Here is a 113,463-nt window from a genome sequence, read left to right on the forward strand (position 1 = left end):
TTTAAAAACAAACCCCTACAAACTATAAAACCTGTATCCACAACTTGGGGGAAAAACATTCAGTGATATGTTTTGTTTTGTTTATATATATATATATATATATATATATATATATATATATATATATATATATATATATATATATATATATATATATATATATATATAATCAAATATACATTAAGCAGCTCCATGCAAATGTAGAAGAGGTTAATGGTGACAGGGTAGGGATTAATTCATATTTACAGATGTGTTTACTGAATGAAACCTAGGTGTATACATCTAAGCCCCTTTTAAAACATTACGTTTTTTTCTTGGAAATAACATAAAAATTGTTGAATAAAATTTGGTGTGTTGGGATTTGATCTATGACCGGAGGGTGAATTTTAAAGAAAAATTGTAGTGGTTCTGTGAGTGTTGTTCAGTTGGGGGCAGGAGTGAGCAGTACTTCGGGGCGAGTCTCTCACGACTCGGACTGGCGTCATTATTTTATTCTCCACAGGTTTTCAGACAAACCCCGCCTTCTGCGCACAAACTGACCAATTACATCAAAGACTGTCTTCCGAGGGTGAAGTCATAGCAAATCATATCGTAGTGTTCATAATTTACGGAGCCAATCTAAACAGAGCAGGGCGGGGCTTTTCGGAATACGGGTGGGAAAACCACGCCGATTCAGTGTAAAGTCTCTCTCTCTCTCTCTCTCTCTCTCTCTCTCTCTTTCTGAAGAAGGGATGGGGCTCTTGCTGGCTACTCCCCGTGTCCTGTTGCGCTGAATGTGGAGTATTGGTCTTTGTCCTCCTGTTCGCGTGGTTTATAAAGTTGAAGTGCTCTGTACACACCGCTGGGGTGGTCATGTGTCTGGGGATGTGTGAGTGATGCGGGCGCGCGCAGGAACAGATGGACTGACCGTTACTCTCCTCTCCTCCTTCAACATGGGACTATTACAACTTTCTGTTCTCCTCTCGGTCAGCTCTCTGGCGGGTAAGACTCTCATTAAACTGTGTATATGGATGTGTGTGAACACATCACATAGCACTAGTCCGTGTTGAGGTGAGGTAACACTTGCGGTGTTTTCCATTAACACTGAGGAAAACTGAGAGTGGCGTCTCCTCATTCTCCCACATCTTAAAAATACCGTCCAGTGTCTTTAGTAGACCTCCCAATTTAACTGAAATCCGTTCCCAGCATAAACATACACAGCTATTTAATAAGGCCTTAAAATGAGAAAGTTTCCAGTAATTGTAATGTAACGGCTCTGTTTACTGACGGGAAGTGTTCATTCACTTCACACAGGGTTTCATTAGTGTTTTTTTCCACTTCATTAATTAGTCCTTCAGTCGGCTGTGTTTTCCCTTCAATTTCATGTTCACCCTGCACTGTGGTGTATAGTTTTTTCGAGTTTTTTAAGTTATTGTCTTTCTGTTTCTGTATTTTACCTGAAGCTGCTTTAGTTTGTTTGTGCCAAGTGTCTGTGTTTTTGGGTTTCAGTCATTTTGACTCTCTTTTTCCCAGTCTGAGGATCTGGGATGTACCCTGTTATTTTTTTTTTTCTTTAGTTTAAAGTTTCCCATTTTTCATTTTCAGCTTTTACATTGAATCCTGCTATTTATTATTCTTTGGTTGTTTAGGATTGGGTTGTTTACTTTTTTCAGGGTTTGGAATGAAATGTATATTTAGTTTTTAGGTTTTACATTTTTTTTCCCATTCAAATCCCAAATACAGTTCCAAATCAAGGATTCTTCAGCACTTCACATATGGCTCTGTACTTAATCCCATTAAACATGTCTAAGTCTGCTGTTTGTGCTCTGTTTGTACTGATATATGCAGTTTGCTCCAAAAAGCATGTAGAAAAAAAATTCTGGTGTTTATTCCAATGAATAAAACAAAACACAATAGCACAATTACACTAAAATGTCATCATAATGCTCATCTCTAGTTTCAGACTGTTTTGCTCTTTAATAAAACCGACTCTCATTTCAATTTGAGGTTTTGTGGCTGACTCTGCTTTATATATTTTCAGTTTCAGGTTTTGGGATTGACCCTTCTCTACGCATTGATATCTTTGATGAGCTGAATATTGGAGAGTCTTACACAGGAGTTTCCCATGTCCAGGGTTTCCACAATGACAGCAAGGCTTTTCTATTTAAAGGTAGGATCTGGAATTTTAATCCTTCCCCATACTGTGCTCATTAGCAGACTGCACAATCCAGTGCTGCTGTGTGAAGAAATGTCCTGAGAGAGGTCACCATTTCATTTTAAATATGAAATTTTAAAATGAGATTGAAGTGGTCAATCCACAGCGAACATCTGGTTGAAAAGCTGCCAGGCAGGCAGTGGTGTGCAGCTGCTTGGAACGGCATAGTTTCGCCCTCCACTTAATCTTAATCTCTCATGAAAAATGGATCACAACAACAGCAGAACAGCAGGCAGCATGGTAAACAGGTTAGCAGCCACCCGTGCTGCTCCAGATGCCCATCCATTAATGCACTCAGTAACCACTACCATATGCAGCACATGTGGCACTGTAGGTCTAACTCATTAACTCCAGCTTGAGCCATCGTGGGTATTTATTTATTTTAAATTCCTGAACATACATCTGAGATGGTGAAAGTGAAGTAGATTTTTTGCTGTATAAAAAAAACCAGTGTTTCTGTCTATAGTAATTCCACTGTGCACAGCGTGTTCTAAGGGCTGATTTATTAATTCTGTGTGCACAGTTTGGGTACTCATTTTACTTTACATTTGGTATGATATGAATGCTTTATTGCATAGGGAGCAGTCAGCAGATATAGGACACACACACACATACATAAGAAAGAATGGCATGCACACAGACAGAAGCAAATTAAAAGACAAGAGCAAATATACAAGACCTGCTCACATTTATATGTAAATAGGATATTTTTGAAAATGTTATTACTTTCTTAACTTTTTTAGTTTTCAGATTTATATCTATTTTGTGGATTTTTTACCCATGTTTCTGTAAGAAAGTTGTTGAAAAAAATAAGCATATGTTTTGCGCTAATGCAGCAGGCTAAACATTCCCATCAAGTGGGCACTCAACACTAAAATGCTGTTTTTAGGTCCTTACATTCACATGCAAAGTTTTCCAGTAACATAAAATCTTAGGCAGTATTCACAATACCCACAAAGAGAATACAGCTGTAGCTTTAGTAATGATATCATATTGTCTTATTGTCCACCATTTCTGGCCAGACATTGCTGTTCTGGCCATTGCTATTGCTTTCATTTTACAGTGATGTAGATGAGAAGAGGGAGAATACAGGTCACTGGTTGAAATATAAATGGAATATTCTGTAACATTTATATAGCAAATGTTTATGGGAAAAATCTCACACTTCAGTAATAAGAGACATTTGATTTGTTGGTAAGGTAACAAGGGAGAAAAAGCCACCGTCATTATGAGGATTTGGTCATGTGTGTAGCCAGAACAGCATGGAAAACTGAATACTATTTGTAATTTTTGTCATTAATCCGGCTATTAGACTCCTGGTCTTGTATGACTGGACATAACTACCCAGAGACATTACTAAGCTGGCTGTTGACAGATTCTCCTATGAAGACTTTATTTAGCCTCAGTCTGATTGTAGTCCGTGTTCCCCTGGACTCTGTACGTCACTGTGGCAGTGCCAGGAACAGGGCCTTTGGAGGATTATTCGCTGCATTGATCTGTGTGGAGAGACGGATGGCCTGGTGGCAGAATTACACACTGGCTTTTAGATGAAGTCAGCTGTCTGCAGAATGGAAATGAGAGGCAATCAGAGGTTGCTCCCTCCCTGATGAGGTGCCCTAGTGTCCTGCTTATGCACTGGGAGAGTGTGGGGGAAAGGGAAAGAGAATGAAGAAGATAGAGGATGTGATGTAGAACGCCTTCTGACTACAGAGAGGCATTCAGAGGGCATGGGTCACAACATGTTGTTGCTTCCATGAGAAATCCTAGTAAGCACTTTTTTAAGATCATTTGAAAATGTGGGATGCCCTTTCATGGAAGATTGAGCAGAGGAAATGCAAAGTGAACCGTTCACACAACTTAACAGATGTTATGTTTCCCATTTCATATAAGAATGTGAGATATTATGATATAGAGCTGCAACCAGTCCACAAACTGTGAAACATGATATGCAAGCAGGGTTTTTTTTTTGAAGATTTATAAAAGTACTAATTAAATGTGGTGAAAACAAGAATGGGGAAGAGAACAAGTTAAATGACTCTAAGTGTTCCAGTCTGTGGCATCATTTTTGGCTCAAATTTATGCTGATGCATTCACTCATTTATCTACCTTAAGGTTGTCTACCATAGCATCTGTAAAATTAAACATCATCAAAAATTGTGAATAAAGAATTGACATCAACAAGTGTAAATGTGCGTCTGTTTAAAGTACATGCCTAATTCATTCATTCATTCATTCATTTAAACATCAGGAATGTATTTGTTGTTTTTATTGTTCAGTTTATGTCTTTTGGAACTTTCATAAACATGGCCTTATTCAGTACATAGCAATATTTATATTATATATATATTAAATAGCATTGAACTATGCTGTGTTGTTGTTTCTATGTTTTCAATAACTTTATGCCATATTAAGGACATGCCATTTTCAGGGCACGTTTGGAAATCCAAAATTGTATACAGAAATTTCAAAGAGGCAGAGAAATGTGTTTGAGCGTGTCTGAGATGCTCTATTTAGGTCAAAATTCTGTATAAAACATCCCTGCCTCATCTTGCCTTCTTGTTATAGCATATGTCATGTCTGACAGTCGTTTGATTACCCCTCAGCAGCATCGGTAATGTACATGTGAAGTTTACTTGTGACAGAGTTGCCTAAGGCGACGTCTGTGTCATTAGCTCAAGACTTACATAACTTCTATTTTGAAAATTAACAAGGACACACAGTGTCATTGAAGAAGAGCACAATAGGCACTGGGATGGCTGCCCACCGCGATTGAGTGTATGTGTGCGCATGTTCCTTTCCACCACCCAAAACATACCTGCTCTGTGCTGGTCCTGTGTGGGTCCTGACCATTGAAGAACAGGGTAAAATGGGGATAAGAAAGTATGCAGAGAGACAGGTGGAGTACAGTCTGTAATTGTAGAGCTACAGAGTGCTCCTCTATGGTCAGTGGAGCTAATAAAATGGACAGTGAGTATAGATACAAGGTAGATGTTCCTAATCCAGTGATAGTTCAGTGCATATGTGAGTGAGTGAGGTACCAGGCAGTCCTATGACATGCTTTCAACTTAGACATTGAGGCAGATGGAGTGAACTGAAAGGGACATCATACATCTCTACCTCCCTCATAACACAACACAGCCGCCTGACTGGCTATAAGTGCCGGGATCGAATTGCTGCTAATTCATCAGCTATTTGAGCACACTGACTCAGAGGAAGGACGTTAGCGGAGTGTGTTTCCCTAGTGTTGAGTCTGTCTGAGACCTTTCCTGTCTTGACCTTCTAGCTGCTCTCCTGCAGTCAGGTTTCCCTTACTGGTGTGTTCTCTAGGGACATAACAGTGGAACATCAGTTAACACACACATAGAGCTCTGAGGCAGTTGCTGAGAAATTGGAGCGTTGATATCTCGTGATTAATGCAATGTTAATTGGAGCTGAGACACTTGTTCTCTGTGTCATTGTAATTATGCATGAATTATTCATCCAATGTAAATGAGTGTAGTTTTATGGCTCGAATGTGAAAGCGTTTGTAGAGGGTTCCACTGTTTCACATGTCAGTCGCACATGACAGGTCGGTCAAGCACAGTGACACAGCTTTTGTCAGTCCACACTGTGTTAACTGGTTGTTGCTTTTTTCTGTGACATATTGGTGGATGCTGTGATTTTAACAGGTTTAATAGCTGTTAATGATGTAACTGTATTAAGCAACACCTTGGGTATGTTGTTCAATGTTCTTAATTTGGTATTGATTTAAAAAGTAAGTAGGTAATAAATAAATAAATGTTAAGATTAAAAATCTACCTGGATGTGAAAAATGCCATTTGTTATTGTATCAGTCACTATGGGTTCTAGTAGTGCGAGCAACAATCAATTCCAGTCAGAATCTATAAATATACGAAATTAACCAGTGAATAAATGACAGAGGCACTATGAATCTTCCCTGCTTTCTGTCAGATGTTGAATAGTGCTGTACACATGTATGGGGGTGCTTAGTTAATACTGTATTTCTTCAGACATTTTGGATGTCAATATATTTGTGTGCCTTTGACAGTTATAAGAAGCCTACATTAGATGCTTAGACTTGATTGCATTCTTCCATGACTGCATTAGTGAGGTCAGGTTCCAGTGTTGGAGGATTAGTTGTGGATCACAAACATCACTGCAGCTCATCCCTAATGTATTGACTTGGAGCACCATCTCTCCAGAGAACACGGTTCCACTGTTCCACAGCTATATCCTGGGGGGCTCCCTACCTCTGTATGACATGGAAAGGAATATGTATGAAATCAGGCATCAAGAATTTAATTTGCTGCTGCACCAGAAAATGTCTCTCATTAGATTGACAGTGGAATTCTATGGAGATTATACAAAACGTACTGTTGAATTGCTGGGTCAGCAATGGGTGCACTGTAAAGTAGCTGTCATCATTAGGAGAGGTGTCTTATAACATTTTTTCTAACTTTTTTTATGTACAGTACCAGTCAAAAGTTTGGACACATCTTCTCATTAGTCATTGGTGGAATAGGGCTATTCACTGTATAGAGCTGTCTACCAGCCCCTACCTCTGCACAACCCAAGTTATGGTCTCAAACACATTAAGAAGGTGAGCAGTTCTACAGATGAACTCTTGACCAGGCCACAGCTGTTCACTGAAAACCGTTCCAGGTGACGACCTCATGAAGCTGATTGAGAGTGTGCAAGGGTGTACAAAGATGTCATCAAAGCAAAAGGTGGCTACTTTGAAGAATCTAAAGCATAAAACATATTCTGGTTTGTTTAACACTTTTTTGTTTACTACACAATTCCATGTGTTCCTTCATAGTTTTAATGTCTTCCATATTCATTTACAATGTAGAAAATAATAAAAAACAAAAAAAACACTGAATGTCCAAACATTTGACTGGTATTGTATCTCATTATACTGTAGGACTGATAAGATCGCCCTCAAGTTATTACACCAAAGAAATGTGGGCCTCAAGAACAGCTTTCTTTTGAGTCTGTTCGATTCTTTCATTATCGTCAACCTGCTCTTATCGGGATCCCGGTCGCCAGCCTCCTTTTATCTGGCCCCACTCTGTTTGGATGGGCTTTTGTGTGTAGTGACATGAAGTGATTGATTACAAACTCCAATAGCCAATAAAAACTGTTGAGTCAACAGCTAGTGTGGCTTCACTGCTTGCTGCTGTGTTCAAGTTGAAAAATGAGACTGATATGAGAAGATGAAAAAGTTAAGATAATGGGTCAGATACATTGTGGTCGCAGAGCTGGTTCCAATGCCATTTTTCAGGCTTTGAATTCTTATTGCTGTATGTATTTCCTTATAAGGAATTATATTTAAAGGCATGTAGATGGACTTTTGTCCCCTAAAACTTGCATGTGTGATTTTATTTCAGTACAGATCTGCTGTTTGTGCTATCAAGTTTCACACCTTGTGTTAAACAATTTAGTTATGTGACTGACCAGTGTAAATTGGATGGTAATCAGAGAAGTACTTCTTGTACTTACATATCTGAGATGGGGCTGGGCAAAAATTCAATATATATCACAATATAAAAGGTTTCAATAACAATTATATGATTTTTATACACATTTTCAATTTTTCAATATAATTTACAGCCTCTGTCACTGACTGCTGGTCATTACAGGGTGCTGCTATCAGTTCACTGCACTCAATTTTAGAGTTAGTTTAAAAATATTAACATTGACAAAGCCAATAGGTTTTAGTTCATATCGATATCTGTGTTATATCATATTGACAGAAATTAAGACATATATTGTGATATATATGTGCCATGTCATCCAGTTTTAATCTGAGATGATTTGTTACACTCCCCAAGCCTCCATAATGCACATTGTGCACAAAGCAATTTTCCTTCTGTCTGATAGTTTAAAGTGCACACTCTCTCTGAGTGGGTTGGCTTGCCCTCTCTTCCTCCCTCTCCACTTAATCATAAGCATAATACTCGCCTGTGTGGACATCTATTAGCTGGTAAAGTTGAGTTGAGTACAGCAGTTTTAAAAGAAGTGATAGTTGACTTCACAAGAGAAATTAAATATAGTGTAACAAGTAAATACTTCAGAATTCAAATTTAAAGTGTCTTCCTATATAAGTTACTAACCTATTTTGCCATTTAGTCTTTAAAGGAGCAATCTGTAACATTGACACCAGTTTAAAATTGAAATTATAATGCGGTTTCAAAACAGTGGAGAAAACTGTCTATGGAGAGAGATTAGTCTCAGAATACTTTACAAATGCATAAATGTTAATCCACAAATTAAACACAGGTCACAAATATGTTTCACTATTCACAGATGAATACATCCCAATCTGTGTCTCACAGTCTGCACTTTGTACAAATACAGTCACATTCACAAATACGGTAGGTTGTTCGCCTGCTGGCCACATTTATGGATCAGGCTGCATTAGTATTTGGATCGGGTGAAATGCGAGTCTCAAAATCCAAAAACCCGCGAGAGGAAATGAACAAATGCACGTCACGGAAAACACGTGAGTGACTAGATCCAGAAACGCAGATTCAACAATTTACAAATATATTTTAAACTCGAGACTTCGACTTTACAGATATATTCAATGTAAATTTAAACAAATGTATTTATTTTCGCATAAAATTCTGATATACCTATGAAAACCAAAAACATGTATTTATGATTGTGACAGTATTTGTACAAATTGCAGACCGTGAGACACAGATTGGGATGTGTTCATTTCTGAACATTGAAACATATTTGTGACTTAATATTTGTGTTTAATTTGTGGATTAACATGTGCGCATTTGTGAAGTATTTTGAGACTAATCTCTCTCCATAACTGTTTCCCTCCTCCCCAGAAGTGAAGCTCGAGCAGGTCGCCAATTTGAGGAAAACTGAACGAACCAGCAAGAGTGAAGTTTAAGAACTTGGACCGGAATAACTAAGAAGAATGTGCCATAATCAACATATTTACACAGAAGAGTGTTAATTATTTCACTAAAACATCTATCTATACAAAAAAAATGAACATGCAGCCGCCATTTCCCTGCATTTACAAGCCTTTACTCTCCAAATCCACATGAACTATTTAGACTAAACAAGGCTGGTGTTATCGATTTTCCTTTCCACCATAAATGTCGTAGTCAAACACTCCATTCCACCTTACATGTGTCTGTTTATGAGTCTTGTTGGTGTTATACGCCAGGTTGTTCAATTCTCTTCCACCTTAAGAGCTGACCTTGGTGCTATAGATAGCTTTTGAAACTTTTTGAAGCAACTCTTATTCCACTTTATCCATTTAAAATACACAAACCAATTGTATTATTCAACCAATAATTCACAATTTTCCTATTCAAGCATTTAGTTCCACCTTAAATGGGTCTGTTTAATAGTTTTATTTGCTTTGTTCTCTAGTTTTTTATTGAATACTCATTTCCACATTAAACAGCGATGCTAAGCTACAGCTAGCACTAAGATGTATAAACAAAACTCGTTTTGAAACACTTATTTCCCATTTTATCCATTTAAAACACACCACCAAATGTACATCATGTCACTTAAACATTTACCTACTAGAGAAACGCATATATTTGCTGTGTACTACCAATCTTGATTTCGCCATTCCACCTTAAATAGGTGAATAAGGCTTTTCAAACACAATTCTTACTCCTTAATTTGTTTAAACACACCACGGAGGATCATATACGAATATGCATCAGTTTTTTTAAAACAAACAATAGTATTTACACTTTTCAATCTTATTGTTATTCACCTTCTCCGTATAAGACACAAAACACAACACAGTCCTGACTCCTCTCAAACTTCGCTATGCCTCACTTTCTGTAAATAAAACACAAATCCTATGGCCTTTGCTCTTTTTAATCTATTTATAGACGTCTGTACTTCTATATTTTTTTCAGAAATGTTTTGCTGTTACATGTTCAGGAGAATATTAGCCAGCTCTGGCTCTGTTCTGTAGTGTTATTCCTTGTAAACTGCCTCCACAATTAAAAGATAGGGCCAATATTTCCTCTTATTTTACTCTGTCTCTGGTCATGGAGATTTTTAGAAGGGCAGTGGGGCTTTTGTGTGCAGTAAAATAAACCATTAACTATATTCAGTTGGTCATTTCATAGCTATGAGACACTGTTTGTAGACCTGGTCACACTGTAGACTGCTTTAGCAATGCTGTGAGAGGCAGCAGTGTTTTAGCTTTGACTGTTTCCTTAATCTATGATCACACACCCTGGTAATTTTATGACTAAGTACAGTAAATATCCTGCAGATGACTGCTTTAAGCTGTAGAGAAGAGATGGCACAGTAACAATTTTTCTTTTCTGTGGAAAGACCCATAAATCCTTTAAAAACTTCTAGGCTTTAAATTAAATTATTTTGAGTGAAGCACATTATCACCCCATAGGAATGAATGTGGGTAAAGAAATTGACAAATTTGTTATTCCTATTAAATAATAAGAAAAACCCACCGTTTTATCAGAACTGGATAAAGTAATTGCCGTCCATCATTGTTCCATATTAAACAGAATTCAGACTTTGCTTTTGATTTTTGATTCAACAGAATATTTATTCTGTAATATATTAATACTACTATGAAACGAATGGAAATTGCATGGCCAAAAATGATGGGGCCTTACCCCACATAATATTTTGTTGCAAAACCTCTAGTGGCAATCAGAGAAAATTATAGATTTCTGTAACTCTGATTAAGAGTTATGCTCCTGTCATATTTGACCCACTCTTCCTGAGCAAACTGCTTGAGCTGTCTCAAATTTGAAGGTCATCTAATCCATATGCATATTTGAGCTCCTTCCATAGGTGCTAAATAGGATTCAGATTAAGGCTCAGAGAAGGCCATTACTGAATAGTTAAGTGTACAGTTCTTGGCTATTCTTGAGTGCTTTTGGATGTGTTGTTTGGTTCATTATGCTGTTGGAAGACTCACAACCGGTGACTTGAGTCAGAGCTTTCTGACATTTGGCATTAAGGTTGTGCAGATTTACTTTGCCAGTTGCAGCAACAAAACAGTACCATCCATGTTTCAAGTTAGATATGGTATACTTTACTTTTAAAACATAATTTTGTGTGTGAACATAGAGCTGATGTGCCTTGGTTGAAGGTTCCAGTTTTATCTCATCTGTTCAAAAAATATTCTCACAGAAGCTTTGATTAGGAGAGAGATTAATCCTAAAATACGTTACAAATGTGTAAATGGTAATCCACAAATTAAACACAAGTCCCAAGTATGTTTCACTCTTTACAAATTAATACATCCCAATATGTGTCTCACAGTCTGCAATTTGCCCACACAGTTAAATTCATAAAAACATGTTTTTGGTTTTCATAGATATATCATACAAAAAGCATAAAAAGCATGCAGCTTTACATGAGGATATTACTTTTAATTTTAAAGAAGCATTGATTTAATAAGTAACGTAAAAGTACAGACAAATTTGACCATATCTGTAGCTAATAACATCCCATTGCACAAAGAGTATATGATGTTATAGCTTGTATTTTTTACATGATTGGATCAGTTTGGATTTGATGTTCTTTTCCTCTCCTCACTTGTCTGCTGATATTAACATAATGCTGAAAACTGAAAGCACACACTTCCTCAGAGCTCCTGCGTGTTTTAGCTACTTTCTTAATATTGCACATGTTTACTTCTGAGGTGAAAAAGACAGACATAAATTGATTTAATTGATTTCGAAATGTTGAGCACATTCAAGGGCAAAGTCTTACTTTAAAGTTTTTAGGGGAAAATGGCTAGCATTATTCTGAGTTACTAATAGAAGCTGTCAATAAAAGTACAAACCAACAGATTCAGTCAAGTTTAGAGCCAGTCTGGGATATGTTTAATTCAGTTCAGCGTAGAAGAGCACTGACTAATGAGAGGATTCTTCATCCCTTTCCTACAACAGGCTTAGCACTAAAGCCTACAGCAGCAATGCAGTTCACAGCACAAAAGCTAGAATATACATCAGGATGCACTGGCAGACCTCTGTGTATGTGCCTGTTTATGTGTGTGTGCACACCAGCATAGAGTGCACTTTGTGCTTTGTGTGTGGTTACAGGATAGTAGGCATCTCTAGTGTGTGTATGGCCGTGTCTCTATGAGGGAGAAATTGTGTGTGGACACGCAGAAGCCAGACGAATCCAATGTTTTCACAGGCCTGATTTAAACACTCCTCCCTGAGGAGCCCGTCAGCATCCTGCAGGCTAACTCATCTCTCTTTCTCTCTCTCTCTCTCTCTCTCTCTCTCTCTCTCTCTCTCTCTCTCTTTGTCTCTTTCTGTTTCTGTGTAATTGTGTTACTCTGTTATGATCTGACAGATGTGTACATCATGGAGTATATGTACATCACTGCAGCTACCACTATTGTTTTACTAGAGACAATTTTTAGGATGCAAGACATTTGTTTAACACTTTAGGCTTATGGAAATTATGACGGCTTGTCATTTATTTTGCCTTGCTCCATTAATAACCTGCTTTCTCTGGTCTGCTGTAAAAAAATGAATGAAAGAAATGTAATAGGAATATTAATCACACATCAGTCATGATTGTTCTTTGATTTGAATAAAATGTACATTAGCTCTTTGCTCTATGTTGTGCTTTGAATGAGCTTTTACTTGTTAGTTGAAAAGATACATTACATACAACAATAAAGAAGGATTTGTGGATTTTTTTTATGTACGGAAAGGAACATGGTAGCTCCCAAAAAGCTCCTAGTTGACATATTGGCAGTTATAAATTTGGCCATCCTTTAAAGCTAGTGTAGGTGATTTTGTAGAAACCAGTCATTGGGTGGGGTTGGAGTAAAGTCCTACTAGAAAGTCCCACTCAATTCATTCAGTCCTTCTTCCAAAGCCACTCCCCCAGTTTACATGTGAATGCATGCACAGAGATTAGTAAACACAGAGAGAGCGCTGCAGAGAGATTAATCTGTCGTATCTATAAATAAACACAAATAAGCTAGCGATCTACACCACCTCAACTCATACTCATGACCTGTTTAAAGCCTATATATATATATATATATATATATATATATATATATATATATATATATAAGATAAGATAAATGCAACCAACCCACACTCTCTCAAACTACAAACTACGTCTGCGAAGAGACGAGATAAACACAGCCAGAGAGTTAGCTGATGGCATTACAAAGAATCAGCGCTTCTGGCTACATACCTACGACAATTATCTTTTCCATACACACACACAAATCCCACATACACAAAATGTTAAATTGATGATAAATGATATAATTACCTGTCTAATAGAAAAACAGCTACCTCTCCATCACTTGCCATGCCTTTCTGTGCTCTTCCTCCGTCTGTTTCTCTGCCATTTTTCAGTTCTCAGTGCTGGTATATATGTATGTATGTATGTATGTATGTTGCTGCGCATGTGCAAATGAATGCACGTGCAGGTCCAGTGTGAAGGAGAGGATTTTGGGCTGGTAAGTAGATAGTCAGTTAACCCATTCAATCATTTTCTTCTGTCCGAATGAAGTGATTGGATGAAATATTTACAGTTTTTAATATTTTTTGGCTCATATATACAACAGATCTCTTTCTTTATGTCATCAGATCTTATAACTTACTGGCTGCTATCAGGATGTTAGGAGTATTTAGAGAAATATGAAAACAAATGATTTTAAGACAAATCACCTACTCTAGCTTTAATTACTTTGTTGGCATGACTTGTCGCAGTCACACAGTTCCGGGAACCTGGAGGTGGTGGGTTCAAGTCCCGCTCCGGGTGACTGTCTGTGAGTTTGTTGTGTTCTCCCTGTGCCCACGTGGGTTTCCTCCGCGTGCTCCGGTTTCCTCCCACAGTCCAAAAACACACGTTGGTAGGTGGATTGGCGATTCAAAAGTGTCCGTAGGTGTGAGTGAATGTGTTAGTGTGTGTCGCCCTGTAAAGGACTGGCTTTTGGATACTCCTAGCTAAGAATGTGGTATTCAAGGAGAAGTGTTTCCTGTTCAGCTGGTTTCCCTAGACTAGATAAGAATGTATGTGTCACATTTGTTTGGTGCTGATTTTAGAGTGCTAACATTTGGACAGTGAGTCATAGATTCAAACACTCAGTTGTCAGAGCTTCTCAGATTCTGAAGCATCTATTGATAGCTGTCCATCTGCTGTACTTTATACAGATCAACTTTTCCTTGCATTTAAGCATTATGTTATTGACAATAGTTGTGTCTTAGCTGTCAGTTAAAACCACTTTCGTGTCATTAAGACCTTCATCCATTGGACCTTGTAGTGCTGAACAATTTGTGAAAAATATGTAATTGCAATTTGTCAGATCAATTTTGCAATTCAAATTTAAATTATTTTCTTTAAATTAATGTCCAGATTTTTTTTATTATATCAAAGAATACCCAAAATTCATAAAACGTTTTAATGTTTAGTGCTGAATATAGAGTGCCCTACTGTCATTTAACTTTCATGTACACAGCAGTGTTTTGTTGCTGATTAGTTTAACACTGTGATACTGAAACTATATGTCCCCATTTATATATTTTAAGTTATGGTTCTTGACATTGTAGGCTATAATTTAAATGTTTGGCTTGAATATCTTAAAAATTGCACTTCCAATTTAAAAATTATTAGTCTTTCAGCCCTACTTGAGCATATGTAACTTGATCTAGCACAGAGAAGTTTATAGAATGAGATCTATTGTGAAACCCATTCAGTTTTTTCAAGACAGTGATGGCTGTTTCTGGGATGTGTAATGGGCATTAGCGCATGACAGAGAAAAGAGGCATTGTTTTTAGACTCCTGCTCTACACATTGATTTTCTCTCTTTGTGCTGAGAAGGAAACCTGCTTTTGTTTGGGTGTCTATCGGAAGAAAATATAAACCAGATAATCAGGGTGTTTTTCCCCGGAAATCCACTTACTTTCATTGACCTGGAGTCTAGCTACCACCCAGCTAAGAATACACACTCATTCTGTCTTTGTCTTTCTCTTGCAGATCTGTGGAGGAGTGTACGAGCCTCAACAAGTGTTTCAGAGCGGGTGATGCACAAGCTCAGAGGCAGGGTGGAGTTCACCCTTCTGATGACCCTTAAACAGGACAAATTTAACTCTGGGGTGATGCTGTCTATCCATCAAGGAGAGCAGAGGTAAATTGACATGAATGATATATGATAATTTAGCACATTGGCAGAATGGTGAATACATACAGACTGAGCGTTGTCATTTTATAATTGCTGGTTTTTCACATATAGTATATCACAGAATTCATTATTTGTGAAACATCACCCACCCATGGATGGTTGGGAGGAAGTAATTAGGTAAAATGCATTGTAGTAATTAAGTAAAAACTAGGGGAAAATGATATAAATGTACTGGCTAATATGGCATATGTTTTCTATTTTTTTAAATAGTTTTTTTTTCTTTCACTAACATCATTTGAAATATATACACACGTGAAGGACATTCTGTGCAATCATCTAGCTTTTCATCAGCATAATGTCAACAGCTGGCATCCTCAGAATAGATCACAGTGATCAGGCATAAGCCACAGCATATTAATAATGCGCTAAAGATCAGGCCACACTTATAACACAAGTGTCATTGTTTATATGTACTCGCACGTTATATCAGATTTTAAACTCTCCTTTGGACATTCAACAACAGAATCTGTACGCTCTGAAGCATAGTCCTGATAGCTGATCATTTCTGAGCACTCTTATAATCACATATTGGTATTTTCATCCACATAACATCACACAAGAAAATGCCACAGATGACAGTTGTTCATTTTCTTTTGGTTCTTAGCCATCTTAATCTTAAAGAGAATAAATGTTTAATCTATAAGGATGTGCTTTGAAAATCCCTCAGGGTACTGAAAGAATGTTGATGGTATTTTTTTTTATTATTTTGGCTGCCCGTTCTGTCACTCCATCATCTTTAGAGTATGTGCTGAAGCATGGAGCATCCTGCAGATACCATGTGTTTAATGTCACTGAGTGTCCTGTGACATTTTCTTAAACACTTTCTGTATTGATTATGCCTCCCCTTTAAGGTCAGCATACTCTCAATTTGGGGGGCTCACGGATCAGTGCTTTTCTCACCATCTCTCTCTCACACACACACACACGTGCATGCACACACATTGGAGCTTAAATATTTGTTCATACCTGATAGAACTTAAAGGCTTCAGATGTCACTTTCTGGATTTGTGTCTGGCTTATGTTGGGTTCAAATGTCACGTCATGTCAGTCCTCATGCCACTTTTTGCCAACTAATGCAGAAATGTTTTTTATTTTTGACATATTTTAATTTAAATCAATCAAGTCTGGAAATATCATTTTGAGCTGGCTATTTTTGGATGCAAAGTTGAAGTCATAGTTTGAAATTTTTGTCTTCATTAAAGACACTAGTTAAATCACTAGTGTAAATGAACTGTAAAATAGAATGAACATGACTAATGAACATGTTAAAGTAATTAAAGTAACATGTTAGAGAATGAACATGTTAAAGTAATTATTTCTAACAATGGCAACAGCACGAATGCACTCTGTCTCTGAGAAAACCTGTTTGGTATAACTATCCTCCACATCAGTGCCTGTCTACACCAACTTATGAATTAGCAATAGGCTAGTGACATGATTGGGTTTAAAAAAGAGCATCTAAGGGAGGCTGGATCTTTCAGAATTAAAGATGGGGAAGGGTTCATCACTCTTTGGAAGAATGTGGGCAAACAGTGAAACAATTCAGTGATAAGATTTCTCTTAATATCATTAAAGGTTTCAGAGAACCTGGAGAACTCTCTGTGTGTGGTGTTAGCTGGCTGTAGTCTTCAGGCCTTCTGACCGCTCTGAATTAAAAACATACATGTTTCTGAAGTGGAAATCACTGCACTGGCTCAGAAACACTTCCCAAAACCACTGTCTGTGAACACAGTTTATTGCTGCAATTACAAATGTATGAATGTTGTTAAAATAACAGATAATGTAACACAATGGTAAACGTGCCCCTGTCCCAAAAAAACAACAGACTTTTTCCATTTCAGAATTTGAAATGTTGTCTTTTTACTATTTGAAATTAAATATAGAACATAAATTATTTGCACATCATTGCATGTTGTTTTTAATTTACATTCCCAATTATTTGCAAACTTTTATTGTGAAAATGCGCCACAGAGATTAATGTGTTTTGGCAGCGAATCTGAGAAGGGTCTTCTTTAAGCCTTCATAAGGCACCTGTTCAAATATAAAGCTGCTCTAATAATCAGCTTCAGTGGCCTCCGATTCACCATCAGAGTCTGGTTTATAAAGTTAGTTATTTCCAGCCCTGGGCTTGAGGTCAGTAACGAGAGCACAACAGACAACAATTACGGATAATTACAGTTATGAAAACGACTTGTATATAACTGTTAGGGAAACAGAGGAGGATCCGAGAATTAGTTAACGTTAATATTAGCTGTGTTCAGGTTGTGAGAAAGCACTCTAAACATGCAGCAAATGAATGTTAGTCTCTGTACTTCTGTAGTGTAGTATGTAATGTTCCTTAGTGTGTTGTTTGAGACACAGCGTCTCTAACGTTGTTGTTAATCAAATGTTGTTCCACATCATTGCAAATGCAGTATTTTACTGCCTTATCTACAAAGGAATCAGCTTATAGCTAATATTTTGGGTATGGGGTGGGGTTGAATCACATATTTGAGTACATATCTCCTTCACCAATATCAAACTCACTCCTATGCGATGCAACTGCCTTTACTCATTTTTACACATATTGAAAAATGAAAAACTGAAGCACAATTTAAATATTAAACTTTCTGTATTTTGACCAATTTTCTGAATTTTTGAATTATTTAACGCTGATATTAATGTTGTATCTGTTGTTATAATGTTAAGCTACTGATTTAGAGATAGAAGTTGATGTTACTTGAATAAATTAGAGAAATGTAAATTGCACATGTATTTTATTACCATTTTTGGGGGGCAATATGGGAGAGGTGGGGCGCAGAAATTCCCCTTCGTCTGAGATGGGGAATGATAGAAAAAGTTTGAGAACCACCGGTTTAGGCACAGTGAAGTACAGAGGAAAGGGGCTCTGAGGCAGAGGAATTTGCCCGAAAAGGGGAGTGTCACTTCTGAATGTTTGAAACTATTACATTAGTACTAAAATAAAACTTAAATAACAATATAAATGTATTTTGTTGCAATAGTGTGTTCTTTAATACATTAATACATTATTTTTCAGTTTTTTGTTCATATCGCCAAGAATGCTTATTGCCAAAATACCATGAAATATTGTGACATCATTTTAGAGCCATAGCACCCACCAATATTATACACCTTTTTCAGAATTGAAACATTTTCAGCCCTGTTTAGAACAACTGATTTGAGTGCATGTTATTTTAAATCATAATTAGCCACTGTTCACCTCATCCTGAGTGCGCAACAGTGAGAATTCAGGATCAGAAACTGTAGTTTTTAGCTGTTTGTTAGATGAGACAATGGTGCAGACGTCTGCAGTATAACAACTTTAATAAAAAGGTAAATCAAAGAATCATACACAATAATACATCTGAAGGTCAAAATCAAGTCAAGGACTAAAAGCAAGAACAAGTAAAATGTTGTTAAACAAAGGATAAACTAGTCAACAAATCTGCTTAATATGCAGGACAAACCGAAGCAATTATTCGCAGTGTAAAAATATAAACACATGGCATATATGAGATTGACTTGTTTACATAATGACGTCTTGCTGTTACCTTCATATGGCACATGTTCTTTACATGAGTCATTTAGGCAAAGTCAAGTATGGAGGAATTTGCTGCAAAAATAGGGAGTGTCTTTAGAATTGTGGAGGTGGTGGGGTTACAAAATGTCAGATGTACAATAAATCTTGGTATTGTGTTAGAAATGAAAGAAGCTTATAACAACAGAGAGGGACCACTGTTTCACCACCTCAAGCAGAAGCACCTGGTTTAGAACAAAGAAAATTACAAATGCTCTAGCCCAAGCAACTAGTACTGCAACTATTCTGTACATGTTTTTGTTATTTACTGTGAAGTTTTAAAGTTACTTTTTGTATAATTGTTTATGTTTGCTGCTTCTATGGACACACTAAATTTTCTTCACTTGGTGTGGTAGATTTATATGCTACATTAATATTTGTTTTTTTAAATATGTATCATGGTAAATTACTGTTGTTTTCAAAAATAAGCAAATATACATATATAAGTATATTTTTTTGTGGTTTTGAGATTAGTAATTTCAAGTATTTTTCTGTGCTTTGCTATATCGTTATTGCCAAAATACCTTGAAATCAGTGGCGGATGCTGGTCTTTCAAGGAGGGGAAGCTCAATTTCGGCCTAATCAATCAAATCAAATTTATTTATATAGCGCTTTTCACAACTGATGTTGTCACAAAGCAGCTTCAAAGAATTCCTAGTTCATAGTTATTCCTACATCATAAAATGTGTCGGTTTATTTATACGTAAATTCTACCCTCTGTTCCTTCTTAAGAAAATGATCTGTGACCCTGTCGTACCAACAAGGCGTCTTTTCCAGGGACTTGACTAGTGTCCTCTCAATGGCCAGCAGAGCTAAGCTGCTTAAACGGCCTTGGCCCATGTGAAGTGAGTCCGCCTGTGAGTGCTTTGTGACGGTGGAGGGGCTCAGCAGCACCCGCTGGACAGAAACTGCGATAGAAGTCAGAAAGAGTGATAGAAGTCAGTCTCCAAACACAAGCAGCTACAAAAAACCCACCAGAAATAGAAGCTCGATTTGTCGCTAGTTATTTTTAACAAAGAAAATGCCGCTAAGAGAATTAAAAAAAGTCTCCGGTTCAACTCAGAACCGAATGAAAATGTAATGCTCCCACGGATCTTTACACCAAAGGGTCGCTGATTCGCTCATTTCGCTGTCAATCAAAAATGGATTCAGCCTCAGACAGATCATCCAATCATCATGCAGAAGCTGAGCGTCCGGGCCAGCCGAGGACAGCCCACTGCCCCATAGACCCCCAGAGACGCTGAGTGTCCGATGGGCGGGACAAAACCCAGCATTTATCCAATGACTCGTCTCATTTCGCTGCACTTCGCTGCTTCGCAATTGAACTCTGTGGGCGCTCAGCGTTCTCACTGTTTAAAGCACTGTGAAGTTGATTGAGAGAAAAGCCGCGCTTTTACCAGTGATAAGAAGCTGATTCTGAACAAAAGTTGAGCGCGTTGTAGTGCATATTTATTCAATGGCATGTACACACAACAGTATATATTTGATCACTTATTTTTTGGCATTTTAGGGGAAGCTGAGCTTCCCTTGCAGTCTTAGAGCAATCGCCTCTGCTTGAAATATCATGATAATATTTAAAGGCCTTATCTTCCTGTAGTAATGCTGATGGAGAATCTCCTTAAGATGAGACATGTTATTACATTACTGTAGTCAGGATATATAGACAAATCAGTGGATAAATTTATATATAAATAGTTGGGATACTCTTAGTCAGATACTTTACTAGACAATTTAATGAAGCTGAATTACTTAGTAGATGGAAATTCTAATTGAAGTGTACATAGATGATCAATAATCATGAAGATGGGAAGATATTCCACATGTCTCTCACCTAATGATGAATTCTATCTACAAACATGTCTGGACCTCCTATTTGTTTAGCTCTGGCAATGAAGTCTGAAGCTGACTGACTGATGTGCCTTTGGTAAAGGCAGCTGTGTGTGAACACCCTGAGCAATGTTAATTGCTTTTACCCCCTGCCCTTTCCATTCTGTCATATTGCTGCTGATGCCTAAGTGTGTGGCTTCATTGTTGTTAGTATTGCTCTGATCTATCATAGTTATGAAATGCAATTTACTGGCAGAAAAGAGAAATCAGAGAGCCAGCTTCACTCAAAACGCTTAATCTTTTGATTGCATTACATAATGTAATGTCATATTCTTTCACCTGCAAATAACCCCAACACAATTCAACACTTTGTTAAAACTTAAAACCAAATAACATAATCTTTGTACCAGTATAAACATATAAAAATATCTAGAGGACATGTGCTTGGATATTTCATTGAAGAGGTACATGATTTTAATCCAATACAATTTCAATAAAATTCAGACAATGTCTCCTAACCATTTGCTAATTCTCTGATTTGTTTCCGAGTTCGAAAAAGGTCAGGTGTTGGAATGCAGCCCTGGCTCTGTAAATGGGACACAAACAAACAAACAATCTCCGACTGAACACCAAAACAGTAAAGCAGAAAATCAGTAACAGGCGACACTGGGATAAAACCAAATCTACAAAACTTAACAGCTAGAGTTACAAATAATTTCTGTGGTATTTCAAACAGTGTCTAAAAACTTAAAATGTAACCACAATACACCAAGCTACACTTTTCTTAAAATAAAGGTGCTACAAAGGGATCTTTGAGTGATGCCATAGAACAGGGGTCACGAATAGGCATTTGATAGGAGTTTGGACGCAGACGCTGTCCTATCTGGACCTGGACCTGTAATTGATAAACTATTAAGAGCTGTTTAATTTTGAACAGATTGTTTGTTTTAAACGGTGTGACTCTTCTAGTCATTACAGTTCAGGTTTAGAGCTCCAGGAATTTACCAGACTAATCGCATGTGTTCACACTTGAGGCAACTCAGCTAATCAGATCTGTGCATTATGATATGCCACTGATCATAATGCAGGTTATACATTATGTTCCAGACCTTGGTTTGAGAACATTTTCTCTAACTGGACCTTAATTAATTTGAATTAGTTACCCCTGCCACAAAAGAACCGTGTTTAATTCCATAAAGAACAGTGTTTAAGAGATTGTGAGTGTGAAGAACCTTTTAAAGGTTTAAAAACCCATCACTCAATCTTAAGGTTTTTTACCTATTTAAACGTATTAGCAAAAAAGTTTTTTTTATGGAACGAAATGTGTTTATTCTATGACATTGCTCAAAGAACTTTTTGTAGCACCTTTATTATTAAGACTCTAAGGTTGGTGCTGTGCTCAAGTGAAAAGCATTTGATTGAACTCTTTTAAAAATGTGACACTGACTTCACCTCCATCTTCTCACCATGGATTTCAACATGTACGTCTTATGACGAAACACTCAGTGCGGAATTTCATCAATCTGATAAGATGCAGCCTGCAACTTATTTGAATAAACTGGAGAAAATCTGAACTCTATTTCACTCTGCCTGCTTTGTGTTGCTGCTGCACTCCCAGACAACTGTCTCTCGTCTCCATAGAAATGTGTGATAGATGAAAATTCACTCTGCTTTATTGAAAATGCTCCAACTCACCTGACTCCTTAAGGCTCATAACTGATTTTCATCACTCTCCTCCTCTGAGCTGTATTTAAGCAAAAGTCCCTTATGGGACTGCAATTGCTGAGCACTTTTGTTTTGTTCATTCTACCTCTGTTATGTTTATTGTATGGAATATTCTCACTTTGATCTCAGTTTAATGTATTTAGTTTGTCTGCATTTTTGTGTTTACAACACTCACTGCTTTTTGATTGACTTTCTTTTATTTCATTCCTTGAGGTGGATTTTGTGTGTGTGAAATTAAAACCTGGACTCTTCTTTGTTTTTATCATGCATTAATCTGCTCCACTTACAAGGCCTAACAACTAGTAATTAGTCTGTTGCTTGCTGATAATTGTTCTTCTTAAGTTTTATTTTTATGATCTTTACTATTGTTCCACCTAATCCAATTCTACTTCTATATTTTTGAGATTTCAACACCAACTCTGATATGTCTATCAAATCAAATTCAAATCTAATTTATTTGTATAGCGTTTTTACAACTGATGTTGTCACAAAGCAGCTTTCTGGTACAGAAATTCTGGTAAAGACAAAGTGTCGACATGAAATAGTGTGGTATATGTTTTTTTTGGATGAGTACAATAGTATTCATACATTAAGCATCAAAAGTATTTTTGAGTGTTAGGAATGCATTAAAGTGTGTCCTTGCTTGAAACAAAAATTCCGAATGCTTTAACTTGGTCTTAGGTCTGGGCAATTAATCAGAAATTAATCAAAATCAACATTCAGAATTTCTAATCAACATAATCTTATCTATATCGATCACATCAATTCTTTTTATTCTGTTGTGTCCCTACTGTGTGTTCATTTACTGTCCCTTTAAGATCACACTACCACGCTGTAGTCGTGATTCTGCCCCCTATCTGCCACGTGGAAGCAACATAAATGCAGAGGCCGACCAAGCGACTCGAGCAGCTTGTACCAAAGAAAACACAGTGTCTGTGGTTTGGACGTGTTTAGCTTTGACTTTAATTAAGACGACACTAAACAAAAAGAAGTGAAATGTAAATGCTAAGAAAAAACAATTTCAGCGACCAAAGCACAATCACACACCAAATATAAACAGTGCTAAGAAAACAAGAGAAGCTCAGTGCTCAGAAAACAAGAGAGGAACAAGGTCCCAGCAACGTTAGAAAAATATCCCATATTTAATACTGGAGTAAATTTACAGTACAAGATTCGTCACTAAATTATGAGAGTCCAAAATACAAAAACAAAAGAATTGTTCATTAATTGTTATCATGGTAAAATGTACAATTAATTGTGATATTGATTTGTGCCCCAATATCTTCATTACATTTAATCCCAATTTTCTGTCTAGCATTAATTTTAATGGAGGGGCCAAAGAGTGGATTTTGTCATCAGTGCTCTACTACAAGTGATAAATGTCTGAATTCAACTATTCAGCAAAACATTTTCTTCTAAGATCCTTATATTTTCACCTAGAAACTTAATTTAAATTTTAACTGGTAGAGGAAAATCCCACATTCTAACCTGTATATTTGATATGGTTCACAATATAGTTTTCAAGTTATAAGCATTTGTTTGGCACTAGGCGTTGTACGCTGCTTCAAAGAGTTCAATGTAAATTTCAAAAGTTCAAAACAACAAAAAAAAACAGTTATTGCAGAAAATCAATTGATATAATGTCATTAGTTAAGCAATTTGAGAAATATTTTTTGAGAATTGAGCATTTATTTGTAATGAGTAATCTGCTCACACAGTTACAGTACCCACACTCACGCACATTCAGACAAAATTAGCATCAAAATATACCAAACCACCTTTGATACAGCATTTCTACTCCTACTGTGTTAAAGCTGTAAGCACCAAATTTTGTAGAATCAGAGATGCTGTTGTCAGAATAGTGTGCTTCTGCTTTTGTAATCCTGTCTGACTCTGCTGGTGTAGGTGTGTGTGTGTGTGTGTATATATATATATATATATATATATATATATATGCAAACACGTTTTTTAAACGATTTCTCTTAGCTTTGAACATGTTATTTTCACTAGAAGATAATGTTTCTCATATTGCCAGTGCAACATCAAGCTGATAATCTACAAAGACATTTTCTTCATAGAGATAAACTATATAACCTTTCTTGTCATCTTTACCAAGAGTGCCAGTAATTCTGGAGGGCTCAATATGACTCAGACGCTTCTGTAATGTTTTGCCAGTCAATGCTGTAATCTGCCTGATCCTGCTGTTTGAACCACATGAGCCTGGCAAGCTCTCTTTTACGTGTGTGTAACTGCAGCAAAGGTGATCTGAACTGAAATTGCAGGTATTTGGAGCTGGAGAGCAGTGGACAGTGCAGTGAGGTCCGTCTGCACTACTGGACAGAAGAACACCACACCCACACTGAAGTGTTCCCCTACAGTTTGGCAGATGGCCGCTGGCACAGAGTGGCTCTTTCACTTAGTGCCTCACAGCTAGTGCTGTATGTGGACTGCAGCAGGTATGTAGGACCTGCACTGTAATTCATTCATTCATTCATTCATTGTCTGTAACTGCTTATCCAGGTCAGGGTCGCGGTGTGTCTGGAGACTACCTGGAATCACTGGGCACAATGCAGGAAAACACTCTGGAGGTGGCATAATTCTTTCACAAAGATAGATATGTATGTAGATGAAGACTGGGTAAAGTTTGTGTGGCCTGGAAATTTCTATGAGTTAGCCAGCATTGGGTTCCAGCTCCTGGTCTGTTTGACTGTTCTTTGACTGAAACAGGGTGGGCGAACACAGATGTATTTTTGGCCAAGAGTTCAGGGCGGCTTCAGAATGTGTGTAAAGCCAAAAAAATAAACAAGATAGGTTGGAGAAAGGGTCGAGGTGGGATCCTGTTAATTAAAAAAAAAACTGTAGCTTTCTAGCCAATTAAATAGGGATTGTAGTGATTCCTTTAAACACTTGATATTTTCAGAATCTATGAGAGACTTGTGGAGAAACCTTCTATGGACATTCCTGCAGGGACAGCTTTGTGGCTAGGACAAAGGAATAACGCTCATGGATTCTTCAAGGTACATGTTTTTAAGTATACTGCTCTGTTTTTCTTGTGTCTAACATTCAGTCATGATGAATCTGACTTTACACTGAGCCTTTAATGGGGCTGTGATTGAGTCAGCTTCTCAATCGAGTCAGTGTTGCATTAATATATTAATACATTTCCACCAGACTGTAGTGAATAGCTATTAATTTGACCTCTCTCTCTCTCTCTCTCTCTCTCTCGCTCTCTCTCTCTCTCTCTCATTCTTTTTTGTCACTTCCTGTCGCTCTCTTTTTAGGGCGTGATGCAGGATGTTCAGTTGCTGCTCATGCCCCAGGGATACATTTCTCAATGTCCAGACCTCAACCGCAGTGAGTGCACTTCATCAGCCGAGGACACACTAATATCACATGTCTTATTAAATTTGCATTAAAAGGGGTTCTTGAGGATATAATTTAAAATGAATAATGATACATGTGAAATGTTCATTAAGCATTCCTCCCAGTGCCACTGATGATCTTTTCAATTTCAGCTTGTCCCACCTGCAACGATTTCCACGGTCTTGTGCAGAAGATCATGGAGCTTCAGGACATTTTGGCCAAAACATCTGGAAAGGTGACAATTATTGCTTTAATGAGCACTGAAGGAAGATTTATGAAATTGTGAGGAGTGATGTCTAAAATGGGAGCTGGAAAAAATTTGTTAAACATTTGTACACTTTTTTCCACTTGTAAAACTCCAACAATGTGCAGGTAGTCTGTATTTAGGTATTCTGTATTATTAATACTTAATTGCCTCATCATAATTATTGAGGAGCATTTTTCTGTTGTTGTTAGTTTTCAAAATTCCATGTTCATGTAACACTGAACAGAATGCTGTGTGTTTTCTATAATCTAGTTTTACTAATTGCTATTGTGGAAAATGTTTATAAATATGTCCTACCTTGTGACTGTTGCTGTTTGAGGGCAGTCATGAGTAATTATTGTTTGAGTGTGAGCTGTGTCTGTTTTTAATTGAAAATGGCTATTAGGTAAGACAACTAATCAGCCAGTTTGCCATGCACTTTAATTATTTAATATAATAAACTAAAAGACAATGAAACTGCTAACTGCATTTAATCATCAGCTAAAATGTCATGGTTGCTTGTAAAAACATAATGTTATCATTATTAATTAATGAGGGCGGCACGGTGGCACAGCAGGTAGTGTCGCAGTCACACAGCTCCAGGGGCCTGGAAGTTGTGGGTCCGAATCCCACTCCGGGTGACTGTCTGTGAGGAGTTGGTGTGTTCTCCCCGTGTCCGCGTGGGTTTCCTCTGGGTGCTCCGGTTTCCTCCCACAGTCCAAAAACACACGTTGCAGGTGGATTGGCGACTCCAAAGTGTCCGTAGGTGTGAGTGTGTGAGTGAATGTGTGTGTGTGTGTCTGTGCTGCCCTGTGAAGGACTGGCGCCCCCTCCAGGGTGTATTCCTGCCTTGCGCCCAATGATTCCAGGTAGGCTCTGGACTCACCGCGACCCTGAATTGGATAAGCGGTTACAGATAATGAATGAATGAATGAATGATTAATTAATCATTTATTCCTTTACTTTGACTTTACTGATTTCTTTTTTCTTAAAAAAATCTCTTCTCTTCCCTGGTTGTAGCTTGCACAAGCGGAAGAGCGAATGAGGGCTCTGGATGGGTGTTACTGTGAGAGAACCTGCTCTCTGAATGGAGAAATCTATAGAGATGAGGAGGTCTGGATAGATGGTTGTAAGAACTGCACGTGTTTGGTAAGAGTTTCATTATTAAGCTCATTTAACTGTCTTTGCTGAGACTTTGCTTAAGCTAGCAAGCTGACGCAGACTGATCTTCTCTAGCCTGGCCTTTAGCAGTGCATTAATGTAAACAACACAATAGATCTCTAGGTTGTAGCAAACGGAGGCACTCTGTTCGAGCTCATGTAGGTGTGTTTGTTTCTTATAGAATGGTACTGTTGAGTGTGAGAGCATCTTCTGCCCTGCACCTCAGTGCCCTCCAGACACTGCACCAGCCTACATTCTTGGAGCCTGCTGTAAAGAGTGTCAGCGTGAGTTAACACACAACCCCTAACACACATGCATAAACTATTTCATGTGTATTAGATTCATGCTAAGAGTTAAGTAGGAATGTTAAGTGTGGGTGTTGGCAGTATTAAAATTTATACTAACATGAAAATATTATGGACTGTATGGATCTCTGCATTTTTGTACATTGACTATTTTTTCCATGGAGGCTTGGTACACTTTCAGCATGTTTGCATGTGATATGTCAAGACATTATTATCTTTATGAACTTACAATTTCACATACTTTATTTTTTGTTTAATGTAATCCATCTTTAAATAATGGAACACGTTTTGCACCAGCCAATCACAGGAGTTTGTGCGGTTTGACCATACAATGTGCACGACCCAGTGGCCACGACGTCAACATGTAATTGATGGTTGTTCACTGCCTGCATGTTTATGTAATATTGTTCACCAAAATACTGTCACTACATGAAGTTCACAGTTGCCTTTAATGTTCAAAGTGTAAATGGATTTCCAGAGTAATTTTGACGGCTTCAGTCTCATTTCAAGTAAGCCGTTTAGGTCACTACACCTTCTGAGTTTATCTTAAAGTGCCTTGTGTGCCTCTTGTTACTAAGCGGATATGTGACTAAAGATAAAGATGGTTGTCGAAAATATTTCCAAGACCCACCCCCAACATTAACATAAATGTCTTTTGCTTCACAGGAATGTATTTTAAACTTTGTAATTCATACAAACTGCAAATACTTAATGAACAAGAAAAAATGTAGTGACAAATGCCCTTTATAGTGGTATTATTACAAATGACATGCATTATGTAACTCATTCATTTGCCTTACTGCCCACTACCCACAAATTTGTTGCTGAGACAGAACAACATATTAGAATATGCATAATGGATGCCAAATCAGTTACCTATTAAAGAGTGTAAAGTTAATGTTTAGATATTGGTCTGACTTTTTGCTTGTGTTTAGCTCAAACAAGGGTAAAATATTATTTTTATCACTCTAATATAGTTTCAGACATACAGACTTCTCAGCTTCAGTTTTCTGCAATTATTCCACACACTTATATGACTAGTATATTTTCAGAATTTTTAATCAAATTTCTCTAACCCTTCTTCTTCCCTGTCTATTTCTTTGCATCTCTGTATTTTGTTTAATCTGTCTATTCTAAACCCACTGCCAGTCCCTCACTTTGTTTTTAAAACAAGCTGACCACCATACCCCAGTGTTACAAGGCTAAGCTGCCAACAAATGGGAATGCACCCACAAACCCAGCCACCCACTCATATAAACACAGACACATTCATGCACACAGATCATAAATAATTCAAGGCCCATGTCGAGCTGAGCAGTTGCACGTCTCAGTAAGCAGGGCTAATGGCTGTTTGACTAATGACTAAATCTGTTATTTAACTAGAGTGCTAACCAATCTTGTATGCTGATCAGATAGTTTGTCTCTCTGCTGCCTGAATATCTCTGAATCTCTCTCTCTCTCTCTCTCTCTCTCTCTCTCTCTCTCTCTCTCACTCTCCCTCTCTCTCACTCTCCCTCTAGCTGTGTGTCTGTTCAGGGGAAGAGTTTATGTTGAGGGTGATCGTAAGAGTGTGCGTGACTCTACAGGGAACTGCCTGCTTTTTGAGTGCAGGGTAAGCGAGAGACAATTGAAGCGATTACGCTTAATCTTCCCCTGATTCATATCACGTTACTGCAAGATTTGTCCATTGGTCATGGTTCTGATGTGAGAAGAGAGATATAAATTGTGTTATTTTACACATGCTATTCAGAAACCTGTACTCTATCCTGCTCACTGAGCACTCTGTGAGCTCTACCTGCCTTGTAGCCCATTCAATAGCTGTATTGTGTAAATTACATACACTATAACAGCTGCCCTACACCCTAAACATCACTGGTCCATTTCTGATTTTAAAATGAGTGTGGAATAGGTATTATTTGGAAGGTGGATCACCGCGACCCTGAATTGGATAAGTGGTTACAGATAATGAATGAATGGAAGGTGGATAATTCTCTGCACAGCAGTGACACCTGCATGGCAGTGTATGTGACCCAATGCACAAAAATAAGTGAGGTCAGATAAAGGTGTTGGATTACTAGTTTTGGGTCCTACACGATCCTCCAGTTCTTCCCAAAGTTATTGCATAATGCTTCAACACTCCAGAGAATACAGTTCCATTGCTCCTCAGCCAGAAGTTAGGGGCTTTATACCTCTCTTGCTGTTGCTTGGTACTGAATATAATTACTTGTATTTAATGTCCAGCTGCTTATATTCTATTGCTCACTGCTTGCTATTGAAATGGTACAAATTTTCTGTTTTTGTGTCGGTGTGCACAAAATTTAACACCTCAATCAGAAATGGAAGTTCCTAAAAGTAACAGAATTCACAAAGCCTGAATGTTTACAATATTTTTGGTGAGTGAATGTAGAATATTTTGTACAAATTATTCCAGTTAACCCCTCACTAATTCATGTGCATGTGTGTGGACAGGACCGTAGCATGCGAAGGGTTGAAAGTGCTTCTTGCCCAGAGCTGAGCTGCCCTGAGTCAGAGCAGATAGCCCTCACAGACCGCTGCTGCAAAGTGTGTCGAGGTTAGACACGTACATACATACACAGACACATACATACATACATACATACATATAAACACACATACAAACACACAACTGCATACAGAATTAAGGAATGGAGTTATATCATGTGTCACTGCATATACAGTACCAGAACTTTGGACACATCTTCTCATTAGGCATTGGTGGAATAGGGCTATTCACTGTATAGAGCGGTCTACCAGCCCCTACCTCTGCACAAGCCAAGTTATGGTCTCAAACACATTAAGAAGGCGAGCAGTTCTACAGATGAACTCTTGACCAGGCCACAGCTTTCACTGAAAACCGTTCCAGGTGACAACCTCATGAAGCTGATTGAGAGTGTGCAAGGGTGTACAAAGATGTCATCAAAGCAAAAGGTGCCTACTTTGAAGAAAGTATAAAACATATTCTGGTTTGTTTAACACTTTTTTGTTTACTACACAATTCCATGTGTTCCTTCATAGTTTTAATGTCTTCCATATTCACTTAACATGTAGAAAATAATAAAAAACTAAGGAAAATCATTGAATGAGAAGATGTGTCGAAACATTTGACTGGTACTGTATCTGGGTTCACCACTTTTGTCCAAAAAGGGCTCAAGTGGCTGTAGGCTTTCATTCCAGTCAGGCAGATGCTAATCCTATTCTACCAGGTTTTTGTCTTTTAAAAACATTGCTGTTCAGTGGTTCTTAACCTATTTCTCAATTTAAACCCTTCTTGGCCTTTAAAACAAATTTCCAACATCTCAGCTCACCTAATAAGATTGATAACACAAGGACGTTTTGACATCTTTTTATTTTAGTTCTTCAACAAAAACTTTTGTGCAGATATAATTTGTTTTATTAAGACTTTAATACAATAAAATTCCGTTGAAGGCAAAAACCAAACCATCATTCACATAGGAAAATGCAAAATGTCTGTCGAAATGAATGTAACAAAAGAAAATAAGAACAAACGTGGTACCATCTGTCCATAACAGACCCCACCTTCAGGAGAGAATCTGCAGAAAGGAAACATTCAGAGCAAATCAAGCAATATTTACAAATTTAGGAATGTAAATCGCTGATTAATTTCCCCTTAACATCCAGCAATTTAAAAATGCAGCCATTACAGAGTGATACACGTAAACCATTCTGTGCTAAACAAAGAGAATGTGTGACAGCGGGAATAAACCGCATATACCCTGTGTTTGTTTCTGTTAAATGTGTAAATATATGAGCTTAATGAGAAATGATGATTGTTCAGTGGGATGACCCAAAATAACTGGTCATGTGTGTTCAAACACGGGATTACTTCTGAAGCATCAAACAGCACTACCATGGGACAATGCTCTGGGAGGGCTGTGCTTCACTTTGCAGTGGTATATTTTGTACAGCCACATTTGCATCCCACCTGAGAAAATACCAAGACACCTATGTGTGTCATGGCCCCCAGGTTAAGAACACCTGTATTAGTTAAATGCAGTGTGCTCCTATTGATGCGAATTCAGAATCTGTTGCTACTTCAGCTCTCTGTGAAATGAGATGTTAACTCCTGACATGTAAACATCAAAATCACAAAAGCAATACATGGACTCAGTTAGGTCCATATATATGAAAAAAGTGCAAAAAAGATGCAGCCTTTACAGTCATTAGTTACAGTGTTAAGCACGGTGAACATTATTTTGTATTTGAGCTCGCGATTATTCAAAGCTAATAGCAAGGAGTATAGCAGGTCAGTTTTTTTAGGCTGTTTGTTCTTCACTGGGAATCCGTCTATTCATTCCTATTCACCAAGAATCTTGTGATGACAGAGCTAAGAATAGATTTTTGGTATTCTAGGGAATACACCACTACATGAACCATTACACACACACACACACACACACACACACACACACACACACACAAACACACAAACTGCTTTTCCAAGTTTAAAAGGTATACTTTACATCACTGTCTCTTGTGCTAATGAGTTATCTCTTAAGGTTGCTACCTGTGCTCATTATACTCCTAAACAATGGACTCGGTCAACTCATACCCATGCATCTCCCTGACACCTCAGAGCTATTTTTATATCACATACACCCACCCACACACACAAACATTCTCTCTCTCTCTCTCTCTCTCTCTCTCTCTCTCTCTCTCTCTCTCTCTCTCTCTGTGTATTGATGGGAGATGCCAGAAAGACACAGAGGTGTGATGTGTTTTGCCTGTGTCTGTGTGTCTGTCACAGGACATGATTTCTGTGCGGAAGGGTACAGCAGCAGCTGTGTAGAGAACTCTGAGTGTGTGAATCTGGAGGCAGGAGCCTGCTGCAGCTGCAGAGATGGCTACAGAGCGCTGCGGGATGACAGCGCATACTGTCAAGGTACTTCACGACTTTCTGGCCCCTGTGGGCACAGAGCTACATAACTTGAGTGAAATGCAGTGCCAGACAGAAGTTGGAGTAGACATTATGGAAAGTATATAGGTTGTCTCCCCTTGACTGACAGTGATTTAATGTTGTTTAAACAAATCTAATGAAAAACGATCAGATATAGGACACAATTACTAGTAAATTCTTCTTGTTTGATCTTCAGAAACACATCTGTTTTGTTTTTTAACACCCATTCACTGATGCAAGCAATGTGTTAATAAATGGCAATAGTAATTTTGATACCTTGTTTTATTTTCCTTTTTAACATCACTTAATTATCATTTGGAGAGGTTATGGTGTCATTTGATCCAGAAATTCGGTGGGGTTATTTTATTATTATTTTCAAAGGGAGAAGGACTTGAACTGGAGAAAGGCAGTCTTAGTTTAGCACCCGTAATGATTATGCAGCCATTTGGTTGTAACATATGAAGAATGTGGCTTGGTGCTGTCATACTGAAGTTAACATAATGGATGTTTATAATAAAGATGTTGTCTAGAGGGCCAAATAGATTTCACTGTATGCAGTATCTTACCAATGTATGAGTATTCTGCAAGCCATGTTGTAAAATCGATCAAAGTAAGTTGGTATTTATTATTGTGGTGTTTGAAGATTCAGATGTCATGAGCATGTTGTGGTGGTTTTCAGGTATACCATTTACATGCAGTTTTTTCTGGATTTGCTGGTGGTTTGTCCTGGATTTTTAATGATAATATCTACTTTAATGTGTGAAATCTCAAATGGTTTCCAGCACCTGTTCATGAAAGTTCTTCTTAAAATTCTTGTTATTCATTCGTAGAATTCTTGATAAATTGGTGACCCTGGGCCAATCCTTGATCTTAATTCTGTTATACCAATGACTGTTTACCAATGACTATTTTATAGTTGTTTTTTTTTTTTTTTTTTTTGGTATGTTCAAACACTGTCCCTAGTTTTGGTGGAATTAGCAATATTACACTATATAAAAGGGCGGCACGGTGGCGCAAATCAGAGTATAAGAAATTCCAAGAGAACATTCAGTAAAACCGAAAATTGTTTCTGATTTTCAATATAATCAGTGGGGCGGCATGGTGGCACAGCAGGTAGTGTTCCAATCACATAGCTCCAGGGACCTGGAGGTTGTGGGTTCGATTCCCGCTCCAGGAGACTGACTGTGAAGAGTTTGGTGTGTTCTCCCTGAGTCCGACGGGGTTTCCTCTGGGTGCTCTGTTTTCCTCCTACAGGCCAAAAACACACGTTGGTAGGTGGATTGGCGTACGTGTGAGTGAATGTGTGTGTTGCCCTGTGAAGGACTGGTGCCCCCTCCAGGGTGTATTCCTGCTTTGCGCCCAATGATTCCAGGTAGGCTCTGGACCCACCGTGACCCTGAACCTGATAAGTGAATATGGATGAATGAATATAATCAGTTGGGACAAACCTATAATATGTGGACACCTGACTATCACACTTAAATGAGCTAGTTGGACAACCCTGTCTTAAGCCATTGACATCAATATAAAATTGGTGCCATTTTGTAGCCAATTTTTGTAGGAAGGTTTTACACAGTGCTTCGAACTGTAATTCCTCCTAGACAATTCCGTTCCAGTGATAATTGCATTTACATTTCACCAGGGCAGATCAGATTGGGCATAAATATCTCAATTGGGCATATATGTCTAGTTGTAAAAGTGAGTTCTTCAGTATGACGCATTCTGCTGCTGTTCTGATGTTGGTCTGCAGAGGCTGTGTTTGATTTTATACATTGCTATCATAATTTTTTTTTTAGTGAGAGGCTGACATGCTTGTAGTTCTGCTTTTGCCTTAAATGTGTAAAAAAAAATCATAAGCATTACCGATATTAACTGGCTAGCCTGCTGACCAACACTTTGGATTTTCTGTCTACCTTCAAATGAAAAACTAAAATGAAAAATGATTGATACAAGTCCTGATGGTAAAATCATATCGGGTTGGTTGTTTCACACTATGTTGGTTAACATGGCAAATTGTTAAGGAAGTAAAAAGGCAAACTTTAATATGGGTATTAAAGGTTATTGTGGCCTCCTGCTGTATTAATACCACATGTAATTTACATTGAATTTAATTCAGTAAATTCTGCATATTTACCTAAGTTTTGTGATGCAGGCATATATCACGACTATGCAAAGCCAGTAATGTTATTATGTACATTTTTCCTTTAAGCCAATAAGTGTTTTAGTGCTTAATTAAGTAATCGTGACAACCTTGTGCACACAGCACATTACATTTACTCTTCCATCAGTGTTTAAGTATAGGTAATTACCTCTGTGTCGCTGTGTATACTAATAACAAGTTGTTTTCTGTCAAAAGTAGTTGCTTTTCTGTTCATTCAGCTTAATTTAAAAAGCAGTGTTGTGGGTGGATTTTCATTAAAATGCAGAAGGTGGTAATTATTTCACAGTTTGTTTAAATTACATTACAACATGTCAGGTGTAATTAGATTTGTTGAGTAATAAATTGACTACATAACACTTTGCAGTCATCAGGTTATTGCAGCAGTCCTAGATTGTTCTGTCAGGTACATGAGAATGAAGATAAAGTAGCCCACAGTAAATCCAAGAGCACTATATGTACCATAACCATTTTTATTTTATTTTATTTTTTTAAAGAGGCCATGGCATTTACTTATGGAAAATGGCAAATGCATTTAGAGTTTCTTTGCAGTTTGAGATTCACTGTTCATTCACTTCCAGGTTTTCAGAGCCAGAAATTTCTTCCAGCATGTTCGAGCTTGAGCATTTTTACTACACTCATAATAAGTTATTAAACAGAACTAAGGCGTTTGCAGTGGAAGAATTTCGCATACTGTATTTTTACAGGGCTCAACACTGCAATATGCAGTTTTACTGCCCCAAATTACCTAATTTATAGTGCTACACTCCTGTCACCTGGAACCGGCCCGAACTGTTCCTTTTGAAGTTGCTCCATGACTTGGTGCTGTTGGAGGCAGTGGAGTTTTTGTAGCAGGATGACATGCAGCTGCATGAGATCCCAAATTCACATTTCCCCATTTCACATCAACATTTCTGTCATTGATGTCATGGATGAACTAGGTTGTGGATCATGAAGGGTCCTCAAATGACTGCGGCCATCTAAGCCAGGGATTTCCTTGCCATGTTCAAAACTTCTTTTCTTAGAATGTGGATAATGCAGTGCAATTATTTATGTAATTTATCTGAATATTGTATGCTTTTGTAATGCCTCTGATGGTGTAATTATAAAGAAGTGCAGGCAAGTCAAGCCAATGTAGTATAAAGCAAACTCTAGTAGAAAACATAACAAAAAAAAGCCTGTGATTTTTGTGTTGCTGTTGCCACAAGGCTGATAATGTGCTAATGATAGTTTGATGGGCTAGTAGACATATGAAAGTGAAATAAAAAATTATAAACACTTCAAATAAGATACAGGAGTGGGAGCACAGCTTTGTCAAAGATTGTGTGCATGAGAGAGAGAGAGAGAGAGAGAGAGAGAGAGAGAGAGAGAGAGAGAGCTAAATATGACAGCTAATCAGCTAATGTTCTCCATTCAAAGTGGAATATGGGAAAATTGGTTATGAAACCAATTGTTTAATTGCTTTTAAAGATATGTGCTTGGTTCTATTTAGCACAATTATTGTCTTCTGTTGTTCTCTTCATAGCAAATGTTTATGAAGTTAACATTACATAATTAAACCTACTTAACATAATTCAGTAATATACCCAATGATTTTATTTTCTGTGGGAAACAATGTCATATTGGATTGAATGCTGAATCACTTTGAAATTAAGTATTTAAATACAGGATATACAATCCTGCAAAATGGTTCTAGCTTAAAAGCTGAAGAAAGTTTAGCCGTTTAAACTTAGAGTGTGGAGAAATATTCAAATATCATTACAATTAGTGGAGAAATCCCTGTTGCAGCAGATATTCCTCACTACAAACAAATAGTTCCCCAAATCACTTAACTAATGATTTTATTCAAGTAAAGACAAGTAAGAAACAATTGTTTGGTTTATAGCTGTGTAATTACACAAGAACATTATGCAAATCCCTCTGCATACATGCACAAAAAAACCTTGAATTTTGTGGAGCAGTGTACACCCCCTGTACACTATCTCTGTTGTGAAACAATTTCCGTCTTAGAGGAAATTGCCCTAAAATAAAGTTGAAATTAATATCTAGTTGGAAATATAAGGACTTGTTGGGATTTGTAAAATGATAAAATGTTGCTGAAAATTGGAATTCAGACAGTATCCTCTGAGAGCTAAAGTTTTTAGAGCAGTTTTCCATTCAGATGGATGGAGGAAAATGCAATGATGGGTTAAATGAGACAAGGGTATGTGATCGGTCTGAGGTAAACTGATTTAACAGGTTCCTATGTATCCAATTCTGACCAAGTAAATTTTTGCTGGGTGTATCTTGAAAACAATACAATCTGAGCAGCTGAAACATAATACATTAGAAATGAATGATGACAAATGGAATGGATAAATAAGCTATTTAAAAATAGTGTACATAAAAGTAGTGTACAATAGTGTTCCGCTACAGATGATCCAGAATGCGGCAGCACGCCTGGTCTTCAACCAACCAAAAAGAGCACATGTCACGCCCCTATTAGTTGAGCTGCATTGGCTACCCTTAGCTGCTCGCATCAAATTCAAATCACTAATGATGGCCTTCAGAGTATTCACTGGTTCTGCTCCCATCTACCTCAACAGACTCTTAAAACCATACGTTAGCGCCCGCCCTCTCCGTTCCTCAAAGGAGCGCCAACTAACACAGCCAACCCCCCGTACAGGTCAGTCGAGGCTATTCTCATCTCTGGTACCACGCTGGTGGAACGAGCTTCCAAGCACCATCAGAGCAACAGGAACCCTCTCCGCATTCAAGAAATCCTTGAAAACCCAGCTCTTCCGAGAGTATCTTTTGCACTGAATGTCTTTCTTTAATGCACTTATTACTTCCTGGCATATTGCACTTAATGTAAGGTATTTTGTATAATTTGTGCTGTAGTTCGAATGTTAGATCCTCTTTTGTAAGTCGCTTTGGATAAAAGCGTCTGCCAAATGCATATATGTAAATGTAAATGTACACCATTCTACATCAGACTGGACATGTCAGAATTGGAGGGGTGTATTTTGGAAATTGTAGGACAAACTTAAAATATCATAGCTGAAATAACATCAAGAGAAAACCTATTTATTTGATTAAATTATTTGATGCTAAATTATACATCCTAGTCACTGACACAAGAGTCACCAGAGGTGCTTTATACTCTTGTTCAACTCATATTCATGTTTAACATTTCCTTTTTCGTGTAGTATAAAACACATTAATGCATAAATCATGTACAAATAAATTATGTATAAATGTCTAATGTGTGCTGAACTCATGTAGCAGCATATGCTTTAGTTACATAGCAAATAGACAATAAGGGGCTTTTCATTGGGGCTTCTCCAAATATTTTGCCTTTTTATTCAGTTGTCTCGCCCTGTGCTACTGAAGTGCAACACTAATGAAGCTGATACTGCTTGCTTGTGTATTGCTGATACAAATGGTTTATGATAACCATTCTCCATGTTGCAGATGTTGATGAGTGTGCGGAGGGGAAACACTACTGCAGGGAGAACACAGTGTGTGTGAATACGCCTGGATCCTTCATGTGTGTCTGCCAAACTGGCTACATCCGGATTGATGACTACTCCTGCACTGGTGAGTGCATTTACTAGGTTTTTATACGTTTCTGAGAGTGAGAACAAGAGGGTGGAGTGAGTGTGCAAGAGACAGAGAGGGTCCCTATAGAACTGAATGGTACAGATGGCATATACATGATTCATCTCTAAATAAAGAGATATTTGTTATATCCTTTTACGTATGAGCAGATGCAGAAAGATATAAAAAGTGTAATTTCCTTCTGACACTTTCAATAAATAGACACTTTACTATTACACTACATTGCCATATAGATACCTTCTCATCCTATGTATTTTTTTAATAAAGAGCATTAATAACTTTTGTCCTCCTTTGGTATCAGTAACAGCTTCTAATCTTATAAGACTTTAGATGTTGGAACACCTTCTGTGATGATAATCTGCTGACATTCAGACAGATGAAGATTAGAAATCTCAGGTATGTTGGACGATTTATTCTGTATTAAGGATGGAAGGTGTGGAAGCCATTTTTAGCCATTTGCAGCATCGTAGGTCAAGCCATGAGCTGTGTGTGCAGTGAAAACGTGCCAATCACAGACATCTTCTTGCTTGAGAGATGTCTCCTGGACATTGTTGAGAACAAATAGAACAAAAGACAGGTGCAGATTTGGTGCTGAGAAACAGCGTCCTGTTTAGGAAGGAGAGTGTCGAAGAGAACTACATGTTATGCAAAGCTTTGTCAAATTTTTGATGTTTAAAGGCAGTACATTTTTCAGACAACTTGTGTTAAGCCCAAGCAAGTATTAAATCTGAATGTGATAAGAAGCATAATGCCATACGAGTTCATTTGTAGAAGCCACAGAGAAGTTATAGATGGCAGAAGCTTCCACATTGCTAAAGATATACTGCCTGTATACACTGTCGTGAAAGAGTGCTTCCAGAAAACAGTTTGTATGCTAGACATTCATTCTTCTTCCATAAGTTCTTCATTCTGATTGGTGTCACAGTAGGTTCAGAATAGGGACAGGCGGTATCCACATTTTTCATACTGCCATACCGTCTCAAAATACCGTCTATCACGGTATACAGTATTACTGTGGGGAGGGGGTGCTCTGTCGGGCTGCGCCGAGCCTTATATCTGTGAGAACAAAGTCAAATGACTTTAGCTAAACACAGCCCAACAGTGCACACCCAGACACGTGTTGATAATAAAAACTTGTTTCTGAGAGAGAGCAAATTTCAGCAACTTGTGCCGAACAAGTAAAGTTTGAAAACAGGTGAAATAAAATGATTCTACACCGTTTAGAAGCACAGCTGGTACTAACAGGCAATTGTGGTTTAGCGCACCACAGCAGATTTTTCCACAAACTGAGGCTCAACACACACATATTTAGAGGATAAAGCCATATACCTGTGAGCAACATGTTGAGTGAATGATTTTCTGAGAATTTTGTCTGTTTACTGTTTTCTTCCCCTCTCTTTTAACCCAAACTCAGCTCTAAACTTACAAGTGCAGTGGGTTACTGGGCTTGTGTTTTCACCCGTTTTCAGGCCGTGACATCAGCAGTCATTGAGCTCACACAGCGCCCCTTCCCTGTGGCTCTCTTAAATGCAGAGGAACATTTTAGTTGACTTTTAAAGACACAAGAGAAATTTGACACACCACACACAAAAAAAAAAAATACCATCCTCATTTTGAGCTACCGTCCGCGGTATACAGTATTATCATTATACTGCCCAACCCTAGTCCGGAACCTGCGTAAAATCATTGGGCGCAAGGCAGAAACTCACCAATCCATCCCAGGGCGTCACACTCTCCAAATGCTAGACAAATAAGACATGGAATTAAAAAGACGTTTCAGCAGCATGGAGAAAACATGAAAAGCAACATGTCTGTGTTATAACAAATAATTCATCCAACATGATTAAAGAACTCACTGGGGATAAATGGATACATCTTCACTACTTTATATGTGGCCTTCAGACTACATTTTTTGCAAAACAAGTGTCATGGTTTATTCCTGATTCATGTTGTTGTTTTTTTTTGTTGCTTTCTTTGTTTTTCTACCCCTATATTTGTAGTTTGATTCCTATTTGTCCTCATGTTTTCCTGCCATGCCTTTGCACTTGTGAGCTTCTTTAGTCATGTAACCAAAGCCCTGGTTCGCTTTTGGTGCTTTTCCACTGCATGCACGGCTCGACATGCTTTTACCTGGTTTTAACTACCACAACTCCCAGTGATATATAGCCGATGACAGAACAAAACCCAGTCTCTAACAGGAACCATGGGCTTTGAAAATCACAGCAACAGCGGCAGTAATGTTAGGGTCTATATACTTGTTGTATATTCACTTGGGGATTTTCTTTTGTTTGTTTTTGGACTGAACAAGGCCATGCCCTAGATCTTGAGAGAGATCTTGTTGCACGTTCAAGGAGAGTTTTAATGACTTCGAGCTGTCATTGTCAGTCAGATAAAAACAAATGTGAGCGCTGTTATGAATTGGAGATTTTACACATGAGAAGTTTATGTTGGAGGTCTGCATTTCGTGGAGATTAACTGAAGGCGGGTCAATCAGCACGCTGCAAGGTTTACATGTCATGGTTTAGTCCCTACTGAGATTGCTTAAATCTGTAAATATAATTCTAAAAGATATTAGAAATGGGCAGAATATAATGGCATATATGCAAAAAGAGCTGTATTTGTATTTCCTTATAAACGAATATGTGTCAGGAATCACGGAGCGGACTGACTGAGGCGGACGCATTCGCTAAAGCACAGTATATTTAATAAAGAAGAATAATAACAAAACAAAGAGACTTTAACATAACGAAAACAAACAGGGAGCCAAACAGGTTAAACGGGACACGAGGAGCAAATCAGGGCAAACGGGACAGACAGACTAAAGAACGAGACGACAGGAAATGAAACGACAACGTGGAAACTTACAGAGACAGACCGGATAACACGACTGACATGACAAAGAACGAGAGAACATGAGAACTATAGAACAATGACCAACAAACAGGAAGTGTAGGAAGGGGACTTAAATACAAGACACTGACGAGACGCACCTGAGACAGATAACGAGAAGGACGGGTTAACAGATGACAGACGAGGAGGCGGGACAAAGGCGGAGACTAGAACATAAACAAAACAGAGCCATGTGCAAATAAAGCACATGGCGGGGACAACAGACTGACAGGACGAAGGCGTGACAGATGCCCCCCCCAAGAACGCGCAACTCCCGGGCGCGTACTCCTAAACCCCCCAGGAGCTGGCACAGGAGAGGGCACGGAAAACAAGACAGACTAAGACAAGACAAGGAACCAAGTGAGACAGGACTCAGGACAGGACGGGAACCGACACAGGAGCTGGGGACACGACAGGACCGAATATACGAGACGGGACATGGGACATGACAGGAGACTGACAAAGGGGGGTAACAAGAGACGAGAACGGACTGGACAGGACAGGAGTGGACACATGAGAATTGACGGGAGACTGGACTGGAGACAAGACAGGGGACTGAACGTGGGACGGATACGGAGACTGGACACGAACAGGTGACAGAACAGGGGACTGGAATGGAGACGGGACTGATGACAGGACTGGGTGCTGGGACTGGACGGGAGCAGAGACTGGTGACGAGACAGGGGACAGGATAGGAACGTTAGACTGGACAGAAGACAGGACAGGTGACATGACACTAGACGGATACGGAGACTGGACAGGGGATTGAAAGGGAAACTGGACCGGAGACAAGACAGGTGACTGGACATTGGACGGATACGGGAACTGGACGTGAGACAAGACAGAGGGTTGAAACGGGGACTGGACATGACTAACAGGGGACTGGACAGGAGACAAGACAGAGGGTTGAAACGGGGACTGGACATGTGACGAGACTGAGGGTTGAAACGAGGACTGAACAGGACTAACAGGGGACTGGACATGTGACGAGACTGAGGGTTGAAACGAGGACTGAACAGGACTAACAGGGGACTTGACAGGAGACGGGACTTGAGACAGGACCGATGGTTGAAACGGTGACTGGAGAGGAGACGAGACTGGAGACTGGACAGGGGGTTGAAACAAGGACTGGACAGGAGACGGGACATAGGGTTGAAATGGGGCCTGGACAGGACTAACAGGAAACTGGACTGGACTAGGTAGGGGAACAGGGACCAAGACATTCAGGGGGACAGACACAAACACCATGACAGGGACCGGGACAGACACAAAGGCAGACACGGGTACAGGGACAAGGACAGAGACGGGAACCAGGACAGGGACAGACAAGGGAACCAAAGTAACAGGTGGATGCCCAGGACTGGCTAATGTCTGTGGGGTAGTCTGAGGAACCAGCCTGGGCACAGTTCTGGGGATCGGCCCTGAAGTCCTTCGGGCCGACCTACGGACATGGACAGGGGAGGCCGTAGCCACAGTCACGGGGACAGGAGAGGCCGTAGCCACAGTCTCGGACACAGGAGCGGCGGGTGCCGCCGTAGTCTCGGACACAGGAGCGGCGGGTGCCGCCGTAGTCTCGGACACAGGAGCGGCGGGTGCCGCCGTAGTCTCGGACACAGGAGCGGCGGGTGCCGCCGTAGTCTCGGACACAGGAGCGGCGGGTGCCGCCGTAGTCTCGGACACAGGAGCGGCGGGTGCCGCCATCACGGGGACTGAAGCGGCGGGTGCCGCCATCACGGGGACTGGAGCGGCGGGTGCCGCCATCACGGGGACTGGAGCGGCGGGTGCCGCCATCACGGGGACTGGAGCGGCGGGTGCCGCCATCACGGGGACTGGAGCGGCGGGTGCCGCCATCACTGAGACAGGGGAACCTGCGACGTCGTCCTCGGAGGCCGGGGAACCTGCGACGTCGTCCTCGGAGGCCGGGGAACCTGCAGCGACGTCGTCCTCGGAGGCCGGGGAACCTGCAGCGACGTCGTCCTCGGAGGCCGGGGAACCTGCAGCGACGTCGTCCTCGGAGGCCGGGGAACCTGCAGCGACGTCGTCCTCGGAGGCCGGGGAACCTGCAGCGACGTCGTCCTCGGAGGCCGGGGAACCTGCAGCGACGTCGTCCTCGGAGGCCGGGGAACCTGCAGCGACGTCGTCCTCGGAGGCCGGGGAACCTGCAGCGACGTCGTCCTCGGAGGCCGGGGAACCTGCAGCGACGTCGTCCTCGGAGGCCGGGGAACCTGCAGCGACGTCGTCCTCGGAGGCAGGGGAACCTGCAGCGACGTCGTCCTCGGAGGCAGGGGAACCTGCAGCGACGTCGTCCTCGGAGGCAGGGGAACCTGCAGCGACGTCGTCCCTGAAGACAGGAGAGGCGCGCGTCGCGCTCACGAAGACAGGAGAGGCGCGCGCCGCGCTCTCGAGGACAGGGGTTTGTGCTGCTCGCCTGGCTCGCGCTGGAGCTGTAAAGGGTTTAGGGGGTTTCACAGGCGCACCCATTAGATCACCTCGAGGTGCGCCCCTGTTAGCCTCAGGCCTCAGAGGTACGGAGGTGAGGCTAACAGCCCCTACCCTTAACGCCCCCCCAAAAATTTCCCCGGACCTGAGGGGGTAATCCTCCAGCGAGGGGGGAACTCCAGCACGGTTCTTCCGCCGACTCTTTCGACTCCCGCTGGCGCAACTACTCGATTCCCGAGTCGACTCCTCCGCTATAGGATCCGGAGCAGCGCCAGGCAGGAGCTGGAGCCGGCGACTCCATTCCGAGGCCGCTTTCAAAGCCTCCCCCACAGGATCTTTGGGGCCTGTGCGGAATGGAGTCCGGCGAACGGCACATCCCTTGAGATAATAGTCTGCGCTAGCTGCGTCCTGGGGGTTGGTCATTCTGTCAGGAATCACGGAGCGGACTGACTGAGGCGGACGCATTCGCTAAAGCACAGTATATTTAATAAAGAAGAATAATAACAAAACAAAGAGACTTTAACATAACGAAAACAAACAGGGAGCCAAACAGGTTAAACGGGACACGAGGAGCAAATCAGGGCAAACGGGACAGACAGACTAAAGAACGAGACGACAGGAAATGAAACGACAACGTGGAAACTTACAGAGACAGACCGGATAACACGACTGACATGACAAAGAACGAGAGAACATGAGAACTATAGAACAATGACCAACAAACAGGAAGTGTAGGAAGGGGACTTAAATACAAGACACTGACGAGACGCACCTGAGACAGATAACGAGAAGGACGGGTTAACAGATGACAGACGAGGAGGCGGGACAAAGGCGGAGACTAGAACATAAACAAAACAGAGCCATGTGCAAATAAAGCACATGGCGGGGACAACAGACTGACAGGACGAAGGCGTGACAATATGTGATAAAATATTTTACTTGTAGCTTTATTTTGTATGTGTTTTCTGTACATGCAATAAAAGGTTTTGATTTCATTAGCCATGCTATAGGCCTTTGCAATAAATGAGGGGTTGCCCCTGCTGAACATTATACTTTTGTGATGAATCAAGAACTCTCCAACTTGACACAGTCATTGAAAATGAAGTTTGTGGATTTCATGAATGAGAAGTATGAAGATGAAGACATTGAAGGGTTATTGGATGTGTCATCATTCTTAGACCTAGATTAAGATGTGCTACATCAGTGCAGACAGCAATCCTACTCTCAAAGCCGGGCTGGTGTCTGAGATCACCATGCATTTAGGTCCTCACAATATTCTTATTATATTTATTGTTTCAGTACAGCTATTCATTAGCCCTTCTGAAAGAGAGAGAAAGATAGAAGATACAGGTCCACTGCAACACAAAATCGAAATAAGTCAGTGACCCGTTTCTTCTGCCAGTGCTAAAACAGAATCTGATCTCAATTAAAGATGCAGTAGAAGTAGAAACTGTGTGCTTTCTCCTACAACTGACAAAAGAAGTCCACTTGTTTGGTGGAAAGTCAAACAAATTACACGTCCAAAGCTCAGCAAAATGCCACATAAATATCTGTGCATTCTAGCCATTAGTTCCCATTCAGTGAGGCTTTTCGCTTCAGGTGGATTCATTGTGACAAATTGGCATGATTTTCTGAAACCAGGTGGTATTCGATAGGTGTTCCTTACACAGAAAAAAAAACCTGTAGACCTGTTGGGCAAACAGGCATGCTCAAATTTCAAGACTTATCTACAGGGATAAAAATATTTATTTTAATATAGCCTGCTTGTTGTAAACTACATCTATGTATGTTGTGTGACTACATTTACCTTCTTTTTCCAAATATTTTTTTTAATAGAATACTTGGCTAAATGCTTTATTTAACTGTGACATTGAAACAAGTGTGAATCGATAATCATATTCATATTGATACTGAGATATTTAGCATAACTATCAAGGTATGAATTTTTGTTCATATTGTACATCCCTGTTTTAGATAACAAATAAGGAAACTCATCCCAGAAGAGATCTGCAGCTCTAGCTCATCTCAGAAGTTTAGGATGGTGGAACATCATTCCAGAGAATGCTTGTCCAGCGAGTCCATTTCATGTTTTTCCTTTGGAGATTATACAAGAATAGAATAGAAAGAATAGAAAAGAAGAATACATCTAGAAAAAAATCTACATACCATGTCATAAAGCCATAAATAAGTTAAATTCATTTTTATGTCGAGATTAAATTTTTTGAAAAGGTAAAGTTACTGTGGAGTACGAGATGACACTTGCAAATCTACATTGACTTTTACGCTACACGTGAAAGGCTGAATTCAACTGATCAGAAGGAGTGTCTACAAACATTTGAACATATGATGACATTTATCTTTATTATGTAGTATTCGCTAAATGCATGCACTTTACACAGCCAGTAAAACATTAATAATAAAAATAAAAACTTATTTTGATAAAATAATACCCTGCGAACATGGCAGAATGTTACCATTTCTCATATTTTGCACTGTACACTTTCTACTGTGCAGCAGTGTTTAATTACACCAAGCAGAGCTGCAGATCTCTCCTGACGTGCATTTGCTCATTAGCTCCAGAGAATAGATCAGTTCAGGGCCTCTCAAAAGCAAACAGTCCACTTGTTTACACCGCTTGGCCCACGCAGGTCAGAGTTAGCTTTCAGCATATGAGTCTGTCATGGCAGCATTTTCTTGTTTTTATTATTCATGCCTCCTTAATGGAGTGGACTGTGAAAAGGTGAATTGAGTTTTCAGGATGAAATAGTCCTTAGCCTGCTGCAGCGAAAAACTATACTGAAGCCTGATATTCTCCTCCTCTATTCTTTATTCCACTCTATACATTTGTCCTCTTTTTCCTACATCACCTTCATTTTTTCCATCTCAGGTTAATATTTTCTTTACTTTTCACTCCAAATTCCTTGTTTCTTTTCCTTCACATCCCCTCTCCTCCCCTCTCCTCCATTTCTGTGTTCTCCTTCTTTATTGAACAGATGAAGGCAGTTTATCACTAATTACAGCTGGTGTAACACTGACAATGTTTATTGGTTTGTGCAAGAAGGAGGAAAACATTAGCATTTTCAATTATTTATGTGCATAATCACCCACAGAGAATGATGTCTATTTTTCTTCTGGGATAATCACAAGGTAATCCACAAGCTAAGATTACATTGTTTTGTAGATGTGAAACCATTAGAAGAATTTAAATGGATTAAAATAGCATTACTCACACCATATTATTTGCTCCAATAATGAAGGTAAATTGTAATTTGAAACATTGAAATAATGATGGTTGCATGTTCACGTTCTGTTATATTAGATGACTTAATTGGTTGACTGATATTGCATATTTACATCACAAATTGACGTCCCTGGCTGTTCTCTTCTAATGAGTTGTTTTCATTGCTACCTTGAACATTTTAATGATTGCATCTAGCATTTGCATATTAGTCTCAAATGGGCTGTTACTCTTGAACTTATAAACTAGAATTAAGCAGTCTTTTTTAACTGAACTAATGTGTTATAACATTCTAAATATAAATATATATTTGTATTGTATCTTTTAATCATAATTTAATGAAGGTCTTTGTTCATAATTGGTTATTGTTTTTATAAAATGTTGTCCAGTTTACTCAACTGGTTTAAGGAACTTGTTTGCCACCTGAAGGGAACTAGGCGGTGGAGGCTAATGCTGAAGCGAGTACGTATTTATTTAAAACAGGGAAGACACCAAACACGGGCTAAACCAGTGGTTCTCAAACTTTTTCTGTCATTCCCCACCTCAGACAAAGGGGAATTTCCGTGTAGCACCTGTACCATATTTCCCCCTAAAAATTCTAATAAAATTTACAATTTCAGTAGCTTAACATTATAACACCAGATACAACATTAACATCAGTTAAAACAAAATACATAAAAATGGCCTACTAATTAAATGGGGGGAGGGAGGGGAGGTGGTTAATTGCTGTGTTAAAGCCTGTAGAGGATTGGGCACTGTGTAATGCAGCCACAGGTAGGTTGTATCCATACAAAAAATTTACACAAATGTTACAGTGCACATTTTAGGACATTGTCACATCACAAATCAAGACTCAGACATCAGACACAATAGGATAAAGATAAACACCACACGACAGCAGGTTTCATTGTGTTCTCTTTGTTTGAGTAAGCAGCTCACACTTAAGCCTTGTTGGCTCTGCACCAGAATTAAGGCTGGTTTGTACTTCTGCGAAGATCCATGTAAACATTTTTTGCCATGATAGCATCATACTCAGACATTCACATAGGAATCAGCCAACATTCTTTAACCTACTTGAATGTATGCACTAGGGTGACAGCAACTAAACTGAAGGAGAAAGTCTAATGCTCATTTAGTCAGAATGAATTGATCCTCAAAATGCTCCATGATTTTACACTAGTTTGTGCTGTTCGGGTGGAATGGTGTTTCTCATGGCCATTGCCAATCACTGTTTACTTGATGCACAGCTTTGCAGGAGCTGCATGACATGTAGTACAGATTCTGGAGAAGTGTACACAAGAACGTCTGCATTTTACACTTACACATGACACCGTTCATTGTGTTGCAAAACAGACATATTTAGATGGATCTTTAGGGAATTATCAACAGGCTATAATCTCTGCATCTAGATTGGGCTCACAACTTCACCAGAGGAAAAAGTAGTAGTGTATTAGCTGATAGTAGAATATCCAATCAATATTAGTCTATTAGCTAATATTTCTGGACACCATACCTCAGTGATGCTCCTGGAAAGATTACTAGATGATCTTATAGAAGTAATAATATTTATTATTGTTTGTATTATTTTTTGTTGTTGATATAGCAACACTATATTTTTGGAAATGTTGAGAAAACCTTAACATTAAAGAAGATGCAAAAGAGCACAGTGATAGTATGAGAGCTTAATTTTTGTCAAACAACATGTAAAATATTAAAAATGGTTTTACGGTTTTGTATGGTTGTTTTGCAGACGGTTATGAGAGGAGGAGGAGGAATACTGTTTCTTCCCAGGCCTGTCATTGAATATACTGAGATACTTGACTAATAATGAATGATGTGTTGCTAGTATTTTCAGAAAATGTCATCACCATCTAGATCATTGACAGTGTTGTTGCCATGCGTCAGTCACATGAATTATAACTCAAAACAGGAAGCATAAAGCAACAGTATATGTCTGTTGTTAATACTCCATCATAGCATTTCCCATGCAGAATGCGAGCAGAACAGCTGTGTATTGATATGAAACATTTTAAGCATTTACTCACCTGTGCATCTAAGGCATAAACATCTTCCTCAATCTGAATTGAGGGAAAAGCATTTGTTATTAATAGAGGTGCCATTTATCAAGCGTGACGCTCTTGACAGCACAAACTAAACAAATCTGTTCTGTATTCCAAGGAGTGTGTACTTGTTCACAAAGCATTTTCCCTTTTGCTCTCTCTCTCTCTCTCTCTTGCTCTCTTTCTCTTTCTCTTTCTATCTCTCTCTCACACACACACACACACAAAAGCATGCTCCTTTAGGAGTGTTAAGAAAATCTGCTCTCTGATCGCTCTCTGCAAAGCTCTTCATTAGTACCAGTTTAACAGGCGACAGATGTTGCATCCTGAAAGCTGACATGAGCTCAATGAGCAGTTGCAGTCCTTTCATCTTTTTTTTTTTTTTTTTTAAACAACTTTTGAGCTCAATTTACATGGGTACAACTTTGCTTGACTCCACAAGTGAAAGATAACTTTTAATTGATGTAACTTATTAGTTTTAGAGCAAGCGGTGTCACAACCAAGTGATTGGAGTTTGGATTTGAAAAGTCCACTGAAGTCCACATTTTTCTGTTTAAGAAACCTCCAAACACGAACAAGGATTGAGCATGCATGTTGCATCATGGCATATTTACACTGTGTTTTCTTGCATAGTTGCATCTGTTCCCCGGAGTTTAAACAATGTTTTTCTGATGGTAAACATTCTTTTAGCGCGTTTGTGTCTCATGCTTCTGCCTCGCCATTGTGTTTGCTGTATTTGCTTAGTGAAGCCTCTTGACAGCAAACCTTCTTGAAACCCTCAGGCAAATTTCTGCCTGGTTTTAAAAACTGGGCACACTGTGCACAAAGGCCTGCCACCATGAGTTGCTCAAACATTAAATTGAAAACTGAAAAATATAACCAGCCTTTTAGTCCACTGTATGGCCAAAGATGGGGACACCTGTTTGTCCAATGTTTGTTCTGAATCTGTATGTGACCCCTCCTTGGCAATGAGAGCTTCTATTCTTATGTGCAGGTTTTAGACTGGATGCTGGAACATGTCTGTGAGAATTTGATGGCAATCAGCCACGGGAGCATAGGTGTGGTCAGGTTCTGATTTTGCATTATAAACTGTGGATCACAAACACCACTCTAGCTCATCACACAGATACTGAATGGTGCTTCATCAGTCCAGACAGCACAGTTCCACTGCTCAATAATAGCGCAAAAGAAAGGACATTAGAAGAGTCTAGATATGCAGCTTAAAGCTGTGAAAGATGTGTAGGTCATTGATCTTAAAAAAGATGCAGCTGGGTTTGTTGATGCTTTCTGAAAACTCATACATAAGATGCTCTTATCACAAAACATGCTCTGGCTTGTGTGTTGTGATCTTAGGAATTACAGGGTCAGTATGGAGGTGGAATAAAGTTAGTTTATCTGCTTGCGTGAGTTTATTCCCATGCTTGCTATAGCTTTTTAAAAGAGTTTCAGTTGAGTTGTTTTGTTTGGCATAATTTTAGAAAACGTCTTGTTCTTATACAAGACCCTTCTACTTCTGCATTTAATGTAGGATGTTATTTAAAGTGAGTAAAACTACTCTTCATTTCTAACAAAGTCATAGTGAAATCTTGTGTGTGTGTGTCATATCAGCCCACACATATCAGTACTCTTTTGACTCGTGTATAAAGCTCTGTGCACTGTGGGAACTCATTGATATTTATGAGAATCACTTTGCTGGAGCTTGACTGCATTATTCTATAGGTTCCTATTCAATTTTTTTTCCACACACTTGAGAAATAACTCCTCCAGATTTCTTTCTTTCTGTTATTTTTTTCACTTCGAGGAGCTTCACACCCATGGGCAGCCTTTAGGAGCTATTCTGCTGAGTTGAAATGTTAATGAGCATCGCCTTGCACAGTAAGGTGGCTCCTGACATTTGTAGCAGACTGAAAAAGAAGTTTTTATTCAAGCTCACTGTGACCTGAAGGGGGTCTGGATTTGCTGGTGTCAGCCAATAGCTTTCATGAAAGCGACACCAAGTCATGTCTAACTTCAGGCCCAAGAAGTATTATTAGACTTTTTTCTTTTTTTATTAATGGACAGTGAAGGCAGCAATTTTTGGGAAAGCTTTCCAAGTTTAAGGTTTTTATTTTTCCTCCCCAGTGTTCTCAGTGTTGATAGGCAAAATACAGCTTTTTGCAAATGTGTACATGCACTTGCAGTGTACAAATGCAGTAACTTGAGTTTCGTATTTTTAATGCAACACTTGTGGAGGAGTTGGAATGGTTCATAATTGAACATGATATTACTTTTTTATTATACCACAGTGCATGTAGAGAAGGCATCAGAATGCATTGCACTTGTTCTTTTAATCAGCTATATATCCTCTGTTATATCTATTTCCTCACAGACTGCTACGGCTACGGGCAACTTCACTTGCTAGCTTGAGAGCTCACTGCAGGCAGAGTGTATCTACTGGTTAAATAGATCTTCGTGGAGGTGGTCTGACTGGACGTACATAACTGACAAAAAGGAACTGTGGTGTTGGTATTGTTCTTTATTGGGTTCATTTGTACAGAGGCTTGTATGCTGACATGCCTGAAAATGGGTGTAGTGAAGCATCCTTTTAGTACACCCCGCACCTGTGAGCAATATGACAGAGCTCATAGATGTTCCCTGTTGTCTCTGTCTTTGTTGGCCTTTGTTTTATTGGCCATTTTCTCTTAGATTCTGTTATTGTCATGTGGATACTTTGCTTACGTTGTGTGTTCTCATCTCTGTATTCTTCTTTTTGTTTACACCTTAGGGCTGGACAGTAATCCAATATCAATATATATTGCAATATAAAATGTTTCAATAACGATATGATTTTTAAACCCATTTTCAATATTTCAATATATATTATTTACAGCATCTCTCACTGACTGATGCTAAGTACAAGGAGCTGCCCAGTTCACTTCCCTCAGTTTTAAAGTTTGTTTAAATACATTAATATTGACAAAGCCAAGAGGTTGTTGTTTGGTAATGATGTCATGTTTCTTGTTTTTTTGGGCAGTTTTTCTGTGGCATTTATGTTGCTTATGTTGATATCAGAATTATATCATATTGACTGAAATTTTGAAATATATCATGATATAAATTTTGCCCATATCATCCAGCCCTAATAGACATTCACTTATGTTTTTGTAACATGCTGCAGTCACACAAATGTATTATTATTATTATTTTTTTTGACAACATATAGTTTCTGCAATACATGCTCTTTTGTAGAACAGTTCACATATTAACTTTCCCATCTTGAGGAATATGAACATAATTTTAATGAGATTTTCCTAACTTAGCTCATGTGCAAGCTTGTGAACATTTTAAAGATTAAAAAAATATTTGCACTCTTCTATACATTGACATATTTTTAAAATAGCAGATTCTTGTAGATAGCCCATAGTTTATTTGGTCCCACTCACTATTCTTTTCTTATTTTGGTTGGGACACCTCCTCACTGGATTAAGAAATCTGTGAAATAAATATTTACAATTGCTATGCTTTTTTTAGAGCGCGATGAGTGTACAACTGGACTACACAGTTGTGATCAAAATGCACTCTGCTTCAATACGGTGGGAGGGCACAGCTGCACCTGCAAGCCAGGATACATCGGTAATGGCACAGTCTGCAGAGGTGAGAGCATCCGCATTAACATCCCCATTATTTCATTCGCTTTACACACTCACTACAGGCCCAACCATTTCACTTTTTTACTTTTTAATTCTTGTAATTCATTTAATCTCAGAATTACAATTAGATTTTAAATAGACTTATAGACTTATTCACAGAAAAACTGTAAATTATCTTTCATTTCATATAATAGGCAGCAAGATGAAGTTGATGGAGGTTGAGAAACTGCAGCAACAGTTAGTGTCAGTAGTTTTTTATGTCTGTGTTTGTTCTGCAGCACACTGTGATGGGTTGTGCCATAACGGTGGCTCCTGTGTGGCTCCTGACACTTGCATCTGTCAGCAAGGATTCACTGGGAAGAGATGTGAAACAGGTAGGTGTGCATGATCCATAGCTAGGCTCAGTCTGATCTAAGATTTAATCAATGTAAAAATATGTTGGAGAAACCTGACCAAGTCTCAGCAGTCTCATGTGTCAGCACTGTCTAAAAATCATGTTCTAAAAATAAGATGAATGTAAGCCGTAAAAAGGTAGGTGAGTGAGTTGGTTAATTAGTGGGTGAGTGTGTGTGTGTGTGTGCAGATATATATATATATATATATATATATATATATATAATGTGTGTGTATGTGTGTTGCCCATTGCATAACATAGCCACAGCAGGACATCTGGTTGGATTCTACAGCAGCATTTCAAGTGGCAGGACAACACCCACTCACTCAACATTATGTGTGAGTGACAGCAGAGAGAGAGAGAGAGAGAGAGAGAGAGAGAGAGAGAGAGAGAGAGAGAGAGAGAGAGAGAGAGAGAGAGAGACCCAAAGTGCTAGAGTGAAAGCAGCCGGCAGGTTGTGTGAAGCTTGGATACAGACACTCCATCATGATTGGCTGGCCATCTCTCTAGTTGTGTAATTGTGGTGTTCTTGGAGAGAGCTGTCAGTGACACTGATAAATTGACAGTTACTTTTCTACCCTCAGCAGAGTGTTTATTCACATAACTCAGTCCATGCCATTCACAGTATGTATTTATTTATTATATCAGATAAATGCAGTTCTACTTTATTCCTTCCTCATTATTCCTGTCTTGTCAGACCATTAGAGAAATGTCACTGTTCAAGTGTTCAGATAGTGTTCGCCATTGTCAGAACAAGTTTATATTGCTAAAAGGAGCTAGAAAATCACTCTCAGCTTGTAATGGAGCTTTGTTTTTTCTAATCACTTTGGACACTGTTTGTTGCTCCATTCAGCATTAAATTTTAATTTAATCCAAATGAAAACATGAAATGTGAAAATATACAATAAAGAAAAAAAACAACTAACTTGGAGTAAAAATGCTTTGCTCCAATGACATCAACTTCTTAAGCTTCAAATCTCCTCTGTGCATAGAGTCAATATGTGGAAATTACGCAGCAAAAGCCACCCATTTAATTGATTTTGTAATGTCACAAAACAAAAGGATTTACATGTATTCTATTTGGTCTACAGCAATTTAGCTTTTATGGAGTGTTCAAGGCTGGACTAAATTAGCTCAATATATTGCAGTTTATCACATCTAGCTGTTCACATATTGTCACTGTCCAAAGAAAAACATATCTCCAAAACAGTAACTTTATAGGACCTTTTTAACTTTCAGTGGAAGTAAATTAAATAAGATTTTATTCCAAGAATGGAATTTCCACACATGAAAGACAGTTACTGTGTTCAAATGGTGTAGTAAAATGTTTTGCTTTGGACAGTGATGATACCTCAGTTATAAAGATACAGTAACCTAATAGACTATTTACAGTACAGGTGCAATATTCACGGGAATAATGAAGCTCCATCTGATTCTTTTAGGATGAGTTTGATTGGTTTTTGTGATCCAGAACTTATAGTCTAACATCTAACTATGCTCTTGTGGTTGTTTAAACAGAAATGTTTAAACAACGTAAAGCCTTTCCAGCTGCAAAATGGGGAGCGGGGGAGATGACAAAAATTTGTCCAAAGAAATATATGGAAGAAACTGACATTTAAAGCAATAAAATATACCTATTTTAGAAGTGGACAACCAGAGACAAATTAGAATCCAAGACAAATCTATAAGGGCCCTTTAAATATTGCAAATTGAGATACTGAGGAATGAAGCATAAATCTGTTTTGCAATAAAACCTCTCTTTCTCTCTATTAAAAGGGATTCCATTATTAAACAAGCTCTCTTTGTCAGTGAGCCTCTTTGTCAATTCTAGAAAATGCAGTGCTTATTGCCGACACGGCTAATACCCCAGCTCAGATTAGAATAGAAAAAGCAATCCATTAGTTTCACTAGGTTTTACATTTGCAAGCAAAGAAGAAAAGCATTTCAGGAGAACATTATTGTTATTCCACATGTGTGCTTAATGAAAAGCATCTACCAAGCCACAGTGTTATCTTCTCAATCAAATGTTCCCCTCAAGCATAGGCGATGTGTGAATAAAAGTAGCTGGAGGAGGTCTCTCTCTCTCTCTCTCTCTCTCTCTCTCTCTCTCTCTCTCTCTCTCTCTCTCTCTCTCCCTTTCTTTCTCTCTCTCTCATTATGAGGCTGTAGGAAATGAGAGCCAGCGAGTGGGAATTCACAGTGCCTTTAATACCCCAGGCTTTAATGCTAGGGAGATTGGCCCGTGTAAAAACCCTGAGGAGCGCCTTAGATCCTTAACAGACGTTCTGTCCATAAAGAAAACCTAATTACTGAAGGTCCCCAGGGTTAAACACTTCTGGCCAAATCTCTCCCTTCCTTCTGAAAGAAGACATTTCTGCACACGTGCGGGACAATGCTTTGTATAATATGTGAACAGGAAAGCACACTAAGCTCTTGAGACTGATCTGGTTTGAATGCATTAAGCCCAGAGTTTTCATTTTTACAAGAAGGTCGGCACTCAAGCGTCTTCAATCATGACAGTACTCTTAGGAACGCTGCACTTAAGGATGCATTTGTTAGTATGAAATGCCATAATGGAAAGCTACCACCATCAAAATTTAATGAGGATGTCCCTGGAAGTAGGATATCTTTCTCTGTTTTTAAGAAATCCATCAGGGAGCAGAATAATGTTGTAGGCACAGAAAGACAGGTTTGTTTAAACTTTGTTATGTGTACTCTGATGAATTTCACATCAAGTTAATTTAGGAGAGATTATTTAATATTTAATATAACAGCAGATTAATAGGACTAACAAAACTTAGTTTTTTTGTTAAACTCAGGACAATGTCACTTCTGTATAGACATGTATTCCACAAATCTCCCCACATAAGGAGAGCAGGAGAGTAATTTTGCAAAAAAATGTCTAAAAAATTTTTTGTTTAAAGCCAGTTGCAATTTCTTACTTTTATTCTACATTGCTTCTTCTTTATAATTTCAATCTGATTATTAATCTCTTTGTAAGTGCAGGTGTGTATATATATTAGTGCTGTCAAAATTGATTTAGGTGCAGTACGGTGGCGCAGCAGGTAGTGCTACAGTCACACAGCTGCAGGGACTTGGAGGTTGTGGGTTCAAGTCCTGCTCCAGGTGACTGTCTGTGAGGAATTTGGTGTGTTTTCTCTATATCTGCATAGGTTTCCTCCGGGTGCTCTGGTTTCCTCTCAAAGTTCAAAAATACACCTTGGTAGGTGGATTTGCGACTCCAAAAAGTGTCCATAGGTATGTGTGTGTTGTCCTGTGAAGGATTGTTCCTGCCTTGTGCCCAGTGATTCCAGGTAGGTTCCGGACCCACCGTGACCCTGAACTGGATAAGTAGTTGCAGATAAGGAATGAAAATGAAAAATTTATTTAATATATAAATTCTTATTCATTGTCTCACCGAATTCGCCCACAAATTCCTCACATAATTCACCATTCAACCCTAGGGTGGTATACTCTACATTTTTATTTATGCTGAAATATGTATTACTTATCATTATTAACTCTATATTGATATATTCATTCATTTATTTTCTGCCTCATCCTGTTCAGGGTCTCACTTGGCCCTTTTCTGGTCCCCCCCCTAGAATTAGTCAAAACTGATCAAACAACAAATATTATGGCATGCTTCCCAGGCCAGGATTAAGCGTAGCTCTGAGCTGGAAATAGCTTTACAGTGCAGTGCCTCTGACTCTCTATATCACTGCTGGACTAAGACATATTTTTCCCTCAGTCATTTTAAATCTGTTTTATAGCCTAGGACCTGCCCAAGTTTGTACTTAAACACAGCCTGTGAACAGCTTTTTGTTGTTTTTGTTGGATTTTGCAGTTGATCTGATATGAATTGAGGTTCAAGTTAAGGTTCAAGGATGTTATCATTTCTGTGCAGTCATCCAATTTTAAGGAACCAAAATAGTGAATTGCTCAGTTGTTTACTGGCCAAATGAAGGTCATTACATTATTTATTCATCCTCAAAAGCTAACTGAGAACATTGTGTACCTTCAATCAATCAGAGACAAATGAAAGATTAATTGCACCAAAATCAATTGTTTAATATTGCGCAGAGAAGCAGTTATTCTCTGCAATACACATTGCACATTGCACATTGTAGAACATTTGTCACTGTGGTGGTACATTTTGCTATCTCTGTAGTGATACCCTCAAGGGTACATATTTGTACATTTAACTAGGGAACATAAATGTACCGTATTCTTTTATAATGGGAGATTTTAAAGTTATGCTGATGTCATAGACACCATTTCATCTCCAAGACTTTTATTATGTTTTTTTCATTTGACAGATCTATAATGAAAACTTACAAATATTCACCTCTCATTCTGGAGGAGAGAATGTAATGTAATTTTAGGGAACACAACTGGACTTTTAACCACAGTTGTACCTTTAAAGGTACATTTGCACTGTTTGTACCTTTAGTGACCAATAATGTACCTCTACTGTATCTTTTTGAGTTTTCTGAGAGTGTAGAACGCAGGAAAACTCTCAGTTGTGTAGAAAATCTGTAGGGTTGGGGTGGTGGGGCTACATTGTGTGTTTGTGCCATCAAGGAGAAAAAAAGAAAGAATGTGAAAAAGAATCTTGAAATGTTTCAAGACTTTGGTGGGGGCTGGATAGCAGAAACTTAGCTTACTGAAACAGAAAGGTGTTAAAATGTGAGTGTTAAAAAACAACAAACATTACTGAGCTGTTTTTCATAATAAAAAAATATTCACTGGCTTTGGAAAAATAGGTACCTGAATAAATTAATTAATTAATTAATTAATAAATCATTTGCCTTTATCTGAAATTGAAAATGAAGTGGTGATAACTAGTTGATAATCAGTAATCAGTACAAACTTAATGATTTATAGATCAAAGCTGACATCAGTGCTTTAATCAAAAGAGTTATTGTTTTACCGGTTATAAAATGTCTAGGTGTACAAAGTTCAAACAACTAAAGTATTACAAAATATAACTGTCCAAACATTCAAGACAATTTACAGCATTATTTGTTTCAATTTGTTGCTTTAATTAAGCTGTTGGTGTCCATTGTCCATGGTATGGTTTTTGATCCATATTTGTCTTTGTTGTAATATTATTGTGCAGAGAAAAAGGGTATAAGTGAATATATTATTATTGTTAGTTTTGTAGTTGTTTTGTTACTTCTTATTCCTGTGACTGTGTATAGCTTCGGTATAACTGTGCTCACTGTGCTACTTCCAATTTTTATTCAGTTTTCTGGCTGGGGAAAAAGTTTCTTAGAAACTGAAATTTTCCATCTACATGAAAACAGAAATCTTTTATCTCTGCTGAAACTTGTACTTCAGTACGATATTCTCTGCCTGTTGTGAGTGAAAGTCTCAGACACAATCTAGACCATGAAACATTCATTACCACACGTCCTGACAGATCTTCAGCTGGAGATAAGTAAGCCTTTTTTGTTTGTGGGATATTTAGAAAGAATAGCTTTTTTGGATGACTAGATGCATAAAACCTAATTTAGAAACTTCATTGTGTTCCTAGGTATAAACCTTAAAGTAAAGACAATGTTCAATTCTAAAGTTAATAGGTAGGTGGTTGCTTGGCTAAAATAATTCTGACTTCTACAGTGCTTTTGTAATATAATCTTAACCAAACACAGCAAACAAGGTTTTTTCCAAAATGGTATACAAGTGTTCAGACACAGGAGAGGAACTTTAGTTCAGTATCTTGTGATGTAATGTAGGATGCTTAGCAACTAACAACACAGCAACATGGTGAACTCAAGATTTCTTTAGCGCAGTACAGAGGTTTGTGTTCATAAAGCTTCTGGCTGACTCCTTTTCTGGGTCCTCTGAGGTTTGGCTTTGCTTGGAGCATAAACAGGGTTTAGAGAAGTCGTAATCAGGCAGCTTTGAGTATTTGATAAGTGGCAGTTCCTCACAGTAAGACACTAAGCAATTAAAGCATCATCTGCTGTTTTTTGACTTTGCATGAATGTTGGCCTGTTCTGAATACAAAAGATTGCACATAAACATTTCAGATATGCCAGACAGCAAACCAGTTAAGCTGTAAGTGGAAAATCTTTCTGAGCAGAAAGTTTGGGATTCCTTTGAAAAAGAGGCACTTAATATAAAGTGTCACCTAAAGCGTAATATACTTAATATAAAGTATCACATGTAGCTCCATATTAGGCTAGAGTTCATTCGTTAATGTTAAAAAAATACTTGTTAATGTTGGTAAATAATCACTCATTTTGGTAAAAAGTATACAGCATGAAACACCTAGCTGACCCTTTAGTTTAACATTCCTGTGAAATGTAAGAAGGATGATAAATGCCTTTGCTGCCAAATCATAAAATAATTTATTGCCAGTATATCACTGTAATTGCTGTAGTTGTTTACTGTAATAAACACTGTGCTAATCCTAGCCACATTCTTCCATTATTTTCACAAATGTCTGCATGATTAAACAGTATTAAACATTATTTAATATGGAGTTATAAGCACAGTAAATTATAGTGGATTCATGTGAAATACTTTATTGTAGAAGAGTTGACTTGGAGTTTGACTTATTTTCAGTGAGGATGAGGGAACCAGGCGTCTAAAGTGTCTATTTTTCTTCAAGCTAAATCAAAGAAAGCACATTCATTCAATCATTCATTGTCTGTAACCGCTAAGCTGTTCCATGATGTCTGATGCATGAGACTCATTGTTATGGAAGTTTGAGATAAAGTCTTGCCAAAACATATACATATATGAATTCATTAGACATCGTTGCTCCAAAGATGCATTCTTTTATCATTTATTCCATTTTTTTTTTTACTAAATCATTTAAACAGTTTTTCTAACAGTTCTTCTTGTGTGAAAATGATGAATGGGCCAAGACAAATGCTCCAAAATGTTTACATTGGCTTCTTTTGAAATTTAAGAACATTTTTTCCTTCTCCTGTAAATTTACTATTTTTGGAGATAAATGTTTTTCATTGGGCAGTGACAATATGTAATATAAAGTTCAGAAGACACATGCAGATTAAATGATTGTTTTCAAAAGAGAATAGCTGGCATTGCTCTCTGAGTGCAAGGATGGTCCTCCCCTGCTAATTTCTTGGAATGGAGTTAGCCAAAGTGAGCATCTGTTAGATGACTTAAAAAACTGGGCTGTGAATGTTCTCCTCCAAGGATGTTGAGATGTCGAAGCTGTATGAAAATATGGCTGAGTGTGTCTTGAAGGAAACTTGAAGTGCTAACATTCACCAGCTCAGCTTGCTAGAGTCAAGTGATTTTACTTAAAAATAAGATTTTGAATTATAAAGTGAGGAAGAAAAGGTGTATTTTTGTCCCTAAATATGATTTGGGACTCAGAAATCACAGTTGGTCCTCTGTGCTGTTGCCTGTGCCTCTGGTTAAAACATAGATGCTGTGCCCTTGGCAGTGAAGAGAAGTGCCCATATAGTCACTGTAAACCATCACAGAGAATACTGAGTACAGGATATCATTGTTGTGTGCATGACTGACCTTTGTCAGCGTTTCCTTACACCCCCCCACACACACACACACATACACTGGTGACACAACAAAGGCCCTGTGCTTCTTCAAGGGCCCCGGCACTCCATTCACTCCAGAGACTCAGCACATGGTGTGAATCCGTTCATTAGTGAGGAGAGGAGGGAGGGGAAAAGGAGAGCAGGACGGATAAAGGAAATGTGTGTGGGAGGTGGCAGTCCTAGCATTAAAAGGAATAAGAGGACTTACTTTTTAAAGAATCCTCACTGATGTTAATGATTTGACCCTGAGGCTCTACAGCCTCTAACGTATAGAGGCAGTGCAAGCTGCTTTGTTTTTGTGATGTGCCGGTCTTTTGCCTCTTGTAATTGGTGGTTATGCTGTTTTGTTTACACAATCATATTCATCATTTATGAGCAAAAAATGGTGAGAGGGCACATCACTAGTGAGCCATTACATGAAAATCAACTGCCTAATATATTGTTCACTTATATGTGAAGAACCTTTTTAAAGGTTTTAACATCAATGGCTCCATCATTAAGGTCTTTCCATTTAAACATATTCGGAAAAATGGTTCTTTATTGAACCAAAAGTGAATCTGCTCAACAAACCTTTTGTAGTACTTTTATTTTAAAGAATGTTGATCCCCTTTGACCTACCACGGCTTTGTTGCTAAATATGCCATGATGTGTTCTGATATTGGGCCCAGTATTTTTGGGTAGATATCAGTCGGATACCGACACTGATAAAGGGTATTGAATAAACATAGACACAACAATAGCTACTCCAGTCTACTCCATGTTCTATGTAACTGAGAATAGGGGACTGTGTATCTCCACTGATTTGGGCCCAATGGGCTTCTGTTTCTTTTGTGTTGAAATAAGATGAAGATTATGCATTGTGCTGTCTAACTGTGACATTCCCTGACAAATTAGTGGCAGGACTGCAGGACAGCACTCACTCCAGGGGCTTGCCTCTGAAAACAGACCCAATCAATAGTCCCTATCGCTTACTGCGAGCGCAAATGCCAGTCTCTCCTTTGAGGAAAGGTGTGGGCTGGGGTGGGCTGTGGGGATGAGGGTATTGAAAATGAAAATGAATAAAATGTCATCTGTAACACTGCCTAGATCTGTTTATTATACAGTGTCATTTGTGTTGTGCTGTCACAGTTGTTTTATTTTTTTATTCATTTTGTCTCAGCTCTGTTTGGGTGGTGATTTGACATTCAAGCACCGAAATCTTTGAGAACAGTGAGGAAATGGCTTAAAGGAGAGGATCTTTTCCTACTATATAGGGAACGTACAGCTCATTAAAGTAAAAAGATGCTTTTCACTTCTCTACAGATCGCAAAGGCTTTTCAGCACTTGCAATATTCATTGGCAGCAGCTGGGGCAGAGAGCTTCAGGAGGCACTGTTACCTTCCCATTATTTACATGATTCATGCCTAGTTTCTTAAAGCTATTTTTCATTGCTGGTCCCTTTTTCTGGAGGCAGCCTGGGATCCCAGAAGCCACTGCTGATATTTGCTGCTGTGCAGGTCTAGATATATGTGACCATTGAGTAGAATTGTCTTTATAATGGGAACGTTAACAAGGACGCCCTTGCAGTGACTTTTTTAGCAATGCCTGTGTCAAAATAATCCACTTAGATGTCCCAGAATTCTTTCAAATATTCAATTCAACTTCACAAGACTATGAAGAAGTGCCTCGCACGCATGCGCCAACGCACAAGGACACGTAGACGGTATTCAGCTTCTATACACCTGACTCTGGATGGCCTTGAGGCTGTTTCAGTCAGCACAAAGAGAAAGGCAACGGCTGAGGTATAGTGACTGAAATCAGTCAGTAGGAATTTCTCTATTGAAAACAGAGAAAGGCTAGATAGATTTGATTCAAAAACAGTGTCACGGTCAATGCTGCAATAAATGCTACATCTGCACAACAACCACTCAGTTCCTCTTCACTGTTGAATGGCTCTGTAATTGAAGTTTCACTGAATTGACAGATTCCATGAAAAAAAAACATTTAACATAGGCTTTTATGATGGCCCCAAATCAAGGACACAAGGGAAAAAAAAATAAGAAAAGGCTCTGAATATTTGTGTTTAATAGTATATTGTGAGCACCAATGCAATTTGGTGAATTACTTTAATTTTTTCTCTCTTCTCCATTTGTTTGTGAGGGGGAAATAGAAGATCAGGTTTTTGGGACTGGTTCTGCACGGGAAGCAAAGCTTAAAGACTTTATTACAGTTTATTTGGGTTGGTAGTTTGAGGGCTAGACTGGCAACCCAATAGCTCGAGCCAGAGCACAGGCAAATGGCATTGTGAAGTGGTAGTTCAGGAACAAATTGAATTCTCTGTTTTACTACTGTTTCTTTCTTGATCTTGTGGCAGACATCGACGAGTGTTCAGATGGCTTTGTGGAGTGCGACAGCCGAGCCACTTGTGTGAACCTGCCAGGCTGGTATCACTGCGAATGCCGAGATGGGTACCATGACAATGGGATGTTTTCAGCCAATGGGGAGTCATGTGAAGGTAGGAGGAGCTAAGAAAATACTTAACAGTTATAACAAGTATTCAAATTATGTGGCTTAGGAGATTTTCTATTATGTAAGTTCTATTATAGTCTCCCAGATTGGCTTATTAGCTGGCTACATTTCTGAAGAATTTTATCTCAAGATAATTCACAGCTAGGTCAGTCACTGCTAGAATTAACAAAATGTATATGAACAATATCTTTTTATAAAGTTCTGATGTTCTGTGATTGAATGCATGTAAATATTTCTTGATGTGTATAGTACACTTACATGTCAGGGACTGCACGTGATTGTTTAATTAAGATAATGAATGAATAAATATTATAGTTATTAAAATTTAGTTACAATATATTTTTGTTATTAGTTTTTGTAATCTAGGAAATACATCAAACATGATAATAATAATTTATTTGACTTAATAATAATTATTTAAGATAAAAAATATCAGCATTGAATACAGGTCTATTTTTTAAGGCACTTAATTTCAGTTTTTCCCAAAAAATGGCATGGATATATTTTATTATTTTTTTCCAAATTTCTTAGAACTTAGAACTAGGTTTTACTCTCAGCTTCTCACAGTCCAAATAATCATAATCACATTCAACATCTGGTGTGTGTGCTCTGGGGTGGTCAGTGCACTGTTGTTGAAACACCAGCAGCTTCTTTGTTTAGCAAACTCTCTTCTTTAAGATCCACCTCCTTTTTTTGTAGTAGCCTCTTGACAGTTACACATCCTTCCAGACACACAGTGCTAAGTTTTCTTTTAACAACAGAAAGAAACACCTGTGCGTTTTTAGGGGATGAAAGATGGCTCCTATTTTCCAAAGATAAATGCTTTATGTTCTGATATGTGTAGTGTTTTATTTTGTGTTTTTTTTTTATTGTAACCAAATCAAAAATGTAAAAGTTAAATTGATCCCAGACCTCTGCATAGTACTGTATATATTTCTGATATATACTCAAAAAATTAAAAGCGAATACATAATAACATTTTAAGATTTTCTGCATGTATGTTGGACTTCTCAGGCTTCTTATTACAAAGGCATGATTAATTCATTCATTCATTCATTATCTGTAACCGCTTATCCAGTTCAGCGTCGCGGTGGGTCCAGAGCCTACCTGGAATCATTGGGCGCAAGGCGGGAATACACCCTGAAGGGGGCAGCAAGATTAATATTATAACAAATTTAATTTCATTTAATTTCTATTTAGATTTATTCATATTGATTATTTTAATCAAGGTTACTCTTGAATCAGTACCTCATTCTTATACTGTGTTTTTGTGAACTTCTCATTGAAACATGTTTTAAACAATATACCATACAGTCAATATAGCCTGCAAAGGGTTAACGTATTCCTCTTCTGTGATCTTAACTGTCAGACAAAATCTTCCCTCCTTCAGATAGTCCTCTTAGCCATGCTCAATACAAATATATGTGACACCTGTTTATTTGCTGTTTCACAGATATTGACGAGTGTGAGACAGGGAGGCACAACTGTGCTAATGACACAGTGTGTTTTAACATGGACGGAGGGTATGACTGCCGGTGCCCTCATGGAAAAAACTGCACAGGTGACTGTGTTCATGATGGAAAGGTTAAACACAACAGGCAGATTTGGGTGCTGGATGATGACAGGTGCTCGGTCTGCTCCTGCCAGGTGAGTAAAGTCAGTAATGTGGCTGGAGTAGAGACTCAGTTTAGTTTATTGCTTACAGTAACTGTTCATTCATTCTGAGCATCTGCCAGCATGATTCTATATACGGCTAATGTATAATATTATAAATTGTGGATGTGGCATACAAACATTCTTCTGAAATCAAGGGTAATACTAGGTACTTGGTCCAATTTAACTGCAGCAATAGCCTCCATTCGTCTACAAAGGCATCATATTAAATAATGCATTGAAAGTGACTGATTTTCTTCCATGATTTTCAGTGGAGAAAATATAAACTATATGTGCACAATTGAATGTCACTGTCCACAGATGATCTGCACCTTGATACCTGAATTGAGTACCTGAATGTATGTATTAGAAGGGGACTCAACAAGGACATATGTAGTGTATATTTGCTTAAACGTGGCATTTTTGACATAAACAACAGAACAAAACATACAACTATTTCAGATTATTTTCTTTACATAGAAAAGCTCATTAAAATATTATTTTATGATAAGTATGACAGTGTAGCTTGTTGTATATTGAATATTATTAATTGGATATTAAATCATATCTACTGCTTTTTACAAAACATACCTAATTTAACACTGACATTGCAGGCTGTGCATTTTACACTTTAAAATTATTCCACATTGTAAACATTTTATCCTCTTGTTTTTATTTAATAATGTGCCTCATTTATGTGAACGTGGATAATAACTATTTTTTATTAATTCAGGAGTAATTTTATGGTTCTTATACATTAAAGGAGCAATCAGTCATATTCTGTATGCTGAATATTCTGTATTCAGATTCTTCACATTATGAAACAAATAGTATGAAACCACCGTTATACAGAAGTGTGAAGTACAGGAGACTGACAAAAAGCTTCTATCCATAGGCCATCAGGCTTGTGAAATGCTCTCTGACAACAGCCGAATTGGTGCAACTATATTTCTCTCTCTCTCTCTCTCTCTCTCTCTCTCTCTCTCTCTCTGTCTGTCTCTCTCTCTCTCTCTGCTACATAGAAAGGTTTAAGTTCCTGTTTTTGCTGTTATCTACTGTTATTAATTATCGTTATTAATTTATGTCTGGTAATTCACAGTATTGCGCATTTTAATTTTACCTGTCACTTACTGGCCTGGATGCATCAGAAAGTCTGTATTAAGCCACGATCACACTGGGTTTGGGTCCATAAAAGTTTGTGTGCAAAGTTTCAGTTTCAGGGAGATTTACCACAATAGGCATATTTTGTGCGCACACAAATTCTGGGTGAATTATATAATTAAATAAAGTTTCATGTCAAGTTCAAACCAAATCCATGTCTCTAACCAATACCACTGCTGCTCTGGCTGTGTGACTTCTGACAGGCTCTGTACTGTCTCTGCTCTGTCTGAGTCTAAATGGAGGAAGCGCTGATTGTTGCGTTTTCAAAACTGAGGGTATTGTACCACTTTTTTGTGAGGATTACAGACTACAACCCAAATGAGTGTAACAGTTAAAGTAGAGCTAATAAAACTCTTCTCTGAGGACTCCTCATTTTTCCACTACTGCTAGTATACAAGTGCTGTACTTCTAAACCAAAATGGAGGACTGTTTATAGTGCTGATTCCTGGCCCCACTCTCATAAAATAAATAAGTAGTAAATAATAATAATAAATATATAAAGATTATATAAAAAGTATGAACATTTTGGAAAAAAGACTTACGGCCATTTTTATATAAAAAAAACCTTTATAGGCTATAAAATGCCTAGACTGGAATAATTAACTTTTCACATTCCCCCTCTTTAGTCTGGTCTGGTGATGTGCAGGCGGATGGTATGTGATTGTGAGAACCCCACGGTGGATGTTTCATGCTGTCCAGAGTGTGACCCTCGCCTCACCTCTCAGTGTCTGCACCAGAACGGCCTTTTGACGTACAACAACGGAGACACCTGGGTGGATAACTGCCAGCAGTGTCAATGCATGGTGAGTCCTTCTGCATTCTAGAACTACCTCCATGCAATACAGTAACAGTTACAGATGATGACAATTCCTGATTTGTAATCCTGGAAGTTTACAAATGATGGATGTTTTTTCACACCTCAAAAGACACTTAAATATATTGAGAAGGCTCATGAGGTATATACATTTATGTGTCAGCAGTACCAGCTCTTAATATTAAGATGTGTATTTCTTTAGTAGTAGCAAAATGTTTTCTAAGATGCAAGTGATGAAGAAAGGGCGGCACAGTGGCGCAGCAGGTAGTGTCGAAGTCACACAGCTCCAGGGGCCTGGAGGTTGTGGGTTCGATTCCCGCTCCGGTGACTGTCTGTGAAGAGTTGGCGTGTTCTCCCCGTGTCCGCGTGGGTTTCCTCCCACAGTCCAAAAACACACGTTGCAGGTGGATTGGCAACTCAAAAGTGTCCGTGTGTGTGTGTGTCTGTGTTGCCCTGTGAAGGACTTGCGCCCCCTCCAGGGTGTATTCCAACCTTGCGTCCAATGATTCCAGGTAGGCTCTGGACCCACCGTGACCCTAAATTGGATTTTTAATTAAATATATGTTATATGGCAATGGGTTTGTGGACGCTTGTTTGCCAAAATGTCTTCTGAAATTATCCATTTTAAAAGGCTGTTTGTGAGGATTTTGATGGCATTCAGCCACAAGAACATTGATGTCAGGTACACATTTTGAAAGCTAGTTCAGGATCAGACGAGCAGTAATAGAAGACATGTGCAGTACCACTTGATTTGGAGAGTATTTTCTGATTGAAAATCCTAGCAGAAATGTTCCAATATATAACAAAGCAAGTGCACAAACAATTGGCCAAAAAATAAACCTGAGTTGACCCCGTATTTGTCAACAATTTGTAGACACATCTTTAATTTACTTTACAATTACAGGTATCTATTCAGGCAGCTTGAGTGGAGAGAGCTGAAGTGTAATCCTGCATCAATATGTAAGCTGCTGTTGTATCTGTCTGACAAATGATGTGTCTGTGTCTTGTTCATTGTTAACCTTCAAAGCAGTTTAGAAGATAAAATTAGATAACAGCTTCCGTTAAATTATGAAATGCTCCTGACAGCTTGCAAACTGTTGCGACCAGATGTGGTCACACTAAACATGTGAGAAGTAAAGCTAATTAGTCCGTCACCTGTAGTGCATGTACAACATTAAACTCTGATTCAAAACTTAATGTCTGTGCCCTACATTGTTAAATATATATATATATATATATATATATATTCTGATTTATTGTTGATTTATGTGAACACTGCAGACAAACATGAACAGTATACTGCAGGACAGCAGTATGTAAGGCAAGATATTGTTGTTTATAATTAGACTAACCAGCACTATCAGTACTCAAACAGTAATAAGTAATACAGTCATTCTTTTTTTATCCTTTTTAAAGATGAGTTACTTAAAGACAACACAGTTGATGACTGTATATGTTTTAGTTTGTCAATGGCTTTGTGTTCATTTTTGTAGCTTTAAGGCTTTTTAGGGAAAATGTTTGTGGACTTGTCTTGTAACAAATGATTTTTGCCACTTTAAAGTGCACTCATTGTTGAGAGAAGCAGTCAAATGTGCAGTCATATTTTTCACAGTCAAAATAGAATATGATGTACTTGACCTATGCATGAGCCTGAGACCACCATGTTCAGTACCAACTGTCAGTTAAAGGGCTATTAATACTGCCTAGCTATAACTGTCGAGAAGTGAATATACACCCAGTATTGGAATAGCATTGTCCAACATGAGAATCGGGCTGAAACTACTGTTAAAATAACTCTAGGTAAAATTTGGTTGTTGTGCTCCTGAGATCCCTATACAGTTGCAGAATGTAATATACATTTACAGCACTGTCCTGAGGTCAAGGGGGAGGTGGGTGCATTCAAACCCTCCTCAAAAAGATACCTTATGCAGTTTCTGCATGGTTGAGCCCAGAGTAGCAATGACAGAGGCTCTTTTCTCCTTATTACAGGTAGGTGAAGCAGTGCCATGATTTTGAGGCTGTAATTTTAATGTAAAAAAAATATAGTGATCCTTTTTTGAGGCTCAATATAACCAAATCCAAAGTGTAAAGCCTTCCCAGAAGATTGGAACCTGTTTCTTCATTAGAAGGAACATTTGGGGAGTGGGTAATTACACCGTTTTGACCAAATAAAGTATGTATTCTAAAACGTTTTGCATATTAATTGGTCATCTAGCAGTGTTGATTACATTGCAAGCATCTAATATCAAACTCAAACATCTTAATATGTAACATATAAAATTAAACAAAAAATATGAAAAAGTGAGGAGGGTACCAGATGTACATTCACATTCACATTCGACCTAGCAATGAATAAACATGGCCCGAGTGTATAAAAACCTTTTGGAGAGTAGGAGTGATAAATGCTCTGATTTCTCACATTCGTATGGGGAAACTATGAACTAAAAAACAAGAGCAAAACAAAAATGCGAAAATTGATGTGATTTATGGAGGTTGTTGTAAAATGTTTCTGAAACTGTGCCAAGTGTTATGAAATGTGTGAGGTAGGGCATGGCAGACATGAGCTGCAGGGAGAAAGTGTGTGCCATGGATCACAGGCTCAGATCTCCTGCAGACCGGGGCTGCTCCAGCTCCACCATCGCCTACTCTAGGGATTCAGTATTTTTTTCTCGTTATCCAGGAACCTTTTCCCACTCCGGGAGGAATTGAATCATAAAGTTCAGCTTATACAAGGCCACTAAATCTCTGCTGTTATATCGATCTGGGCACAGATACAGGTTCCTCCCTTGCTTTTACTTTCTCATTTACTACCACACTTGCTGAGGTTTTAGACCTGCCACTGTGGCCAGCTACCCATTGTCCTCTCAGCATGGGCCAGACTGATATTACTTATGCATGTTGGAGGTGCAATGAATGACACATTTTTTGATACAAGAGTTGTCATTTCTGCATCATGATATAAATAATTTTTGTACACAGTGCTTGTTAAAAAGATCACTTTTGCAAACAATTTCCTCATGAAATTAATAAAATAAAAAAATATATAAAAACTCTAATTCTATGTGTGATTAAATAATATTAAAAGCAAATAACACTATTCTGTAGAGCTAAAACTCTGAATAGGGTAAACTGAGCATTACGGCACTATGAAGCTACTACTGTGTGTGATCTACCCGCACTGTATTTAGGTCATGTAAACTGTATTTTAATGGTTTTCTTAAGGAAATCCATTTGTCCACATTATCACCAGATGGAACAGAACTGCTGGCAGCCATGAAAAAACTCATTCATGTGGTATCAGATCTTGTTTTGAAGCAAAGTGTCATTGTTGAATCTAAAAACACCTTTCATAAAATTCTGAGGATGTTTCCTCACCATTTGCTGGCTTTTCAGTCTGTTTATTCACTGTAAACTGGTCTAATATGTTTAAGAAGCCCCAGTGCCAGATCGGATAACGGCCCGACAGGATAGGCTTAGTTTAGACAGCGGAGAGACCTCCAAACGTAGAAAAGCAGAAGCCAAGAATAGGATATTGCTCTGTTCCTGCTACACATGTGGGTAATATTGACTTATTTTGGTGCTATGTTTGGTGTTTCGGATTACTTAAGGTGGAGCTGTTTCATAGTTCGGGAGAGCACTAACTGTATGAAAGTAAACATAGACATAAAGTGTCACAAGCTAAGCATATCAAGTTACAAATGAGTTTCTGTAGTAATTCAAACACAAGTTATACCTCAGCCACTACAAAATCCAGGATTCTGTTCAATCAAGAGGGGCAATACATTTTTAGCAGCAGGAAATATTTTTTTTCTGGCTCAGCCTGTACTGCTGTGTTCCAGTGGAAACCTGAGCTGTATGTTTCTTGGAAGCATTATTAAGTTATTTATTAAGTTTATTAAGATTGACAACCAGGTATGTTTGTCATATGAAGCAAGTCACTGATGTTAACAGTCTAATAATATACAGGATTTAATCTTGTATCTAAACTGTGGCATACATAATAAAAACAAAAATATCATAAACTCATATTCATACTCATTTTATTTCATCTTGTGTTTTATTCATTCCCTGAGATGTAAGGCTCACTAGATGCAACCCATCTGGTGCAACTTCTATTTGCATATGGGCACATTTTCATCACACAAGCTTTGATTTTGCTTTCTGTCTTGTTCTCTTCCTCATGCTGTGTGATTATGTTCCTCTTCGTTACTTTTTCTCTCTATCCCCGCAACTGTGTTTTTCATTAGATTAGTTTTTTATCGTTCCCTCACAAGCAGAATAAATACAGAATACAGAACATGAAAGACTAGTGGCAGTGGTGGGGGCGAGAGATAGATTTAAGAGGAAGGGAGGTATGGGAGATATGCACGGCCTACAGTGTGACAAGAAAAGGTTTGCAATGAATGTGGAATAAAAGAATAAATAGCCTGCAATAGAATCAGCAGGAACTGCAGAAAGAAACAGCTAGGGAAGGAATGAGAGGCAAATATCTCTGCCATTGCTTGCATGATACAGCTAGGGTCTTGTATGATTTAATACAGTGCTTGGTTTACTAGTTTTCCAATATTATATGTTACCAATTTTATGGTGTCAGTTTCATTGTCAGCAGTTTTACCTCACATGTAGCAACACTAGCTGTAGTTTTGACTTTGTCATTTAGTGACATTTGGGGGATTTAAGTCTGTCAGGTTTTTTTTTTTTTGTATGTTCTGGGTTTAGTTGGTTTATGTCTTGGTTCCACATTGTTTGCTCTTGGTTTCCTTGGCCATGCCATGCACCTGTGAGCTTAGGCAGTTAGGTAACTTGGCTCACAGATACATTCCCTTATGTTTTGCTGTATAAACTCTGTTGTTCTATTCTCTCATCATAGTTCATTGTTGCTACTCTGTCCGTGTTGATTTCCTGCTTGTTTTTATTTAACTTAATCAAATAATGGCAAATATGGAAAATTCCTGAGCAATTCAGGTTTGATAGTCTGTTAGTTGAGCAAGTCAGCATGGTTATCCCCACTTTGAGGCAAGCCTACCACCTACCAACTAATGTTATGCCAGTAAGGCCTTGAAATGCATTCTGTAAACATGGTACTGTAATGGGGGATAAATCCTGGAGTTGAAAATAGAAAACCAAGCAAGTCCCTCGCATTTCACTCCACAAAACCGGATACACTATAGAAGGATCCATGTCTTTGTCCTTGGGAATCCCATTGCATGTTTGTAAAAGGGAAAGCCGAAAGCAGAAATAATAAGATTTTGCTGGGAACCATGTAATGAGATTTGTACGAGCTGTGTGTCCCAAGAGAGCTATAACACATTAGCTGGAATTAGTGCACCACCATGGACACATGAGTGCAGTGTGTGGAAAATGTGTGTGTTTGTGTGTGTGTCACTGTCAGGGTTGTAGATGAAAAAGACAAGCATCCGATTTGAAACAGACAGAGATTGATCTCTCTTATCATTTATGGTTTCATGTCTTTCAAAAAGAATCCCATACAAATCTGCATTGACAAGAGTTGCATCTGCTTTTATCTCTATCTCTGATAAACAGAGTCCTCATATTGAATCCCAAGTGTCTGTCCACCCCTTAAAACTCATAACGGGTTTACAGTTTCATGCTGTCTGTCGTCTGCAATATATTCTTGAAGCACATTCTTCAAAGGCTAAAATTGTAATATATTCTCATACAGTGCTTTTTGTCTGCACTAGGTCAATGTCATTTTGGCATCACATTTGGTCATTTTAAATATAATAGTAATATATACTAACTTTACATTTAGCAATATTGTGTCCTATATGTATTTTAAGTATGTAAAAATGTATGTAATGAAGCTAATACAGAAATAAATGGAAAGGCTCTGGGGTATTTCATTTAAGAACACTGTTTTCTGTAAAAAAAAAAAAAAAAAAAGATGTAAGTGACTACCTTCTATAACAAAATATATTCTATTTATTATATATAAACCAATGCATAGATGCCTGCAATACAATGTTTATTATGTCATGAAAATAATATATAATAATGTCTTATAAAATTATATTGTTTATTGATTTGGCATGAAAAGTGTGTCAAATGTGAAAATAATGGAAAATACAGTTTTAGACACCAGTATGAGAGTCTTGAACCCCATGTTGTAATTGCATAGAGCTTTTAGAACTGACGTGTGTGTGTGTGTGTGTGTGTCTCTCTCTCTCTCTCAGCGAGGGGAAGTGGACTGCTGGCCGGTGCCATGTGCTCCTGTGCTGGATTGTGAATTCCTAGTGGTTCCTGAGGGAGAGTGCTGTCCACGATGCGTTTCTGACCCATGCCAAGCCGATACAGTGCACAACGACATCACCAAAACCTGTGTGGATGAGTATGGCATCACACGCTTCAGCGGCTCTGCCTGGACCAAACATGGCACAGAGTGCTCACTCTGCCAGTGCAAGGTAGATCACATTCCTACACACACACACACACACACACACACCCCAGGCAAAAATTTCCACAAAAAATGAGTGTGCAGTTATATGTGAAAATTTAGTCAACCCTGAAAAATAAGTGTTGATGCTTTTTGTGTATGAGAAAATAAGTGCATATACCTTACTTCTACACATTAACACAAATTTGCTGTATTTATACTGATTGACAGTGTACTAGAATTTGGCAGACAACTGTCATTTTAAGCTTTTAAGCTTTTTTAGAATTAGATAAGTATGTATAATTCATAGATAATTTGATAAGGAGGGTTCAAAATTGCCTAAGGCTGTAGGTCAAGGTGAAATTGGTAACTCTAAAAATATCTGGTTTCATCATTTATTTTTCAATAAATATATCATTTATTTTTATTGTCGTCATTAGTTTACAACTTGGCTCTATTTAACACTGTTTTGAATGAAGTGGTCTTTTGCAAACACACACAATAATTTAATGTGTCAAACTGATGTAAGGTTATCTAAATATTTGTTTATTGTAATAAAAATTAATTTGAAAAAGATTCAATTTGCGATCAAGAAAGTTTCCAATGTGATGTTGAAAATATGTCACTGGCACTAACTTCCCTGCGTGCAAATCCTTGTGGAACACTGGCCTACACTACACTACACAACTATGTCTTAGTCCAGAAGGCAAAGTACAGAAAAGTTTCAACAAGAATATTTAATGGATAAACCCACTGCCTGTCTGAATTAGTTGATGACCTGGCTGGACCCATTTCTAGAAAAGTGGCTGGTTAAGCTCGTGGGTCTTTGGAGCTCTGTGCATAGGGAGAAGTTGTGCTGGACTGTGGCAGTGAAGGCCAAAGTTATGAAGCTGCTTTAAAACGGTGCAGAGGTCTCCAGAGTCTGAAAAAAAAAGAGATTGGCTTCCTTTTGAGACACAAGTTGAATGGTTAGTCAAGGACACCAGTGCTGGAAAAGGAATCTGCAGGGACTCTATGACAATCTCATACACACACACACACACACACAGAAATGTTCTAGAGGTCAAGAGTGCGTTAACTTGTCACTTTTCTATACTAAGACTTTTCTGTTTCACCTATTTCTATTTAACTCTTTTCTCTCTCCTTTCTCTCTGTCTGTCTCTCTGTCTGTCTCTCTCTCTTTCTACAGAATGGTCATGTCTGTTGCTCTGTGGATCCTCTGTGCCTCTAGTGCCATTCAAAAGACAACTCTCTCTCTTACTGCCCTTCGCCCTTCTCCCTTCTCTTTGTCCTTTCCTCCTTCTGGTCCTTGCCCCCCCCCCTCCCTTCCTCCACTTATCTTGGTGTACAGTCTCATTTCCAATGAGAAATATTTTTTTGTTTATTTATTTATATAATTTTTTTTTAACTACTGATGTACAATTTCAGAGTGCATATGACACAGCTGTTGCTCAGCAGTGAATCACATACACTGATCTGCCATAACATTAAAATGACTTAATTTCTAGACTCGTTATTCATTTTAGCTGCTGTATAGGTGCACTTGTTTTCTCTATGGCCCCATCACACATGCATGGAAAACCCAGAAATGTTCCAGAGTTTACCTGGAGGAGCTGTATGTGTGAACACAAACACCCGCAACATTTGTCCAGGACTTTACACTGACCTTTTCCAGTAGCCCCCTAGCAGAGACTCTGGGTAAAGTCCAAGTCATCGTATGTGAGATCAGACTCTCTAATTCTCCAGAGTTTCTCCTGCACATGCTGCACAGGCGCCGCCCCAAGTCTAAAGCATGCAGCACATACGAGAATGCATCTAGCACTGAAAATCTCCCACTGTACACCGCATGTGTGAATGGACACTTCCAGGATTCACTTCCAACCTTTAATGCTGAGTTTCTCCAGAGTTCATATGTGAAAGCATCATAATTACAGACTGTAGTTGATATTTGCTCTGAATACTAAGTTGCCCCTTTTGACCCTGTACTTCAGTATTACCATGAGCGAATTAGTATTTTTTGGGTATTGGATAATTCCCATGGCTGCAGTGACGCTGACATTGTGGTGATGTGTTAATGTGTTAACCAGTGGATCAGACACAGCAGTGCTGCTTGGGGTTTGCCCAGTTGCTGTAATTGTAAAAAAACAAAGTGCTCCTGTATGGTCAGTGGAGCTGATAAAAAGGACAGTTCCTGTGGAAACGAGGAGGTCATTTTAATGTTATGGCTGATCAGTGTTTATCAGTCTCCTTGGTGTAAGCACACAGGAGCAGCTTTTGCTTTTGAATCTTTCAACAAATTGAAATTCTCAGACCAAAAGACGGCTGCTCTACACCCGTACACACATACTCTGAGGCGCTTGATGTATATGTGTCCCAGACAGGAAAGCTAAAGGCTAGTGAGCTGAAACCCATGCAGTGAGTCCATTGTAAATGAACCACATAACTACTTCCATGGGCATGATTGTATCCAGTGTTGACTCTTTTGCAGTATTACTGATCGTTCTGTTCCAGAGAAAAGAAAGGCTTTGGTGTTTTGACTAGTTTACAGCTTTGAGTTTTTAATTTTTCTTTAGAATTCTGTCTCTACTTTGATGTTTTCTGTTGTACATTTTTTGTTGAATTGATGTTTAATTTATTTAGTGGCTTGATATTGTGTGGCATTGAAATAAAGATTTCCATTAAAATGATAATTCTGTGTCTTATCTGATCATTTTTGATTTAGGCCAGAGAAATAATTATATGCTTTTAAGGTTCCTGCTTTAATTAATGACAGTTATTCAGATTATTTAAAGATATATTATGTGAACAATTTTGTTTTTTTACTTTTCCCTGCCAATGTTAGTTGTTGCCAATTATCTCCCACGGGGAGCCTGCCTCCTTTACACTTTTCTATCTTCCACCCTGGCAGGGTGATAGCTGACACGTGATTCTTCCATGACGTGTGTGGGCAGTGGCTTCTTCTTCTTGAGCCTCAGCTCATGCATCAGTGTAGGACAGCTGTTTTGTATACATGATCTAACAGATGCCCAGGATTGGCTGCCATCACTCTGAAATGAAGAGAGAGAGAACCAAGCCTCCCTACACTGAAAAAAAGAATGGACTGAATTTACTCGACTTGAATGGGTTCATAACTTAATCACCAAAAAAAAAAAAAATACAGCACTGTGATTACTGCTAAATGTAACAAACCAGTAGGCAAATTTGTGTTGATATAAACTGGTGTGCAGAAATGACAGATCTCCCTTTCATTTATTTAATTACAAGGAAAAATTGCCATGCATTTATTTACTTTTCATCAAGAAAAATAAGAAAACCTCATAGGAAAAACTAATAAAATATTAGTTTTACATTCACAAACAGTATTTTATTGCAAAATACTGTTTTACAGAGAAACAATTCTTTACAGAAAATAAGTACAAATATTCCAGGGGTAAGATATATTTATATCTATACATGTCTGTATATAAATATCTAGACAGACAGACAGACTGATCGATTTTCTGTCTGTAAAATAGTAACTTTACAGGAGAAAGAAAACACCTTACCTTTCAGCAGAAGCATTTCTCTTGGTCCATTCATCATGAATTTTTCAAATGTGAAAGAAATGCTGTGTTCAAATGATGAGTAAACTGAACATCCACAGAAAATGGAGATACGTGTTTTTTTAGGACAGTGGTATAATTTTTCTCATATGAAAAAAAAACAAAAACATTTGTAATAGAGTAAATAACGACTTTGTGTTAAAACCCATGACAATTGAATGTGTCCACAATGGAGGCATGGCTGAATTCTCTAATTATAAGGAGATAATGTGCTGTTTTGACTTTCTCATTGTGGAAGTGTAAAAGTTTGTCTAGTGATGAATATATGATTAAATAAGTAATGAGACAATAATTAATGGAGAGGGGACCCATTAAATTCAGTGCCATGGTCAGTTATACACTCCCAGTGAACAGATGAATTTAAACGCAGTTCTTTGTATTCCTCTTGAATATTTCTGCTGTCTCTGATGCCCTCTGCTTCTCTGTGGTGTTCACGTTATCTCTGAGACACAGCTTCTTCTATCGGCTCACTGCCTTTCACAATCTTAAAATCCCTCCATATAACACACACACGCACACAACAAACACACTTTTTTCTCTGTAGGGGTGCTGTGTGCCGCTTCACTCTCCTGTAGGTGGTCAATTCATTTGATCTGTAAATTTCTGCATGTAAACATTTTTACCAGTTTTACCAGTGCTAAAATGGCTAGTTAGTCACTGACCTCGACTGTTCAGTTGATTGACTCTGTCTATTTCTCAAGCACATGCTCTTTGTCTACTTTTGTCCTTCATTAGCTGCAGTAGCTTGGAGTTATGTAGAAGCAAATTAGTTTTCAGATTTTTGACCTCCCAAACGGTCAGTCTGTTGTTTTTTGTTCATAAATTTCAGACACTTGTTCATCAAACAAATCAGAAATCAATGGTATTAATGGGGATTTTGGGTTTCCTTTTTGCTGCACACAAACCTCTAGTCTAGATGTCTGAACATTGCTGTTAGAATTTTATTGCATTTAGCCTCAAGAGCATTAGTGAGGTCAGGTCAGTGATAATATGATTAGTTCTGGGTCACTAACACCATTTAGGCTTATCCCAAAGGCATTGTATGGTGCTTCATCACTCCAGAGAATACATTTCCACTGACCTTTATATCCCTCTAGGCCATGCTTGGAATTGGACATAGTAACCTTGATCTCATGTACAGCTGCTCCCACATCATTTTATATATTGTTTTTTCTTAGGGATTATGCAAGCAGAGAATGCATAGATGAACATCTGTTTCTGAAGTGGCTGCACCTTAAAGAAGCCGAGTTCAGTCATTATGAGTGTGTCTACAAAGCTTCAGACATATCAGGTATCACTGTAATAACTTTGTATCTAATACACTGCTGGTGGTTAAAGGGTGTGAAAAGCAGCGTCTTTTGCTCATGCCTCAGTTTTTCTGTGGAGTTTAAACCAGAGGAATGGGATGTCATTGGCAACAGCTTGATTCTGTGGGTGCTGAACCATTTTGTTTAGACTGCATATGTTTTAGACCACAACTGTTCCATCTTGCTGGAAGATCCAACCGTGACCCAAGTTAAATACCCTAGTGAATGACTAGGCAGTATTTTTTGTTTGGACCTTGTTTGAAGTGAGTTTCTTCATTGGTTCAGGGCTTAGCTGAGTTCTCATTTTCTGTCCTTGTCCTTGCTTGGCTGAGTCATTTTGCCCTTTTCAACACAGTATGGCGTCTTGGTGAAGTGGTGAATCAAGCTCCTGCCAAACCTTGGCTCTTAGCCCTTCCCCCAGTGAGGCTGGAGCTATTGGCCATGTCTCTGTCTGCTTGTCTTGGCTGAGAAGAGGCAACAGGCCTGGCATCTGGCCAACACTGCTCGGGAAAGTGCATCCTGGACAAGAGAGGCCTATTTTCAACAGACGAGGATGGAGGGTAGAGAGGGAGATAGATAAAAGGAGAAGAGAAGAGATTGGGGTGAGGCGGGGGGGGGGGTTCCATGTAGAGTGGTCATCCTCTCACAGGTTCGCTTATATCATTGTACTTTAGAGATCACACTCATAGAAGAGTCCTGAAGTCTTTGAATTATGAGAATCTACGGCTAGACAATAATTAAAAATCTGTATATAACGCAATATAAAATGTTTCAATAGCAATGATTTTTAAACACATTTTTCAATATTTCAATATAAATGATTTAAAACATCTGTCACTGACATTAATTACAGGGCAGTTCAGTGCACTCAATTTAAAAATTAGTATAAAAATATAATTATTTACAAAGGCAATAAGTTTGATGGTGTTGTCATGTTTTTTGTTTGTTCTTGGAGGTTATTCCAGTGGATTTTATATTGTTCATATCAATATGGGAATATATATATTGCCTAAAATTAAGAAATATATTGTGACATAAATTTTGTCCATATTGTCCAGGCCTATGAGCACCTATGCTTTACATTACATATATTCTATGTATATAACATTTAAGTGTCTGGTCTCCAAAGTTTCATCTGTACAGAAATGGGATATAAAGATATAAGTAGATTCAAATACATGACATGGACACACTACAACACTCACAACTAGACTTGATTTATTTTAAATTGATTATTTTTCTCTTTACTTTTTTAGATTTCGATTTGATTTTTTTTTTAATATACTCATACCTGTGGAGATGTTAGCAAAGCCAATCTACTTTGCTTTAAACAGAACACACTAGACCCCTCACAGGCAGTGATGATCAACCCTGGGACCCTGGAGCTGTGCGGCAGAAACACTACCTGCAGTGCCACTGTGCTGCCCACTGTTATGGGACAATTTTTGTGTCACCCAGGTATCATATATCATTTATTTATATTATTTGTGTCTCTAATATGTATATAATATTTATGTGCATATGGCCATGTAACATCTTTCCTTATGGGTACATATGTTCTTAAACATTCATGTTTATGACATGTTCGCTTATAATTTGCATTCAATGACTGCTTAAAATATTTGACCTATGTTTGATATAAACATTGTCAGATTTTATGTAACTTTTCACCCTCTTCAGCTTCTCCCTGTTTTGTGGACTTCCCATTTAGATTTTTTTTTTCATATGACAGACATGCTGTGTAATTTTTTTAAAGCTTGTACTTGTGGCAGTCATCATTCATACGAGCCAAAGACATAACCTCTCCACCTCCATGTTTTACTGATGAAGAAGTATGCTCTGAAACTTGAACACTTCCTTCTCCACCTCCAAACTTTGCTTTTGTCATCGCTTTAATTGATGTTTTTCTTGGTCTCATCTGACCACAAGGCCTTTGGCAAGAACTTATTAGGCTCTTTTCAATTTTAACAAACAGTAATTAGACCATCCTGCTTTGTAGCTACTAGTGATTTTCATCTTAAAGGATAGCCTTTGCATTTTGGGTCTTGAAAAAAATTGTGATCTTTAGGACATGTGCAAGGGCATGTTTATTTATTATGAGTGGAGTTCCTCTGTCATCAGATGTGGAGGTCTGCCTAGACTCTTTTTAGTTACTAATCTATGGCATCAAAATAGGTTCTAAAGTTCTGAGAAGTAAAAAACAGAATCCATAACCAATAAATGACATTTTATAATTGACAAACCTGTCATTAATATTGAGAGTTATAAAAACAGGTTTGTAAACAAAATATTTCTGTATATAATCACCTATTTTGAGTTTAATATTCTTGAAAAATCAGTTTTTGCTTTCATTCCATCTTTTCTCAGTTGGGCTTCTCTCAGTCAAAGTCTCTCAGTTTCTCGCTTTTGACTTTGACAGGGGGCGGGATCTAGACAATCTTTGGTTGCCACCCATTCTTCACACCCTAAATTAACCAGTTAGTAGTCTGATTCTAAGCCTCTACTGTGATGAACTGTGCATTAATTACTAAAAACATAATCATTAAAAATAGTAGATATGGCTTACCTGTGTTTGCCAGTCAGCCATTTTCCAATCAGGGTAAGATTGGAACACTCATGCTGATGGAGCAGGGGGTGCAGAATGCACAGAAGCAAGAAATTTTTGGAGGCGACAGCGAGACTGAGAGAAGCGCAACAGAGAAAAGCGAAAACATATTCTTCAAGAATATTAAACTTGAAATAGATGATCATATACAGAAATATTCCGTTTACAAACTTGTTTTTATAACTCTCAATATTAATGACAGGTTTCTCAATTATAAAATATCGTTTATTGGTTTTGGATTCTGTTTTTTGATTCTCAGAACTTTAGAACCTATTTTGACACCATACTAATCTCATTAATACATCTAAATAAGATATATAAGTGTATATATATAAGAATAAGAACACTATAAGACAAAGACACAGCAATAGAAAAAAAACAGCACAGATAGTTGTGAGAGTATGCAGCAAATGAGCAGCTCTGAAGCACAGGGTTAAAATGGCTCCTAATATTTACAGCCATTCGCTGCTAGCTATAGAATGTCTCCATTAGCTATAGAGCTAGCAGGCCTGCTAACTACTGAGCTGAGGGAATATTGACTTTCCCCCTAATTTGACACCAGAAACAGCTAGCATCAGTGTTAGCAGGGTGCTAGCAGTTGGGCAGTGTCAATGAAGACATGCTCCCTCTTTTGACATCAACTGCATCAATGGCAGTAGGCCCCCTCAGTCAGCATTCCCAACCGAAAAGCAGAGATGAAGATGGACGCCTGCTCAAATGAAGAATGTGAACAAATTATAGTAGTCTGTTCTAGAGCTCTATGTCCCCAAAATTATGATGGTCTGACATGAGAGGAGGGTGAGATGGGATTTTTAAAAGCTGTGAATATTTATTTGGAGTATGTGTCCCCAACATGCACCTCCCTAATGCATTTTCTTGTTCAGCCCTGGAAATGAGAACAGTGCTGAAGGTTTTGTGTGTCTTGTCTGTCTGGGAAGTAGATGAATCTCTCTCCGAAATAGAAGCATTAGAGAGATTTCAGGCTTGTTGCAGGAGCAGCACTCTATTATTGAGGCCCAGCAGGAGTTGATACCTGCATTATTTACAACTTTAGCTCATGCTGCAGCCGTAATGGCAACTAAGGAAATGCAGAACCAATCCATTTAAGTTTATTGTTTAGCAAAATATTAGCAATGACAAAGCAAAATAGCAAACTAACCTCAAAAAAAAAAAGTCATTTTTCTCATTTTAATATTTCTTTTAATCTGTTGCTGTTTTACTTTTCTCCTTTTCTAATGCGGCTTTATCTTCACTCCCTTGTCTCTTTCTCCTTTGACACTTTGTCTGTCTCTCTATTTCTGTATCTTCTCTCACTCTGTCAATCTTTCTTTCTCTGTATGTCTGTTTTTGTTTGTGTGAAAAAGCCATCAGTCATGCTCTCTCTTTCTTTCTCTCTCTCTCGCTCTCTATCTATATCTGTTTATTTCAGTTTCTCAATCTAACCCTGTTCCCTGGGTCCTAAAGAGACATATGTGACATGTCTTGTTCAGAAGCACAGCACCTGTTTCAGCACCTGACCCTTTAAGTGAGAATGAGCCAGTGTTCAGCTCATCCAAGAGTGTGTCACAGTGAGAAGCCAATTAGCATGAACTATCATTTGTAGCTGACTTTGTGCTCTCACATAAATGCTGGTTCAGAGCTCAGAAGAGGGAATGGGACAGTTCAAAAGACTCTGCATTTGACCTCAGAAGCCGAGCAAAATCAGAAAGACTCATTTTGATCCCATATGTTTAGATATAGGCAGCCCACAAAAATGGACATATTGTGTTATTTCACATTGTGGGAGTTGGTAGGAGATCCAGATCCCCAAATTAACATGCTAATGCACTGAACATGGTATTTCCTCATAACATCTGGACTACAATGGACAGCACCGGAGATGTTGGTGTTGCTTTTCAGAGTTTGATGGCACATTAGTTAATTCAGAATAATTGAGATCAGGTTGTGGAATGTTTCTCAAACACCACCCCAACTCATCCCAAAGATATTTGATTACGGCTCTAACACTGCAGAAAACACAGGTCCTGGCTCCATAACCCACTGCTGGAATATTGTTAAATGTTAATATTTAGCTTTGATCATAGTCATCATCATCTTCTTTTCCGTTTTTCAATTTCAGGATCGTGGTTTGATCATAGTGACCTAGTCTTATGTGCAACTGCTCAAGAGTTTCCTATTATATGTTGTGCTTTTCTGTGCAGATTATACAAGCAGCATTCACAAAGGGTGAACCTTAAAATAGCTGAATCGAAGGCATGTCTGCAAACATTACGACATAAAGTTTAGCACATTAAATGAATGTTTTCATTAAGAATAGATCAGGAGTGCATGAGAAGAGAGCTGGAGAGTGGGCCATGCTCAGATGCCCAGAGCACCAGTCTTCATAATGCTTCTCCACTCCAAACGCATTCAGTAAATACACACAGAACTCAGCAGTTTTAAAATTTTAATAGATACATGGCTGTAAGGGTCTACAGAGACTTTCTTTTGGACTGGTGTAGGACAAATTAACCATTTATTTATTTATTTATTTATTTTTTATCTTATCCCACACAGGAAGGCAATGTTCAACTAACCCTTCATTTGTCAGATACATCAACTAACATTAAGGTTCCAGGAGGTTTCAAACTGTCAACATGTATAATGCACTCAAATTTATTCATTCATTCATTATCTGTAACCGCTTATCCAGTTCAGGGTCGCGGTGGGTCCAGAGCCTACCTGGAATCATTGGGCGCAAGGCGGGAATACACCCTGGAGGGGGCGCCAGTCCTTCACAGGGCAACACAGACACACACACATTCACTCACACACTCACACCTACGGACACTTTTGAGTCGCCAATCCACCTACCAACGTGTGTTTTTGGACTGTGGGAGGAAACCGGAGCACCCGGAGGAAACCCACGTGGACACAGGGAGAACACACCAAACTCCTACTCAAATTTATATTAATTATAAATATAAAGCATGCAGTACCAAATTGTACATGCATTATATTTATGTAGTGGTTTTAAGGTGTATATAATACATACTTCACTTAAACATCTTGATTTTAAGAACGCTGATTAAGAGACAATGACAAGTATTTATGAAAACACTAAAAATTGTGCAGAGCTTTCTCCCTGGAACTACTGCGTTTAAAGGTTTGACTTGTCTCGTGATTTATTTATTTTTTTCTGAATTTGTTGAAAATTGACAATTGTATCTGCCTTTTTTTATATTATGTATTTATTTATTGGTAAAAGCAAAGCACCTCAAGGAAATGGCTTATAACTCACTCAGTCACTCACTCACTTGCTCACCCACTCACATACAGTATATAATTATGTAACTAAACACAAAGCTAGAGAAAATCAATTGTCCTAATGTTACATATTCAGAATCTTTCATTTGGGAAATTAACTGCTATTTTCTTTGTATTGATACTTTCTTATGTACTGTCTTGTCTTTTAATTCAGTTATTAGTTTACAACCCTGGTTGTGGATTACCTCTTTCCTTTCAAGTTTTTCTAGTTTTCTTGATCAAACACACTCACCTCGGATCAGAAAAATGTGTTAATGAATTCGTCGGATTGTGTGTTCACAGCAGGTGGAACAAAAATGTGTGGGATCATGTGCATGACTGCAGGACCAGGTTGGGAATCACCGGGTTATGAAGAGGTACAAACATGCCCATTTTCCCACGGGGCAAAAACCGTAGTAACCTTTAAAACTCAGTACCTGTACAGTACCCCATTCTCTGAGCGTGTAGGAATATCACATTTATTTAGCACCTAAATCTCATAGAGGCTCTACACTGCTATGCACCGACAGCCTAATCCTCAGACTGCCTTTGAGCAAGTGGCAATTGGGCAGAATGTAGCTACATGTAATGAGATGAGAGGTGTGCTGAGCTTTTCACTCGAATTTCACGCAGGGACTGCTTTAGATTCCATGATTCTGTTTGAAAAGGGAAAATGTTCATTTGCTGCTAATGAGGGTGATGGTCTCACCAGCGCAGCTGCTTTACTGTACGAGTGAGAGGCGACACTTTGCTGTGATCTGAAAGAAGAAAAGGAATCATGCCTGCTTTGATCTGGGCTGAATGAAGGAAGTCACTTTGTGAAATCTCTCTCTCTCTCTCACCCTCCATTACACCCCTCCATGCTCACTCTTTCTAGGCCTCCCCTGTTCTTGCTTTTTCGTCCAACTTCAAAGGTGTAGGAGTTGCATTGATATTGAGAAGTACAGGTCTAACTTTCAGCTTTCTTCAGGAAGACAGGTTTTCTATTCTAAACTGTTACTTCTTCCATCCTTTCCTGTTCACATAAGTGTACAAAATAATAAAAAAATCAATATCTCATTTTCACAGCATGGACCCAGACAGAGACATTACCTTTACACTCCCATACTTTGCCTCGTTCAGTTGTTCTATGCTTTGACTCCATGCATTGTGCTGTTTAGATGTTGCAGTCACGTTGCTGCCAGAGCCCAGAATTCACCGTATATATGTGCTTTTGCAGATAGTGGGCTACATGATGCTGTCTATGAAAGAAGGATGTGGATGTTGTGACTAATTACAGTCATTGTCTGCATGGTATTTCCAATCAGGAGAAGGTCCTTTATCCTAATTTCCAGCGACCTTGTCAGAAATGACAGAACTAATAACGTTTGACTGAAGCGTGTTTGTCATGTTCACGTTTTTGTTCAGTCTTTCACGGTGAGTTCAAGGTCACTACTGCAGGAGTTTTCTTGTGGCAAATCAGCTACAGCAGACTTAGCTTGAGTTTATTATTCACTGCATAAAAAAACACGTAGTCTACATTTACCTTACTGTACGTTCAGGAACCCATGTGCTTACTCAAGTTTCTTTCAACATTAAGGGAATTCATTTGTAGTTTATCTGCTTCACTTCATTAGCAGCTTCTCTGCTGTGTGGGTTTAGGCTAGATGGTGAAACATTTCTCTGAGGATTTGATGGCTTTCAGACACAAGAACAATTCAAATGAAATCAGTTCAGTTCAGTTCAATCCCATTCATAAAGCACATTTCAATGAAAAAACTGATTATGAAAAAGGTACTTATTAAAAATAAAAGAAAATGTAGAAAATCCAGATAAATACAATTAATACAATTACACTGCCAGAAATACTCAAATATAGGCCGGCTTGAAAACTAACACAGGATCACAATATTAACCATCGTAAGCCAGGGAAATTAGGTCTTAAGGCAGATTATGAATTCTTGAATAGATATTAGGGATCTAATTCCATAGGGTAATGTATTCCCCTGTCTGAGAGCAGTCACAGAAAAAGCACAGTCACTCTTGTGTTAGCAAAGGAAATGTGGGGCAGTTAACAATGATTTTTTTTAGTTGACCGGAGTGTACAATGAGAGGTCAGACTGTGAAGAGCCTTAAAAACAGAAAGTACAATTTTGATTTAATGGGGAGCCGATGTAGGGAGATCGTGACAAGTAAAATGTAATCATTCATTCATTCATTATCTGTAACCGCTTATCCAGTTCAGGGTCGCGGTGGGTCCAGAGCCTACCTGGAATCATTGGGCGCAAGGCAGGAATACACCCTGGAGGGGGCACCAGTCCTTCACAGGGCAACACACACATTCACACCTACGGACACTTTTAAGTCGCCAATCCACCTACCAACATGTGTTTTTGGACTGTGGGAGGAAACCGGAGCACCCGGAGGAAACCCACGCGGAGAACACACCAACTCCTCACAGACAGTCACCCGGAGCGGGATTCAAACCCACAACCTCCAGGCTCCTGGAGCTGTGTGACTGCGACACTACCTGCTGCGCCACCGTGCCGCCCTAAAATATAATCAGATTTATTTAATCATTCATTGTTTCATTGTCTGTAAGCACTAATCAAGTTTAGGATTGCGGTGGGGCCGGAACCTACCCAGAAACTCTTGGCGCAAGACCTGGCGCACCCTGGAGGGGGAGACAATCCTTCACAGGGCAACACACACACACAAACATTCATTCACACACTCACACCTAAACACTTCTGAATCACCAGTCCACCTACCAACATGTGTTTTTGGACTGTGGGAGGAAACCGGAGCACTCGGAGGAAACCCCCGAGGACACGTCACAGACACTCACCCGGAGCAGGACTCGAACCCACAACCTCCAGGTCCCTGGAGCTGTGTGACTGAGACACTACCTGCTGCACCACCGTGCCGCACAGCTTATTTATTTATTTATTTATTTTTCTTGACTGGTAAATTGTCCAGCAGCATCACTTTGAAGAAACTGCAAATGGACCAAAGAAAACTGTCACAACAAATTACAATAGAGATCATCTTAATAGAGAGAGCAGGTCCTGATGTTTGATGATTAGTTTCGAATCACGAATTTAAACTCACTTTCCACTGTTTTTCGAAAGCTCATGAAACTCCTACTACGTGGCTATTGTCTTATAGGTCACTATAATGGTTACAGTTTCTAGTGCCTACTTCATCATCCATTGGTTGTTTCAGAAAGAAGTGTAGCTTTTGACCAGGTATTATTTATCTGGTACGAGTTTATACACATGGCTCTGACAATTTTTTGGAGAGAGAGGGCAGCAGTTTTTTTTTAAACCTGGACCTGGAGAGGTTTCCCTACTTTAGTACACCTGGAACAGCAGGGACAACATTATAATGTGTCAAACAGGGGTCAAGTATGGGAATAAATGGCAACAATTACTAACTGAACAGCAGCAAAGTGGACCTACATGGCAGGGCTTTCTAATGAAGGGGCTAGTGACTGTGTATTGTGTTCCCTTATTGTAAGAACTACCAATGTCTTTCCATTTTTAGAGTGTTGGTGAGGTCTCTCTCTCTCTCTCTCTCTCTCTCTCTCTCTCTCTCGCTCGATCGCTCTCTGACCCCTCCTACCCCTTTTAATCTTAAGGGTTGGAATCAGCAATGAATATGAGAGACTTTCTATTCTCCGGTTTCTGTAGATTAAATCAGCTCCAGCCAAGCACTGGGCAGGGCCCACACACACACACACACACTTGTGCCATCAAGGCTTATCAATCATTACAGCACAGTAATTGCGAAGGCTGAGCGCTGATGGAGCCTGTGGGAATATAGAGCAGCACAAGATGAGGACGATAAAGGCAGTGCATTCAAAACACGACAGTGGTAGTTGGCAGAGAAAGCTACATAGATTTTTTTTGGACAGTGACATTATCAAATACCAAGTCGCAATAACAGCTTGTTTTCAAATTACTGTTTCTGTGATGTCCAACAGCAAAGCAATTGCAGCCTACATCAATTCAGCTTCACCCTTTTAAGCTGAAGTAGTGAGGAGTGTTTGAGCATGGACTTCTTTGATAAAGAAACAGCACAGTGCTGATCATGGGTAACATTTAGGACTTGAGCTGCAGGTAAGCCATCAGACAGTATACTTGGACATATGACCTACGTCAGTGACATAAAAATAACTTTTATTTATACAGGCCGAGTGTAAAATGTATCTTACATTAATAAAGTGTGAAAAGCCATATATAGCAAACCACTTATCCAGTTCAGGGTCGCGGTGGGTCTACCCGGAAGCATTAAGCGAAAAGCAGCAACACAACCTGGAGGGGGTGCCATTCCTTCACAGGGCAACACACACACACACACACAAACACCTATGGACACTTTTGAGTTCCCTAAGTAGGAAACCTACTCTCTTGATTTCAGGACAGTGCTATAAAAGTGAATTGCACTCTGTGACTGTAGAGGGAGCCCAGGAGCAAGAATACTAAATCTTACTCAGTGTTCCTTTAAGGAAAATGAGAAGCATTTTGGGTTTAAGTCAAACTAATTAATTTTTTTAATCAAAGACATTTCAGGCAAGTGCCCCCTTGCCCCCCACGTGGTGCTGCCAGAAGGATGATTATGGACTTCAAAGAAACATGGGTCATGGCTGACACTACTGAAGCTCCTTGATTTATTAAGTTAAATCATGCAGTTTTACATACCAGGGTATCTGCCTGCAGGCTGTAGATGTCTTTGTGTTTGATATAATGAGTGATAGCAGTATTAGTGCACCCCCCCAAAGAAGTGTAGGACTTCAAAGGATGGCTAGGAAATGCAAGAGGTAAAACATGCGTGTCCTTTCTCAGAGGACATGCCTACAGCGTGTTCCACTGACGCTCATCGATATAGGTCAGCCTTGAAATATTGGCAAGACTGGCATTTCCAAAGTTCATAGGGTGCTACATATAAGCTTCAGACTGTGCGCACATATTCACAACCAAGCTTTATTTATTTAATGTCCAGTCAAAAAAGTGCCATAAACACAAAAAGGTATTCATTTTTCATAGTCAGGAAAAATGTTACAAAATAAAGACCAGACATTTTCTGTGTAACAGATATGGTGCAGTTATTCACCCTAGCTTTATGTTTTCTTAAACAATCTGGGGGGCTGGCAGGGATAGCTGATTGCAATTTCTGCTTCTTATGATCTAAGTTATCACAAACACATTTAATCATGTAGAGGTCTGCACTCTGAAGTGACCAGTCCATAGTTCTAAGAACACAAGCAGCTGCTTTGATAAGGAAATATTCTTCTTGTCCATTTTATTTCCTGAATAACAGTAATGGCTACTTATCAGCTTCATCTCCTTTCAGACAAACAACACTGAGTTGTATTCTCTTAGTGGAAGGATGGGGAGAAACATCTGTGGATCTTTTCAGATCTGAACTACGAGTGGATCTTGATTTCCTGCTGTCTCTTAAACGTGAATATTTTAAGTGATGCTTTTTTTGTGATTGGACAAGTTATGCACGGTTGTTAAGATTAAGAACCGAGTACAAGATAACTTGTACAAAGATAGTTGCTTACATACTGCAACACCCCCTGAGCTCAAATCTTGTGCCATTGTAAGCTTAAGATCAGATTCTGGGGTTTTGTGAATAGAGCACTGAACAGAGCATTAGCCTTGTATGTGTGTCCATAATTTTTTTGGCCGTCATGATGCTCTTTTCTCAGCTGTGTGATTTGGCAACTCTTCAACTGAGCAGCATGGAAGCCTTCACTGGCAACAGCACAGAGATATAAATGAGCAGTGAGAAGCTTCATCGTCAAGCCGTCGGGGAGAAGCAGGGCATTGATTGGTTCATGCAAATGAAAATGTTTGTCATTTTGGAGAGGACGCCTTGACAGGACATTAACGGTTATGGAGGAAGTGCGCAGCTGAAGGTGAATGGACTCGCAGGGGAAGAGAGGAGAGAGATGCAGATATAATAGCTCAGCTTGCCCTTCTGTAGCTGAAGGCTAATTGGTATTAGATGTCGGTGAAGTGAATTTAGAGCTGTGTGGAACGCAGAGGAAATTGGTTAGACACAAAACTTAGAACAGCGGTTCTCTAACTAGGTTCCGTGGCTTCTGGGTGGATGTCACAAGGGGACAAGCAGGAAGCAGAGGCATGTGTAGTTAATATATATATATATGTAGTCTTTTTATTTGGTGTTATTTGAACCCAATATTTTCATCATTACATTTATTTTCAGTTGCACTATTTAGCAAGATCCAAGCTTCTTTTTTTAAATTGCTGCCACTGGAAAGCTCAACTTCCTTGGAGTAGAGCACTACCTGCCTTATTCTGTTATGTTAACAGATGGCTAGAATTGTGATGAGTGAGGGCTAGGGCCATCCTACTGACCTAGAGAGAGGGAAAGAGGCCAATAAGTTTGAACTTTTTTAATTTGTCAAATTTGCTTCTGCCATCTCCCATACCAATAAAAGTTATTTTTCTTTCAATTTGGTTGATATCATACTAAAATGATGTCAACCAATAAGAATTCACAGCTGTACAATGCATGCTTAATAACATTACAAACAAGCAACATTTTAGTACATACTTATTATGCATTTTTTATAATACCATTGGAATTATAAACACTCCAGAGGATGCAGTAGAGTACAAATGTAAATTAAATCTATATTCTGAGCAGCCAAAAAATATATACATTTATATAAGTAAAAAAAACTGTTGTGTGATGGATGCAATGTATTGTACACAAAAAAGAAATGACACACAATCTCCATAGAGATGCATGGAATCAAAGGAGATTTTCTGGAGCAGCTGCACATCAGCCATGCAGAATTGTTAACATTGGATAGAGGAATACACAGCCCCCGGCACTGAGCTGTGGAGCAGTAGGAAGGTGTCTAACTGGAGTGATGTAGCTCCATCATGTACCTTTGGAATGAGCCAGAGTAGCTAAATATTAATAAACTCTGGAAATCTATGGCCATAGCGTTTTTTTTTTGTTTTTTTTTGACTGCATATGTTCTTTTTTTCCCCATTGCTATTAATAATCTGAATTTTTCACCCAGATCAAAATCAGCCTGATCACATGCTCTGAGATGGAGGTCATTGATCAGAGAGCAGTCCAGCTCTGTATATTATATGGATTTATTCCTTTCTGCAGAGACTTGGAAGCTGCCATTCCATTTTTTGGGAAAAGAAGATTAATCATTACTGTCATTTTTGTCAATAGAAGCTGTCCATCTACAGCCATCAGTCAGTGTCAGCACACTCAGAGAGTGGCACTGCAGCAGCAGAGTGTGATTTCAAATGGTGAAGACTGTTTAAATAAGAATTTTAATAAGAAAGCACTAGAGCTTGCAGTTTGACTTAACTAAGCAAGGACATGCGCTCACAGTGTACATCAGCACATCTGCACCCGATGTTTGTATGAACATCTGGGTGTAAAAAGAACGTCTATGATTGTGGTACAATTGCAGTTCTCTATGGTTATTTACATTCCAAAGCTAAGCTTCTTTTAAGATGAAACAATGTGTTTGAGGAGGGAAAAAAAAGCTGATGATTGTATGAAGTTTAACTTGTCTGTATGTTCATATTCACTGTTTGAATTACCACAGAAACGGATTTGTAACTTGAGTTGTTTGGTTTTGTAGCACTTTTGGTAATGCAGTTAGGGGTATCTTGAATTTGGAGACATTTCCACCTTAGATGATTTGAAACAGCAAAAATAAGTCAATATTACCCACCTGTGGAGCAGGAATAGAGCGATATCCTCATTTCAGTTTGAAATGTTTCAGAGTTATCAAATGGCAAGGAAATTATAAAAAGTTTTTTTTTATTATTACTATTCTGAATTAGGCATTTAATATTGCAGGGGAAAAACTGAAAAAAAGTCCTGTAACTAATCTGTCCTGAAATAGCAGACATACCCAGTTACACTGTCTGTATGATGTCATAGTTACCTGCGTATTTCTTCCTGTAGTGTAAGAGAGCTTTTGAGTAGTATGAATGTGATAGTCTACATCCATCCATCCATCCATTATCTGTAACCGCTTATCCAGTTCAGGGTCACGGTGGGTCCAGGGCCTACCTGGAATCATTGGGCGCAAGGCAGGAATGCCCCCTGGAGGAGGCGCCAGTCCTTCACAGGGCAACACACATTCACTCACACCTACGGACACTTTTGAGTCGCCAATCCACCTACTGACGTGTTTTTGGGCTGTGGGAGGAAACCGGAGCACCCGGAGGAAACCCACGTGGACACGGGGAGAACACACAGACAGTCACCTGGAGCGGGAATCGAACCCACAACCTCCAGGTCCCTGGAGCTGTGTGACTGCGACACTACCTGCTGCACCACCATGCCGCAGAAAGTCTATATTTTAAGAATTATTGTGATATATAGTAAGTAAGAGGTGACTGAACAGTTAGCTTAATGAGTCATGTACTATAATCCCGACATTTTCACACATGTAGTGGTAGCTTTCAATTTCAATTTCAGTGAATTAATTAATTAATAACAATAATAACTTGCCAGCTGACTTGTTTTGAAGCATAAATCTGTCCATTGCAGCCTTGACTGATTTTGATTACTTGTTTGATCTTACAAGTCATGCCCTCTTTAGAGTATTCACTAGCTTTGAGGGTGAGGTCAATGTACCAGTTAATCTCCATGGCTGGTCACATGCACCCCGGAAGTGGCATTTTGAAGGAGAAGCGAGCTATCAATTCTGTGAGATACTGAAATGTGCATTTTAATAAATACTCAGAACTGAGTCAACACAGCAGCAAGTATTTGTCTCTCCAGGAGACTAAGTGGACAGGGCAGGCTTCTCACAATGGAGCCTCTTTTGAATAATTTGTGCACAAAGTCAGCTTGTAATGTCAGCAGGATACGGGACTCTGACTTGCCCTTACATACACAGGCACAAATACACACACACACACACACACACACTCTCTCTCTCTCTCTCTCTCTCTCTCACCCTCTCTCCCCTTGTCTTCCTCTCCCTTTCTCCTTCTTGCTCGGTTTCTTTGCACTTGGAATACTAATGCTGGTGTAACGCTGAGCTGTCAGACCCTCTCTCTCTCTCTCTCTCTCTCTCTCTCTCTCTCTCTCTCTCTCTCTCTGTGTGTAAGGAATCTTGACAGATGACTGCACTCTGCTCTGTCTGCTTCACCAAGAAAAGGGGGCTTTAAATGGACACTGTCAGAGTGCTTTCAGACCCAACATAACCCAACCCCATCATTATCCCCCAGTCCAACCACCGGAAACCCTCTCTGCTATATCTGCCTCTGTCTCCCATTTCTTCTCTCTGCCTTATCTTTCTCTTTCCGTGCTGTCTCTCTCCCTCTGCTATCTCACATCCTCTCACTCCTCTCTTTACTCCTGATGTCTTTAGCTCCTCTCTGTTCTTTCTCACTCCTCTCACTCTCTTTGTCCTTATTTAATATCTCTCTCTCTCTCTCTCTCTCTCTCTCTCTCTCTCTCTCTCTCACACTCCCTCTCTTTCTTCTATCTCTATCTCATTTTTTTCCTGCCTGTCCCTTGTGCTCCCTCTCTCTCTGTTGTGTTTACATTGTGGAGCTGAGCAGCATCACTCAGGGATCAGAGATCATGTTTTATTTACAGCTCTGCCTTTCAGCTTTGTCCTCTATTAGATCTGTCTTCAGGGGGATGATGATCCTGGAGCTCGTCTGACACGAGGCAGAGAAGGCAGGACAGGTCATATACACCACTATATGTTATTTATTTGCTCCCATATTTACTGTCTGAACAATGGCTGTGCTTGGGAAAACTGGTTAACGCGTTTGTTTTCATGAAAAATTTAAAAAAGGTGTTTGCAGTCACAGGGTCAAGAGCTGCATATATTGGACCTGAGGCCAAGTTTCACTGCTGCTGGAAGCTCGAAAAACAACAGCTTTTCATGGAGGGGAGAGAAACATCCGCAACTTCCAGTTCTCTGGCCTAATTAATGTGACATTTTACAGTGTCAACTTTTCACTTGCAGAATAATGTGCTGTCTTAATTAGCATATAATGCTGTATAGGCTTATTATTCTATAACTACTGTGAATTATACAGTAATTATTCTGAAACATACATGTAGTGGACACTATATTATCAAAAGTCTGTGAGGATCTGCCGGTCAATGTTTCTTGTGAAATTAAAGGTATTAATAGTTTTTCCTTTTGTGTGAAATTTGTGGACACTACTTGTAATTACTGAATTCAGCCACTTTATAAAGCACTCACTGTGAACACACAGCTTGTATAAATCTATGTAAACCTCTCTCTCTCTCAAATATCCATCCATCCATTATCTGTAACCGCTTATCCAATTTAGGGTCGCGGGGGGTCCAGAGCCTACCTGGAATCATCGGGCGCAAGGCGGGAATACACCCTGGAGGGGACGCCAGTCCTTCACAGGGCAACACAGACACTGACATCAAAACTGGTGTAAACACGAACCAGTTCGCTGGAGAGACCTAAGCTTTAAAAATCCTGAATTGAATCAGCTCAAGATCCAGAGTTTGGTGGAAAGGACGAAAAGTTTGTGTGTGTCGGATTGGTACCATTTAACCTTGTGGAAGGTTCGAAAACATTTAATTAATTCATTGTCTGTAAGTGCTTATCCAGTTCAGAGTCACTGTGGGTCTAGAGTCTACCAGGAATCATTAGGTGTAAGGCGGGAACACACATTGGAGGGGGCGCCAGTCCTTCACAGGGCAACACACACATTCACTCACACCTATGGACACTTTTGAGTCACCAATCCACCTACCAACATGTGTTTTTTAGACCGTGGGAGGAAACCGGAGCACCCGGAGGAAACCCACGCAAACACAGGGAGAACATACCAACTCCTCACAGACAGTCACCAGTAGCGGGACTCAAACCCACAACCTCCAGGTCCCTGGAGCTGTGTGACTGCGACACTACCTGCTGCACCACCCAGTTATAAAGCAAACAAATATATTATTTATTTATTTATTTGTTTATTTATTTATAACTAATAATACACTGCGATAATGAACACAATAAGACACCTGACGTTTGTGCTATAACATAAGACATCTGCACTCTGCCTGCAGCCTCGTTTCTACAACTACCTCTTGTGTATTATTTCTTAAAGGTAAAGCCTTAGAAAAGAGTAGAGAGTTACTGCAGTATTTCACTATTACCATCATTCGTTTTAGAATAAACTTTGGATGAGACACTATGCAGTGTTGTAGATCTGTTGTAGTAGCAATGTCCAGAACAGATATGCTCTAAACAGCACTTGCATTACATTATGCATGCAGGAACCTTGGCCAGTGATCATGTATAGTGATCAAATTCAGGTTAAAAAGGAGTAAAATACCGTTCCAACAGTTCTGGTTAAGAATCAGATTACCTGTCACTTTTTCTGACACATGCAATTACCGAACATAAACATGAGCGAGGCAACTGCTTATTATCGTGTCATTTTAGCACCACACTCTGAAGGAACAGTAGCCAGAATTACAGAAAAGAATCAGTGCCATGTAACCTGCCATCATCCATCCACTCTTATAGCTACAGCCACTGGGTAAAATCATTTAGCCAACAGTGTAGATTGAGCCCTTCAGTGAGTTGTCTACTAGGTTTTTATAACACTTCTATCAGTCTCTGCATTGCCTTTGAGCTATTCTTTCCAGTGCTACTTTCCAAACTCAAGTTTCTCTGCTGTCAGAAAAACTCTCACTGTGGGGGTGCTTTTTGCTGTCACTGTGGTGGTACACTCAAGGGTACATATTCAGTGCCTTCAGTTAGAGAAGATAATTGTACCATATTCTATAATAATTGTACATTTTAAAGTTGTGTTTATTTCATACGCCCAACTTCTGTGATAATTGTTTGTGTAGACTAGGGATGAAAGTTGAATCGTTTTAATTCATGATTGTTGCAGTTGCAGAGAGAGATTTGCATTGTTTATCATTGCCCACATCATCAACAATGATGTCTTATGTTTTAAATATTGGTGGAAAAATGGACCCTGATCAAATGGAGCTCGGCAGATAGTTCAAACCTTTCAGAAGCAACTTAACACGTGTGCTGTGACATCACAACCAAGACAAACTGTGAATATTCACAGTCAATACAATGAGATTTGGCCCAATATAGGATCCTACAGACTGCATTTTTAAAGGTGCCACATCTTAACCTTTTCTGTATCCTATTTATTTGTGTACTCTTGAACTTAATTTCTGGGTGATTTATTTACTAAAACACACAGAGCTGTGAAAAAAGCGGCTAGCCTCTCTTGACTTTCTTTAAGCAGTATCACACTAGAGGGAGTGTGTAGAGTAATATGTTTTGTATAACAGAATGAACACAAGTGTGGTACTACTTTTATACAACAGCTTAGCAACTCCATTTATTCATTAAAAAGTAACATGTAACAAAGCAAACACCGTTATGATACTTTGTGTAGATCTACAGTATCACATGAGAGCTACTTTTTATTGTGTACATATACCTGCCAAGTTCACATTTATGGCACACCCAGTGAAACTGGAGACTATTGACCAGCCACTTTGGTGACATTTGGTGTGATTTTGGTAAGTTTACAGCTGGATCAGACAGTATGGTTCTCCATGATTCCCAGCTCTCCATGGATGGTCTCTAGTAACTTTTAGTGAGCTTTCCTACTTGTAAGACTAATTTACTGTTTTTATTTCTAAAGTTTTACACCTTATTATACATCACAATTCACAATGAGCCCTGTGAAGGACTGGCGCCCCCTCCAGGGTGTATTCCCTGCCTTGCGCCCAATGATTCCAGGTAGGCTCTGGACCCACCGTGACCCTGAATTGGATAAGCAGTTACATATAATGAATGAATGAATGAATGAATTCACAATGAATCTCTGTGTGTTTACAAAAAGCATGTGACCTATGTTTACCACTCACTGGTAATGTTTAAAGGAATGCTCCTGTAAACTGGAGTGTTACATGTACTGAGTGACAAAGATTCAAAGATTTATACTCTCATTGCTCTCTCTCTCTCTCTCTCTCTCTCTCTCTCTCTCTCTCTCTCTCTTTTTCTCTCTCTCGTCCAATCAAATTTTCTGCTCAGAGCTAACCCTTGTATAATACTTCGTATTTGTCACAGTGTATGTGAATATATTTATATATTTCACAATGTTTTGGTTTTCATGACATCACAATATAAATGTTTACATACTCTGTATCAAACAAACTTAATGAGTCCTTTAACCTTTTGCAGTTCATAGCATCAACAACTTACAAAAGGCAGAAAAAAACGGCATGGAAAAAAATCAAGAGATTTTTTTGGCCTGAAAGTAGACGTTTCCTGGTGAGAGGCAGTTGCTATGGTTGGGTGTGATTATGGTTGCTGTCAGAGTCACTTTCAGTCCGTTTGAGTGTGTGTGTGGGACTGTGAAAATCACCCCTACATGCTTCCATCCCACCATCCTGGACACCAGACTGCATTAACCCGAGCCAGAACTGTTACATAACACGTACACTTCCACAAACAGACTGTGTTCTCTCCTCAGCTCTTACACTGACCGGGTCAAAAGCCAATCCATTACCTCAGCATCGGAGTTAAAGACATCAGCTTCTCTGACCTCACTAATACAGTAAAATACCTCTGTAGAAGAAGCATCATATTTATCTCATATTGGACAAACATAAAGCCAAGCAGACACTGGTTACTTTATTAGAAACACTTACAAAGTGCTTCTACAAATGTAATGTTTATTACATACACTGAATATCCCAAAGTTTGTAGCCACCACTTATAAACACTGAAATTAATATGTTTCCATTCTGGACACGTTTTAATTGTGATGGGTTATTCTGAAGCAGCTGTACGTAGTTAAAACTTAGTAATAATAATAACATTCTTGTGATGAAATGGCTCCCGGTCTAAGATGTGTCCTGCCTTGCGTCCAATGATTCCAGATGCCACTGCAACTCAGGATGCTCAGGATGAAGTGGTTACAGAAGATGAATGAATGGATGATAATAATACGGTGTCTCTCACCACAGATTTTGAGCTGTATATGCTAGCTTGTGTGTATGTGTGTGTGTGTGTGTGTACATGAGAGGCTGACAGGCATTTCTAGTGCTGAAGTCTAGCATTTGTGCTTGTCTGTAAAAGTGTAAAGGTAATTTTAGTACTGTATTTTTTTTTTTATAATAATGAATGTAAAATATTTAAGAAATAAAAATTATTAATTTATTTAAAGAACAAGTGCAATGAAATGCCTGCTGTTTGCCTTGGCGTCTTCTATTAAAACACTGAAACAATTGTAGTAATAAAATTAAAAGGACACTATGCAATATTATTACCTTATTAATTATTAATATAATGATTAATATAATATTAATATAAATTACAGCTTCAAATTACAGCTTGTGATATTTTACTGACCTTTAATAGGGAGACTAGAGCCTCCATGATGTCTGTTTTGGGCTCAGCACTGCAGAAACTGCACTATGTATTTCTGTGTAGGAACAGGCAATGGGATACACTCAGATCACAGGAACACTACCCCTGGTTTACCTCATCAACATTACTCTAGCCCTCCTGTTGTGTTCCGATCAAATCTGACCGATTTACAAATTTCCTCTTTAAAAAAATTATTAAATTTGTAAATATGTTTGACATGAAGTTCCATGACACTGTTCACACACAAACAACAAAAATAAATATAAAGTTTTATGGAACTTGTATTCACCCAAGGTTTCCTGGTCAAAAATGGCAACCACCATGGGAACCAGTTGACATTCATTGTCTGTGACCGCTTATCAAGTTCAGGGTCATGGTGGGTCCAGAGCCTACACAGAATCTTTGGGCGCAAGGCACAAATACACTCTGGAGGGGGCACCAGTCTTTCACAGGGCAACACACACATTTGAGTCGCCAATCCACCTACCACTTTGTGTTTTTGGACTGTGGAAGAAACGCACGCGGACACTGGGAGAACACACCACACTCCTCACAGACAGTCACCCGGAGCAGGAATCGAACCCACAACCACCAGGTCCCTGGTGCTGTGTGACTGTGACATTACCTGCTGCGCCACCGTGCCGCTTGGAGCTTATTGATGATATAGATTTTATCCCACAGGAACACCACCAGTTGATAAACAAAGCTACAACATTGTTTCAATCATACAGCTTTCTCAGAGCTTGGTATATAAAGCTTTTCTGAGGCCGTGCTCACAGTTCAGTCCGTGACAGCACAATGGCCAAAAGATATACAGCAGCTGAAGCTCTGGACCTTGTATCTGATTATTATTGTGATCAAGAGGAGAGGTGCCAGGTTGACAGTGAGGAGGAACTGTCAGAGGTTGAAGATGATACAGAGTACAAGCCTTTTGGGCTTTTGTTTTCAGTAAATAAATCATACCGGTCAGTTTGACCAGGAACACAAAAGTTGTTATTTTGTGCCACAGTTTAGAAACTTTACCTGGTTTCAAGTACAGTCCCCCCCCCCCTAAAAAAACAAGTGTTCTGCAGGACATAAACAGCAAATTCAAGTTTAAAACTTCTAATGTTCATGACAGCAGAAGTGATAATATAGGAATTATTGTTGATTTATAATGGAACAAAGTTATATAAAATGAAATAAAGCACTATGAGTGTTAGCCGAAATGAACTAGCAGCCCCCAAACTTTCCTAGGAGGGTTCAGATCCAAATTCTGGCCAGGCCCAAACCTGCTTAGCTTCAGAGGATTTGCATGTTCTGGTTTACAGCTTGCTTTTGGTATTGCAGTGAAAGCTATGAAGGTTATACAATGTCAGGATCGAGTGTGCAAGAATATGTATCTGCTCTGTGTTAATCTGTAGAAGCTCAGAGTGTGGCCATTTCCAGTGGTCACCTTCACTGTTATTCTGTGAAGAAATGCATCATTCATCTGGGGTCAGTTAAAAATTCAGCGCCAGTAGCTGCTCTCTGCCTCCTGCTGAGAGGAAGCAATGTGGGTTACTACCTCAGGAGATGAAGCGAGTATCCTGGGGGTGTATGTGTGTGTGTGTGTGTGTGTGTGTGTGTGTGTGTGTGTGTGTGTGTGTGTGTGTGTGTGTGAGAGAGAGAGAGAGAGGGAGTGTGACCTTATGTTTATTTATGCTTGTGTTGTAGATGCGTACAAATGCAGTTTGCAAAGCTGGATGAAGCCTTTCCACTGTGTGAAGTGCTGCCAAGAGAATTCCAGAGCATTTCAAATCAGAAAGTTTAGTCAAACAAAACACATGCAAATATAGCCTCGACTCTCCTTACCCACACAGCATAGCGAAGGGGGAGTGGTGTGGGTGACATCACTGCCCCTGCTCACAGCAAACCAGTGTTCCATTCCCCACTCAGGCAGGAAAACGACTCTATACTTTGGTGAAGACCCCTAACACTACATTAGCCTACAACTGTAATGTGATTAGAAGTGTAAGTCACTCTCACAAAATACCATAGTTTAAATCTAAATTCACACCCATGACATCTGACCAGGATTCACTCTGGACTGTCCACAGCAGCTGCTGACTTCAGCCCACTCACACTCTGTCTCAACGTCCCCCCTTGGTGCCCAGCCCTCACCACCACTGACTGTCTTTGGGACTACTTGGATCAAAGACTGAATTTTGGAGGTGTCTAAAAATATTACTGAGATTTCTTTGAAAAGCTCCTGAAATGAATGAAAGCTGTAATAGAGTCACTGAATGTAGTGCCACTGCAATGTAGCTCCAGGGTCTTGGGGTCCTGGGTTCAATCCTCTCCTTAGGTCACAGTCTGTGTGGACTTTACTCCAGTTTCTCTGGTTGGCAGTGGATTTGTTGTGTGAAATTGTCCAGAAGTATGACTTTTGCACCCAGTGAGTACTTGTACGCTCTGGACTCTCTGCGACCCTGATCAAGATGAAAAATAAACACCTACAGACTGTAGCCCATCTGTTCTTGTTCAGAATGTTTAGTGATTCTCTACTCTGTTCCTCTTTGGTCTGTTTCGGACCACAAGACCATTCTTGTCCAGGTGTTATTTGTGTGGTGGCCAATTTTCAGCACAGCAGTGACACTGGCATGGACATGTGTGTATTAATGCGTGTGATACGGTGAATCAAACACAGTGGTACTGCTGAAGTTGTTATGCCCGTCAGTGTCGTTGCTGGGGTTAGAGTGCACCTCCACCCAGAAATATCCAGCCAAGAACAGCTCTATGGTCAGGAACAGATCACTGGTGAAGGACACGAATGACTCACCCAAACAACAGATGGGTTTCTGTCTCTGACCGAACACCAGTGGAGCTGCTGATTATCGAATGGCCAGTGTGTGTTCAAGTGTCCTAGATACGAAGTGAATGAAACTCTAAAATTAAGTGTATCATCGCTGTCCAAAAAATAATAACCTCCACACTCTCCACACCAGTAGCTTTACAAAAGTTTGACAAATGTTTGTGGCCATCTGCTTATCCAACATTTCCTTTGAAATGAAGGGTGGTCCCCTCTTTACTACGATAACAACATTTGCTATTCAGGGATGCATTTACACAAGGATTTAATGGTATTCATCCATCAGAGCATTATTAAGATCAAGTACTGATTCTTGATAAGTAGTTCTGGCTAGTGTCTGACATCGAGTAAATTTCCACAATTAGTTTCCTCAATAATCTTAAAATAGCTGAATTATTTTATTAACATAGTAGTAATTAAATATACACTCTTAAATATAAAGGTGCTACAAAGTGTTCTCTGAGTGATACAATAGAAAAAATACATTTGAGCCATAAACGGCCAAGTTCGGACACGAATACCGCAGTTTGCGGGGTAAAAAGCACAGCTTATATTCTCAGCTTTATAACTCATGAATGCCTGAAGGCATCGGTGTACTCCACATATTGTTAGAAACCATAGATCCTACCGTTTCTAAAAATAGCACTCTCACCATGGTGTGGTGAAGCCTCTGGGAGTAATCCAGTGTGAAACACACCTAAAAATCAAGGTGCTCCTTCAAAATGCATGTTTTTTCTGCTGTCATAACTGATTCTTCTGCTCAAATACATGAACGATGGTGTTTACTTTCAGTTAACGCTGACAACGCTATCTTTGGGCAGAAAGAGTTATTCAACATAAAACATGCAGTTCTTTTTATGTTTACTCCTATTATTTATTCATAGCATTTCAAAGGTTTCACATCAAATAACATTGGATTTGATCACCAAGTATAAACTAAAAAGCTTTTCATTGTGTGTATTCTGAATAAACAAGTACTGTTTCATATATTTTTCGTATATTTCTTATATTTTTAAAAGATTATTATTATAATAATAATAATTGTTACTATTATAAGCAGCTGAGTAAATTGCCAATGTACCAAAACTATTTTTATTAGTTGGCATATTGTCCATATTGTCCCTGAACTAAATGCCTGAAAGTCTGGGCTTGGTGTAAATCTCTGCCAGAGTTTTATCAGTCATATATTCTAGAGCTTAGGATATCAAGAAAAGTAAGTCCGTCTGATGCTACTCATTTATTTTGTCACAGTAATATGCCATGTAATAAAATATCATCAAATATGATGACTAACAGACTAACAATTTCTGCAAAGATAACTGATATTAGAATATGTTTTGAAGGCTGTACATTCAGAAAATCCATTAAAAAAAAGAAAAAGAAAAAAAAAACAGGAGCTTGGTACAATTTTGGTCAAAACATGGCCAGTTTCAAGCAAATATCTAATATCAGTTAGTATTTAAACTAGCCAAGGGTCTTTCGAAAAGAAAACAATATTCTGAATATGGCATATGTCACATAATTACTGTTTAAATGCAACTGAAAGAGGCAATGACAAAAAACAAAAGAGCCTTAAGAGATGTGTGAGTGTGAAGAACATTTTAAAGATCTAAAAACCTCAAGGTTCTTTACCCATTTAAAGATATTAGCAAAAATGTCTTTTTATGGTTCTTTACATTTCTATTGTTCCATTCCTCACAATATTCTCATACAATGTGAAGGATGAAGCTGCTGTGATTTTAGAAAACAATGGGACTGGTGATATGAGGTATGCCAGATATTGCTCCATTCAAGGGGTGTCGGTTTTATTGAAAAAATATTTCCCACCAGAAGGCACCACATGAACACCCTCTGAAGTCGGATACTAAGTTTAAATTTTCAAACAGCCCAAGTTGTGATGTAAACATGTTTTCAACATGGGGGAACAGTCCATCTGCAGTAAAACATCAAATATTAATGTGCAATTTGTACTTAATTCTAAGAGTAATGTCGTTTTGAAATGAACACCTACAATGAACACATATTTATGTTCAAAAAGTCCAGTAGAAATGCTAAAATCAACAAGACTTGACAAAAACATTTTGAGAGCATCCATATTTTTTTTTAAACACACCACCCACATGAACACAACCAAGTCATGGGAACAAGTTAGACCTCTAAGGATACCACCACCCAACTTGCACTTTAAAGCAGCATACGTATGAACTTTCCAAAGGTGGTGTTCCCTATTAACCAACCCCTTTTAGCTAAATAAAAGCCATTTACAGCAACAGCAGAAAGTAAGTAATATGAAAAGCTGACACTCCTTTTGGTGTCCTGCAGTTTTGGAGCAACCTGCAAGAATCTCTTAGTGTGAGAGAAAGGGCTCCAGACTGGCCCATAGAGAAGGGCAAGGGGTTGGAGTGGAGGGAACACATTGGCTGTGACCTGCTATTTGAGCAGGGACTAACACAGCCAACACCTGCTCTTGTATCCACGCAGCTGAAACTTTAATGAGCATACAGTGGCTGATGGGAAAGAGAGCCTCACCTGTGGCCTCACCTGCTCTGGCTGGATAAGAGGACACCGGAACACGAAGAAGGTCAGACACATCCTCTTTCTCTTTCTTTAGTTTTTCTCCTGCTTTCATAGGCCTCCAAGGCTCTGTCTTTGATCTGAAATCTCTCTAATTCTGCTGCCTCTTAGATCTCTCTGGATGACTCTGTACATCCTGGAGTTGGAAGGGCCCGGTTACTTTTTCTTTGTAAGGACATTCTTCACTTTCTTCACATCTTAGAGGTTTTGAGTGCAGGTGGGATCCAAAGCTGTCTAGAGGTTGTGGTAAACTTCTGGCTTGATCTCTTGACAGTTTGGTAAATTTTTGATCTATTGTAATATTGTGATTCTCAAATTCATCAGCGGTGTACCTAGGATTAGCCATTGTGCCTCATACAACAATTACATTCATTGAATTAAAAAAAATAATAAAAATTAAGATGTTCACTACATGTCCAAAGGTTTGCAGACAGCACTTATAAGTTTGAATTCAGCAATTTCAAAGTAAGCATATTGTGGTTCATCCTCATTTAAAGAGACAGTTTCTAAAACTGGTCGTTCTGAACAGGGCTGTTAAGACAGGGTAAGAATGGTACTGTGCTGATTGATCCATGTGGTATTTTGAACAATGAACAGAGGACTGTTTGAAACTATTTTTTTGTTAACTTTTTGAAAAGTGGGTATAATATGTCCCTTTTAAGATTTTAAGGGATTAATAAAATGACTCTTCTTTTTCTTTTTATAAGCATTCAACCCATAAAATGCTGTACATTTCCAAATTTGGAAAATATGTTCTTAACTTAAGTTCATTTTGGAGCATTTCTGTTGCTAATTTTCACAGAATGTAAGCTACAATTATTACATTTTTTTACTTTCAAAAAATATGTAACTTTTAAGTGATGAAACACTACTGATGAGCACTGTGTACAAATCACATGCCAGAATCATCAGAAATATGTCTCAATACAGTAAACAAATCTGAAGACATAAAAATACATTCTGTTCATGTTTTCTTACTCTGAAATGCACTTTTATAGTGCACTATAAAACCGATATAAAATGATGCATAAGACGGGTGTGTGTATGTGTACATATGTATGTTAGGCAGGACTGTATATTTAAACACAATAGAAATACCTCTCTAACATCCACACCTCTGCACAACTATATTGGACATCTGGCCAAAGTTGACAGCTGGAGAGCACACACACCCTAAAAACAATTAAATACTGAGGCTAATAATGTTTTCTCCTGTGAATCGGCAAACAGCTTAAACTCTTACTTTAATAACTGAAACAGAAGGTCAGGAATTGGCCTTGAGCTCCTTCAACTGAATTTTTTCTTGAAATTATCTGCACAATACAAATACTGTAGTTTACACAGACACAATAGAATCTAATTTCTCCATTTTGGTTCCAGTAATTGTCCATTCTGAAACATCACCTCAGCAATGCTCCAATGACCATAGATGCATATTATTTGATTAGAGTCAAATAATCTGTTCTGATGAACCCTCGCAGGGTTGCATTACCATACTAATGCAATAACAGCCATGCAGAGAAACCATTCACTGCAGTATTGGGGCACCACCAAAATCAGCCTATGATTAAATCAGCTCCTACTTCTTGGTGGGTCATTCATCAACCCTGCAGGCTGAGGAACGGCCACTCCTCTAAAGGACAAATCATGCACCCCTGGAATAAGGTCATGTTTGCCTGTAAGAGGCTTCGGTGTTCGGAGTGAGGGACTGATTTAGTGAAGGAGGTGACATTTATTCTTGTGCAGGATTGCGAGTGCACCAGTACATGGGATAATACCCACTGGTCTGCAGTAAGTCAGAAATGGCAACTGACCAGGACTCTGTACTCCAATTCCCATCCAGATGTTTGGAGAGTGGATTATAGATAGAGTCTCACTAAAGCGCTCTGTAGCCCTTTCTTAGTATGGACCGCCAAGCCTCTCCGTGGAGCTCTTATTCAGGAATATAAAACTGTCACGGGTGGCAGTCACTTTCATTTATTAACTGTCCTCCACTCCCCTCCGTCTCGCTTTGAGGACAGGCTCAATATCTCTATCAGGAAGCCTGTCTGTATGCCTGTAGGCCAGTGTGTAGAACCTCCATTAACTCAGTGTAGGGTTACGTTCCCAGCCCTCTAATCGTTTCTCAGTGGTTTCCCCTGGCCTTCTCCTCACGGGAAGGAGCGTGCCTGGTCCGATGATGCCGTGAATCACTCAGTAAGGCAGACCCCCTGGGGTCTTCATTAGGACTACGTTTCCTGACAGCATGTGTGTGAAAAGCCTGGGTCGGAATACACAATGCTCTCCCTGCACCAAGCAGGAATAGCCTGGCCTGATTATATGCACTGAGCCTGAGAAATTACACAGGCTGGACTGTAGAGCACAGGCTGTTCTGTGTGGAAACAGAATTGGAAATGGATTAAATGAACCGCAGGTGCCTTTCAAATGGCTCGCAGACCCATCGTAATATTCATAGCATTCACAGTTTTTCAAATGAAAAGGCTCAAACGCTTCAGTGGAGCTGGTGTCACAGACCCACATTAAACATTAAAACCACACTCACTCAGTTAAATCCAGAGCTGAGTCTTATACGCTTTTTTTTTAAACAAGGGTTGGTTGCTGACTTGAACATTTAAAGAGGCACATCGTACCCTTTCATCAAGTTAACACTGTTCTCCAGGGTCTTAATATTATGTCTGTGACATGGTGACATTTGTGTTTGCTTTTAAAAATATAACACAAAAAAATCACTGTTTTCCTGAAACTGTTCCTTTAAGTTCAGTTGCAAGAGCCCAGGAGTGAGAAGCAAAGAGCCGAAACTCTGTTTTTTAGTCATTTTTGCTGTGTTCTCTATCTATTCTGTTCCTGTTTTATTCATATTTGATCCATCCATCCATTATCCACCGCTGTTCGGGGTCGCGGGGGAAGCAGTCGGAGCAAAGAAACCCAGACCTCCCTCTCCCCAGCCACCGACTCCAGCTCCTCCGGGGGAATACCGAGGCATTCCCAGGCCAGTCGAGACATGTAGTCTCTCCAGCGTGTTCTTGGTCTGCCCCGGGGCCTCCTCCCCGTTGGACATGCCCGGAACATCTCTCCAGGAAGGCGTCCAGGAGGCATCCGAACCAGATGCCCGAACCACCTCAACTGGCTCCTCTCGACATGGAGGAGCAGCGGCTCCACTCCGAGTCTCTCCCGGATGTCCGAGCTCCTAACCCTGTCTCTAAGGGAGAGTCCAGACATCCTGCGGAGAAAACTCATTTCAGCCGCTTGTACCCATGATCTCGTTCTTTCGGTCACTACCCAGAGCTCGTGACCATAGGTGAGGGTTGGGACGTAGATTGAACGGTAAATCGAGAGCTTTGCTTTTCTGCTCAGCTCTCTCTTCACCACAACGGACCGGTACAGAACCCGCATTACTGCTGACGCTGCACCGATCCGCCTGTCAATCTCATGCTCCATCTTTCCCTCACTCGTGAACAAGACCCCGAGGTATTTAAACTCCTCCACTTGAAGCAGGATCTCACTTCCAACCTGGAGAGAGCACTCCACCCTTTTCCGACTGAGTACCATGGACTCGGACTTGGAGGTGCTGAGCCTCATCCCTACCGCTTCACACTCGGCTGCAAACTGGTCCAGCAAGAGCCGGAGGTCTCGGCTCGATGAAGCCAACAAGACCACATCATCTGCAAAAAGCAGACATGGAATCCTGAGACCACCAACCGGACACCCTCCGCCACTTGGCTACGGCGAAAAATTCTGTCCATAAAAATTGTGAACAGAACCGGTGACAACGGGCAGCCCTGACGGAGTCCAACTCTGACTGGAAACCAGTCGGACTTACTGCCAGCCATACGAACCAGACTCCTGCTCTGTTTGTACAGGGACTGGATAGCTCGTAACAAAGAGCACAGTACCCCATACTCCCTGAGCACCCCCCAGAGAATACCCCGAGGGACACAGTCGAATGCTTTCTCCAGATCCACAAAACACTGTAGACTGGTTGAGCAAACTCCCATGCACCCTCCAGGATCCTAGCAAGGGTAAAGAGCTGGTCCTGTGTTCCACGACCGGGGCGGAATCCGCATTGTTCCTCCTGGATCCAAGGTTCAACTATCAGTCGGACTCTCTTCTCCAGTACCCCCACATAGACCTTACCGGGGAGGCTGAGGAGTGTGATCCCCCTATAGTTGGAACACACCCACCGATCCCCCTTTTTAAAAAGGGGAACCACCACCCCAGTCTGCCAGTCCAGAGGCACAGCCCCCGATGTCCACGCGATGTTGCAAAGACGTATCAACCAGGACAGCCCCACAACATCCAGAGCCTTGAGGAACCCGGGGTGAACCTCATCCACCCCCGGGGCCCTACCGCCAAGGAGTTTCCCTACCACCTTGGCCACTTCAGCCCCAGGGATAGACAAGCCCTCCCCGGGGTCCCCAAGCTCTGCTTCCTCTGTGGAAGACGTGCTGGTGGGATTGAGAAGATCCTCGAAGTATTCCTTCCACCGTCTGGTGACGTCCCCAGTCGAGGTCAACAGTTCCCCACCCCCACCATATACAGTGTTGGTGGAAAACTGCTTTCCCCTCCTGAGTCACCTGACGGTTTGCCAGAAACTTCTCGGAGCCGACTGAAAGTCGTTTTCCATGTTCTCACCGAACTCCTCCCACACCCGAGTTGACAGGTTCCTCTGCCAAACGTTCCCAGCAAACCCTCAGCACACGTTTGGGCCTGCCAGGTCTGTCCGGCATCCTCCCCCGCCATCTGATCCAACTCACCACAAGGTGGTGATCAGTTGACAGCTCAGCGCCTCTCTTCACCCGAGTGTCCAGAACATATGGCCGCAGGTCAGATGATACGACTATAAAGTCGATCATCGAAATGCGGCCTCGGGTATCCTGATGCCAGGTGTACTTGTGGACACCCTTATGCTCGGACATGGTGTTCGTAATGGACAAACTGTGACAGGCACTGAAATCCAATAACTGAACCCCACTCGGGTTCAGATCAGCGGGGCCATTCCTCCCAATCACGCCCCTCCAGGTCTCACTGTCATTACCCACGTGAGCATTGAAGTCCCCCAGCAGAACAATGGAGTCCAGCACTCCCTCTAGGGTCCCCAAGAAGGCATGGTACTCTGAACTGCTGTTCGGTGCATAAGCACAAACAACAGTCAGAGCCCTTTCCCCAACCTGAAGGCGCAGGGAAATTACCCTCTCGTCCACTGGGGTAAACCCCAACGTACAGGCGCTAAGCCGGGGGGCTATGAGTAAGCCCACACCTGCCTTACGCCTCTCACCCTGGGCAACTCCAGAGTGAAAGAGCATCCAGCCTCTCTCAAGGAGATTGGTTCCAGAACCCATACTGTGTGTTGAGGTGAGCCCAACTACATCTAGCCGGTACCTCTCAACCTCGCGCACCAACTCAGGCTCTTTTCCCACCAGAGAGGTTACGTTCCATGTTCCATAAGCCAGTTTCAGTAACCGAGGATCAGAACGCCAGGGCCCCGACCCCGACCGCCACCCGATCCACAATGCACCAAACCGGAATATTACCTCTCCCACAGGTGGTGGGCCCATGGGAGAGTGGACCCATGTATCTCCTTCAGGCTAAGCCCGGCCGGACCCCATTGGTGAAAGTCCGGCCACCAGGCGCTCGCCAAGGGGCCCCTCCCCCAGGCCTGGCTTCAGGTTGAGGCCCAGGTAACCCTCCTCCGGGCAAGGAAGGCTGTGTCCACGCTATTATATTTTTCATCCGTGTCTTAATGGATCACTCTCATATTTGATCAGTATACTTATTTGTCTGCAATCGTTCTGCTTTGTGCTGTCACAAAAAAAACACTGATCCAGCACTGTGATTGGAGAGACTCAGATGAATAGGTGATAAAATGATAAAGCATCTGCACTTGACGTATAAAGCAGCGCAAAATCAGTGCGACTCTCATTTTATCCCATGTTTTCTGACTTACACAAACCACAAAAAAAGACATTTTTTAATAAATGAAAGTATATTCTATCAGTAGTGCTGAATGGAAAACGTGGGCCATTCAGCTCCAAAACAGTAGTGACATTTTACACTCTTCACAAACTCTTTTAAAAAATGTTTTTTAAAAGCATCTATGGAAAATTAAACAAAGAAATATAATATTCTTCTATGGCTTTAAAAAAGTATTTTCTTTGATTTTCAAGAGTGTAAGTTACTGTATAACATGGGGATTATATGGGGAAGAACATAATGGAGAATATTAGAAGAGTCTGGGTAAGAGGGCATCATGCTCCACCAACTGCAATTCTGCTAAATGCTAAATAGGCGTTTCTAATAACTCTTATAGCTATCTTATCAGCTATACATACATCATCCCCAACTCCATCTCTCTCTCTCTCTCTCTCTCTCTCTCTCTCTCTCTCTCTCTCTCTCTCTCTCTCTCTCCTCTCTCTCTCTCTCACCCAGAGAGAGCTGAAACAGTAGGTGATGAATGGGCTGTGTGTAAATGTGCTGATGTTAATTAAATGTGTGTGAGAGATTAGAGCATGATTTATCCTGAACGCAGTGGTGTGAATGACAGTAGTACAGAGTCAAGGGCTAAATCACTCTCCCACTGCACTGTCCAGGGTAGGAAAACATTTAATATTTTACATTATAAATAGAACACAATATTTTCTAGCATTTCTAGACACAAGGGAAATCAGCTACTTTAAGCTGCACCTATTATATACACACAGATTCAAGATTCAAGAGGTATATTGTTCATTTACACTGAACAATGAATTCAACAGTGGCTAAGAAAAGAAGCATTTAAATATATAAATACAAAACATAAGAAAAACTGAATGAAAATAAGGTAACAATAAGAAAATAAGGCTGTATGCAATAAAGGGCACAGAAGAAGGTATTATTAAATATCAAGTGTGAAGTAAACTGTGATTTAAGATAAGAAAACACTTTATTGGTCCTGTTTACTTGTATATAGTTGAAATGACAAAGTGATTCTGATTCTGTAGTTGGATTAGTTATGAATTGTCTTAAATATGTAGTGTGGGGATAAAAAATACACAGTAAATAGATGCAATATACACATTGGAGATAATGACGCAGTTGGACAGTTTTTGTGTCAGTGATGGTTTTCACACACCTATGCATAAAACCAATTTCTGAATCTTAAAATTCTTGAATTCAAGCCCGTGTATGATCTCCCTGATGGTAGGAGTGTAAAAAGTCTTTGTTAGTGTGGACTGTATCTTTGTTGATGTTATGTTCTACTCGTGATCTTGATTTGGTGAATGATGGTTCTGGTTATTTTCACTACACTCTGTAGGGTCTTGCGACCTGAGCAGCTGAGAATTCTCAGCCTTCTCAGGAAGTACAAATGGTGGTGTGACTTATGAGATGATTTGTGCAAGGAGGTGTGATCCTCTCTGATGTGGATGCTGGGGAATTTAAAGGTGTTCACACCCTCCACTTCTGCCTCACCTATGTGTAGCTCCCTCCCCCTCCTTGTATCACCAATCATTTCATTGTTCTTGTTGATGTTTAAGGAAAGATTTAACAGCTTGTTTAATCTCAGTAGAAAAGCATGAAATTAAATAGGAAACATTGGGGCTGCTGCACATAGGCTAAACTTCTGCATTCTCAGTGCCATGTGTAGTCTAGAGGGGCATAAAGCCCCCCAGCACAGGGCTTACAAGAGGAACTACATCATATGGACTGATGGAGCATAATGAACATAGCATATGATCTCCAGAAAACATCGACCAACTTAAATACCTGACCTGAAAGATTAAATGCCGTGAGAAGAGAGAGAGAGAGAGAGAGAGAGAGAGAGAGAGAGAGAGAGAGAGAGAGAGAGAGAGAGAGAGAGAGGAAATTGATGCAGTAAACCATTTTTAAGCAGCTCAAAGCTCTCATTATTATATCACTCTTTGGCTGAACAATAAACACATAGCAGCAAACAGTCAATAACCAAAAGCCTGTGGAGACCCTGGTTCATGCCCTATTTCATGGTTTAATGGTACAGTCCCAGAAACCACAGGATTCATACTGTATAGCAGCTAGATGGATGAATCGAATATTTGCCATATTCAGTATTTATGCAAGCAGTGTGAAACTACTAAACTAGAAAACTATAAATCTGTAATGTGTACGCATAAATCTTAGCCTAATACTAGTTACTAAAATGACTCTCAAGATCAGCTCTAAAGTCTTGAGATAATAAGCTCTAAGATTAAACACTAATTGTTAATATTTAAAATATTATACAATTAAACTATAATTGTAACCAGTCTTAAACAATGATCAAATGTATGTATAAAAATGTCGGAAATAAACAGAAAGCTGTTTACTCCAACATGTCATTTCATGCCCATTTGTGTCTAAAAGCATTTTCTGTAAATTAGCAAAGCTTCAACCCTGTCATGTCATATCCAGATCTACCTACTTCATTGCCTGCATGCAGAGTAGTTATGAGTCTGATTCTAATGTGTCTTTTTAAAATGAATCAATAATATGAATTTTTCCATTACTTTGATCTTAAGCTTATAATGATTCATCAGGCTAAAACTTGAGGATTAAATGTAATTATAAAATTACATTAGTAACTTTCCTTAAGAAAATGCAAAAATAATCATGGTGCTTAAACTGTTTTTAAGTGTTGCTGGGGCATTCCAGCTAGGCCGTTGCTACGTTCTGGGTGATTGCTGTGATGTATGCTATGGCATTTCAGGTGGTTGCTAAGGTGACCCAGAGATGATACACTGTTGCTTAGTGCAGTGGTATCCTATGTGGGTGCTAGGGTGGTTGCTAAGGTATTTCATCTGGTAACTTTTTTCAGTTGGTTGCACAGATTTTGTTAAATGGGTGCTATGTTGTTGCTGAAGTGTTTTTAGATCGTTGCTATGGCTCCTCGTGTAGGTGCTAGCACAGTTCCTAATATATTTCAGGTGTTTCCTAATGTTGCTAAGTGAGCGCTTTGGTATTGCTACATTGTTTATGTCCTGGTATTTTGCTATGGTAATGCTATATTACATGGTTGCTAAGATGTCCCATGTGGTTGCTAGATTGTTGCTAAGTGGATTCTGTGGTCCTAAGGGCTTACTTAGGTGTTGCCAAATGGTTGATGTGGTGAACCTCATGAGGTGGTTGTTTGGGCTTTATCAGTGTATTCTCCCATTCATTTCTATGGGGAAAATTTGATAAACAATCTGTTGCTACTTGGAAACCATACATTTGATGAAAAAGCTGTATATAAGCATGCATTGCCCAGTCAGGTTGAACAGTTCAGAGTTGTAACAGTGTTAAAATGTTGAAAATTATGGGATGAGTTAGCCAGAAAATATCCAGCAGACAATTTAGAAGTATATAAGTCAGATACCAGTATGGTTGTGTACTGCTTTGCAATTCACAATCATAATTGCATAATTACAGTGCAAATTGCATTTCCATTCAACTATATCATTTGTTTGGCATGCTTGAGCCACCATTTTTATTAATTCAAATCATAATAACTTACTGTATTTACTCTTCGCTATACAAATATAAATGTTGAACTAATTCCAAACTATAACTGAAAATTAAAAACACATATTTTGAAAAATGTTCTCTCCAGACTATGTTGTGAACTGGACACTGCTTGTACTTTGGAAGCAATGAGGCAGTTCCCTGAACCTTCACTCTGAGACCTGCAGGACCGACCCACCCTCACTCGTGATGAATGTATCCGGCTACATGGCGACCCGTGTGACAGATGAGGTGATTATGCATCCACATCCTCCTCCCAAACAAAAAGAAAAGAAAGGAATGAGAAATGAAAAATCATCCCTTCCTCTGAGAGTGGAACTAAACGTGTATACCATCATCCATTGCTG

The 113,463-nt window shown here is 39.3% G+C and overlaps 1 protein-coding gene across 2 annotated transcripts; it reads left to right on the forward strand.

Annotated features, from left to right (window-relative positions):
* Window positions 1-736: 736 nt before the first annotated feature.
* On the forward strand, window positions 737-79,375 carry nell2b (neural EGFL like 2b). Of its 2 annotated transcripts, XR_010802213.1 has the most exons (21): window positions 737-981; window positions 2,021-2,149; window positions 15,188-15,338; window positions 24,804-24,977; window positions 25,442-25,538; window positions 25,803-25,875; window positions 26,037-26,119; window positions 27,149-27,277; window positions 27,471-27,573; window positions 29,115-29,206; window positions 30,064-30,166; window positions 32,381-32,515; window positions 38,142-38,267; window positions 52,425-52,547; window positions 52,822-52,917; window positions 62,832-62,972; window positions 64,440-64,633; window positions 66,427-66,603; window positions 72,809-73,036; window positions 77,789-77,901; window positions 79,252-79,375. XR_010802213.1 is itself a non-coding variant. In XM_066668134.1 (20 exons), exons 1-20 carry the CDS (start codon window positions 876-878, stop codon window positions 74,237-74,239), a joined length of 2,502 nt encoding a protein of 833 aa, XP_066524231.1. In that variant the 5' UTR covers window positions 737-875; the 3' UTR covers window positions 74,240-75,661. The 2 variants fall into 2 exon arrangements, 1 of the variants encoding a protein (XP_066524231.1); XM_066668134.1 differs by lacking the exons at window positions 77,789-77,901; window positions 79,252-79,375 and adding an exon at window positions 74,198-75,661.
* Window positions 79,376-113,463: the final 34,088 nt, after the last annotated feature.

This window comes from Hoplias malabaricus, chromosome 4 (genome assembly GCF_029633855.1).
Source record: "Hoplias malabaricus isolate fHopMal1 chromosome 4, fHopMal1.hap1, whole genome shotgun sequence".
Classification (NCBI taxonomy): domain Eukaryota; kingdom Metazoa; phylum Chordata; class Actinopteri; order Characiformes; family Erythrinidae; genus Hoplias; species Hoplias malabaricus.

What these genes read in the sequence shown, in the direction of transcription:
- nell2b (XM_066668134.1), top strand. Translation starts at nt 876, where the DNA reads ATGCGGGCGCGCGCAGGAACAGATGGACTGACCGTTACTCTCCTCTCC. An exon ending in CTGTATGTGGACTGCAGCAG is followed by an intron (nt 24,978 to 25,441) that starts GTATGTAGGACC and finishes TGATATTTTCAG; the next exon opens with AATCTATGAGAGACTTGTGG. An exon ending in TGGCCAAAACATCTGGAAAG is followed by an intron (nt 26,120 to 27,148) that starts GTGACAATTATT and finishes CCCTGGTTGTAG; the next exon opens with CTTGCACAAGCGGAAGAGCG.